This window comes from Prunus mume, linkage group LG1 (genome assembly GCF_029339155.1).
Source record: "Prunus mume cultivar Tortuosa linkage group LG1, ASM2933915v1, whole genome shotgun sequence".
Classification (NCBI taxonomy): Eukaryota; Viridiplantae; Streptophyta; class Magnoliopsida; order Rosales; family Rosaceae; genus Prunus; species Prunus mume.
In genome coordinates this window covers 6,480,328-6,624,157 of record NC_142698.1, presented here as the reverse complement: position 1 = coordinate 6,624,157, position 143,830 = coordinate 6,480,328, and the positions used below count along the sequence as shown (strand labels likewise).

At 38.1% G+C, this 143,830-nt stretch overlaps 9 protein-coding genes, 3 long non-coding RNA genes, 1 other non-coding gene and 2 pseudogenes across 23 annotated transcripts; 10 read left to right on the top strand and 5 right to left on the bottom strand.

Moving 5' to 3' along the window:
* The first annotated feature begins 3,624 nt into the window (after window positions 1-3,624).
* LOC103332612 (pentatricopeptide repeat-containing protein At3g18110, chloroplastic-like) lies at window positions 3,625-12,790 on the top strand. 11 transcript variants are annotated; one of them, XM_089043659.1, is made up of 16 exons: window positions 3,626-7,374; window positions 7,469-7,669; window positions 7,818-7,908; window positions 8,008-8,744; window positions 8,836-8,945; window positions 9,166-9,232; window positions 9,313-9,359; window positions 9,541-9,625; window positions 9,700-9,801; window positions 9,918-10,661; window positions 10,886-11,026; window positions 11,189-11,280; window positions 11,410-11,531; window positions 11,644-11,803; window positions 11,888-12,214; window positions 12,346-12,790. In XM_089043659.1, exons 1-4 carry the CDS (start codon window positions 3,719-3,721, stop codon window positions 8,569-8,571), a joined length of 4,512 nt encoding a protein of 1,503 aa, XP_088899785.1. In that variant the 5' UTR covers window positions 3,626-3,718; the 3' UTR covers window positions 8,572-8,744; window positions 8,836-8,945; window positions 9,166-9,232; window positions 9,313-9,359; window positions 9,541-9,625; window positions 9,700-9,801; window positions 9,918-10,661; window positions 10,886-11,026; window positions 11,189-11,280; window positions 11,410-11,531; window positions 11,644-11,803; window positions 11,888-12,214; window positions 12,346-12,790. The 11 variants fall into 11 exon arrangements, with proteins under 11 accessions (XP_088899809.1, XP_088899785.1, XP_088899800.1 ...); XM_089043674.1 differs by having other exon boundaries at window positions 8,836-9,064; XM_089043650.1 differs by having other exon boundaries at window positions 9,166-9,359; window positions 9,918-10,619.
* An 8,624-nt stretch (window positions 12,791-21,414) lies between these two features.
* On the bottom strand, window positions 21,415-21,520 carry LOC148920863 (small nucleolar RNA R71). The gene has a single exon (XR_016123422.1). It is a non-coding gene; the product is annotated as a small nucleolar RNA R71 (small nucleolar RNA).
* Window positions 21,521-38,668: 17,148 nt separating this feature from the next.
* LOC107880408 (cyclic nucleotide-gated ion channel 1-like) lies at window positions 38,669-42,517 on the top strand. The gene is made up of 7 exons (XM_016791827.2): window positions 38,669-38,856; window positions 39,124-39,538; window positions 39,652-39,852; window positions 40,767-41,062; window positions 41,198-41,309; window positions 41,416-41,667; window positions 41,837-42,517. The coding sequence occupies exons 1-7, from the start codon at window positions 38,801-38,803 to the stop codon at window positions 42,359-42,361; spliced, it is 1,857 nt and encodes a 618-aa protein (XP_016647313.2). The 5' UTR covers window positions 38,669-38,800; the 3' UTR covers window positions 42,362-42,517.
* An 8,301-nt stretch (window positions 42,518-50,818) lies between these two features.
* On the top strand, window positions 50,819-52,021 carry LOC103322392 (protein FAR1-RELATED SEQUENCE 6-like). The gene is made up of 2 exons (XM_089047202.1): window positions 50,819-51,230; window positions 51,459-52,021. Exons 1-2 carry the CDS (start codon window positions 50,819-50,821, stop codon window positions 52,019-52,021), a joined length of 975 nt encoding a protein of 324 aa, XP_088903328.1.
* A 71-nt stretch (window positions 52,022-52,092) lies between these two features.
* On the top strand, window positions 52,093-52,473 carry LOC148920862 (uncharacterized). The gene has a single exon (XM_089047198.1). It carries the CDS (start codon window positions 52,093-52,095, stop codon window positions 52,471-52,473), a length of 381 nt encoding a protein of 126 aa, XP_088903324.1.
* Window positions 52,474-56,972: 4,499 nt separating this feature from the next.
* Window positions 56,973-57,485, top strand: LOC148920861 (uncharacterized; annotated as a pseudogene).
* Window positions 57,486-58,218: 733 nt separating this feature from the next.
* On the bottom strand, window positions 58,219-61,067 carry LOC107880343 (uncharacterized). The gene is made up of 3 exons (XR_016128462.1): window positions 61,007-61,067; window positions 60,086-60,453; window positions 58,219-59,820 (listed from the first exon to the last, which is right to left on the bottom strand). It is a non-coding gene; the product is annotated as an uncharacterized LOC107880343 (long non-coding RNA).
* Window positions 61,068-63,954: 2,887 nt separating this feature from the next.
* On the bottom strand, window positions 63,955-64,760 carry LOC148920860 (uncharacterized). The gene is made up of 3 exons (XR_016123250.1): window positions 64,710-64,760; window positions 64,365-64,618; window positions 63,955-64,265 (listed from the first exon to the last, which is right to left on the bottom strand). It is a non-coding gene; the product is annotated as an uncharacterized LOC148920860 (long non-coding RNA).
* Window positions 64,761-73,638: 8,878 nt separating this feature from the next.
* On the top strand, window positions 73,639-74,067 carry LOC148920859 (protein FAR1-RELATED SEQUENCE 5-like). The gene has a single exon (XM_089047187.1). It carries the CDS (start codon window positions 73,639-73,641, stop codon window positions 74,065-74,067), a length of 429 nt encoding a protein of 142 aa, XP_088903313.1.
* A 9-nt stretch (window positions 74,068-74,076) lies between these two features.
* LOC148920858 (protein FAR1-RELATED SEQUENCE 5-like) lies at window positions 74,077-75,264 on the top strand. The gene is made up of 2 exons (XM_089047182.1): window positions 74,077-74,486; window positions 74,748-75,264. The coding sequence occupies exons 1-2, from the start codon at window positions 74,077-74,079 to the stop codon at window positions 75,262-75,264; spliced, it is 927 nt and encodes a 308-aa protein (XP_088903308.1).
* Window positions 75,265-91,054: 15,790 nt separating this feature from the next.
* On the top strand, window positions 91,055-92,261 carry LOC107882061 (putative F-box protein At3g25750; annotated as a pseudogene).
* A 2,003-nt stretch (window positions 92,262-94,264) lies between these two features.
* On the top strand, window positions 94,265-107,055 carry LOC103343676 (E3 ubiquitin-protein ligase RKP). Its single transcript, XM_008247320.3, is given in 12 exon segments — window positions 94,265-94,495; window positions 94,946-96,570; window positions 97,798-98,104; window positions 98,107-98,618; window positions 99,133-99,293; window positions 101,722-101,860; window positions 102,469-102,552; window positions 103,066-103,344; window positions 103,440-103,571; window positions 104,871-105,070; window positions 105,670-105,874; window positions 106,355-107,055. Coding segments are annotated over 11 exon segments (3,810 nt in total). The 5' UTR covers window positions 94,265-94,495; window positions 94,946-95,070; the 3' UTR covers window positions 106,646-107,055.
* A 5,493-nt stretch (window positions 107,056-112,548) lies between these two features.
* Window positions 112,549-114,254, top strand: LOC103344324 (uncharacterized). The gene is made up of 5 exons (XM_089044172.1): window positions 112,549-112,944; window positions 113,181-113,231; window positions 113,337-113,470; window positions 113,574-113,665; window positions 113,771-114,254. Exons 1-5 carry the CDS (start codon window positions 112,657-112,659, stop codon window positions 113,947-113,949), a joined length of 744 nt encoding a protein of 247 aa, XP_088900298.1. The 5' UTR covers window positions 112,549-112,656; the 3' UTR covers window positions 113,950-114,254.
* Window positions 114,255-116,570: 2,316 nt separating this feature from the next.
* On the bottom strand, window positions 116,571-117,276 carry LOC148920857 (uncharacterized). Its single transcript, XR_016122195.1, has 2 exons — window positions 116,999-117,276; window positions 116,571-116,887 (listed from the first exon to the last, which is right to left on the bottom strand). It is a non-coding gene; the product is annotated as an uncharacterized LOC148920857 (long non-coding RNA).
* Window positions 117,277-119,197: 1,921 nt separating this feature from the next.
* Window positions 119,198-121,516, bottom strand: LOC148920856 (uncharacterized). The gene is given in 3 exon segments (XM_089044257.1): window positions 119,198-119,667; window positions 119,669-119,794; window positions 120,893-121,516. Coding segments are annotated over 3 exon segments (483 nt in total). The 5' UTR covers window positions 121,154-121,516; the 3' UTR covers window positions 119,198-119,571.
* Window positions 121,517-143,830: the final 22,314 nt, after the last annotated feature.

Sequence of the window (143,830 nt, the reverse complement as noted above, 5' to 3'; positions counted from 1 at the left end):
CGTTGTTCTCTCTCCTCCGGGCACCAAATCCGGCAATTGAGCTATACTTTCTGGACTATTTTTGATGCTTTAGCTGATGGTTGGGTAGGATTTGATTGATTGTGTGCATAGGGTAGTGAATTTGAAACCCTAGGTTTCGGCCGGTTTTGAAATTGAAATTCCAGCCACTTCCGGCCGTTTTTCGGGGTAGGTCCGAGAACAAAAGTGCCTCCAATTGATGTTTTGAACCTAGGGTAGGAACCTTGGCCCTTAATTTTTAGGATTTCCCGGTGATTGTTATCACTTTGGGCACCTATGCGCGCCGGCGCGTGTGGTGGCGCGTGAAGTCTTGTGGCATAGGGCATTGGGTCCCGGTGCAAACATTTCATTGTCACGCAGCGTAGGTGTGCTCAGATTGGAATTTGGTTATCGTTTGAGTCTCGAACGGTTCGAACCTATTGTGCGATTTTCGGGTTTGATATGTTCGGACCGTTGGATCGAGCTGAAACTCACGTATGTGGTACCATGTATTTATAGGATCGTTTAGGATTTGACGGATCGTGGATCGGAGTCCCGGATACTCCAAAATCGCAAACCCTAGGTCAAACTATGATTTTAATTAGTTAGTTCAATTTTTTAATGACATTGTATGTGCTAAATTTGATTAATGAAATTGTGCAGATGTCAGACTTGATTAGACATCGTAGGACGGTGACGACTACACCGAGTTGGAGCCCCCGGCTTAACCGGTATCACCGCCACTTCTCCAAAGACTGATGGAGCAGGACCACATGCTAGCTAGTCCTGGGGATCCCAGCGGCTGCATCATCATCTTCTTGGTGGTGCAGCCTCTTAGCGCTAGGGCATGACACCGCCCGCTACCACCACCGACACCACATCGATCGATCAGACCGGTGCCTTGGGGCACCTCCGTGTAATACCTTTCCACTTTCATTTTTTTGTTTTTAACATTTTTTTAATTGGGAATTTTATGGTTCAATTTGTTATTTATGTAACATATTGTCATATCCCTTTGCAGCCAAGAGGAACACCGAGGTGTGTCGGTGAAGGCAATGAGGTCACCCGGTGACCAGCGATCCGGCATAGGATATGACGAGCGCCATCGGGCTGCACCGACGGCGGACTTGCATAGCTCCTTGGCCCACGACATTGGCCACGTCGTTCGGACCCATTGCCCGATGCAATGGAAGTCTTGGAAGGTCATGCTGACGAGATCAAGATGCAAGTTCGCGGCCAGTTGTCGGTATGTTTCCTATCTTTTAATTATTTTTCTTTCAAACTTTATATATTTCTATTACTTAATGTATGTAATGAATTTATTGCAGACGAACTACCACTTAGAGGACATCAACGAGGAGACCTTGGCGTACGTCAACAGACTCTTCGTTGAGAGGTACAAGCAATGGAAGAGCGACTTGCACCACCATTTTCAGCGTTTGATGATCCGCAAGTCGCTCTTGGAGGGTTGCCCGAGAGCTTGAGGGGCGGGAGGATAGTTAGGCGTGGCTCTGCGCTCATTTTCAGGCGCCCGATTATGTGATATTTTTTTTAATAATATTTGTTTAATTATTACATATTTCTTATTAATGTTTATTTTATTTTTTATATCTCATTATTATTTAATTTATTTAAATTTCAACTATTACGTTTTATTTTTTGTATAACAGAATAAAGCCCAAGTGAATAAGGGCAATAGGAAGAAGAAGACTCTTCTCCACCATTCCGGCTCCAGGCCCTTCTCATATAGGATGGATGCACGGCGTCGGGTAAGAATAATATAATTTATATTTAATTTTTAATATGTCATTATTATTAATTTATTTTGTTCATAATAATATTTTCCTTCTCTTGTTTAATTAAGGGGGGGTCGAAATTCCCAGAGATTGACGTCTTTGGTGACGTTTATGTTCGACCTGGGAATGAGTTGGCCGAGTCCCTTCATGTAAGTATTATTTATTTTTAATTCTTATGTTACGCTTTCAATTTATATGCATTTTTTTATTTATATTTTATGTAATGTTAAACAGACGACGATGGTGGAAAGGAGCCAGTTGGTTCTTCAATAGTCCGCTTCCCAACTTCCTCCCGAGACTCCGATCGAGTCTGTGGATCCTCCGCATGATGCTGGATTTCAGATTTTGACGCAGACGTTAGATCAGACTTTCGGGAGGAGGCCGGGAACGTATTGTAGGGGGATGGGAATGCCCGACGAGGGAACCTCGACCACGGTCATCGTCGCGAGCAAGCGATCAGTGATCGCTGTTTTTGACATCGCAGTTGCCGAGCTTGAGGGTCGGATGTCGGTGATTCTCGATCAGCCTCGCGCGTCCGCATTCCAATCCCGAATTTGGTGCGTCGACCTCAGAGCCCGTCCCACCCCGAGCATCCTCAAAGACACCACGGCCCCTGCAGACGCCCATACCTCCGAGCCGCATGTGGCAGATGACCAAGTAGATTTTGGAACATTATTTGATTAGTTCTTTATTTTTATAATTACTTTTACAATATTTCTCTTGTATACATTTCTTTTATTTTATATAATAAATGTTTTCTTTGCGATTAATCTTTTTATTGTAATTTCATTTTAATTATAAAAAAACCAAATTTATTTTTTTACAAAATTAAAAATCAAATAATAATAATTTTAAAATAATATATATTGCTTTTGTGCGACGAAACGTAATTCGTCGTGCAAAATCATTTAAATAAACCCGTTGACAAATATATTTTAATCATGCGCGACGAAGAATTTCGTTTAAAATGTATATCTTGCGCGACGAATATTTTGTCATGCAAGGACTACGCGCACGAATATTATTTCGTCGCGCAAAGTTCATGTATCTCGCGACGGACGGACGAGTCATCGCGCGATGTTTGCGACAACCAGTTTTTCGTCGCGCAAATATTTGTGCGACGGACATTAGGGTCGTCACGAAATGTTTTTTTAACGAAGTTGTTATCGTTGCGCAAAACTACGCATAGCGAATGATATTTGTTCTTCGCGCAAATCCTTTCTTCCACGAACTTTGCGCGACGGGTACTATCTTGCGACAAACTTTTGTCGCGCGTAAGTATGTGCGACTAAAATCATTTTTGCGCGACGAAGACCTCGCGCAAAGCCTAAAATGTAGTAGTGAGTGTTCCTTAATGACCTCTTTAGCAATGACTTCGATGATGGGCTTTACTTCATAGTAGACTCAGCGTGTGGAAGAAGATAAATAGCTCTCTAGACGACATCGTGACTCGGCGTGAGGAAGAAGAGAAAGACTCGGCGTGATGTCGTAGAGAGAGTGGGTGAGATCTGATTTTGACAACACTTAAAAAAAAAAGGATAAAATTGTATTTTACCTTTATAGTTTAGACAGGCCCAACGAACTTAGGCCACGTTTTGGCCAAATCCAAAACAAAATTTGATCTTTATGTATCAAAACTCGAACAGAAATACTATAGGTATCAAATCTTTACGATTAAAGATTCTTATTGCTAATACCTAATTTTTCTTTATTTGGAAGTCTTGGGCTTTGAGCCCAATTCAAAGGTAGTGAAACTGAAGCCCACATATAATATTTACAACTTAGCTAGCCCAATCACTTCGTGATAAGTAAACAAAACACGAAACACGAACCAGCTCACGGAAAGAAATATCTGCGCTCTGCTGCCTGCGACCATCAACCAAAACAAGAACCAGCACACGGAAAGAATTCAAAAGCGAGTCTTCATGGCGGCATTCACAGGGGCGCTGACGACGACCCTTCCCACCGCGCCATTATTACATTCAGATTCGATATCATCATCATCATCACCTTCGTCTGCGTTTTCTAAGGTATACAAAATAACCGCTTCTCTTTCTTGCTCTTGTTCCACTTCTAGTACTGCTTCTACTTCTAGTTCCTCTACTGGGCAACCGAATGGCTGCGATGATTGCACAAGGAGCACGAAAAGCACTCAGAAATTTAGCTATGGCAGAGCCTCACCCTCAGTCAGATGGCCCCATTTGAAGCTCACTGACACTTATCCCTCACCTCACACCCAATTCACTCCTCCACTCCCGACCCATGTTGTGCAAGATTCCACTGATTCCGACTCTGAGGGGAAAGAGGAAGAAGACCTGAATTTGGGTTCTGTGGGTTCTTTGGATACGAATGATGAAACCCAACAAGTGTTGGGGAGGCCCAGCAAGACTAAGGCCAAGAAAATGACCAAACTGGCTCTCAAAAGAGCCAAAGATTGGAGAGAAAGAGTGAAACTTTTTACTGATAGGATTTTGGGACTGAAACCCGACGAGTTTGTGGCTGATGTGTTGGATGATAGGAAAGTTCAAATGACCCCAACTGATTTTTGCTTTGTGGTGAAATGGGTGGGCCAGTCGAGCTGGCAGCGTGCATTGGAGGTCTACGAGTGGCTGAATTTACGCCACTGGTACTCCCCGAATGCACGGATGCTTGCCACTATCTTAGCAGTCCTTGGAAAGGCTAACCAGGAAGCCTTAGCCGTGGAAATATTCACGAGGGCTGAGCCCGGAACTGGCAATACAGTCCAAGTGTACAATGCCATGATGGGCGTCTATGCACGAAATGGCCGGTTTAATAAGGTCCAAGAATTGCTCGATTTAATGCGTGAGAGAGGGTGCGAACCGGACCTCGTGAGTCTCAATACTTTGATAAATGCTCGCCTGAGGTCAGGAGCCATGGTACCAAACTTGGCTATTGACCTTTTAAATGAGGTGAGAAGATCAGGTCTTAGGCCAGATATAATAACTTATAATACTCTTATAAGTGGCTGTTCGCGTGAATCCAATTTGGAGGAGGCAGTGAAGGTTTACAATGATATGGAAGCACATAATTGTCAGCCTGATCTTTGGACTTACAATGCCATGATTTCCGTATATGGGAGATGTGGAGAATCAAGCAAAGCTGAGCAGCTCTTTAAGGAATTGGAGTCGAAAGGGTTTTTCCCAGATGCAGTGACATATAATTCCTTGTTGTATGCTTTTGCAAGAGAACTTGATATAGAAAAGGTGAGGGATATTGGTGAAGATATGATGAAAATGGGGTTTGGTAAAGATGAGATGACCTACAATACTATTATCCACATGTATGGCAAGCAGGGCCAGCATGATCTAGCGTTTCAGCTTTACAGGGACATGAAAATGCTAGGCCGGACTCCTGATGCTGTTACATACACTGTATTGATTGATTCGCTTGGAAAAGCAAATAAGATAACAGAGGCCGCCAATGTGATGTCAGAGATGTTGGACAGTGGAGTGAAACCCACTCTTCGGACTTATAGTGCTTTGATGTGTGCGTATGCCAAGGCTGGGAAACAGGTGGAGGCTCAAGAGACATTTGATTGCATGGTTAAGTCTGGGATTAGACCAGATCATCTAGCATACTCAGTTATGTTGGATATCTTTCTAAAGGTCAATGAGACAAAGAAGGCTATCACGTTGTATCAGGAAATGCTGCATGACGGTTTCAAGCTGGATCATGCCCTCTATGGGTTTATGTTGCGGGTGCTTGGAAGAGAAAATAAATTGGAAGTCATTGAAAGAGTGATCAGAGATATGGAAAAAGTTGGTGGTATGAACCCACAAGTTATCTCTTCTATTCTTGTTAAGGGAGAATGTTTTGACCATGCTGCTAAAATGTTGAGATTAGCCATCACCAGTGGCTATGAGTTGGACAGGGAAAGTCTTTTATCTATTGTCAGTTCATATAGTTCATGTGGAAGGCACTCAGAAGCATGTGAATTGCTTGAATTTTTGAGAGAACATGCTCCCGGTTCCAATCAACTTATAACTGAAGCATTGGTTGTCATACAATGCAAGGCTCACAGATTTGATGCTGCCTTGGTGGAATATAGTAATACCAGAGGGTTCCATTCTTTTAGCAGAAGTTCAACCATGTATGAAATCCTGATTCAAGGCTGCGAAGAGAATGAACTCTTTGGTGAAGCTTCTCAGGTTTATTCTGACATGAGATTATATGGCGTTGAACCATCTGAGCATCTTTACCAAATTATGGTGCTCATCTATTGTAAGATGGGTTTCCCTGAGACAGCCCACCTTTTGATTGATCAGGCAGAAATGAAAGGCATTTTGTTTGACAATGTCAACATATATGTTAATGTTATTGAAGTCTACGGGAAATTGAAGCTGTGGCAGAAAGCTGAAAGTTTGGTGGGAAGTCTTAGACAAAGATGTAAAGCAGTGGATAGGAAGGTCTGGAACGCCTTGATACAAGCTTATGCTGCAAGTGGTTGCTATGAGCGAGCTAGAGTGGTCTTTAACACAATGATGAGAGATGGTCCTTCCCCAACAATTGATTCTGTAAATGGTCTTTTACAAGCTCTGATTGCCGATGGGAGATTGAATGAGCTCTATGTTCTAATCCAGGAGTTGCAAGATATGGGTTTAAAAATAAGCAAGAGTTCAATTCTCTTGATGCTTGAAGCATTTGCTCGAGAAGGTAACATATTTGAGGTAAAGAAGATATACCATGGAATGAAGGCTGCAGGTTATTTTCCTAACATGGATTGTTTCAGGATTATGATCAAGTTATTGTGCAGGGGAAAACGAGTAAAGGATGTTGAAGCAATGGTTTATGAGATGGAAGAGGCAGGGTTCAAGCCTGATCTTTCAATATGGAATTCCATGCTTAAGTTATATGCAGGAATTAAGGATTTCAAAAAGACAGTTAAAGTATACCAGCTGATTCAAGAAGCTGTACTTCAACCTGATGACGATACTTACAATACTTTAATTATAATGTACTGCAGAGATTGTCGACCAGAAGAAGGTTTATCATTGATGCAGGAAATGAGAAGGCAGGGCCTAGAACCTAAGTTGGACACTTACAAAAGCTTAATTTCGGCATTTGGTAAGCAGAAGCTGTTGGATCAAGCTGAGGAACTTTTTGAAGAGTTAAGGTCAAATGGATGTAAACTGGATCGGTCCTTCTATCATACAATGATGAAAATGTTTAGAAATTCAGGAAACCATGCCAAAGCTGAAATGTTGTTCACCATGATGAAAGAGGCAGGAATAGAACCCAACTTTGCCACAATGCACTTGCTTATGGTTTCTTATGGCAGCTCTGGACAGCCTCAGGAAGCTGAAAAGGTGCTTGACAATTTGAAAGTAACTGGCTTAGATCTTGATACGTTACCATATAGTTCAGTTATTGGTGCTTATCTGAAGAATGGAGATTATAACATTGGAATTCAAAAGCTCAATGAGATGAAGGAAGTAGGCCTGGAGCCAGATCATAGAATATGGACTTGCTTTATACGGGCTGCAAGTTTATCCCAGCACAAAAGTGAAGCCATTATTCTACTAAATGCACTGCGTGATGCCGGATTTGATCTTCCAATCAGGTAATTATTAGTTCTCAATAGAATCACAATCAGATTTTTCTTTTTCCCAGTTTTTTCTCCTCTGATCCGTCTCCAAGCAAATCTTGTCTTGTAGGCTTGTGACAGAAAAACCTGAGTCACTGATTTTGGAAGTAGATCGTTGCCTAGAAAAACTAGAACCCTTGGAAGACAATGCAGCCTTCAACTTTGTCAATGCTTTGGAGGACCTTTTGTGGGCATATGAACTCCGAGCCACTGCTTCATGGGTTTTCCAATTAGCAGTAAAGAGAGGCATCTATAACAATGATGTGTTCAGGTAGGTGTTGGTAGATCCAATAGTCAACCATCTGGTATGAAGACTAGAAATTATGTCTATCAAGGCTAAAGAAAAGAAAGTGATTTTCCTTATCAATCAATTTTCGTTTCCATCGGTTTGCTTATATCCAGTAATCTTTTAAATGCAGGGTAGCTGACAAAGACTGGGCTGCTGATTTTAGAAAGTTATCAGCTGGTTCTGCTCTTGTTGGTCTTACATTATGGTTGGATCAGATGCAGGCAACCCTCTTTCTCCTTCACAGTTTCGTTTGAGATCACTACCCTTTTGAAGCTCCCCTTTCATTTGTGAGTCTAACACAGTTTCTTGTTTTATAGCAGGATGCATCATTGGAGGGTTATCCAGAGTCTCCAAAATCAGTCGTGCTGATAACAGGGACATCTGAGTACAACATGGTTTCACTTAACAGTACATTGAAGGCATGCCTTTGGGAGATGGGTTCACCTTTTCTGCCTTGTAAAACACGAAGTGGCCTTCTTGTAGCGAAGGCACACTCCCTCAGGATGTGGTTAAAGGACTCCCCATTTTGTTTGGACCTTGAGTTGAAAGATGCCCCAGCTCTCCCTGAATCAAACTCAATGCAGCTGATTGATGGATGCTTTCTACGACGCGGTCTTGTTCCTGCATTTAAGGAAATAACCGAGAGGCTTGGCCTAGTGAGGCCCAAGAAATTTGCTAGATTGGCTTTGCTATCAGATGAAAAGAGAGAGAAAGTTATTCAATCTGATATTGAAGGGAGGAAAGAGAAGTTAGAGAAAATGAAGGAAAATGATAATCCAAGGAGGGTGAGCAGGATTAAAAAGCTTAGGAAGAGGAAATATGTAAGACAGTCCACATTGTCAAACACCAAACAGATTGTATCAGGACAAAAAGCTTTAAAATAGAGTTGTGAAAGTATGGAAAGGCTGCATAGTTTCTGTACCTTCTTCCACTTCAGCACCTCTTAGTTTAAATCTTTCTTTTTGATCTCATGCCACATTAACTTTAAAGACCCGAACTTCACTGATAGCATGGAGGAGGATTGTGATGATGAAACTCACGAGGGGAAGGAAGATGAGTATGTTTTCAAGCTGTGTGAGGTTATGTTTGACTCGGAATCACAGGTCCGCTAAACGATTTCTAATTATGCTGCCTTTATTATGTTGTAGTGAGCAACTGAATATACAGGGGATGAAGATATCAGCTGGAAAGTCCGAAGAGCAGCAGCTAAATGCTTAGCGGCATTAATTGTTTCCCGTCCTGAGATGCTTTCAAAGCTGTATGAGGACAATAGTCCTGAGATTGTTTGCAATTTCTCTTGAAACTTCTCATTATATTTTTGTGTGCTCTCTTGTGTTATCGATATATTTGTAACATTTTGATTTTGTATTTTACTTGGTACTGGTCTCTCATCGACTTGAAATGTGATGTTTTAATTTCCTTCAGTTCTCACAATAGTCCTTCAATGAAATCATTAAACACTTTCTGCTTTTCCGCAGGCTTGTCCAAAATTAATTGACAGGTTTGAAGAGAGGGAGGAAAATGTTAATGTAAACCAGAATGAATGTCAGTGGATCATCTCACTTCACGGGATTAATTATTTTGCTGAAGATGGATTTTTTAATACATTCATTGAACTGTTGCAGCAAACTGAAAATGTTACAGAAGGACAGATTGAGATAAATGAACAGAGGTAACTTGTAAACTTGTAATGTTATCTGAGTGTTAAAGTACATGCAGTTTGTTTTCTCTTTTACCTCTTATCTAGCATTTGCTCGGTTGGGTATGGTTTTAGAAATCTTAGATTCTTAACTAGGGAAGTCCTAGTTCTGAGTTATTAGATGCCTTTGCTAAATTCTTGGCATGTTTTGCAGTCCAAAATGGTTATTGAAGCAAGAAGTGCCAAAGATTGTCAGATCTATAAATAGGCCGCTACATGAGAAATCTATCAAGACAAAGGTAGGATTTTTTAAGTATCTTTTGGATTGTCTGTTATGGGAATGTTATGAACTATAACATTTATCTATTTTCAGGTTGGCGCGTTTTCTGTTTTTTAAGAACTTGTGGTGGTCTTGCCAGATTTCCTGGCTGATCACATGGGTTCACTCAGTCCAGGAATTGAAAAGGCGTTAAGTGTAAGTAAAATTGTCTCAAATTGTAAGTGTATTTTGAACTAAGATAAGTCTTTTCTGGTGCTGATATTTGTTCCCCTTTTTTCCTTTTTTTGGTGGTCTCTTGTAATTTTTTCTAGGATAGGTCTTTTACCTCCAATTTAAAGATTGAAGCTCTTATATTTGCACGATTGGTGCTGGCTTCACATTCTCCTGTTAGGATTTTGGCTCGTCAAATATGTCCTAGTTGGTTTAGGATTGTTTTAGGAAAATTAGAGATATACCGATTCTTGTCCTAGGAAAGAATTTCAGTTTTCCTTATTCAATTCAGGTTTGGATTTCTAGAAGTCTATTAGGATTTGGATAAGTGTAATTTCCTAATCTACTTAGGAATAGGAATCCAATCAGCCTTGGGACATGTAAGCCAACTCTATATCTATAAATAGGGTGTGGCAAGGCTTATTTTAAAGAGAGGAAAAACAGCCAGAGACAGCCAAGAGTTTTGAGATTAGTTCTAGGGTTGCAAAAGTTCTGTAATCTCTATTATTAATCAAAGGAGCGGTGATTTCTCTACCTAGAGAAATCACAACTGGACGTAGGCAAAAGTTCTGCCGAACCAGTATAATTCTTGTGTGTTTCTAAGTGTTTTAATATTTGCTAGTTTAGTCTATTGCCGTTGGTTACATCAAAGAACAAGATCTAGAAGGCGAGTTATTTAACAAGTGGTATCAGGAGCCTAGGTTAAGGGGTTCTACGATGTCTAAAGGGAAGATGAATGCGGATCTAGGACCTGCGTTAAAGCCCTTTGACGGCAAGGATGACTTCACGGATTGGCACTAAGGGTGTGTAAGGAATTTTTCCATGTCGTTCGCCTGAATATCGAGGTGTATTAGTGGGCACACTTAGTCTTGTGGTCCTGTTAAACTTTTCTGTACTTATATGATATGGTTATTCCATGTAGGGGATTGGTTTTGCTTTCAAACCTTATGTTCATCCAATATATAATGCCATAATATCACGCTTGACAAATAAAGATCAAGATCATCCTATATATGTACTTAATTGTTTATGTCTGCACATATTGTGGCTCATGTCTATTCTTTTGCAGGAGGTAAATGAATGTGCTATATCTTGCATGGATCTAGTTGTGTCAACATTTGGTGATAACCTTAATGTTGAACTGCCAGTATGCCTTCCTGTACTTGTTGATCGGATGGGAAATGAGATCACTTGACTTACAGCTGTGAAGGTAATTCTTTTGCTCACTTTTGTGACTGACTGTGACTGTTCCTTTGCCATTTGTTTGCTGATGTCTTTTTTTCGGCCTCTACTTTCTGAAGATATACATTTGGGACTGTATTATTATGTACATGTCTTAAGTTTCTAAGACCTTGAGTGTTTTGCATCCAAGCATTTGCTGTCATTGCTGCTTCTCCACTGAAAATAGCTCAATCTTGAATGTTTGAGCAAGTGATTGCAGAGTTGACTGCATTCTTAAGGAAGGTATGGGAATTTACTTAATATGTTGTTGAATTCATAATCTTCTTACAAATTTTTTTATGAAATTCATGTTAGAATCACTCAAAGACCTATGAAATTAATCCTAATATTCTTTGCCTTGGTGGAAATCAGGCTAATCAGCCTCTAAGACAGGCAACATTGTGGACCCTGAATTCCCTAATTGTTGCTTATGGAGATAAAATTGGCTCATCTGCTTATGAAGTTATTATTGTATAACTTGCCACACTGATAAGGTTTTTCTCTTGCTACTTCACCAATTTTTTTGTTCTTTTCAAATTTTTGTGTGATTGGTGGCAGGGTGGTTTAATTTGTGAACCTTAGTGTCTATCTAATACACATTTCCAGTGATTCAGACTTGCATATGACAGCCCTCACCCTGGAACTCTGCTGCACCTTGATGGCAGACAGGTCAAGCCTAGTTGTTGGATTGGCTATTAGAAACAAAGTTCTTCCGCAAGCCCTAATGTTAATTAAGAGCTCATTGCTGCAGGGGCAAGCCCTTTTGGTAATTTTATCCATCTAACTGGTGTTTTGTCTTGATCTAGAAACGTTGTACATGTTTGAGAACATTCTTTGTTGGATATTGCAGGCATTGCAAAACTTTTTTGCTTCCTTGGTGTATTCTGCAAACACAAGTTTTGATACCTTACTAGACTCTCTGCTATCAAGTGCTAAACCATCTCCCCAGTCAGGTGGGGTTGCAAAACAAGCTTTGTATTCAATAGCTCAATGTGCGGCTGTCCTTTGCCTAGCTGCTGGCGATCAACAATGTTCATCTATTGTGAAAGTGCTAACTGAAATTCTGAAAGATTACAGCAGTACAAATTCGGTACGATGCTATCAAGCAAGAAGTAGATCGCAACAAAGATATGATTCACAGCACTCTTAGTCCAATTGCATCCTTGCATCATATAAGGTTTCACCCTTGCCTTTTATCCATGTCCTGATGTAGGTTCTGCATGAAATTCTTGTTGGCGTTGGTTCGTCCTTCAGTGCTAGACTCATTGGTTAATCTTCTACTGCTTTGTTATATTTCTTATCCTGCAGTGGTGAAGATTGCAGCCTTAAGTTCAAGAATATGAATGAAATCTCAAAATCTTCAATTCTCTCGGACAAGTATTATTCCATCCGAAATGAATGATGGACTAGTTGGAACTCGTCTGTCTTACTGTCATGTCAAGGTTTCGCGCAGCCACCGAGGAAGATTGTATCATTATTTTGTCGTGTGCAGGCTGAGCTTCTCTGTGGCAGATTACACGGAAGTTGAAAATGAAGTTTAGAATTCAAAGCTGCATGAACACATCTTTATCGTGGTAATGCTAGGTTCAAGTCATTGCGATGTTTTTGACTCTGCAACTATCCATCAACGAGATTTTTGTCATTGAATTTTTTATTTTTTAATTTAAGTCGTCCATTATATACAGTTGACAAAGCTTATTTTTGAAATTGTAAGTCTTTTCTTTTCTTTAATCAAGTTTTGCATTTGGCCTTAGAGCATCTACAACCATGTTCTCTATTTTTTAGTTAAATTTTAGCTAAAAATATATAAAAATTATATAAGGATCTCTGTATAAAATTTAAACTTCAATCATGCTTTCTAGTTTAGGGAGTCATAAATGCTATGACTCTTTTTTGATTGGTCCATCTTTATTAAAAAATAAAATAAACAATAGTTAGCATTAAATAAAGGTTTGAAATACTCAATAAATAAAGCAGCATTAAATTATAAGGAGTGACTAGGAGTCATTTATCTCTCCTCAGATTTAGGAGCTTTTAGAGCCCTCCCTATCAACCACTCTCTATCCATCTCCTAAAATATAGAGATCTCTAGGAGCTCCTAAATATGATAGAGAAATGACTCTTAGTGACTCTCTATAATTTAATGTTGTTTTGTTTTATGCATAGTTTAAAATTTTAATTATTTTTAATTATTTTTTAATATTATTTTTTATGAAGATGTACCAATAATTATAATATTTATGATTTCTTAAACTATGAGAAATGCTGACAGCTGTAAGTTATTTTTTATTTACTTTTCCTCTTCCCTTCCGCTCTCTCTGACTTGCACCTCCTCCAATTTTTTTTCCTTCTATTAACTTCTCTTTACCTCTTCCCTTTCGTTCTCCCTGGCCTGCAATCCTCCTCCCCCTTCTTTTTTCCTTCCTCTAATTACTTCTCTTTACCTCTTCCCTCTCGTTCTCCCTAGCCCGCAACCCTTTTCGTTTCTTTTTAATCTCAATTTTTAAGTCTCTTTTTCAAATTACAGAGCTGATAAAAAGAGAAGAAACCAAGCCACAAAAATGAAACCAAACCCAAGAGTTAATCATTACCCATCAAAATGAACCCAAAAAAGAGATAAGAAAGTTAAGAAATCTGAGGGAGAGAACTGTGATTTGGGGAAGGGCTACGTGAATTACACGTGTTGACAGAGAAGAAATTATTTATTTATTTATTTAATTTTAAAGCTTGGGGTTTTTGTTTTTGGGTTACAAAAAGCTTGGGTTTTTACAAATCAAATTTGTATTCTATAACAATTCCAGAAATACTTGGATGGGCTGCCCAAAGACGCACGGCACGAGCACAATATAATGGCTTTCATGCGGCACGAAAACACTGGCTAGACCGATAAAAAATGAGGTCCAATGGACAGCCATGGCAGACATGTCGGCTTGGCGAGCACGCTTCAGCATGGCACGAGCCCAAGAACGGCCCACTTAACATTTTTTTCTTTCTCAAAAGTCAAAATGCAATAATTTGACATCTAATGTCATTATTTATATGTTTTTAATCATAAATATATATTTGATGTCTTTCATTTTAGGGAAATTACTTGGGTCCTTAATTAATTAAACATATCAACTACAAATTAATTAAACAACATTGGACTTGATATCTAATCAGTACATATACCATATATGCTTCTCTTATAATCAAAGCAAGACATTATTTCACATATAAAATAATAAGTTGTTTAAAGATGAAAAGTTGAAGTGGACTTTGTAGAGTTTGACACTTTTTGCCCTCCGCCATTTCATATTTGTTTGGATGTTTGATTGATTAATGTTTTCAAATAGTTCATCATTTTTTGCCTCTAATTATATTTTTAATGTTTATAATTTGAATTATCTAGTGGAAAAAAAATGAAGGGAAAAAAATTCAAATTACATGGATTGGTTCTTGGGCAGTATAGCACGAGCATGAGTACAGGCACGGCACGAGCCAAACTTGCCCTGCTTGTTTCAATATGGACATAGGCTTTGGGCTGGGCTGGGATCAATGATTTTACTAAATGGGCTTTTCGACACAAAAACATTAAAAGCACGAGTTTAAATGGGATGGGCTGGCCCGGCACGGCCTGTTTGACACTTTTAGCGGAGAGTGGCAGAGGTGTACCTGAGGACGGAGGAGAAAGAGATAATTGAAAATGGGATGATTAAATGCTCATAACTTCATACCAGAAACTGTTTGGGCCAAAATTCTACATGCCAACCCATTTTGTTAGAAGGCCCATAACAACAAAAAACCAATTGGGCTTTGCATCTATTGGAATTGGAAATCAACCCAAAATGCTGAGATGGCCCAGACCATTTTTTGGGCAGATTACAAATATTACCATAGTCTAAAAAATTAATTACCATTACTGGCAATTAAATCTGACACACCCAGCTTTTGATCAAAAGGCCCAACTTCTAAAAACTCTCACCATCTGATCTTAACCCCAAAAGTGCAAATCAGAAAAAATTTTGGTTGAAGGATTTTTTTTCTCAAAAGCAACCCCACGTGACTTTCTGACTTTGAAAAAGTCAAAATTCTCAACTAAGATAGAGGAAGTGATAGGGAGTTAATGAAGACAATTTTTTGAAAAACCTTCTCCATTTTAAAAAACCAGGAAAAGAAGATCAAATCCCCTCTCCATGTGCAGAGAAGCTCTGCACCAAAGCGTATTATATTTTCAAGAGATAAGCAAGTTACATTTTCAAGAGATTGTAGGGGCTTTTTCGTTCCCCATTCGATGGGCCTGAGTCAGAAAGAGCTAAATGTATGAAATTGCCCCTAAACCTTGAGTCTGAGTTCAAGGATCAGACCCCAAGAGTGTTTCGAAAAGATAGTTGAGCCTTAGGAAACACTTTGGTCTCATTCACCAATGAAACCAACAATGTCTTACAGATAGATTCTTAGCTTGACATGATAAGCTTGTGGCATAGAAGCAAAGCAGTTATGAGTTTAGCATTAAAAAGAGAGAGAGCTGTGAGTTCGTATGAGAAACAGAGGCAAGGGGGAAGGGATCCTAAGAGGGTTCGTTGAAGAGAGAGAGATGGGGGAATAACAATGGGTGTGTTGAGTAGTTTCCAGTAACTTGACGAAAGCTCAGTCAAGCTCTGGAATGATTTACCATAAGTGAAAATGGGAGGAGAGATGAAACTTGCCCTCTGGATCTATCTTTTTGATGTGTAGGAGTTGGCCCTTTTTATAGCCGCTGGAAGATCCTCCTTTCAAAGAAACCCTAATGGTTTCTCTCCAATTTTGCCAAGTCTCCCCTTTCATTTCTCTTCTCTCCCTTTGACTCATCCCATTTTGCGAAATCTTCCTCTGTCCAAACACACAAAGACAAGATTTTTGGGAGCTCTAAGGCTTTCCCGCAGCTACTTCAATAACGAACTCCTATTTTTGGCTATCACCTTACCTGTTTTCCTTCCTTCTTTCATGGCAAGAGCTGGTGGGAGAAAGAAATAGGCAAGGGCGCTAGTTTGAAAGGTGTCTTTTCTCCTAGCAACCTGCGCGCGCTAATACCCTCTGGTTCTTTGAATGTTCTACCTTGAGGTTTGTTTTACCCATGTGCTGGAGCCTCCCAGTAGCTTACATACATGGACATTTTTGGCTTTTATCGTGGCCCTTGTTTCCAGCTAAGTGCTGGAGATTGCGGATATTTTCCTTGGTTGCTTTGGCCTTCTTAAGGTGATGGGTTAACTCATTAAGGGAATGGGCTAATTTTCTAAAGTGATAGGCTATTTTATTAAGGTGATGGGCTAATTTTTCTAGAGTATTAGGCTCCCTTTTTATTCTTCTTTATGCTTACCCACATATTTGGGCTCAAGAATGGACCTCATGAAAGCTCGGCTCATCAATGGACCTCATGAAAGCTCGTTACCATCCATACCACAACCAATTTAGCAAGCCCTAGGCATTTGCATAGCTTGGGCCCACTTAAGCATGTAGCGTGGCTATGTGCAAAATAACTGCTTGGCATTGCATGTCAATTGGCGTGCTTGAATTTTATCGCTTTGAAGAGAGATATGACACTTGATGGGATAATTAGCTTGGGCTCGTAGAACCAATACTTATTTCAACTCTTAGCGTGACAGATTGCATATTTATTTGGCATGGCACGTGGATCATGACTCGTGCGAGCATGAATGATGAACTTTTGCATGCTCCAAATTGGGTCTTTTCTTAATAAGGCATTGCATTGAGCCATGAATTCATTTGGGTTGAACCGTGAATTTTTTGGACCTCAACAGAGATAAGGAAGCGGAGAGTTATTCACCCGAAAAAGCAAAAGACCATCACAGAACTGACTATTGATGGTTCTTTGTCTGCCAGATTAATAACTTCTCTGCACTAGAAAAAGAAAATAGAAAATCTCTTTTTATGCCCCTAGATATTAAAAAACCTCATTCAGATTCTTTATAAATATAAGAAGGGGTGAACAGGGTACAGGACAGCCAAAAACAAAAATCAAAAACAAAAAACTCTCAAAGTCATATTGACAAATTCAAAACAAAATCAATCAATCTCAAAAATTCTTCAGATTCTGAAGCAACCAAACCCCTTGATCCATAAGAGATAGGTCTGCTAGAACTCAAAGTCTCTTACTTCAATTCAATTCAGAGAAATAGTTTCACAAAGCGAGATTTCTCACGTTACAAATTTGGTTCAGGCACAAGCCAGGTCAAGCAGAATCCGGGTTTTTATAATTTAAAAACCTCAACAAATTTATGAAGAGGTCACGATCAAGCGAGAAGAGGCACTATAGTGCAGCTCCGGCTCGGCAATCGTCAATCCAGCCACTTCTTCCCATCTAGATTGAAGCGACCTCAATTCCGCCCACGACAAGCCTTCCGGGCTTGAAATAGATTGATGCTCTGCCAAATTTAAACATTGGTATAGATTTCAGTGAAACCTATCGTTGAAGGTGCTGATGGTTCAATCCAACATAACACGTCCAATCCAGCCCAGTTCAGAGGCGAGACCCAAAGTAAATTGAAGTCCAATGTTTTGTCGTCTTTTTCGGACTTGTGTTTCTCTTTTAAGTTCTGTAATAGAAATTCTGCTTAAACAGTTTTGCTCTCTTTTAGTTTTTCTGGCCAAAACTACTAGTTTTATACTATGAAAATTTTTGAAGTCCTCGCCAGTCTAAAGCAAGAAAAGAACTTACTTGGGAGATATTCATCACCCAAATTCGCAATTGCTTGTTTAGAATCAGTAACTTGGGGCGCAAGTTACCTATTTTTTAGAAGTCTGCTAGGGTTTTAAACAGCTAGCAGTGGCACACTCATACACAAAAGAAAGTTGATTTGTTAACCACAAATGGTTCTCAAGTTAATGGGGAACTTACCTTACAATCATAGGATTAGAAAAAAATGGGTGGACAGAAACAAAACAAAAAATGAAAGAGAGCCATGGAAAACGGAAGGGAAGAGGAAAAGCAATTAAAAAATAACTTACAACTGTCAGCATTTAAGTGGTTCGGGATACTGAGCTGGAATGCTGACCTGACACCAAGGATTAAAATGTCGGCCATGCAAATATATCGTTATCGTTTTAGGTATTGGAAAAAAATCAACAAAAATGACAGATATAGGCATTGAAACACATAATTTTGGTGTAAAACTTTCATAGATGTTATGTATATTATCAATGAATGTATTGAACAAATAAAACTCAAAATTTACTAATAATAAGATATACATATGATGAAATATAAGTGGTATGTAATGCACGTTAATGAAAAGTTTGAAAATAAAATGTTACTTAGAATGAATAAACAATGCATAAATCCATAGTTTGTTTAAATATCGGATTACAATTTAGATAAGTATCCATCTAAATAAATGAAGAGCTCTTATGAGGTTCAAACAATGAGGAACAACTATCTAGATTCATACAATAGTCATGCCAAGTCATATACCCCGAGCAGTTTGTAAGCCATGTTTGAACATGGTGCACATAGGTCTCTCTTGAGCTCCTTATTGTCCTCCCATATATGGGATAGTTAGGATTAACCAACTAGTAGGTCCATAATCTGTTTTATCATCTTGAGCTCCATAACTAGTTCCACTATAATCAGACATGACATAACCATAGCCATCATAAGATTCATTTGAGTTAGTACTAGGTCTAATTCCTATGCTCATAGATCCAAAACTGATCGCCGTGTCCCCTTCAGATGGATTGGAGGTATGTGGGTAGTGGACTGTGCATAGATTCTTCATATTAATAAATTATAGGGTTCATGGTAAGGATTAGATATTTTTGGGTTTCAATTGCCTTCAAAACTTTTGAAATTTTTTTGGGTTCTGTTATGGGTATCGGGAAATATCAGGGATATGGCACTTATCGGGGATATATCGTCGATATAGGGGAAGATATGGCCTTACCCCCCAGTATCGGTAAATATATCGGTGTATAGGTTGATATTTCAATCCTTGCCTGACACCCCTGTGTCAGGTAACTTTTCACCTAAATTAGGGGGTATGATTGGAGTTCAAACTTTATAGAGAGCTCCTAAAATGACTTTTGTGTGTTTTTAGTCAAATTTCTACTGAAAAACAAGGAGCATGATTATAGGTGCTCAATTTTTGCAATCTGCATATTAAAGGAACTACCAAGTTAGTTGGATTGGCTCAGACCTTTAGTGTGCTTGATATGTTAATAGTTATATAATTTTTTTTATAAATATTTCCCTTAGATTTTGTATAATTGGATTGGTTAATTGCACTAAATTTAATTGTTTTGAATTATGGGTGCTCAATTTTGGAAATACATGAAAAATAAAGTTGAAGTGCAATTTTGAGTGTCTAGAGCCATTGTGATGGAAAAGTCTCAATGGGCTTAATCAAGTTTACTGAAGAAAATAGTGGGCTGAATTGAAGATGCACATGAGATGATACATGGGCTTGTGTTGGAGCGGAAAAGTCCAACTGATATGATTTTATTTTAAATTCCTTTTTCAATAAGGACTATGAGTCCAAGTCAAAGGTGGGGAGGTTATTAATTCAATTGGTAGGAGTCGTCAAAGTGGGCTGTGGCTGTGGGCTTTGTTAAGGGGTTGTTAACTCATATACAAAAGAAGCCACCAGACGGAGGCTACTGACGAGGGGGGGAGACCTAATTTTTGGAGTTGTAAAAAATAGAAAGAAAAAAAAAAAGCAAGGAGAAGAAGAGGGCAGCGACACCATTCCATTCTCCTCCATCCTACAAGGTTCCAAGGTTTGAAAGGCTGAGGAAGCAAGGAGGAACATCAAGGCGTAGACCAATCACGCTGGCTGACCAACACACCATCAAAGAGCTACCTTCTTCCCCTTTTTATTTTCTGTTTTGTATGTTCTTGCTGTCTATTTAAATTATGGGTAACTAAGTACTTTAGTTAGGGCTTTATTGAAGCCCTAATCATGTTTCTTTAAGGATTTCGATATGCCTTTGCTGTAAACTACTTTTGTGATGTTTCATTGATTAATTTCATATTATATTTTACTCTTTACAGACGTTATGTTATGCTTGATCACCATATGCATGCTGTGTATTGAGTTTGTTACATAGGCAAACTTAGATGACCGAGTCTTGTGCCTATGAGAGAGTAACAGAAGAACTGGTTATAAGTTCTTGGAATTAATCATCATGAAGAACTAGAATATATACCATGTTCTAGGAGTTGTGTGTTTGTTGATTTCCATTGTGTTATGCGTTCTTAAAATGCAACTTAGTAGATACCATGCTAAACACTTTAAGAATGAAAAGAGTTAGAGTAGATACCCATGCCTAACTTGTTGCTTAGGGAAATCAATAACTTAAAGAGCAGATATCGTGCCTTTAGGTTGACAAACATAAGCATCTAAAATCTGTTTTGTAGCATTGTGCATGTCGGTTGCTTAAGGAAGAAGATTAGCGGTGAACATCAAATCCTTAACTAGTTTTCTCATTGTTTTAACCTCATTCCAATTCTATTTTTAATCAAACGCTGTTTTCAATATTTAGTTTTGAAATTTTCAGTTTTCAATACCATCATAAAATCATCCTTTTGAACTCCTTGTCTACACAGAGTGCCATTTGTTAGTAGTTCAAGGAGATTAATTTTAAGCACAAATTAATCCAATCCTCGTGGTAATGATCTCGTATTTTCTTTCTATACTATTTGTCTGATCTTGTGCACTTGCAAGTTAAAACGTGCATATAGTTGCTTAATTTTTAGGTTGCTATTTGTACAACAAGTTTTTGGTGCCGTTGCCGGGGATTGTGTAACTAGTTTGTGCTGAAATTGGTTTTTTTTGTTTGTTTTTGTTTTCTTTTACAGGTTGAATTTTGTTTATGCAAGGTCGTCGATCCCAAAATTCAGCTGTCGTTGTTTACAATCCTGAGATTGAACGAACTCTTAGACGTCTTCGTAAGCAAGCTGAGAGGGCAAAACTTAACACACAAAGAGAAGATTTTGAAGAAGGAGAAAGATTAGAATCTGTGAACGAAATGGGGGATGAGCAGGTTCGAAGGCCAATGAAGGACTCCTTTGTCCCTCAAAACCTTAATCAACCATCATGCATTGCCTAACAACCAACTGTGCAAGGCAGCTTCAATTTATCACCTCAATTGCTTAACATGGTGCCACACTACAGAGGCACACCTTCTGAGGATCCATACTTGCACATTAGGGATTTCTTTGATCTCTACAAGACTCAGAACATACAAGGCTTAACAACAGAAGGAATCAGGTTAATTCTTTTTCCTTTCTCCTTAAAAGATAATGCTAAGTTGTGGTTGAATTCTCTGGCTGCAGGTTCCATTACTACTTAGGAACAATTGGCCACTAAAATTTTGAAGTTTTTCCCGGCCCAAAAGGCAAGACAACTTAAAAGGGAGATTCAAACCTTCCAATAGAAGGATGGAGATCTTTTCTTTGAGGCATGGGAGCATTTCAAAAGTTGCTTCTCAAGTGTCCACATCACGATCTATCTCAAGATGATAAGGTATAAGCTTTTTATGAAGGTTTAAATGGTACTAACAAAAGTCTTGTTGATTCAGCTTGTGGAGGTGTGCTTATGGAAAAGAGTAGTGATGAAGGCATTGTGCTATTTGAGACCCTAAGTGAAAATTCTCAGAAATTCTCATCAAGAGGGAGACAAGGAGTAAAAAGTAAAGGTGTATATGAAGTTAGCACAAATGGTGGAGTCCAGAGTCAAATGGTAGCAATGGAGAAGAAGTTAGATATACTAGTGAAAGCAATGTCAACTCAGAACATCTCTCAAGTTCAACAAGTTGCTAAAGTCGAGGTATGTGTTATATGTTCTCATTCTAATCATACTACTGAGACTTGTCCTATGTCTTGTTTTACAGATCATGAGCAAGCTAATTATGTGGGGCAAAACAACTATCATCCCAAGAACAACCCATATTCGAACACATATAATCCAAGATGGAAAGACCACCTAAATTTTTCTTGGAGCAACAGTCAAAATGTGCTTAATCCACACAAGGGCAGCAGAAGAACTTCCAGCAGGGAAGTAATTATCATACTTCATCACAGGTGGCACAACCAAATACTGACCAAAAGAAGAATAATCTTGAAGGTGCCATACTCCAGTTCTTGGTGCACAGACAAGAGACAAATGCTCTAACTAGTCAGAACATTTAGAAACTAGAAGCAACAACTAGCTAAGCTATTCAGAGATTGGAGGCACAAGTAGGGCAATTGGCAAAAAAGTTGAGTGAGAGGAAGAAAGGAGAGTTTCCATCACAAACCATACCTAATCCGGGAGGCCAGGAGGCAGCTCAAGGCTGTGACAGTCCTTAGAAATGGCAAGGTAGTTGACAACAAGGTGGGGACAGATGAGAAAGAAAAAGAAAATGTTGAACCACCTCCAGCCACAAAGGTAAGTGAGAAGGAGAAGGTGATATTGCCACCCTTCCCTCAAAGGTTAGTTAAGCAAAAGAAAGAAAAACATCTTCTTGATATTTTTGAAACTTTAAGAAAAGTAGAAATCAACATTCCTTTACTTGAAGCAATTAAAAAAATTCCATCTTATGTTAAGTTTTTAAAGGATTGTTGTACACACAAAAGACAGTTTCAGGAACATGAGAAAGTTGCATTGAGTGAGGAGGTAAGTGCGGTTTTATTGAGAAAGTTACCACCTAAACTAAAAGATCCAGGTAGTTTTACAATTCCTTGCAGGGTTGGTGACTGTCTGTTTGAACGTGCTTTGCTTGATTTAGGAGCAAGCATCAACTTGATGCCTTATACAGTTTGTGAGGAGTTGAGGTTGGGGGAGCTCAAACCAACCTCAATTATATTGCAATTGGCAGATAAGAGCATCAGAAGACCTAGAGGTATATTAGAGGATGTTTTGGTTCAGGTAAATGAATTTATTTTGCCTGTTGATTTTGTTGTTCTGGATATGGAAGATTCCCCTATGCCATCTTCATTACCTATTATTCTTGGTAGGCCCTTTATGATAACTGCTGATACAAAGATAAGTGTGAAAAAAGGTACTATACGCACGAAAATTAATGCTAAGAATATAGAATTCATTTTGTCTGACACTATCAAATTGCCACATGATAACCATGATTGTTTCAAGATTGATGTGGTAGGAAGTGTTGTGGAGCAAGTGTTTCAGGTACATAGCATTGACCCATTGGAGGCATGCGTAGCCCACAGCCTCACAAGGCTGAATTATGAACTTGGATGTGATGTTACAGAGATAGACCTCCATGAAGCTGTGCATTCTCTTGATGCTTCTAAGCCTTATCCAAGTAAGTATGTACCTCCCTTTGAAACCCTTGTGTCTACTAATACTACTGTTGTCCCTTCCATTGTTAGGGCACCAGATTTGGAATTGAAGCAACTACTTGAACAACTGAAGTATGCTTACTTGGGAGAGAACTAGACATTACCAGTGATAGTTGCTGCAAACTTGAGTTTGGTGAAGCAAAAGAAGTTGTTGAGAGTTCTTAGAGAGCACAAGACTGCATTAGGGTGGACCATTGCCGACATCAAAGGCATATGTCCATCCAAGTGCATGCACAGACTCCTCATGGAAGATAATGCAAAGCCTAACAGGGATGCTCAGAGACGGCTTAACCCACACATGAAGGAAGTAGTGAGAGCAGAGGTTCTTATGCTCTTGGATGTTGGCATCATCTACCCCATCTCAGATAGCAAATGGGTGAGTCCAATTCATATTGTGCCTAAGAAGAGTGGAATCACAGTGATGAAAAATGAAGAGAATGAGCTTGTTCCTACCAGGCTCACCACAGGTTGGAGAGTCTGCACTGATTACAGAAAGCTCAACAATGAAACTAAGAAAAATCATTTTCCTCTTCCTTTTATTGATCAAATGTTAGAAAGGTTAGCAGGTCATAGTCATTATTGTTTTCTGGATGGTTATAGTGGTTATAATCATATTGCTATAGCACCAGAGGACCAGGAGAAGACCACATTCACATGCCCTTATGGCACATTTGCATACAGAAGGATGTCATTCGGTTTGTGTAATGCACCTGCCACATTCCAGAGGTGCATGATGAGCGTATTTTCAGACATGGTGGAGAAATTTATAGAGGTATTTATGGATGATTTCAGTGTTTTTGGTTCTAACTTTGATGATTGTCTTAACCATTTGTAGCTTGTTCTAAAGAGGTGTGAAGAATGCAACCTAGTGCTGAATTGGGAGAAATGTCATTTCGTGGTACAACAAGGTCTTGTTTTAGGTCATGTAATTTCTAGAAGGGGCATTAAGGTGGACAAGGCAAAGATTGACATCATATCAAAATTACCTCCTCCTACATCTGTGAAGGGTGTGAGAAGTTTTCTAGGGCATGCAGGGTTTTATAGAAGATTCATAAAAGATTTCTCTAAAATTTCTAGACCTCTTTGTGCGTTATTGTCTAAAGATGTTGAGTTTATGTGGACAGAAGAGTGCATGAATGCCTTTAATACAATGAAAGAGCTACTCACATTTGCACCCATTATGATGGCACCTAATTGGAACCTTCCATTTGAGCTCATGTGTGATGCCAGTGATTATGCTCTAGGAGCTGTTCTAGGTCAAGAGTTAACAAGGTGCCTCATGCTATTTATTATGCTTCTAGAACTTTAAATGATGCTCATCTTAATTATTCTACTACTGAAAAAGAATTGCTAGCTGTTATGTTTGCTTTAGAGAAGTTTAGGTCCTACCTGGTTGGTTCTAAAGTTATTGTTTTTACTGATCATGCTGCTTTGAGATTTTTGTTTGATAAGAAAGATGCCAAGCCTAGGTTGATTAGATGGGCGCTCTTACTGTAAGAATTTGATCTTGAGATTAAGGACAAGAAGGGAAGTGAGAACGTGGTTGCATATCACCTGTCCAGGTTACTTCATGATTAGGAAGAAAACAAGCTTCCCTTGACTGAAAACTTTCCAGATGAGTAGTTATTTGCAATTGATTTACAACTTCCATGGTATGCAGATATTGTTAATTATATAACTACTAAGGTTTTTCCTCCAGGTATGTCTAGCCAAGAAAGGAAACGATTAGTGTCTATGTCTAGGCACTACTATTGGGACGAGCCCTACTTGTTCAAATTTTGTCCAGATCAAATTCTCAAAAGGTGTGTTCTAGAGGAAGAGCATATGAGCATTCTCCAACATTGTCATCAGTTTGCATGTGGAGGACACTTTGGAGCGAAGAGAACAACACTTAAGGTATTACAATCTGGGTTCTATTGGCCTAATGTGTTTAAATATGCTTTTTGGTTTTGCAGCTCTTGTGATAGATGCCAACGGATAGGGAACATCTCTTCTAGAAATCAGATGTCATTGCAAAACATTCAAGTGGTGGAGCTCTTTGATGTGTGGGGTATCGACTTCATGGGTCCATTTCCTAACTCATTTGGTTATTTATATATTCTTGTGGGTGTGGATTATGTATCTAAATGGGTCGAGGCTGTCCCCTCAAAAACTAATGATCACAAAGTTGTTGTGAAGTTCTTGCAGGATAACATCTTTTCTAGGTTTGGGACACCAAGGGCGATAATTAGTGATGGAGGTAGCCATTTCAACAACCAAGCTTTTGCTTCCTTAATGAAGAAATATGGGATCACACATAAGGTTGGCACTCCATATCATCCTCATACCAGTGGTCAAGTGGAGATAAGCAATAGAGAGATCAAAAGCATCCTAGAGAAGACAGTGAATACTAGAAGGAAGGATTGGTCTCTACACTTGAATGATGCAATGTGGGCATATCGAACTACGTACAAGAGCCCCATTGGCATGTCCCCATATCGTTTAGTCTTTGGGAAGGCATGTCACCTACCAGTGGAGTTGAAGCATAGAGCATATTGGGCTATTAAGAAATTCAACTTTGATATGCATCAAGCAGGTGACAAGAGGAAGTTACAGCTGAATGAGCTGGAAGAGTTGAGGTATGATGCATATGAGAATGCTAAGTTGTATAAGGAGTGGACCAAGGCGTATCATGATAAGTGGCTAGTTGAGGAGCTTCCTCAGCCTTTTAAACCTTGGAACCTTGTAGGATGGAGGAGAATAGAATGGTGTTACTGCCCTCTTCTTCTCCTTGCTTTTTCTGTTTTGTATGTTCTTGCTGTTTATTTAAATTATGGGTAACTAAGTACTTTAGTTAGGCTTGATTGAAGCCCTAATCATGTTTCTTTAATTGATTAATTTCATATTATATTTTACTCTTTACAGACGTTATGTTATGCTTGATCACCATATGCATGTTGTGTATTGAGTTTGTTACATAGGTAAATTTAGATGACCGAGTCTTGTGCCTATGAGAGAGTAACAGAAGAACTGGTTATAAGTTCTTGGAATTAATCATCATGAAGAACTAGAATATATACCATGTTCTAGAAGTTGTGTGTTTGTTGATTTCCATTGTGTTATGCGTTCTTAAAGTGTAACTTAGTAGATACCATGCTAAACACTTTAAGAATGAAAAGAGTTAGAGTAGATACCCATGCCTAACTTGTTGCTTAGGGAAATCAATAACTTAAAAAGCAGATATCATGCCTTTAGGTTGACAAACATAAGCATCTAAAATCTGTTTTGTAGCATTGTGCATGTCGGTTGCTTAAGGGAGAAGATTAGCGGTGAACATCAAATCCCTAACTAGTTTTCTCATTGTTTTAACCTCAATCCAATTCTATTTTTAATCAAACGCTGTTTTCAATATTTAGTTTTGAAATTTTCAGTTTTCAATACCATCGTAAAATCATCCTTTTGAACTCCTTGTCTACACCGAGTGCCATTTGGTAGTAGTTCAAGGAGATTAATTTTAAGCACAAATTAATTCAATCCTCGTGGGAATGATCTCGTATTTGCTTTCTATACTATTTGTTTGATCTTGTGCACTTGCGAGTTAAAACGTGCATATTGTTGCTTAATTTTTAGGTTGCTATTTGTACAACAGTTACTCGAGGCGGAGCTAGAATTGTTAAGTTAGGGGGACCGAAGTAGAAAATACAAGTATATAAAACACATAAGTATTCAATAATTACATGTTTAGATTTAAAATATTTCTAAATGAGTCATGTCTAATTTGTTTTAGAGGAAATTTTAACTTAAATTATAAGTTGTTCATTACAAATTATATATATTATATATAATATAATAGAGGACGGATAAAAATTTGTGGGGGGCCAGGGCCACTCCAGGACTAGGAGTGGCTCCGCCACTATGTGCTCCCAAGTGGTCATGGGTTGAAGTCCCCGTGGTACCCGTGTGTGTGAGTTTCTCCCCTCCCTTTCCTAACTTTTTTTTTTAAAAAAAAAAATATTAAAGGAACAAATAATGTCCCATTGCATCACAATAACACCTTAATTCAAAAAATTTAAAACTTGAACGTACGTTAGAACCTTGAAAAAAAACTTGCAAACTGATTTTCTAAGGTTTACTGGCTGTTGAAGCAATAAATCAATTCATTTTGGATTAGCATATATTAGGCAGTGGTAGTAGTAGTAGTTGTAGTAAGCTCAAGGACCACATGGTTAAGTGCATCAAAAGTGTAGATTAATGATGAATGCACAAGGGGCACATGGATCCCTATATATATATATATATATATATATATATATATTAATTTGTTAGGAACCTAGACGAAACGAGTAACTGAGGCCCCGTTTGGTATCCTACTTGGATCCAATTTTATAAACTCAAAAACAAATTTAAAGTCCAAAACTTAAAAAACCTGTTTGGTAGGCCCATTTCCAAAAATTCAAACCGAAAAAAAACTCAAAAACACCCCATTATTGAAAACAAAAAGTGAGGTTTTATAGTTTTTGCTCTCTCTCTCTCTCTCTCTCTCTCTCTCTCTCTCTCTCTCTTGTCGGTTGGGGCTTCTAGGTTGATGTTGTCGTTCGCAGCTCAGTTAAGGCAGTCGTTTGCATGTCCATCAAGGCCACCAAGGTCTCCTTCATCCATTACCCGTCCCAAAATTGATCAATCTTTTTTCATATTTTGGGTTTCTAGGGTTTCTATTGAAAGCTCACAAACCGATCATATCCAATCCTGACATTCGACCATATTGGATTGGATTGAATTGAAAAATTTGTAATCCAATATAAGATTGATTGGATTGGATTGGTAAAAAAACCATTGATTTTGAACCGATGCTCACCCTTACTCTAGGGTCCCATAATTCAACAAACTTCATCAAGATTCGCTTGTAATTAACTTATACCTATCACATTAGTTGGTTGTCCATCATCCTCTCTCTCTCTCTCTCTCTCTCTCTCTCTCTCTCTCTCTCTCTCTCTCTCTCTCTCTCTCTCTGTCGCTCTCTATTGCTATCGTCGCTCTCTATCACTCTCGCCGCTCTCTCTCCTCTTGCTCTCGCTCTATATATATATATATATATATCTCTCTCTCTCTCTCTCTCTCTCTCTCTTGTCAGTTGGTGGTTCTGGGTCGACGCCATTGTTCACAACTTCGTCAAGGCCATCAAGGTCTCCTTCGTCCATTACCTGACCCAAAATTGATCAATCTTTTTTTCTTGTTTTGGGTTTCTAGGGTTTCTATTGAAAACTCTTATATTGTCCTCTCCTTTTGTTAATTTCAATTTGGGAATCTAGAGTTTCTGATTTTAATTTTAAATTTTTTTAGATCTTAAAAATAGTTTGAAATTCAATACCAAATAAATTTTTAGATCTTAAAATCACTATTTGAAAACTCATCTTTTTTTAAAAAGAATTATAATTTTTGAATTTATTTTTTTGAGTAGGATACCAAACAAGGCCTTAAGTAATGTTGCTTCATCCATCCAGTCTTAGAGTATGAGATTAATCCATAAGGGAGAGTGTGACTGGGAAACGCAGTTGTTAGGAATCACGAAGCTTGATCAGTGTGTGTATGACATCTCGAAAATATTATTTGATTGGGACTAATTTTGAAATAAAAATGTACGTACCCAATGCGCACACAACACGTGGCTCTAATGTACAAGTCGGATGCGAGAGGACAAATGGGGTTAGGCTACCCCATGGCAGCGGCGATGGAGAAGGTCTAGTGCGATCCATGGCTGGTTGGTGTGTGACCCTAAGCGTACACCAAGTGCTCAATGAAATACCTAGCGAGAGAAAGAAAGGCTACATAAACTTGTTTTTTTAAACCACCTAGCCAAAGCAGCGCCGTTTTGGTCGAGCGATGTTAAATTTTATTTTATTTTTAAAGCGGCTTCAAAGCAGCGTCGTTTTGAGCAGGTTTAAAAATAAAATAAAAACAACGATGGCGGCTTATCTATCCGATTCCAGTGACCTCCTTCATCCCAAAACCTATTTTTTCAAAATTCCCTCTCCTCTCAAAAACCTAACTAATCCTAATCCAGTAAAGGAACTCTCTTCTGTGTCGTCATTGTAACACCCCGACCCCAAATTTATCCCATGTTTTAATTTATTTAAGTGGAATTGAGAAATTACCCGTGGGATAGGGGTATTTTAGTCATTTTCTATCCGGAAGGAATTTGGGAATTCCGGTTGTACCGTTGCGTGAGCACGGTGAGATGAGTCCGTAGACACGTAGTGGGCTCGAATTGGAGTTGTATGCGAGAGAGATATGATCAAATGAAGCTCAGTGGCATAATCGTAAATATTTGGAAAATGGATTTTTGGTTAAAAGGCGGAATTGCCCGTCTCTCTCTCTCTCTCTCTCCGCGTGCTCCTTCTCTCTCCTCCCTTTCGCGGCTCCCGAAACTGTTCACCGACGCCATTTTGGGTCGACGCCGCCACGATGCACCACCGCCACGGGCCGGTCGGGTTCGAACCGCCGTCACCCGAGCAACCTTTCCCGACCATCCCGGCGGCAGCGGCGGAATCCGCGGAAAAAGCTCGAAATCACGCCGTTTTGCGAAACTTCGGCTCGATCTCCTCCTCCGGCCACCGTTTACTGGTGATTGAGGTATTGATTCCTACCTATTTTTCATGATCTAGCTGATGGTTGGGTAGGATTGCATCAATTTTGAGTGTAGATCATCCGATTTTCGATTTAGGTTTCGGCCGGTTTTGCGATCGCGATTCCGGCCACCTTGATCAATTTTGGGGTATGCCCAAGAACAAAGTGACTCCAAATTAGGTGTATTACCTAGGATAGGAGTCTTGGCTCACGATTTGGAAGTTTTCCGTGATGGGTATCGCTTTGGACACCACGCTGCCGGCGCGTGTGGCGGCGCGTGGGCACTTGTAGTTGAGGGCATTTTGTCCCTGTAATCCTCTCGATGTCACGAGGCGTAGGTGTGCTCGGATCTCATTTTGGATACCGTTAGAGTTCCGAACGGATATCGCATATCGCGTATTTTCCGGGTGCGCTAGGTTTGGACCGTTGGATGGTCCTGAAGCTATAATATGTTGATCTAGGTATTACCAGGATCGTGTAGGAGTTGACGGATCGTAAAATAGAGTCCCGGATACTCCGAGAATGCCAACCCTAGGGTAAGGTTTAGTGATCGTCCGATCGTGCGATCGTGAGCGATCCGACCGTCCGATCTGGACCAAACTTACAGGACGTGTGTCCTAGACCTTGTAGAACCTATAGGAACTTTCGGATCATAATTTGGAGGTTGTGGGCCCCGCAGGCCTGTTTGACCAAGTTTGGGTAGTTTGACCCTTGGTTGACCGCTAGACTTTTGTTGTAGTTCTATCATCCCAGGAGGGTTAGAATGACCTTAGTGACAGGTCTTGAGCGTTGTTGAGTTAAATGGTTTATACGTGAATTTAGGATATTATTATATGATTTAAATTGCGAAATTATCAGATGCTTTACCAGGGTTGAGGTTTGTATAGGAGTAGAATTTATATTTTATATATTTAATTGTGTGGATGTATAAAGGTAAATAAAGCGATCGAATGGTAGTTTACAGTGCTATACGCACTACCCCACGTACCCCATATTGTGATCATGTTGAGGCCTTTAAACTGTGTGGGCTGGTGAGAATGTAGCCAGAGTGTGTGGTCGCCGCGCGTCTTTGGATTAGTCGGTGTGTTGACGGACCCGTGCGTGGCAGGTGCGTCGGCGTATGAGGAGATATGATTGTGTGAGTGGTGAGAATGTAGTCGAGCCCGGTGTGAGGTCGCCGCGGCGTCTTTGGATTAGCGGCGTGTTGGCGGACCTCATACGTGGCGAGTGCGTCGGCGTATGAGGAGATATGATTGTGTGAGGCTGGTGATAATGTAGCGGTCGGTGTGAGTCGCAGCGTCTTTGGATTAGCGGCGTGTTAGCGGACCCGTGCGTGGCGGTGCGTCCGGCGTATGAGGAGATATGATTGTGTGAGGCTGGTGAGAATGGCGAGCCCGGTGTGAGTCGCCGCGTCTTTGGATTAGCGGCGTGTTGACAAACCCGTCGTGGCGGGTGCGTCCCGGCGTATGAGGAGATATGATTGTGTGTGGTGAGAATGTAGCGAGCCCGGTGTGAGGTCGCCGCAGCGTCTTTGGATTAGCGGCGTGTTGACAAACCCGTCGTGGCGGGTGCGTCGGCGTATGAGGAGATATGATTGTGTGAGTGGCTGGTGAGAATGTAGCGAGGCCCAATGTTGAGTCGCCGCGCGTCTTTGGATTAGCGGCGTGTTAGCGACCCGTCGTGGCCGGGTGCGTCGGCGTATGAGGAGATATGATTGTGTGAGTGGTGAGAATGTAGCGAGCCCGGTGTTGAGTCGCGCGCGTTTTGGATTAGCGGCGTGTTGCAGACCCACACGTGGCGGGTGCGTCCGGCGTATGAGGAGATATGATTGTGTGAGTGGTGGTGAAATGTAGCGAGCCCGGTGTGAGTCGCACGCTTCTTTGGATTAGCCCTCGTGTTGCCAGACCATCCACGAGGCCGGGTGCGTCCCGTCGTATGAGGGGATTATGTTGTGATTGTGTTTGGTGAGTTGTGATGGATAAATCCTAGAATGTATGTATTTGTGTGGCGGTAATGGTTTATGTGATATTAGGAGCCAGGATAGATATGAAAGAGCTACGTGTGGCTTGATCCCTTAGTAGGGTACGTAGGCAGCCTGAAGTTACTAGGTGCAGCCACAGATTAGACCCCACTTAGGTGGTCTTATTGAGATTGGTTCGGACCTTGTTGTTGGTCCTGAAACTTGGTTGAATTGAGATTGGTCCTGTAGACTGAGTGAGTGAAGGTGTGCATAAATAGATTTTGAATTTATTATATGCATGTTTGACGCATTAATTTATTTTAAAAACATTGTGGGCAGTTCTGCTAGAATCATTTGAAGGCAGAGGCCCTTTATGTAAATTGCATGAGATTTTATTGTGCGTGCTTTGCCGGTTGGGTTATAAAATGCGTTTTGTGCAGTGGAAATTTTGAAATGTTCAAATTCTGGGAGACTCGCGAAATTTGGCAGAAAGTCTCGTGCCCTTAATCCTCTATAGTAGCGAGGCGTAGATTTAAGGAGTGAACCGGCATGGGTGTGATGCAGGGTCTCCAGAGGTTCGTCTCGGTTCAAGGAAATTGGGGCAGATCTGTCGATCATTGTCTTACAGCGTGATTCTTCCTTTGGAATCAAGACCATCATTCCAAATCAAGCCACTTTGTTTCCCAAAACCCACCTACTTTCCCTATAATTGGTGCTGCTTAACTTGATCCTTAAGTTGGTATTTTGTATTTGCTTTATTGAAAGCACCTCTCACAAATTGGTGTAATACTTCGTTATCCTAAATTTGTGATTTTGTGTAATTTCATGTTGTTGAGGCCCAAAAAATTCACTGGTCGCCCCAAATAAATTCTCGGCCCAATGCGATATCTTATCGAGAATAAACCCAATTTGGGCATGCGAAAGTTCATCATATGCGCTTGCACACATGTCACACCAAGAAAATAAGCAACACGCCACGCTACAAGCTTAAGTGGGCCCAAACCACGCAAGATGCTCAGGGCTTGCTTGAGTGGGTTGTGGTATGAATGGTAATAAATTATTGTGAGACCCATTGATGGGCCAAGAAATGGAAGTCCCGAGTTGCTTGGGAGCCTTGGGACTCATGCCCATTTCATAGGCCTAAACATGTGGGTGAGCACAAGAGAGGAAAGAATAGCCCATCACTCCAAACAAAAATAGCCCAACCAAAATAGCCTATTGACTCAACCAAAAATCCCAAATGTTTGATAAAGAAAGCCCGCTTGCTTAATGAATCACCTTTGCCCATAGAATTACCATAATAAGCTACAAAAGCCCAGCACTTGGCTGGAAAAACAAAAGCCATGAAGGGGAAGTCTGAAGGTCCATTATACAAAGCTGCTGGCAGGTTCTAGCATATGGGAAGGGAGCAAGTTTCAAGCAAAAGACACCCAAGGGACCAAGGGATATTGGAGCACAGATCACCCTTTGAACCAGCATGCATACCCATTCTCTTTCCCTCATCAGACCTGGCCATAAAAAAAATAAAAAAATAAAAGGAAGAAAGGAAAAGAATGAGATGGTGAAAGTGGGAGTTCAAGCAGCTGGGAAAGGGGCCTTGAGCTCCCAAAAACCCCTGATTTTGTGCAAATAGGCAAAGTGGATTTCACCAAAATAGGATGATTGAAGGGATGAGGGAAGAAAGGAAGGAAAAGACTTGGCCAAATTGGATAGAAACCATTAGGGTTTCTTGGAAAATGTCAGCTTCTAGTGGCTATAAAAGGGGGCCTCTTCTACCCAACCAAAGACAACCCACATTTCAGAGAGTAAGCTTCCTCTCTCACCTGTAACACCCAGCAAATTCATTCTTTGTTTATCCTCCTCCCCATTTTCCCCCTTACAGTGCTCTAGCATTTGACAGAGTCACTCTCAAGCTACCGGAAATAATATTCAAGCCACCCATTCCTCTCTTTTTTCTTATTCTTAGCCAAACCTCTTTGCAAACTCTTTATCTCCTACCTTAATCCCCTTTTTCCCCCAGGAACACTTAGTTTTCTCTTCAGTGCTAAACTCATGACAATTTTGCTCCCATGTCACAAGCTTCTCATGCCAAGCTAGAAAATTTATCTATAAGCTGTTGTTATTTTCATTGGTGAAAGTAACCAAGGTGTTTCCTAAGGCTTCTCTGTCCTTCGAAGCATTTTTGGGGTTTGATCTTCGAACTCAAGCTCAAGGGGCAATTTCATCTATTTTGCTATTTACAGCAGCTTAGGCCCACAGTGATGCTGCGGGAAGAAAAAGGCCCTACACATGCACATTCTTTGATTTCATTCATTATTAAGACAGAGCTAATGTGCCACTTTCTTTTACATATTCTTCTGGTTCCTTCTATGTAATTCATTGCATTTGTTCCTTCTTTGTAATTCAAAAGTTGAAGTAAATCAGAAAATGAACTTTCCTATACATGTAACAACTTAAGCAAGGTTCCCACCAAATTTGCATTTGAGAACTTTCCTCAAGCAAATGAAAAATCATTCTTTTTTGAGAGATTCACTATTATACCCAATATAGGATCCCAAATTATTTATATAAAAAAACCATATATAAAATGAACTTTATAAATACACCCAAAGCCCATTTACAACATAACAAAAAGGCTTTTAACTTTTTTTAAATTATAAAACTGCCATTGATTTCTTAAAACAAACTCAACCCAAAAATCTCATAAAAAAGCCCAAAACACTCAATAGGTCATCAAAGTAATTTAATAATCAAAATTAAATAAAATAGGGCCAGTTGTCATTTTTTGGGTTTATTTATATAAATTAAATAGTATAGGGTTTATTTCTAGTTTTAGTGCTAATAATGGGTATATGACTAAATATCTCTTCTTTTTATGTCCATTATATAATTGTTTAGCAATGCTCACACACCTTCAAATACTCAGACGAACAATATAGATAAATACTTAGACAAACAATGTGGCAATGAAAGCATAAAGCCTTCACTTGTTATGACTCAAGTAATGATACTGAAGAAACTTCTGATGGTAAAATCCAAGGCCGATCTTGAGATTTTAAGGGCCCTATTCGAAACTTACATTGGAGTCTTCACATAATCTAACACAAAAATACGAAGAAGAAAATACCATTACTAAATGCAAGACAACAATTTTTTTAAAAAAACTAACAATCATCATAAACAAGTTTTGCCATGAATTATGAATGGAAGTACTATCTTTATGTTTTTTAGTGTTATTTTCTTCTTAAAAAAATTTCAAGACTTTCACATTATGACCCCATGACGTCACAATCCTGCGTCCGCCACTACTAGTACAATATGGTAGTTGGCCCTTCATAACTTCCCTCACAATAACTATTAGTCTATTTGTACTCTAGGGTCTCATAATTCAACCACCTTTATCAAGATTCACATGTAATTAACTTATGCCTTACAATTACTATTAGTCTATTCCACGAGCACAACTAGAACTACATGGAGCAAAAGTGAACGTCGAAATCCAAACTGAGGAAAAAAAATCCAAATCAAGAGAAGAATTGATTCTTAGAGAGACCCCAAAAGATACAGGTACACTTGAGACCACCTGCCAATTATTTATGGTGTGTGGAGCTTTAGGTGGATGATGGATCCACCACGTATATATTGTAGTAATTGGGACTTACAGTTTTAGGGAAAGCATTTTTGCTCATCACTTTAACCCAATGTGTATGTTTACCACCCTTCTTAACACTTGACACGTGTCAATAAGCATAACTATGGTTACATAAATCAAAGTAAAAAAACTAATCATAATTATGCCTATAAATACGTGTCAAGTATTAAGAATGGTGATGAACATACATCTTGGATTAAAGCGGTGGTGAGCAAAAATATTTCACGATATCAAGTTGAAAGAGATCAAGCGCAAGTCCATTTTCTGCACGCAATCGACTAAAAGCGGGTTAGCAGGACTGCAGGTCATCCAAATCTTTAAAGTTTTTTGACCTTCCCTTCCATCAACACCTCCCAGGAGAACTGATATACACGTTTAAAAAACACCGACAAGTCCTCCTATAATTACAAATTGAACATAATAAAATTTTCAGCTACCAACAAGGCATTATTTCAAATGTACGAGAAGAATTTAATTTCTAACTAACACGTACGTGGCATTTAATTTCTCAAGCAGTGGGTGATGAGATATTTCAAACCTTCGTCCCAAAAAAAAAATTCAAACCTAGCAAAAAACAACTTGCAAAAAAACTTTGGCTGGGCAATTTTTTTGTGTTTCATTTTTGGGAGATTCACTATTATACCCAATATATGAGCCCAAATTATAAAAAAATTTATATGAAATAAATTTTAGAAACACACTCAAAGCTCATTTACAACATAACAAAAAGGCTTTTAACTTCTTTTAAATTACAAAACTGCCATTGATTTCTTAAAACAAACCTAACCTTCATAAAAAAGCCCAATACACTCAATATGGCATCAAAATAATTTAATAATCAAAATTAAATTCAATAGGGCCAGCTGTCATTTTATTGGGAAATATTGGAAAATATTTTTGCTCAGTCACAACAGGATACTTTGTGACATTAACAAGGGCATAACTAAGATCAAAGGAGTGGGCTAAATTTTATTGTTAAAAAAGGCGGGGGGGAAAAAGGAGAAAATCCAAATCAATAACCACAATGTAATAACTTAAAAATGGGGCTCTAGCAAGAAAAAACAAATTAGAAGAGAGAAGATAATTATAAAAAAAAAAAAAAAAAAAAAAGATAGGTATACTAGTATGATGGGCCTAGTTGTACTTGGGAATGTTTATTATTCAGTTGCATTAGGTTTATAGTGATGGCCTAATCGTATTTATTTATTTATTTGAAAGGAGTGAGTGCCTTATTTAAAGCCCTTAAATGAGACCCTATATTTTAATCGTTGGATCAATGCTTTAGATAAGATCGTCACTATAGAATGACTCAGTTGTTGTAATTAGAGCTGGTCTAGATTTTGGAAATATTTTTGCTCACCACTTTAACCCAAGGTTTACCTTCACAACCTTTTTCAACACTTGACACGAGTCTATTGGCATAACCATAGTCATAGTTAACTCTTTGCTTTGTATTTATGGAATCATTGTTATATCAATAGACACGTGTCAAGTGTTAAGAAGGGTGGTGAGGGTACACATTGATTAAAGTGGTGAGCAAAAATGCTTCCGCTGAAATTTTTAAGGGTAATGCTAGAGAGACCATCTTTTTTCTACCACAATTGTATACCATCTGATGTGGCATGCCAAATCATTTAGGGTAATGCTAGGGAGACCATCTTTTTGTACCATAATTGTATACCATCTGATGTGGAAGATGATGTGGCATGCCAAATCATTTAATACAATTACATATATTTTAAATTTTCATTCTCCCCTAATTAATACACTGATCCCATAAGATTTATTTATTTATTTATTTTTAATCTTTCCTCTTCTTCCTCCTCCCTCTTACCCTTTTCATACAACAAGGAAAGGTAGTTGATTTGTGATTCTAAATATTATATTATTTCAGATTTACAAGAACAGTATAGTTAGATTTTTGAGGGAGTCCATGAAGATATAAAGTTTTTTTTTATCAGATAAGTAACTTTTTCCACCACATTTTAGGGACTATTTTTTTTTTGGCTGCAAAATTGACCACTATTTGCAGGCCGTAAGAGACAAAGAACAAAAATTGGCATCCAACATGAGGAAAGGGGTTGATTCTGTGTTTAACACCCATGAAAAATCTGGCAATCATAAAATTGTTGTGGAGAAGACAATGTAGGGAGAGGAAAAAGAGAGAGTGAAGATAAAAAGACTCCTATCGGTAATTGTGCTGTAATTAGGGGATAATAAAATAGATTTAGCTATATGTAATGACTTTTGTGCTTTAATTAGGGGAGAATAAAAATTTAAAATATATGTAACTATATTAAATGATTGAATAATACTAGTCTTACCACATTTTTTATACCACAATTTTATACCACATGATGTGGTGGCTGATGTGCACATACCACATCATGTAAAATACTAGTTTCTATTTTTCTAATTTTATTTATTAAAATACACTTAATTCACTTAACTGATATGACATATGATATGGACATGCCACATCATGTTGTATAGAAATGTGGGATAATAATGTGGTAAGTGTAGCATTACTCTTTTTTAAAGCTAGTTTTGATGGGCTATTAATGACAAAACCCAATAATTATACATGGCAAAAAACACTTGGGCCGAAACCCTCACTGTGCTAAAGCCCAGGGGAGCCTAAACACGATTCCGCCCTTTTGTACTCTAGGGTCCCATAATTCAACTATTTCCCATGTCATTTCCCAATGAATGGGAATGAAAGATTCCTTTTCCACGTTTGGTAATGTCGGAAATGTAGGGAGATTTCACTTTGTTTCCTTTCCCATGTTTGTTTTGAGTAGGAATAGAAAACAAAGTTTGTATAATTTTCCAATTATACCCATATTAAATCAAATAAAAAAAAAGAATGCATTTAATGATACGTTGTAATTATAAATTGTTCATAGGGACAAAATAGTCAAGATTCACATGTAATTAACTTATGCCTGCCACATTAGTTGGTTGTCCAGCATCTATATTAATGCTGCCTTACCTTTGCTGTTTTTACCCTGGCACTTTCCTTGTTTTCATCAGTTTACTTATATAGAGGGTTAGTTTACTTATAGCCACTTTCATCAGTTTCTTTCTGCCAATCAATTCATATTCCACCTTTCTTCTGCTCCACCCTGTAAACTGAAAAGCCCCCTAAATTAAACCATAGCAGGTGCCATTGCTGTAAGCTAAACTCTCACTCTCTCTCTCTCAAATCAATCACATCACAGGATCAGTTATGGTTGGAACAAAAGAAGCTCCAGATATGGAGAACCCGACACAGAAAACACAAGGGTTGGTGCATATTTTCTCTCTATTTTTCACATATATATATATATATATATATAATTCATCGACCATGCATGCATAGGCTGTAACTTGTAAGTATGATGCACGCAGAACCTTAACTTATTTGTTGCGTTACGTTGGGGACAATGACAATTGTTGCAATCTCAGTTTACGCTTTAAAAGCCAATTATCTGCATATATATATATATATATATAACTGATTCTAATGGGTGGTGTGGTGCAATTTGTTGTTTGTTATGTGTTGTTTTCCAGACCGGTTAAAAAGGCTACAATAATGGAAATTTGTAATCCAGAGGGGCCATTCCGTCCAATATGGAGTAAGATATTTTTAATATCGTGTGTGTGTGCTGTCTCACTGGACCCTTTGCTCTTTTACATTCCAATCATCCATCAGCAAAACAAGTGCCTTCGAATGGACACAACGTTGAGGACAGTTGCTCTTCTTTCACGATCAGTCACGGATTTCATTTTCATGGTGCATTTTGTGTATAAAACTACAAATGGACCCTCCAATTCCAAGGCACCACAAACTGGAGAAGGACATTCGGATCCCAAATCAAAAATAAGCGAGTTGATTCGAGTTGCAAGGGAAATAGTTCACAACAACTTGCCCTGGTTATCTGTCTCCGTCATAATTGACTTTTTCGCTCTTCTTCCCATCCCGCAAGTAAGACAACTTAAAAAAATTTCATTTTTTTTCCTTCTTTTTTTTAAAGCTCTTAAATATTTATTTAACCAGCTAGTTGTTACTTCTAACCTATTTTTATTTATTTTCTCCAGCTGGTAATAGTAATTCCTTTTTACAACACGAAGGTCTCCCTATATTTTTTGGAGCATAAAAAGATTCTGAATATCTTTCTTCTTAGTCAATATCTACCAAGGATATACCGACTTCACCTATTTTCTAACGAACTCAAAACGACTACTGAAGTGTGGATTAAAGGCCTATTTAATTTCTTTCTCTACATTCTTGCAAGTCATGTAAGTTTCACATCAATTGTCATTTCATTTTAATTATTTAGTAATTACTGATTTAAAATGAAGTTTTCTTTTAAAAATGTTGGACTCACCAAAGATTTTGTTTGCTCGTTTCAGCCTTGTGGGGTTACTGCTCTCGAACCTCATAGATAGGGCAAATATGTAGAGTGAGTCTAGTTATAAAGTTCTATTTGTAAATTAATAACATTTGGCTCTTGGAATATATATACATAATTGACTCGTTAAAAACTATTTGTCTGCAAAGAGAGAATCATGTCAAATACTTTCCTTTGTAAATAGTCTTGCTCTTACTACTTGAGCATTTGCCAAACATTTTATGTGTATATATATATAGTTGAGGGATCCTTTCAAATAAAAATCGTAAGAGACCCTAAATGATGTCCCTCAAATAAAATTATTTGAGGAAGAAAGAAAGAGGGAGTTTTTCTCTAATCCGGAGATTTTGTTTATCCTGCAGATGTATAGCTTTCAGTTGTACTGATTATATCCAATGCTTGTTATAGACCCACATCACATGCGCTCACTCACTCCTGCTTGTTGAAGCATATATACATGAGTACAAAAAGACAACTTAAAGATGTTGAGGATTTAGATTTCTTTTTCACCTGTCAATAAATTTACCGAAACAAAAAAGTACAACATGACAAAAAATGATATTAAGATGTATACTTCCTATTCACCGACTGCATGTTTTGCTATAGCATTCTAGTGACATTTGCTAGCATATAATTAAGGAAGAAACTGAGGAAACATTGCGTCCGCAGGGTAAACAAAATCCGGATAAGACAAAAACCATATATATTCAAGATAACATTTTGATTTCTCCCTCTCCCGGGCCTACATGATTTTCCTTAATGATCAATTAATCATTGTTAATTAATTTGTCATTTTTTTAGATACTCGGAGCTTTTTGGTACTTTTTTTCTATTCAACGAGAGACATCATGCTGGTACCAGGCCTGTGATCATAGTGCAAATCGCCGGGAATGTCGGAATAGTTTCTATTGCGACAGTACTACTTCAAGAAATATCACATTGTTGAACGAGCACTGCCCGTTAGATACTCCAGATAATGCTTCGCCGCCATTTAATTTTGGAATATTTCTTGATTCCCTTAAAAATCATAACACGGAGCATATAAAGTTTGGAAAGAAGTTCTTTTACTCTTTTTGGTGGGGCCTGCGAAATCTAAGGTTTGCTTATATATGCATTGACAATCAGCAATTTTTACAAGTAAAGAGTAAAAAGTTATCTACTCAGCAACATGAATTGTTTATATAAAGTCAGCATCTCTGATATTGCTTGATCATGTGACTAATTTTTTGCAGTAACTTTGGCACGAATCTCACAACAAGTACGCATGTGTGGGAAAACTTGTTTGCAATTCTTATTTCTGTCATTGGCTTGCTGCTGTTTTTATACCTCATTGGAAATGTGCAGGTTGGTATATATCTATATTATAATTTTAGACCATTCCTTGAGCTGAATTAATTCAGGGCCTCTGTTTATCCAATGTAACCAAGGTGTGTTTGTGGCGGGGAGACAGACTTTTATGCAGATGGAAGCTACAAAGTCAGAGGAGACAAGACAGAAGAATAAGATGATGATGACAAATATAAGAATATGGACAAAGAATATTCAAGTCCCTACTGAAATGAGAAAAGAAATCATGAATAGCATGACGCAAAACTTGAAAGAACACAAAGATGCTCATCTCGACAATGATTTCTTCTCTATGCTTCCCTTTGAAACTAAAAAATCTCTAAAGCGTCAACTTTGCATGAAACCACTGGAGACAGTATGTTGCTCAATCTCTCCACCTCTCTACATTAATTTATAAATGAATCAATTTTTTTTACTACATATACCCCATTTATATATAGGACTAAAAATGTTGTTCTGATGATATATATATATATACTGAGCAATGGATTAATGTATGTATATATCTGCTCGCTTGTGTATAGGTAAAAATGCTTAAAGATATGGATGCAAAAGTGTTGCAGTTGATGTGCGACTTTCTGAAGCATGTGATGTATAGCCAGAATAGTTTCGTTTTCCGAAAGGGAGAGCCACTGGATTGCATGCTCTTCATTATTGATGGGAGTATATGGACCTACTCGACAAGTAGTGAAAGTCAATCTGGAAAAGCAACCCCATCAGCAATGACAATGACCACCAAGACGCTCAGGAAAGGTGACATTTATGGGGAAGAGCTTCTCAATTGGGCATCAGACACGTTCTCGGAACTTCCAATCTGCAGCCAGCATGTCAAAAGTCAGACAAAAGCGGAAGTCCTTGTTCTGATGGCCAAGGACTTAGCAACTGTAGTCTCCAAATACCAGCTACTATGGAACCTCAACAACCTTAACGACCCTCAAAGGAAGAAGATGGCTGCTTCGACCATACTGCGCCATTTCCGCCATAGCAAAGCATTGATGTCGTCGTCTAGCCCGCCCCTCCGCCAGCAAAAGCCATCAATTACTATTTGAAGAAACGTTAAAGTACATGCTCAATATTTAATAATTCCTATAGCTCAGTAGCTCTGGCCTCAAAACAATATTAATTGGTTGATATATATATATATATATATATATATATTTATATATATTTATTTAGACGTTTCAATAAGATGTTTTAGTTATGAATATGAGTTGTCTAGTATATTATATGATATATATGCAGCATTTTTGTTTATGTTTTTTTTTTTTAAACATGACTTGGGGCACGCTCATGTATATTATATGTTATATATGTCATTTGCGTATTAACTTAGGTTTTGATGTCATTTGATTTGTGCTAATTTGATTTATTTATTTATGGTTAACTTATTTGGTATGAAAACAAGAATGGTGTGTTTAGTAATCAGACATTGAATTCCACTTATGGAGGACTCCTGCTTTTACTTTACATCTTAGAATTAAAAAGTAAGTGGGGCCCACACAAAATGAGTGGGATGTGGTATTTTAATTTAAGGAGAACTAACCCATTAGGAATTCATTTTTTTTGCCCATTATATCCTCACATAATTTTAAAATTTTAAAATTTGTCATCTACTCTAACACAACAACGAGGACATTTTAGTAAACAACCACCTCCCACCTCCCACTCCTACCTCAATTCTATATAATTTAGTAAACAACTTCAATATGAATCTAAAATCTAACTCTTCTCAATCCATAAGGTTTAGTAAACGACTTCACCTCTCATCACCAACCCATAAGGACTGTCACAACTCCATCGTTTAACGGAGGTCTTGACGGCAACATGGATAGAGGTATGAAATTGGTAATAAAAGTAAACGTTGGGAATGAGAGTGAGAGGAAAAAAACTTTGGGTATCAAAATCAGAATTTTGGGAAACTTGCGAGTAATAAAGAAAAAAATTTGTAAGACAGGTGGGGTTATGGAGTGATGACTTTAACTCTCAACAAAGAAAAAAACGAAAGATCAACTACCACAAGTTTTTATACATTGACGTACGCGACGAAGTTAATTGACTAAGATCTTAGTCAATCAGCAACTTGCAAGTTTGATGATGCGGAATACAGTATCATTCAATTCCCGCTAGGGGAATGCTAGCAACCTTCTCTCTAACCTTCTCTTTTGGACATTCTTCCTTCTCTTAATGACATGTGTCATTTTCTCTACACTTTAAACAATGACATTAATTGTAACAAACAATCCTCATGAGTCATGGTCAAAAGCATTGATGTCGTACCTAGGAGGGGAAGGACTACTGTTTATATTAATTACTATACGTAGGGAGGACAGAACCAATTAGCTGCGTGGTAGCTGGCTAGTTGTATTAATTTGTCTAAATACAATATTAGTATATATAGAGCTTCTTGGTTCAGTGGGCAATGGGTCTCTTTTTAATGTTTCTTTTCGTCATTCTTCTGACTACTCTGGTGATGGTTGCAATTTGTTGTTTGTTTTTCCAGTCCAGTTAAAACGCGGATCGATGTATGCCACACCACACACAATGAAGAAAATATGTAATCCAGAGGGGCAATACTGTCATATATGGAATAAGATGTTTGTAACACCGTGTGTGTTTTCTGTCTCACTGGACCCTTTGTTCTTTTACATTCTAATCATCGATCAGCAAAACAAGTGCCTTCAAATGGAAACAGTGTTGCAGACTGTTGCTCTTCTTTTAGATCAATCACGGATATCATTTTCTTGGTGCATTTCATACATGAAATCTGTGATGGTGTCAAAACTTAAATACCCTATCCATATATATAACTAGCTAGCTCTAATAGCTAACCTATTTTTATTTATTTTCTCCAGCTGCTAATTAGTTACTTTCTACAATATGAGAGGCTCTCCATATTTGGAACATAGATATATACCAAGGATATTCCGAATTCACCTCTCGTATAATCACTTCAAGAACACTAATGAATATGGATTAAAAGCCTATTCAACTTTTTTTCTCTACATTCTTGCAAGTCAGGTAAGTTATTTTACCTCAATTATCATTTCTTTTTATTTCTTTGGTAAGTAGAGTGAACCTAGTTGTCAAGTTCTATTCTGTAAATGAACACTATTTGGCTCCTATATATATATATATATACATAATTGACTCGTTAAAGACTTAAAAACGTTAACACACTGTTAAATTGTGATTTGTTTACGAGAAGAAATTGGTTCATAGCTCTTACTACTTGAGCAGACGTTCCATGTAGATTGGGCTAAGTGGTGTTTAATAAAGCTACATATATATACATTATATAAAAGTACCCGCAAACTTATTTTGTCACCAATTTTTATAAGATTTTATTTTATTTTATTTTATTTTTATTTTTTTGGTGTGGACATTTCATAAGAAATTTGTTAATTTTTAGGTACTCGGAGCTTTTTGGTACTTCTTTGTTGGTTCTACTGTGCCGGCGTATCCCATATCGTGCTTCCTCATGCCATCTTCTCTCTGCAGGGCTATAAATGCTGACTTGGCTCCCTTTTGATGGGGGCACAATGAGGAAATAAACAAAGATTCACTGGCTTTCTTGGGACAAACTTAGTTTCTTTAAGTCGGTGGGGGGTATTGGCTTTCGTGAGACCATCTCCAACCATGTTGGGGCTAAATTCAAATTTTCACTCTTTAAAATACAATTATTCATGTGTTTTTAGGACTCAAATTTTTTTTTCCTCCACCTTGCAGACTCATAATTTAAGTCCGCAACTTTATTAAATTGTTTAAAAATAATTAACTCCTAAATTTTTTTTCTCATTAATTTTTCTTGACATTATTTTTGTTTCAACATTCGTGATTTAATTTTCTAAACATTTTAACCTAAAAAAATTAAAATTCCAAAACATAATAGATTTTCACTTGAAAATAAAAATAAGTACAACACTATATGTGTTTAAATTATGTAAGTGTGTTTAAATTATGTTGTGTGTTTAAATTATGAAAATTTGTATAAAAGTGGTTGTTGCTCTATTGTTAATTGACACAAATTAATGTGCTAAGAATGAGTAAAGTATAAAATATAATGAAAAAAATATAAGAATGAAAGTAGAATGAAAAAATATAACAAAGAGAGAAAGGAAAACAAAGGGAGAAAAAAAAAATTTGGTTGACACTAATTATAGCTGTTGGAATATTTAAAAAAATTTTAAAAAAATTTAACAGAAAAAATAGAGCACCGCATAATTTTGAAAAAGTAGCGGTTAGGATTCAATCAAATGGCCAGCTTGTTGCAAAACTCACGTGGGGCCAACACTTTTTGTTGTTCACGTGGGCTTCCAAAGTGAAAAACAAAGAAGAAAAAGTAGATTTTGGGCCCACAAACATTATCACCAGGCAATAGTTTGGGTGGAATTCAGTCAATTGAGATTTCTCAATTTACCCCAAAATACATGGGTTGGAGATGGTTTTGGAGGCTAAACTTAAAATTTGAGTTTCCACCCTAAGGGTTGGAGATGGTCTAACCCCTCTATTTTCAATAAATCCTTGTTAGCTAAGCAATACTGGAGAATCTTAAAAATCCTGAGGCTCTTTGTGACAGGACTTCAAATTCTTCAAAATCCGAGACGAAATCCTGTGGAAAATTCCGACATCACCCCTATGTTGGGCCCACTTACTAATACTAAAGCCTTTCTTCTTTTTTTTTTTTTTTTTTTTTGGTGAAATAAAGAAAAGGGGCATGAGACTTTTTGCAGAAAATTTGTGCAAAGTCTTCCCTGTAAATTGGACTTTTCCCAAAATTTTCTCAACCCGTTAAAAACACAATTAATATCCACAATTGGCAGCATGCACAAGTTAACCTTCAAGCAGTTTATAAACTAGGCCTCTGGCCTTTAATAATTCAAAACCAAACCACCAACGAAGCTCTTAAGTCAAATAATGAGATTTAACAAAGTAAATAATGAACTTGAATTAAATTATGCATGCCCACCATAATTAACATAAAATATCTTCTAAATTTCCATCATACGATGTTTAACAACCCAACACAATCACACAAGTAGTTTAAGCACTCGGCCCCAAATTGTACAGCAATCCAAGACAGGTTTCAAACTGTCTTGGCCACAACCACACTTTAACGACACTTACTTAGTCTGACAGGAAAAAGAATACTCATTAAACTAAGCCTCGTTTTCAAATGAGCTTTAAAACCACCGACACGGTTGACACCAAACTCATCCAAAAACCAAAAGAAGTGAGATTAGATCCAAATGACTAAATTAAAATTCTATACAACCATTTTCAGCAGTACAAATAAGTTATTTCTAGAATTATCTTTTCTCTTTACTTTAAATCACATCATACCCATCATAATCCTTTTTAAACATTAATCTTTCCCCGAAATAGTATAATAATCCCTTTTTTTCCTCTCCTGTTACTTTACTACACTTGGAAGGTCTAACGCCACGCGTAGTAAAGTAATAGTAACCCAAGTGTACGGACCTCTTACCACACGCCGAATAATCCAATGCCATGTGTGGTAGAGTAATCAGTGTCCTAATGAGCACACATGCCGGAACTTTCAATGCCACATGTGGCCTAACCAAACCATATATGCCCACCCGCTGGAATCATCCAACGCCGCATGTGGGTTCAACAACAAACCATATATGCCCACACGCTGGAATTATCCAACGCCACGTGTGGGTACCACAACAAACCATATATGCCCACACGCCGGAATTATCCAACGCCATGTGTGGGTTCAACAACAAACCATATATGCCCACACGCCGGAATCATCTAATGCCACGTGTGGCATGTGTGGGTACCATAATCAAAGGAGGGTACTTAGCATGGAATAATATCATATGCCCAATAATAAACTTGACAAATACAGTATATCACTTACCTCGTGAGTCATTTCCAACTTCAAAATTTTTACAAATATGACAATGTCGCCCTTTTAGATCTAGACGTCAACCCCAAACACTTTTCATCTTCCTCAACCCTTGTTTCGACCGTGCTCAACGATTTCAAAATCAAGAGAACAGCACAACGGTCGCGGTCACCAGTTTCCAACTCAAGACATTACTCAAGGATTGACGAATATTCCGACTATAAAGACCGAATCACAAAGATGATAATATAAAATAGACGAACACTTTCTTTCACCTGAATGAGAAACCCAGAAAAATGAGGGCTATACTTCTGTGTTCTTCCTGGAATCAAATAAGGAATAACAGGGGCACTCTCTCTTCAGTGTTATTGGTCTTGCTCAATCAAAGCTGATAAAAAAATTGGCCACTTAATTGAACAAAGTGAGCAATTTGGATTGGAGGATATCTGTTTTGGAGGGGACGTATGTTTTCGACTCGACGTTTTGGAGACAGGAGAGAGAAGAAGGCCTCATTCTAACACAACATTTACACTTACAATTGCTTTTGATGTAGCCGTTGGATTAGATCCAACGATGTTCTCATGTAAGGTTCGCACATAAGCGTTCTCACCTGATCCAAACCGTTTATAGTTTTAAACGTGGGCTTCATGTATTTCAGCCTCAAAAGCCCATCTTGTATAATGAACTTATTGGATAAAAGCCCTAATTTATAAGACAAAAATGTAGTAATGATTCCTCAAATAACATCATACTTTACTTTTCATCTCTCAACTCCAAATATTGTTATGGCTGTCCTTCAATGGTTTTTCCATCAATTGTGTTAAATTTTCTATCAAAATTAAGATCAAATTGAAAAATTCACATAAAATATTTATTAGATAAATAAACTCAATTAAAAAAAAAAAATACCTAGTCTCCCAATTTGAGCCTCTGGGAAGGAGGGTTGGGTGATTGGGGGGAGGAGAGGGTGGCGATTTCTATAATTGGCTTGCTGCTATTCTTGTATCTCATTGGAAATTTGCAGGTTGGTCTTGAAATCTTCATATGAATTTTGTTTCTAACATTAATTATCTGCCCATATATACTATAAATTCGAGGATTTAATCATGAACTGAACCTTGCAACTCTTGTTCTGGAATATCTATATATACAGACGTATTTGCAGTTTGCAACTACAAGATCAGAAAAGCTTAGACAGAAGCTGAAAGCGAAAGATTTAGAGATAGATTTGTGGTATCTAGAAAAGGCCTTCCTAAGAATTTGAAGGAAGTGATCATGCAAGTCGTTCAACAAAAACTTGAACAAAATAAAGATGTTCAGGTAGAGAACATCCTCTCTGTTCTTCCATTGGAACATAGCAACTTTATCAGGCGTTATCTTCGTTTGGCTACACTTAAGAATGTAAGTAATTATTCCTTTCTGTATATATATACATATGCATTGGATTTAATTAGTCATAAATCTGACGTATTAAATGTATCTATATAGGTTCGAATTCTTAAAGCTATGGATGAAAAACTGTTGAAAGCAATCTGTGAACATCTCATACCAATCAACTGCAATGAGAACAAGGATATTATTGGAGAGGGGGACCAACTCGATAGGATGCTTTTCATCAGGCAAGGAATTGTACGGACATTCAGAACAAATGGCAAAGGAGGAAAGATTGGTACTTCTAAGCTTCTGGAGAAGGGTGATTTGTATGGAGGAGAGCTTCTAAATTGGGCATCAAATCTAATTACGTCTCATACTGTCTAACCCATCTTGACCAGAAATGTCAAGTCTGTAAGCAAAGTTGAGGCCTATACACTCATGACTTGGAGTTGGTAATCACTAAATTCTGGTGGCATTTCACCAAGGACAAGGAGCTCAACCAATTTAGCGAGCCTCAGTTGGAGCGGCTGAAGAAGCACGCAATTTCTTCAATAGAAAGATAAGTCCATCGCATTAATCAAGTGAATATGAATATACAAAATTAGTGAAACACCCAATTCTAGACATTAAACTATAATAATACCCTAGACTATTTAAAACATATAAACACACTCAAAATAAACCCAAAAACAAACAGCTGTCAATTTTTGGATTTATTTTCTATGTTAGATTACGGTTTTGACCTTTTGATCTAAATTCTTTGAAACAGGCCCAAAATTCGCCAGCTAGGATACGAATTTCTGAAAATTTACGTTGGTGACCTCATAACGAAACTTTGTTTGACAAACTCACAGTGGTCGAATATTCCAAACGAGCTTCGTTCACCTCTTGACGAAGCTCAGTATGATGTGGTTTCAGATCTTCTTTTTGGATTCTTCTGAGCTCAGTATGATGTAGATTGGAGTTCTATTGCTTCAATTTTTTTGTTCTTTGTTGTTTGATTTGGTAATTTTGGATTGATATTGCGCTGCAAGAGACTCGATTGGAGCTTGGTGCGATCTGTGATCTTCAATTTTGAGGTATTCGATTTTTTCTTGTGAATTCATATTCGTTTTTTGAGGATTCGATTATATTGTAGTCTGATTTTTGGTGATTTCATGTTCGATTAATTAAGTTGCTGATTAGGTTTTCGTTTCTTTTTGTTTATAATTTGGATTGATTTCAGATTCGTTTTGATTGTGGATTTGCTCTTGTGTTTTGATTTGAGGTGTGGTGAAAATTTTGTGATATTCGATTTGGTTTTCATATTAATTGAGGTTTTTTCAGTTGAATCTGAGTATATTCGTGTTTTTTCTGTTTATGCACTATTAGTTTTTGAGTCGACTATAATTCACTTTATTAATACTCGGCATTCATGTTATTGCTAGTAGTTATTTTTGTTTTGTTTGTTGTTTTTTTGTATAGATATGGATGATTCGAGAGTGGCAAAGTGCACCTATGGTGCTGGAACTTTAATGCTTATTTTGTCTTCAACTACTATTTTTGATTGGCTGTCCAACGAGTTGTGTAGTAGGTTCAAGCTGAAGTTAGGTCATTTTGAGTTGAGGTACTCTTTTACGAATTGCTCCAATTGTTTATTGGAATTGGATGATGATTTGAAAATCATGTTTATGGTATGTGGATGACGAAGGATCAATTAATTCACATTGCTGTTAGGGATAAGGCTGTAGTGAATTATGTTCAAACTGTTAATACGAACATAATTGTTTCTCCTTTTTTGTTGGAGGTGTTCCTAACAATTACAGTTTTGCACAAGATGAGGATACATGTAAATATTCAATTCAAACTGGTAGTATTGTTGATTCAAGTGCAGCTTCTTCTTCTTGTTTGAGTATGGATTTTGATGGTATTAGCAGTGAGTATGGAAATGAATATTTAGGCAAGTATGGTAGTTGTGGAGGTCGTAAGTATTTGTCTACTGATTGGGAGAGTTATATTACTCATGAGGGTCAGAAGTTTGAGGTGGAGTTTGTGAATTCCGTGATAAGTTGGCTAAGTACTCGATTGAGAATGGTTTTAAGATGAAATATTTGAAAAATGAGCCTCACTGTATTCTTCTTTGTATGTGCTAAGAAGGAATCAATGGTGTGTGGCATGTGCATCTTTGTTAAGTCGAATGTAAATGGATTTTTATATTAAGAACTTAAATAATGCACACAGTTGCAGTGGTTAGATCTGTGAGAAGAGAAATAAGGCAATGGGGTCTCGTTTGGTGTCTTCAATTGTCAAAGATAAGGTTCGTAGCAATCCTTTGGTAAGGCCTATTGAGCTGATTACTGATTTGAAGGAGAATTATGGATTGGATATCCCTTATCATGTTGCAGGGTATGGGAAGGAGTCGGCTACTAAGGATTTTCATGGTGATGAGGAGTTGTCTTATGCTCACCTGCCTTGGTATGTGAATGTTTTGAAGGCCAGCAATGTCGGATCTCATTGTGTGCTTGACTGTGGCGAGGATGGTTCTCGTTTCCAGCGGATCTTTATATGTTTTAAGGCCTCCATTGATGGTTTTCGGTGGTGTAGGCCTATGCTATTCATTGATGGTACTTTCGTCACAAACAAGTACAAGGGTACTCTTCTAGGAGCTACTGCAAAGAATGGAAATAAAGGTATGTAATGTAAATGCTGTAGTTGTTGACTTCCATTGAGTGGTATGAACAGTGTAGTTATGCAAATGTAAATGCTGTAGTTGTTGACTTCCATTAAGTGGTATGAACAGTTTCTATACTATTCATACCCTGCATCTGAGTATTTTTATGCATTGTAGTTTTACTCTGCTTTATGTGGTAACACTGTTACAGTTCAAACTAACTAATATAGTTCTCTGTTTCTTGTAGAAGTATTCCCTTTTGCCTTTGCGATTGTATCCGGTGAAGCTGTGGATAATTGGAGGTGGTTTCTGCAAAGGATATCTGAAGTCTTGGTTGATGAAGGTAGGCAACTTACATTCATTTCTGATAGGCATGGTGCTATTATCGATGCTGTTAGGACTGTTTTTCCTGCTTCTCCCCATGGTTTTTGTCTATATCATTTGAAAGAGAACTTGAAAAAGAAGTATCCGCATGCTGTTGGTTCCTCTTTCAAGGATCATATTTTATGGCTTTTTTGTAAGTTGTTGTATGCACCGACTGTTGAGGAATATCAAGATACGTTGAAAAAATTAAGAGATGATGGCGGTTCAAAAATAATTGATAAGTTTTTGGCTGATCTCCCTGTCCAAAATTTTGCTAATGCATTTTTTCCGGGAAAGAGGTATGGGGAGGTAGGTAATGCCTTGTCCGAGTCGTTTAATTCATGGGTTAAGGATGTGCGTAGGCTTCCAATTTATGAGATGATTGACACTGTTAGGATCAAAATGATGGAGATGATTTCTAGGAGGAAGCTTGCATCCGAGAAATAGAGTAGTGTTTTATGTCCTGTTATTGAGGATGAGTTGAAGAATTTAGCTGCAAAGGGTCGTCATTGGAGGATATGTCGCGCGAGTTGAGTGTTATGGTCAATTTGGACAAGAGGTTTTGCTCCTGTTATCAGTGGCAATTGCTTGGGTTTCCGTGTCAGCATGCGATTCAAGTTATCCAACATTCAGGGTTATGTTTGTACAACTTTGTGGATGAGTATTACAAGGTAGACTTTTATAAGGCTACTTATGCAGCCCCTATATTTCCCATACCTGATATTGAGAAGCCTCCTCCTGGAGATGTTTTTCTTCTACCTCCTCATACAAGAAAGCCTCCGGGACGACCTCCGACAAAGCGCTTCAAGTCAAGCAGTGAAAATAAAAGGCCGGTGAAGTGCAAGAGATGCAGTTCTTGTGATCGTCATAATAGGAGGACTTGCAAGGTTCCTATTTGACGTAAAGGTTCTGAGTATAAAGACTTGAATGAGAGTAGTTAGTTTTTAACTAGTTAAAGTGCTATGTGATTGATTAATGACAATCATAGTTGAAAGGAATAGAAATTGATATGCAAGTTGTTAATACGGTGAAATAGCAGTCACTGCATATGAATACACTTTGAATTTTTGGTATTAATACATAATATTTACCATTTTTGGTATTTTGCAAATTTCGGTTTTGAAGTTTGATATGAATTAAGCATTACTGTTGTTTGAATAATCTATAAATGAACGAACACTATTTAATGCTCACTGTTCATGCCATTGTTGAAATTGAAAAATAGTTCCATGACATGGTATTAACAATCTATTTTTATCAAATAGCATTAACATTGTATTGAGAGTGCGTTGTTATTTGTTGTAGTTCACCTTTTTAGTTGTTTTAGTGCTATGGAGACCATTATTTCAGGTTACATACACTGTTAATTCACGTAAATAAACTGGTTTTTGAATAAGTACATAACTTGAATTTGAAAATCACTTTACTTCAGTGTTCTAAACCTATACAAGTCCTAAGAAACTACAATATAAGCAAGAATTTTGGCAAAATATTTTATTACAACTTCATTCTTTTGCATTTCTCTCTTCTCTTTCTTTGATGGAAATCCAACTTCTTTCATTGCTCATAATTTTCATGAGGACTTCTTTTCTCATTTGTCAGACCTTTTCTTTGTTGAAATCTGATTCTATTTGTTGGTCTTTGGAAAGCTGTTTCATGAAGTGCATGACAAAGACGCCACAATCATTGCTGCATAATAGAGATACGCATGCAGGAGTTATTTCAGATTTTTTTAGTTGAATAGGATGAAAGTTTCACTGTTATTGCGTAACTTACAAATTGCTTGCTTGTTGGGGACATTCTCTGTTCTCGTTAGCTTGAAGTTAGTAGTATCATGACAAATCAGATACTTTATTGTCTGAGCATATTCTGGTGTAAGTTCGTTGCTGGCAAGTATTTTTGTTATCATTCTAGCTGAAGCTTCATTAAGCCCTCTCGGCTTCTTGGCATCAAAATCAGGAATTTGGACGAGTTTTGTTTTCGGTGATACTGCAGCACATTCCTTAAGAAGATAGAGGAACATATTTGCTGTCTCAACCTGCATCATAGTCAAGTATGTGCTTAGTTTCCTTTAAATTTAGTGTCCTATGTATTAACAGTGTTAATCACCAGTCTTACTTACCAAAACAATTGTCTTCTTGTGATAATATTGGAGAGTTTGTTCTGATGTCCCCCTGAATGAGTTGAAGTGTGTCCATTTTGCTGCACCGGTGTCAAAGACAAGCAGCGTATGGTGGTTCTCATCTGTAATTGGTATGAACACTCTATCAACTCTTCCAATATTTTCTAGGAGTGGCATATAGAAAGCATTATATGTCAGCTTGTGTGAGGCACCTCGCAAAAACATCTGCAAAAGTCATGTGTTGGTGATTAGTGAGCATGTTAATGATATAGAATTGATGTCTTACATGTGATCTTACATAGTTATTGGCGGACCAATATGCATTTTTCTGTTTCTGAGGGTTCTGCTTCGCATCATCATTAAGTGCCTCTCCATAAGCATCGATGATTAGTATATAAATTGGACCATCTTCCATCAGCTTTTCAATGTTATGTTTGTACAATATTGTCCTATTTTGTAGGTAAAAAGCGTCCCTGCGACAATAATATTGTTTAAAAATGATAATCTCATAACAGTTTAATAACAAGACAGTTCTATGACATAGTATTAACAGTGTAATTCTATGACAGTTCTACGGCATAGTATTAGCAGTGTAATTACGTATGATTGGCTTACTCATCGAGAATCAGATGCAGATTTCCAATAATTTTCCAACTTCTTCTTTGACATTTCATCCAGCCTGTTGTAGACCTCATACATGTGCAACTGAAGGTATATATCTTTGTCCTCCGTTTTTTTGTTGGCTGCTTCATCTTCGCTTTGGCTTGCTCTTTTTCGCCTTTCCTATGTGCTTGGGGTATGTGTAACTGTTCTTTGTAGGCTTTCTGTCTTTTCGTCTTTGATTATTTTGATGCGAACGCATGGCTGTCGTGTTCCTACTTCTTTTGCTTGCATGATAACTAACTTTTCAGGAGTTTTTTCATCGGCGTTTTCATCTTCATCATTAGGAGATTCTTGCATCTTCAATTCACTTTGTTCTGCTATTCTCTCATCTTTTTTCTCCTTATCAGCTTGTTCTTTCACTGGAATTTCTCCTTGTTCACCTTATTTGAATTTTTTTCTCATCACATGTTGCAAAGAGGCAATAACAGTGTCTTTTTCTTTCATGCTCTCAATGCAGGACAACTTTTCCCCTTCAAGTAGTTCATGTTGTTCCTGTAGCTGTCTCCTATTTGATTTGAGTGCATGAAGTTCCCCTTGTAATTTTGCACCTTCTTTTTTCTCTTGCTCAAGCTGCTTTTTCAGTATTTCAATTTGTTGCTCCAACTCTTCTTTTTCAGTCCATATTTGTTGAATGAATGAATTTTTCTTTATGCAGGATTCTATAGCAGTCTTGCATCATATCCCTTCGAGTATCTGCCTTTTCAATCCAATAGTCGACTGCTTCTTTTAGTTGTTGGATTTTCTCATGGGTAGGGGCTATTTCATGCTTGTAGTACTCTGGGATTGACCCCACTATGTCCACAAAAATGGAGTCGAAGTCTTCTTCTGGCTGTCAAGTTCAGGTTATGTTATCTTGGACATTATGATGTCCTCCTCCACCGAGTCGCACTAAGGTCAATTGCTTGTTCTTCAATTTCATCATCGCTTCGCATTCCAATGATTGTGTTGGTGGTTCTTCAATTTCATCATCACTTTGCATCCCAATGATTGTGCATTGTCTTCATTTTGCTCCTGTTGTGGAGTTTTTGTCTGCAGGTTGCACTTTGGTCCACATTTTCATGGAAGCTGAAGTTACTGTTACAGGTAATATGATCTTTTTTTCTCTTTTGTGTTTGACTCTTTAACTGTCACAAATATTAGAAAGGAAAAAAAGTAGGGAAATAAGTTTGTGTAATCAGTTTCGAAATAGTGTGCTGAAATGATCAGGCTACAAATTGTCTTCTGATATAATCACTTGGGGACGTGAAATGACCAAAGTGCCCTCCATATAAAAGCATATCTATTGTGGAGCTATTGGCCATTGATTGCTGACCGAAAACTTCTGACCTCGCTCTCTGCGTTCTCTCTTCCTCTCTCAGCATTTTGTCTCTCCACCGTCGCTCCATGACCACCACCACTTTGTTTCTCCCACTCTCGCGAAACCCATCCCTGTGTCAATTTTTCAACAAAAAAACTCAATCTTTATCCCTTATCTAGGGTTATCTGATCTTACAAGTCCAACCCAGAAAAATAAAAGCTTAGCCAAAGCCTTGAATACATGTCCTTTAAGTTTTAATCCTTTACATTTTCTTTCCTGAGAAGAAATAATGGACACAATGGACAAATCAGAGTCGATTTGCTGCCTTCTGATAGCATTTACTTCATTGTGGGAATCATTAACAAGGAGCTTGATTTGAATCAGTTCCAAAATGTCCATTATTGCCGCAGTGGGCTATCGGATTCTTGTCTCGGATCGTTGAAACGGGGCATCCAGGTATTTATTTATAACCTTTCTGTTCTGATTACATTTGGACCTTTTGTATACTTATCTAATATAGTAGTAGACTGCTCATTTGTGTGGTGATTGCAGGACTAGTCCCCTGTGCAGTGACCATTTGTATGGTGATTGTAGAACTAGTTCCCTGTGCAGCACAAGAGATTGAAAGGTTTTCTGAAGATACGAGAAACAAGGTTTGTATGCCAAAGATTGGGGCACAAAGTTCGGATCTTGGCCGAGTTTCAGCCAGATTTTTGGTTGCTATTTCTCCTATTTGGTCAAAGACACTACTTGTGTAGAGACTTTTGCATTTATACGAAAGAGCTTATTTTATTTGGGCTTGATATATTATGCTTGAGGATTAAAAGAAGGAAATTTTTGGATATGCTTCAAAATCCCACGTTTAGAACATTAATGAATCATCAGAAAGGCTTCAGCTTTAGATGTTAATAAGGGATTGAATATGTATTAAGCAGAGTCTAGTGTATGGATCCCTGTGGTGCTTTCCTCTTAGTCATTTACCTATCAAATTCTGTGACTCATCTTTTATGTTCCTGGAAAAAAATCTTTCTTCTTTCATTGTTCTTTTGAGTTATTCCCATCTGTAACTTATCCTTGATGGATGCTTCTTCTTGCAGTTAACTTCATAGCTGTAATAACATACCACATTTTGCCTGACAGTAGGATTTTCGGGTTGCTTATTGCCTAAGTTTTGTGCAAAAGAGCTATTTTCTTTTCTTTTTTTCAATTCAAAAAGGGCTTTAATTTCTTTTCTTGGTTACTCAAAAAGAGTGTTTGTTTCTTCGTCCTTCTCATTCATCTTACTCCTTTTAAATTTTGGAATGCAGTGATCTCAACACCCTGATAGTGAAATGGCGAAATCACAAGGCATCACAGTTTCTCCTCTTGCGCAACAGCAAGGAAGCAAAAATGTTCAGACTGGACGTCCCTAGAATATACTCACCTTAAGCTTGACTAAAGGAAATACAACATATGATGGATTTAAACATGGATTCCCATATGATGGCTTATCCACTGCATCCAATAAATGGTGGGGAAGCAATAGCCCTGATGGTTATGAGAGCATCCATGGAGAAGGAGCTGAGACTGATGAAGACAAGAAACATCAGTCAGAAAAATTGGCAGGTGATGGTGCAAGTTCAACTATAGTGGACAAAGAGAAATGTGAAAGTGGGAAAGAAGAGAACATTAGTTCCCAAGGAACATATTTACTGATGGCTGTGAGAAAAAGAAGTATGGAAGAAGGGCAAAACGCACTTAAGCTTGGTGTTTTACGGGGTTATGGTGCAAAGAAGCTAGGCAGAAGGGAGAGGGCATTGCTTCTCCGAATATTCTCTCTTCAATCGTAGTTCGACTTGCTCTGGACATTATAGATTATATATAATTCATGTTAGGTTACACAGTTTTTTCTTTCGACATGATTGACAATCATATTGAATTCTCAATCTGAATTGCATTTTCTTTTTTTATTTGGCCTCAGTCTGAATGGTATTGTTTTGTTTTTCTTTATGATGACCATGAGTTTCATAAACCCCATTACAGCGAACGTTAAATACTGCACCATCATCACCCTCTTCACCAACCCACTTTGCTCGCTGCATTTTTTGTACAAGAGCTCCACGGTTCGTGTAAGTTCTCATTGCTTCTTTGATCAATTTGCTTCGAGTTAGCTCAAAAAACTTAAACTGCAATGCTTCTAATTCTACTTTGAAAGATTGGAATGAAATGAGCAAGTTTCTTGGCGGTTGGCCCCTAATTCTGGAACTAATTATCTGGGATTAGTTCACTGCTCAAAAACAATATGGTAGTAATAAACGAGCAATAAAGTGCAATAGACGAGCAATAAACATGCAATACAAAAACAATACGGTAGCAATAAACGAGCAATAAAGTGACAATAGACGAGCAATAAACATGCAATACAAAAACAATACAGTAGCAATAAATGAGCAATAAAGTGATAATAGACGAGCAATAAAAAAGCAATAAAAATACAATAAACAAATTGTGGGCTTTTCTTTTTCTTGTGCAATTTGAAAAGAAAAGGGGAAAGAAACAGAAATTGTCAAGATAAAACTGCAGAAAGAAACAGAAAGTGATTATATCAGACATTTCCCCTTACAAAATTCTATACTGATAATGATAGCCACCCCAAGCTAAGGACGGCTCGGCATAAATTAATACAACTTCAGTCAGACTATGGCATTATACATATCCCTTGAAATACAATATACAAATTGCTGGCTCAAATAAGAGTAACAAAATTTTGATTCGAAATCCAGCATTTCAGTACAAATTGATGACTATAATGTGTGCGTCCATCTTGAAGATGAAATTCTTTCCACCATCTTGGAGGCCTGACATAATGCTCTTTGATAGTCACCCACCCTTCTTTAAAAAAGTTCGTCTTTCCTCTGCAGGAAAAAAAGAAAACAGAAAAACCAAGATCAAGATCAATTGTCCTCCAAAAATATAGCTTAATTCTGCAGAAGATACTAGAGATGATTTGAGGCCATTAATACTCGAGGGCTGTCCTTCAAGCTTAAGTAATTCATCATGCATCTGATCCATAATGAAGCTAAGGGAACTCCTGAGCATCTTCTTGTCTGAAAAAACAAAAATAGTTTCAATAGGCAAAAATAGTATCAAATTTTGGACAAGCTAGGTAAATACATCTCAGATATTAAAGATTGTAAGAATAAAAGAATCATGTACACATACACCCATACCTTGAATTAACAATGCTAGACTTCCATCCCTTGGATTTGAGGTTTTATCTACAATGACAAAAGTGGCCCCATTTTGGATCTATCCAAATTAACAATGAAGAAGAGTGAAATGCAAAACATGATATGATTCGTCAAACTCTCAAAACTAGGTCAAAACATAATCAGGGTAAACGCCATAAGAAAGGCCATGACTGAAAAGGCACTGACCCAATATCCTTTTTCTTTTTTCTTGATGTACCAATAGTACTTTTAGAAGGAAATAAATAAAACATATTCTTCCACTAACATATATATACATGCCCACTAATTTTTATTTGGCCAAGGAATCCAGGTTCTTACACCCTACAAATGGCTTAGGTAAAGATCAACCTATTTATTAAATGTCCACAGCCTCAAATTCACTGAGCTTCACATGGATATACAATGCCTCTTCTATAGATTACTATTTTCCAATAACTTAACAACTTTTGCTCATCTTGGATCTTCTTTAATTACGAGGAAACTAACCAAAAAAAGGTGAGAAAATATCATGAAAAGAAAGTTATTAGATACTCAGAAACCATTAAAGATTCTACTCAAATATAAAATCTCTATAACATGTTTATCCGAAAATCTCTATAACTCTTGTTTAATTCAATTGCAAGACCAAGCAGATTGTTATTACTCTTAACCACCACAGGAAAAAAAAAAAAGGAAAGGTAAAATATAAACATTCACAAATTACCTCATCAACTGCATTGTCAAGTAGATTTGCTATGGCTGAAAATAAGAATAGAAAAAGGAATGTACTGTCCTTGTCAAAAAGGAAAAAAGCACAACATACATAAAGTTGAATTCATTAACATATACATAAAGAAGAATGAAGTAAGATTGAATTTACCACAAAAGGCCCATTTATGTGAAGTGGCATTTGAATGAAGGAACATTGGGTGGACATATAGATAGTTTTTGCCATCTGTGATCTAGAAAGAGGAATGTCATAGAACATACCATGCATAAACAATATTAGATGCAGAAGATTGCAAATATTGCATTGTATATGAAAAACTGTATCATCGAAACAAATGTCATCACCAGAAAAATCATGAAAACTCGTGAAAGAGCCTCAACAGAATTAGTTGGCCTACTAATCAGACAATATATGCTTTAACCACCAATATTAGTAAAATTCCAGATGCACTACACTCAAGTACAAAATATAACAGTAGATAGTAGAATACTTTGAATTGTGACTTTAGAACCAATGCCATCATTGTAGTTCCCAGCTTTCCAAAATTGCCGACAAAGTGGTGCTGGAGATAAAGGCGATGTATAAGAAAGGCCAGTATCATCCACTGGTGACTGCCCTTGGTCTAATATACTAGAGCTACTGTGACTAGTACTTAGAGCATTTGAGCTCCTATTTTCTTCAGGTTCTCGTATTGCACATGGGGTTTTTGACTTTTGATGCTTCGCAAGTAGAGCCTTATTGTTCTCATTCTGTTGCAATTTTCTTGCAACGAGACCTGGCTCCAACTTAACAGGTTTCACATCAACCTCTCCAAGTTCATCATCGCTAGATAAATCTACAATGTCTGTTAAGGTCATCCTGCACGCTAAAACAGAAATTAAACATGCATGCAACCAGGTAAGCATTTTAAATAAACAATGGGCACAACTCCTACAACACCATAACATCAAAAAGCAAGCAGGACATGAAAATTCAAATTCAAAAACCCAAGACATTGACAGATCAACAAAGACTAAATGAAGTCTTTTTCATAAGGTGTTTTACTCAATGGAGAAGCAACAAGTCAAAATTACACCAAACTCAATCATGTAACCTGATCTTCTTTTGGTAAGAAAATGAAAATTTATTAAAGAAAGAAAAAACGATTACAAAAACAAATGGACAATAGATCCTTCGGAAACAAATTTAAGCTAATAACATCCCAAGAGAAACAAGAAAACAGGCACAAGAAGCCTACAAGGCCAAACATAACCACACCCTTAAATACCACTTTATACAATGTGAATTTGCTATTAAGCAATTCAAGCGAATAAAAGGTTAGGGAATTTTTGTTGAAAAGCAAAAGACTGTTTCATGAAATCAGCTACACAAAGGTCCTACGAAAATAATCAGACAAATTCATAGGTCTCACCAGATTAGGTTTTCGCGACAGAAGGAGAAAGAGAGTGGTGGTGGTCGATGGAGAGAAAGCGAGAGAGGAAGAGAGAGAGAGAGAGAGAGAGAGAGAGAGAGAGAGAGTCGAGTGAGAGAGAGAAGAGAGAAGTCAGAAGTGTTAGGGTTGATACATCTGCTTTTATATGGAGGGCACTTTGGTCATTTCACGTCCCCAAGTGATTATATTAGAACACAATTTGTAGCTGATCATTTCAACTATTTACGAAACACGATTACGACTTATTTCCCAAAAAAGTATTAGCAAATTTATATACATGTATATGTGTTTGTACACTATCAATTCAGTTTTGAAATATAAATGTTGGATCATTGTAGGTTATCTTACCCAATCTTTAAGTGTGATAACAAAGTCATCATCCTCTTCATTTTCTTCTTGTTCTTCATGGTCTGCGTGATCAGTCTTTGTTGCTTCTTCTTTTTCATTGTCAGCAGCTTTTATCTGTTAAATTATTGGAGTGAGTAGTAATTATGGTGTACTAACATTATATATGTTTATGGAAGTAAGAAAAATGCCTTAATGTTTTCATATGTTGCAATATTCAGCTTGATATTGAGCTCGGAAGGCTCCATTTGACATGGTTTGTGATCTTCTCTTCCAGAATTGGACTGATCAGGTTAGTTCTTTCACACAGCCAATACTGCAAACATGTTTTTCAATATAAAGCGTTAATGCACATGAAAACAAATAATATAACAGGATTAACAAATGGATGTAGTTTCTTACCAGGATTAGCACAAGGCAACCACTGACGCTTGGTTGATTTGTCTTGTCCTTTTTATTTTTTATGCATGTAATCTAAGACTCCTTGTGCCCAATTGTAGCTGTTCATAGCTTCTAATGTGTCGATCATAGTCAAAAAGGTCCAAGCCATTGTCGCCCCAGAGTTGCAAAAGAGATTTGTGATGAAGAGCTCTAGGATTAACAACCTGACAACATCCATTGCATTCTTCTTTCTATCATCTGCTATTGCTGTGTTCAGACACCTATCAATCTCAGTTTTTGTGATTTTTTTACTTCTCGAAGTACTTCTTTTCGAAGGCCAAATTTGTTCTTGTGAAAGTTGGTGTGCTTGGCAACTTGTTTCCTTTGTTTGGCAATCCAAAGATGTCAGACACATCATTGCTTGTAATTTCATGCTCGTTGCCTTCACTGAATTTGAATTTTTTGGTTGCGGGGTTGTAGAGTCTGATTAGTTTAATTATTTGATAATTAGACTTCTGGCATTCTACCTTAGTTAACTGACCTTCCATGTAAGCCTTGATGATGCTCCAGAATGGCATTTTTGTAGGATCTTGAGGACATCCTTTCTTGCTGCAAGCTTGTCTTTACCGTTTGCAATGTGTTGTCAAATGTGAGCATGTTGCTCTTGATCTGCACATAATCTGGGTTATTGCGTCTGTTTGGTTGAGGTTTTTGTGTTTGGGATTGTGTTTTTTTTGTCTTCGTTGTTTTCTTTGGTTTTAGTGTGTTTGCGGATTTGGGTGTGGATAGTTTGGCTTTTGTTGTTGGTGGTGTGCCTTGTGTGTTTCTTGATGCTGTTTTGTGCTTTTGCTGGCTTGTGATCCTTTTGTATGCTTTTTTTTTTAATTTCAACCCGGTTACCTTTTTCCATATGACCACCTGTAAAGTGAAACAAATAGGTTACTTTAACTAAACAAAAGAAAGATGAAACATAAGTATTAATACTTCTATGACATGGTATTAACCATTTACTTCTATGGATTTGAACCTCATACTTCTCTTTTCTAGTGCACTACGATTTTTTTTCATATACATTTCTAGTGCATGTTGCACTAGAAGAGCAAGATGCATAGAAGTCCCAGATTTTGATTAACAAAGGATGCTACATATTTTGTAGTGCACTAGAAGAGAAAGATGCATAGCAGTTACAGATTTTGATTAACAAAGGATGCTATATATTTTGGTCTTCAAGTGCACTGCTTCGCAGTGTCTAGAAGAGCAAGATGCATGGTATTAACAGTTGTGACATTGTATTAACAGTTCAAGTTCTATGACATGGTATGAACAGTTGTGAAACGTATACATTTGTAGTCAAAAATGCGTCTTTTCAAAACATTGCTATTGGACTTTGACGTTAAGAGATTTTGTAATACCTGGGAGTCTGATAGTGATGCTTTGTCAGCCATTTGTGAAGAATCTTGAGTGTTTGTTTTGTCATTGTTGGACCTTTTCGTTGGTTACCTGTATTAAACGTGGTACTCTTGCATTAGTTAGCAGAATCTTAAGACGAAAGTGGAAAGTGATTGTGGGTTTTTGAGATTGTACCTTTCTGTCGATGTTTATGGAAGAAATTTTCTTCCTCTTTTCCTGGTTGTCCTTGTACTCAGTTGCTTTTTGTAGTGTCAATTTTGAAGACTTTTGGCTATGGCAGAATATAACTTCGATTCGTTGGCTTTCTAGTTATGGAGTTTGTCGTTGATTGCGTGGTTATGGAGGTTGTCTCCGCCTAGTGGTTATGGGTTGTCTCTCGCTTGGTGGTTATGGAGGTTTTGCCTGCTTGGAGTGGGTCGCGTAGCAAAGATCGGAGTGAGAGGTGAGTGGGTTTTTCGCTTTTTGGGTGCGTGTGTGTACTCTGCGTTGAGATATTTTCTTTTTTTTCAATGGGCTTATTGAAATTGGGCTTTATTGGCTTGTTGAGTTTTCTGGGCTCTTTTTTTGGTTTGTTTGGGCTTTTTGTCAAATTAGACTGGGCCTTTTTTCTGTATTTTTCTATGGCTTGCTTGATTTGTTTTGGGCTTTATTTCGTTTCTGACCTTGATTTTCTCAACTTGGACTGGGCTTTTAGAAAGTCACTGTTAATACGCATTTTAAACACTGTTAATTCGCAGTTTGAAATATAGAAGAAGCTATAGAGTAACAATTTTTTACATTTGAATCTCACTACACAGTAACTATTTGACATTTGAAAGTTAAGAAGCATCAAAAGATTTTGGTTAGAAGCTACATATTAACAATTTGACATTTGGAAGTTAGAAGCCGAACATTTACTATTTTATAGTTCTAAAATTTGTGAAATCCATGCTTTCATCCTTCATTCTCTTTTGTGAAATACCAACTTTTTTCACTTTCCATTGTCTTCAATAAAACTTCTTTTCTCATTTCCCACACATGCTCTGTACTCAAGCTTTCTTCAATTTGTTTTCCTTGTGACAACTTCTGCATGTAGTACATGACAAATACTCCACAATCGTTTCTGCAAATTCACACACACACACACATATATATATGCAACATTTAGTGAATCATAGTTTAATTTGAATTGGGGGAAGAAAAGTGTTATTGTGAAACTTACGACTTTTCAGGTTGTTGGGCGCATTCCCTGTCCTCCTTAAAGTTGAATTTGGTGGGATCATGTTTCATCAGATATTGTATTGTTTGAGCAATTGCTGGTGTAACTTTCAGGTTTCGAAGAAGTTTTGCAATCTCGTCGGTCAATTCTTCATTGTAGACGGGCTTCTTGAACTCAAGAAGTGGGAAGCTGTTTTTTTCTAAAATTGTTGGAGCACATTCCTTGACACTATTGAGGAAGACATTTGTTGCGTCTGCCTGCATTGTAGGCAAGTATGTTGTTAGCTTCACTGATTAACTGTTTTGTTCATGCCTTGTATTAACAATTCATAGTAGAAGTCTGTCTTACCAAAATTATTGCTTTTTTGTTGTAGTATTCAACGGTTTGCTCAGCTTTCCCCCCTCACTGAGTTCTAGTGCGTCCATTGCAATGAATTGGTGTCGAAGACAAGCAGGGTGTGGTGTCCGCCATCCGTTATTGGTATGAACACCTTTGAAGTTTTCCCTATGCATTCAAGGAGTTTGACAAAATATTCATCGAATGTTCTTGGGTGCATTTTATCTGTGAGATACCTCTGCAAAATTAATAGTTTCGTCATTAGAGAGAATGTGAAAAGTATAGGAAGATGAATAATTTGTGATTTTTACTAGAAATAATGGGATAGCTATGATCTTACGTATGCGTAGCACGTGATGTATGCATTCTGTTGTCTTTTAGGGTCCTTCTTTTCATCATGATGAAGTATCTCGGCATACGCATCTATGATTTGTCCATAAATTTCAGTATCTCTTAATAAGCTTCAGTATGTCATCTTTGAACAAATGCTTGTCCCTTGCCAAAAAGCATCTTTATGCTTGATATTTGTAGTTAGAAAAAATGGCAATAAAATTGAAAGAACTGTTCAATAAAGTTCCAGTATAGAGTAATAATACTGCTTGTTTCCTAAAAAACCTTTTTCTAACGCATGTCTACCATTGTAAAGTTCCAGTATAGGGTAATAACACTGCTTGTATCCTATGAAATCCTATATCTAATGCATGTCTATCACTGCAAAGTTCCAATATAAGGTAATAACACTGCTAGATTCCTCTGAAATCCTATAACTAATGCATGTCTACCCCTTGTAAAGTTCAAGTATAGGGTAATAACACAATGAAATCCTATTTTCTAATGCATGTTCAATAATAGCATCTTGCATTGAAAATGAATGAAACACATTGCCTTACCCATCAACTGAATTTTTCCATTAATTTCTCAGCTTTTCTTGCGAGAGTTCATCCAGCATGTTGTAGACCTGATATGTATTCCATTGCAGGAATGAACCTTTGGCCTTCTTCTTTGATTTGGCTGGTTTTTTTTGTGCCTTTCTCTTTTGTGCTCTCGTCTCTGCTTTAGGGAATAAGGAATCTGGTTTTCTTGATTTTATCTTTTCTGCTTCACCTTCTTTCTTTTCTTCTTTATCCTCTTCACTCTGCAGTTCTTGCGCTAATTTTTGATCTCTCAACGAGACAATAACAGCTTCCTTTTCATTAATAATGTCCAAGTAGGAAATCTTCTCTGCAAGAAGTTGATCATTTTCTAGCTGCAACTTTGTCATGTAGGATTTTTCCTGATGAACATCTAATTGTATGACTTTCTTGTGATCTGCTGCTTCCTTAACCATCTTCTGCAGTTGCTGCTGTTGCTTCAATAATTCTTCTTTTTCATTGTACAGCATCTGAATCAATTTATTCTTTTAATGCAAGATGCTATTGCATCACGGATCTTTTGATGCTCTCCTTTCTTTGTCCAATATTCAGCAGCATTATTGATCGCCATCATATACTCTTTTGTAAGCTGTATTTCATCCTCCTTGTATTCTGCTCGATCTAACAATTTCCTCAAACACCGTTGAATTCCGGTATTCTAGGATTTCATTTTGGAGGTCTTCTTATACCTGTTGGTGTTGCTGGACTTGATGTTCATCAGCATCATCATGGTCTCCATTCACTTCAGCATCCTCCTCCTCTTCATTTTCTTCTTCAGCAGCATCACCATGCTCTTCATTCACCTCTTCAGCAGCATCATCCTTGTCTTCACTCACTTCTTCAGCAGCATCATCATCATGCTCTTCATTCACTTCTTCAGCACCATCATCCTCCTCTTCATTCTCTTCTTCAGAATCATCATCCGGCTCTTGAGCTTTAGTGCTTTTTATCTGTTTGTTGAGTAGAGTTAGTATTAAGCGTGCAATTCTATGACATGGTATTAAGAGTGTAATTCTATGACATGGTTTTAATAGTGTACTTCTATGAAATGGTATTCATAGTTTACCTCTGTGACATGGTATTCATAGTTTACTTCTATGACATGGTATTAACAAGTATGTACATGACATGGTATTAACAATGTTGACATATCAGCTGCAGATTATTTGAAAGGAAAAAGTACCTTTATCTGGTTGTTCTTTAGATGATGAAGTTTCGTGCTGAGTTCTTGAAGACTCCATTTGACAGCAGCTGGTGTCATTTGTTCTCTTCCAGGAATTGGAGTGAGCAGCTTAGATCTTTGACACAGCCAATACTGCACAATATTTTTTTGAAATATCACATGTCAATTCATATCATTAGAATAATGCTACGAATTTGCAGTTTAGAGATTTGTGTTCTTACCAGTATTAGGATTAGGCAGCCACTCACGCTTGGCTGCTTTTTTTTGTCCTTCTTGTTCTTCTTTGCTTGTTCTAATCCAAAATACATGTAGTCCAAAACTCCTCGAGCCCAATTATATTTCCCCATCTCTTCTAAGGTGTCTATTGTGGTTGTATATGTCCAAGCAAGTGTACAACTAGAGTTGCAGAAGAGATTGGTCATGAAGAGTTGTAGGATTATCAATCTTATCAATTGTAATTTGCCAAAATATTTCCAAATAAAACACGTACGTGTTTTATTCATATTTTTCCCTTTTCGTATTTTACTAACAATGAAAGAATGTGAGAGGCTAAGATTATTTCTTACTTTTTGTAATAAAAATACAAGATGGTGATTTTGTAATCTCTTTGCCAACCAAAACAACAATTTCAAACAAAGATTTACAAGTATTCCCTTTCCGTATTTTACTAACAAAAATGTGAGATATTGCGTCCTAACACTTGACGGGACAAAACCAATCAGCTGATGATTAACGTTGATTGATACTACTGTTACTGTAGAAACTTTGATTAAACAATTGCAACCAATATATTATATACTAATTAATGAATACTCTTGGGGAAGAACTGAAGTCGAAGATCCTGCATGCCCATCTCCCTCTTTCTCATCAATTCTTTCTTGATATTAGTAAAGATTGACTGAATCAGTAAAGATTAACTGGTCTTAAATTTGGGCTTCATACATCAGCAACTTGCAAGTTTGATGATGCGGAATACAGTATTATTCAATTCCCACTATACTAGTACTGGAATACAGTTTTTATTTTCCAGTTGCTGATTTGTCAGCTGTCACCTTGAAAAAAATTAGCAACTAGCAAAAACTATGCGTAAAGAAAACCCCGTCTCTCCCAATATCGCTTGTGTAAAAATAAAAAATAAAAACTACAAAGGCAATTGGGAAAAGACTAAGAACGGACAAGTCTATGGTTGGCAAAGAATTAACTAAGTAAGAAAATATTAAGTTGTCGCTGGTTCTTCGTCAATTACAAAGGCAAGTCTCTGGTTTTATTTCCTAATTATATTATTGCATGTTGAGTTGAGCTGATGCGTGCAGGTAAGTCTATAAAACTGAATCTAACAATGTTCTGTTCCATATTGGCTTCAAGGACAGCTTAATTTGGTTTTCAAATATTTGGAATATGTTTCGGTAATCTTATAGTACATCCAATTTCAATTTTGGCATAACGATGAATACTACTAGTGTGGAGGATCTGGAGGAGGACTAGCGAATTCAACTAAGGTCATTCTCCGTTAATATCTTCCAGCGTTCAGCGAGGTTATTCAGCCAACGCTAGCACACGGAGTTTCCAACGAAGGCCAAATTCAGTTCATCCCCAGCCCAACCGAGCAAGTGCACCACAATATCCTACTGAATTCACAAAGAAACAAGAAGAAAACGACCCGTGAAAAACTTGTTCTTCTTTTGAAACCATCGTCGAACACCATATTTTGTTGACGTGAGTCTCCTAATTAATCAAGGAGATTTACTTCCTTGATTAATTAAGGGATTTACTTTCCTATTTTTATATAAGTGAATCATTGTACAATTAGGAGATACTTTCCTAATTCTTTGCTTTATCTAATTCCTTGTAAAACCCTCATATGTAAACTCATATATATACCTCCTTATGAAGAAGAAAAAAATACAACCCAAAGTATTCAAACCATATTCATATTTTAGCATGGTATCAGAGCCAGGTTCTCTTGTGACCTGTGCTTGCGTTCTTCTTGAAATTTAAGAGCTCTCCTCCCCTCCTCTTCAAGGGGAGAGGAGTGAAATGATATGTTTATTGACGTATCCCCATGAAGATACTACATATCTCTTTACTCTGACGACCCCTTCTCTTCAGGGGGAGAAGGGGAGTGAAGAGAAGTTGTTTTGTCTCTAAACCCTTATCTCAAATTTCTCATATTCAAATCCTAAATCCTAAATCAAATTCCTCATATTTTTTCCCCAAATACAAATCCCTCAAATCTAAAGTCCTCAAATCCTCTTATCCAAAACCCTAAATCAAATTCCTCATATTTTTTCCCCAAATCCAAATCCCTCAAATCTAAAGTTCTCAAATCCTCTTATCCAAATACCTAAACACATACCATCAAATCTTATACACATACCTCTTATATATATCCAATTCCTACATCAAATTTCTCACATCACCTTCCTCACCTTCTCACATCACATCTTACTTCCGTTGCGATGTCAGGAACCCATATGATTCTCCATCTTATTGCAGACTCACAGAAGCATGCGGTCAATCCTACTGACTTGGCTACCTAGACTCCTTCTTCTATCACCACCACCAAAGGTTCTACTCTTCATACATCCTCCAAGATCATATATTGCATATGCAGTGAGTGTGGTTAGTCAGTTTATGCATTCACCCAATGTTTCTCATAGGAATGCAGTTCATCAGATCTTAAGATACTTAAAGTCAACCCCTAGAAAATGATTAATGTTCTAAAAAAATGGAGATCTTGAAGTTGTTGGATACATAGATGCTGATTGGGCTAGTTCTATTACAGATAGATGCTCTACTTCAGGTTACTTTACATTCGTGGGAAGTAACCTAGTCACTTGGCAGAGTAAAAAGCAAAATGTGATTTCTCGGTCTAGTGCGAAGGTAGTATTGAGGAATGGCCCTGATGAATTGGGCTTCAAGCCGAAAAGCCAACGGAGTTACATTGTGATAACAAGTCAGCTATCGATATTGCCCATAATCCAGTTCAACATAATTGAACCAAATATGTTGAGGTGGATAGGCATTTTATCAAAGAAAAAATTGAGAAAAAGATCATCCGCCTACCATTTATAAAATCAGAAGATCAACTGGCAGATATCTTAACCAAAGCTATTTGTGGAAGAATATTTCATGACTCACTTATGAAGTTGGTCATTGGTGACATATATGCACCAAGGAGGAGTGTTGACGTGAGTCTCCTAATTAATCAAGGAGATTTACTTCCTTGATTAATTAAGGGATTTATTTTCCTATTTTTATATAAGCGATAAATCATTGTACAATTAGGAGATACTTTCCTAATTCTTTACTGTATCTAATTCCTTCTAAAACCCTCATATGTAAACTCCTATATATACCTCCTTATGAAGAAGAATAAAATACAACCCAAAATATTCAAACCATATTCATATTTTAGCATATTTGTCATTGCATTTGTGCTGGCAGTTTCATTATATCCCTCGTTCTTTTACATACCAATCATCGATGAGAAAAACAAGTGCCTTGACTTGGACGTCAAGTTGAAGAACGTAGCATTTGTTCTGCGGGTCCCTCTTTGATGTCACCTTCATAGTGCATATTGTATATCAAATTTATGAAGCCATTAAAGCTGTGGCTTTGGTAACTTGTATAAACAATCATCGATTTGTCTCTTTCCCTCTCCCATTGTTTTAGTAGGAACCAAATACATTTAATCAGAAAAAGAAAGTGATCTTAGAGCTTAAAAATATACTAATTGTATAACATAATATTGTAGCAACTTTGGTGGGTCCACCTCCCAAGTTAACAACTTGTTATGCCCAAAAAATAATGAAATAAGTTGTCGTTAGATTAATTGGAAATTATGGTCAATGGTTTCGGGATACTTGGAGAAGATATTTATAGAAGCTTAATTAATGAATTTAAAATTGTAAGACAGCTTAGCTATGGAGTTTGATTGACTTTATATCCACACCAAAAGAAGAAGAAGAGAATATATTGTAAGCTTTTAGTGAAGTAGCAACTTGCAAGATTAAGTTTGACTCCCTCCTTATTAATCAAGAAGAACAATTGAACCTAAATGATGCATTTGGGCTATTAATCAGGTTTAAGTCAACAGGAACAATTTGAACCTAAATTATGCATTAATTCCTCCATAAGTTGTTGCATTTCTCACCTTTGTCAACTATACCTAGCAACTCGCAAATTAAAAATGATAATCGATATAGCTAGGTTAATTGCAATTTGTATGGCATGGATGGACAACTCTTTCTTGAGGAAGGAAGGACTTGGACAAGTTAATTATACTAATATCGAATATCGCAAGTCTTTATAATTGAACACTCTTCTCTTCCAGATTGGATATTTTCAATTCTTGTTCAGAAGCTAAATAGTTTGATACATATCCTCTCAAACATAAAGAGGTTTAAATTATGAGTAACTTGTATGATCAGCCCACCATTCAAGTAAGGTTAGTTTCTCCGCCGATCGGGTCTCAATTCATTTATGACACAAATTTGTTATGTTATGTTTGTGTTCCCCTTTCTGATTTGCATTTTCGTTTCAGCTTAACACCTTACTCTTTAGGCAGTATTCAACTTGAAGGAGCTTCAGAAAGGTCAAGATTTGATAAACTTGTTGCAAATATTCCATTATGGAACCAAACATTTGTAATTTCATGTGTGATTGCAGTCTTATTGGACCCTTTGTTCTTCTACATTCCATTAGATCACAAGTGCCCCTTGTTTGCGGTCCCTCCTGGATATCACTTTTGTTGAGGCCCAAAAAATTCACAGTTTGGCCCGAATAAATTCCCAGCCCAAAACAATACATTATTGAGAAAAGACCCAATTTGGGGCATACAAAAGTCCGCCATGCATGAGTCACACTCCACGTGCCATGCCAAATAAATAATCCGTCATTCTAGGAATCAAGATTAAGATTATAAAATGCATTAGCCCTGCAAATCCATGCTACTTATCCCGTCAAACATCATAATTAAAAACATGCCAAGCGACATGCCATGCCAAGCGGAAAATCATTATTTCACACCCAACCACACTACAAGCCTAAGTGGGCCCAAGTCACTCAAATGCCTGGGGCTTGCTTGAGTAGATTGTGGTATGGATGGTAATAAGTTGTCATGAGGCCCATTGATAGGCCGAGAAATAGAGGTTCCAGGTTGCTTGGGAGTCTCGGAACTCAAGTCCATTTCTTATGCCCAAACATATGGGCGGGCACAAAAGAGGAAATAGTCCATTACCTTAGCCCAACACCACAACAAAATAGGCCTACACTTGTTGAGGTGAGCCCATTTATTTTGATAAACCAACGCATTGTCCTAGAAGGCCCATATAATTAAAATAAAGACCTGTAAAAGCCTCAACACCTTGCTGAAAAACAAAAGCCACGAAGGGAGCAAGGATGTCCACGTACGCAGAGCTGTTGGGAAGCTCCAGCACATGATGAGGAACAAATTTCAAGCAAAGGCATTCAAAGGACCAGGGGTTTTAGCGCGCAGCCTACCAGGAAAAGGGGCCCCTTTCGAACCAGCATGTATACCCATTTCTTTCCTTTATCAGATCTGGCCATGAAAGAAGGAAGGAAAGAAAGAAAAGGGGATGGCTGAGAATAGGAGTTTTCCATTAAAGTGGTCGTGGGAAGAGCATTGAGCTCCCAAAAATCCCTAAATTTGTGCAAATGGGCAGAGTGGATTTCACCAAAATAGGATGATTGAAGGGATGAGTGGAGAAAGGAAGGGAAAGACTTGGCCAAATTGGATAGAAACCATTAGGGTTTCTTGGGAAGGAGGAGCTTCCAGCGACTATAAATGAAACATCTCATACCCAACAACCATCATCCACAACCAGAAAGCAAGCTTCCTCTCTTACTTCCAAAACCAGCAATTTTAATGCTTAGTTCATCTCCTTCTGCCTTAGTTTTCCTTCTTGGCAGACTGTTTTAACACTTGACAAAACCTCTGTCAAGCTGCCGGAAAAAGCATTCAAGCCACCCTGTTCTCTCTTTCCCTCATTCTCAACCAAACTTCTCTGCAAACCCTTTCTCTCCTACCTTAATACCCCACTTTTCCCCTAGGAACACTTATTCTCTCTTTAGTGCTAAACTCATGGAAACTTTGCTATCATGCCACTATTATTAAATTTTGCTTGTGTTTTGTGTAATCAGAATCCAACAAGCTAGGCTATGCGTGTATTGTGTCAATTTGGGCAATGTTTTGTGTAAGTGGAATGCATTGATAAGTTGTGATGCAGTAATGATTGATTAATGAATTAACATTTGCTATGCAGTAATATAGAAGTAGATCAATAATATACGTGGATAAAATGTCTGGGGGTTCAGAGAGTGATGACTCATGTAACGCTAATGGGAGGGTTTACATTCACGAAGTAAGAAATAAAAACACCAGCAGTTGGGATGAAGTTTGACTCGCTTGACCTCGTTTATAATTTCTATAATAGATATGCATTCTTGGCTGGCTTTGGTATTTGACTTCATTCCAGCTTTTGGGGGAAAAATAAGAAAGAGATTCTGAGAAAAGAATTTGTATGTTGCAAACAAGGTGCATACCGGAATGATGAAACTCGGGAGAGAAAAAGATAGCGGGGAATAAGTAGATGCAATTGCAAAGCTAAGATTGTGGTTGTGAAGACACATGGGAGCAAGAAGTATATCATCTCTCTTTTTGCAGAGGGACACAATCATAAGATGACACCCTCCAGGAAGAATGCATTTACTGAGATCACACCGTCGTATTTCAGATTCTACAAAAGTACTCACAAAACAGTTGGGTTCGGTTAATATTCCCATTAATCAGAAGGTAAGTATTTTCGAGGTGCAATCCGGAGGAATGGATAAAATCGGTTTTATCAAAAAGGATATCTACAATCTTGAATGTAGTGTGAATGGGAAGTTGAGAAACCACGATGTTGAACTAGTGACCGAGTATTTTATGGTTGAACAGAAAAAAAATGAGGCTTTTTATTTCAAGATTGAGGGAGATGGCGATAACAAGTTTAGTCGATGTTTTTGGGCAGATGCAACTTCTAGACGGGCGTACGGGTTTTATGGGGATGTTGTTGTATTCGATACCACATTCAACATGAATAGATACGACTTGACATTTGCACCAATGTTGGGAGTTAATAACCATGGTCAAACAATTGTCCTAACATGCGCATCTTTTAGCAAGGAAACGACTGAGTCGTTTATTTGGATGTTTGAGGAGTTTAAGAAAGCCATGCCAGGTGGCGAACCTAAAACGATCATTACAAATTAAGATGCGGCAATGAGCAGAGCGATTTCAATAGCCTTCCCGACTACATTTCATCGACTTTGCATATGGCACATCACATTAAAGTTCTCTGTTAAGTTACCACATTCTGCTTATAAGGAGTATTGGCGTGAATTCCAGAAAGCCATATGGGATACTGACAATAAGGATGAGTTTGATGCAAAATGGAATATTGTGGTTACAAAGGCTGGTTTGACTGACCATCCATGGCTAAGTTCAATGTTTGATTTAAGGGAATCTTGGGTTCCAACCTACGCACGACACTTTTTTGCCACTGGAATGTCAAGCAGCCAAAGAGCGGAATGTTCTCATGGTTTCTTCAAGCAATACATATCAAGGAGAAATTCGTTGATGGATTTCATAATAATATTTGAGAGGGCACTTTCTCATCAACGTCAAAAAGAGTTAGTTGCTGATCACGTAGATGCATTTGAAGCGGCTCAATGTATTCTACCGATGCCATTGAACAAATAAATGGCTACCTTGTACACAAGGACAATGTTTCAAAAGTTTGAGCAAGAACTAATACAAAGTACAGCATGTTTCCTAGAGCTGAAAACAGAGGATGCTTCTAAAGTTGTCTTTAATGTGAGCGAAAGGAAAAATTAGGAAACAAGAGTGGCAGAAGTCGTATATGTCAAAGATTCTGACCATGCATCGTGTAGCTGCAAAAGATTTGAATTTGTTGGAATTATTTGCAAGCACATCCTAGCATTGTTCAGAAGGGACCAGATTGAATATATGCCCGATAAATACATTTTGAAGAGGTGGAAGAAAACTGCGAAATCTGGATTGGTGTCAGATGCAAATGGCAACGAAATTAAAGACTCTGCAGATCTTGGTCTTTTAATAAAGTGGAGTACAATGTCCCGACTTGCTTCAGATGTGGTTGAGGATGCATTAATGTGTGAAGAAGGATGTGAGCTACTGTCAGAGACTCTAAAAAGTTTGCGGGTGAAGTTGAAGTTGTTGAAGGATGGACCAAGTAATAACGAAGTTGGAGGGTCCAGCTCTCAAATACAATATATGAAAAACCCTAAGAGAGTAAGGTGCAATGGAGGGTCGAAACGAGTAACGGAAGCAAAGGAAAAGGCAATGAAGCGAGGGATTAGACACTGTCGGGAGTGTGGACACATTGGTCATGATAGAAGACAATGCCCAAGAAATTTGAACACACCATAAGATGTTAACACTGTTTATAATAAGACCTAAAATTTGAATAGGTAAAGTTCTTATGTGCTTCTGTTTGATGTTTATGTAGGACATCACCGTCGAACAATGACGAATCAACTCCAATAGATCTTAGTGACCCATTATTCTGCGAATTTTACAGGATGCACAGACCAACTCAATGATTTAGGTTTCTATTATACGAAGCCCGGTTATTATGAAGACTAATGATCAGGTGAAGTTTTCTAGATGCAGTTTTATTATTATTATTTTTTGGTTCATGTCCACCGATGAGCTCTTACTATGTCCATTGATAATTGAAATGAAAATTTGCTTGGTTTCATTCTTGCATGAAATTTGGACACATGTTAATTTTACGTCTTCTCCCTATTTAGAAATTTTCATAGACATTAGATAAAGCATCAAATTTTGATTTATGTAAAGAAGCAATGACTTTTACCTTGTAAAATGGGTAGTTTATGGTGAATTATGTTTTAACAGAGATTCATTGATTATATGACAGCTAATGCAGCATTTCCAAGACGGTATTGTTTCCATTACCGATAATGATTTCCAGTGACGCATCATTTCTAGCAGCACCCACTTTTTGCGAATGTTATGTTCTAGTGTTTCTGGTAATTAATATCGAGCTCGGCTGGTTATTAGGTGCGATTTTGCAAACATTCGTGGCTGAAGGATACTTGAAGCACTTTGTTGGAACAGAAAGATTAGAAAGCAACATGTAAAAAAGTACATTGCAACTAATCACATTTCGAATGGTTGGATAATATTAAAGGGTACACTAACATTTGAACTACTCATAATTCCACACACAAAAGAAAATTTGATTGCAAAGCATTTTATGTGCTCCCTCTTAGCAATACCACGATCTCCCCAGTCAACTGAACAACGGTAGCCACAATCACTAGGTCATATTGGTCAGCTTCTTTTAGCAGGTCTCATGTGCTTATGGTCACTCACGTCCCTAGTGATATAGAGAAAATAAATATTCAGCAAATATTTGGAATTTTATTATATATACATAAACCATAAACCATTCACTAAACAATCTATAGCACATGGTATTTTACTTATGACTCACGTGTCATGATAATGAGGCTTTACTGATTCCCAACGTGATGTGATATTGACTGTCTATTGGATAATATTTCCATATTTGCAAAATATAATGTTAGACAGAAGGAACACATGATGACTTGCAAGACATAGTCCCAATAATTGTATATGAAGCAAATGAAACTGATATTTGTATTATTTTATATTACATAATGATATTAAGGGAATATCCTTCTAATTTGTGCAATACCACGATCACCCCCAACCAACAGAACAGCAATGTAGCCGCAATCGCTTAGTCGTATCGGTCGGCTTCTTCCGAGTAGCTTTGACGTGCTTATGCTCATTCATGTCACCACCATCGTCTAGTATCTCTCTCACAGCATCAGGGGACACAGAGTCCCAATTATAACTTGTATGAGTAGTTGCCGCGAATGCTCGGAATTTTTCGAATCCTTCGTTGAATGCCAACTCCAGTTCACTGTGGTGCTCTTCGCATCGCATATGGTTCATCAAACAACCTTTAATTTCATCATTCATTACTGTATCCAACTCCTCAGCTTTCAGCTTCCTTTTATGACTCAGCTTCAAGTACTTGTTCTTACGGGAGAACGCTTTGTTCACTCTAATGTTAAGATCAGCCAAAATGGCCTCGTCTTCAACACATTTCTCGTGCCATGAATTGATCAGTCTTGGAATTATAATCCAGCTTGGTACTGACTGCATCTATTGCCTCTAATGGATCATCGGAGTCCCCCTCACTTCCCAAATGATGTTGAAAATGGAAGGGGTCGGCGAGTACAACGTGGAAATGGAACCTGCGACTCCAATTTTTCATCTTCGATTGTGTTGTTGGCGCCTGAAGAGGTTGACATGCTTGAATAATCCTATTTGTTTTAGAGGATGAGGATTGCATATGCAATTTCTTTTGAGAAATGGAACATAGCTTTATAGACCAACATACCAAAGCTTGCGTGTAGTCAACATATGTACTTTATTTCAATTTTTAAAAAAGAGGTGTCAGGTTTTGCTTTTCAAGCATATCAACCTCACACTCTCCTTACACCACTGTTAGTGGTTGAAAGAAACTCAATGGAAGTGACATTTAGTTAGTGAACTCAACCAAACTAACCAAACTAGTTATGATTAAACTTAGATTGTATGAGACCTTTTTTAATTTATACATTGTCAACCAAATATTTTTTTTTTTTTGCGGAGACCCTTTTTTATTGGTATTAGTATCACCCCCTTCATAGAAATTCTCCCTCCACAAAAAACTCACTCCTCCACCGAATCTGTCTCCATCTATTGAAACTCTGTCCTTCATAGAAACTCTCTCCCCCCATTGAATGGATTTACTAACGAAGTTTGATGTGAGCATAATAAACACCCCTCCAAACAAAGACTGTCTTCGAAACACAAGTGAGTCACCAGACAAGCAATGTCACATTCCTAGACAGAATGACCATTTTGTTGGAAGTTTTGAGTCTGAAAGAGTTCTTGCTTTCTGGAAGGAGAGGCATCTTCAACTTGGTGATGAAATCCAAAGGGCAAGGGCACGTTTGGAATTTGTTGAAGGCCAAATTGAAGATGACAAAAGGCAGGCCAATCTGGATAAGGCGAAGTTGCAGCGCATGAAGCGTAGACACAAACGACTTCGGAGTGTAGCTGTTCAAAAATACAAGAACTCATCTAATGCAATAGAGTCAAAGAAGCGTGTGATGCAAGCTGGATTCGACTACTTCCGGTCTTATGTAAAACTCGTCGTACCCGGGTTTGATTGGTCATCTATTACCGTTTCGATGTTAACAAATATACTCAGGAAGGGAAGTAACCATTTTGGTTATCGTGTTTGAGTAGAGGCAAATCAGAGGAATTGGAATTTTCGTTAAACTCTGCTTCAAACCCATTTTGATGCTTACTACTATAGAAGATTTCAACCTTAATATTTTGATGTCTTTAATTACGATAACACGATGCAAAGTGCCCATCTACTTCAGTCATATGTTGCTGCCATGTCCATTTTTTTGTGATCACGTATCAGATTTGGACATGGTTGCATCATATGCAATGTTACCTTTATGTATTATATGTTAGGGCAAGGTTTATGGAAAAGTATGTGTGAGTGCTTTTGTAACAAGGTTATGACATTATTTTGTACCAGTTATATATTGTTTTTTGCACTGGTTCATCTCCTACTATTGCTTTATTTCTTTATATTATATGTTTATGAGATTGGACATGATAGAAAATATATTACTGATTCCCAATGCAGCGTCATATTGACAACTTATTGAATACCGTCGACGTTTTCAAAACTCTAGGTGCAGGTGCATATGGACAACTTATTGAATATCTCTGATGTCTTCAAAGCTCTAGGCGCATGCGCAGTTCCAATGATGGCTTCGAAGTAGTGGTGCATTTATTATATATGTACATTATTATAACCAAAACAGATAATTTTACATCCTTATATATGAAAGGAAACTAATTCTTGTATTATTACAAATTATATAACGAATATTAAGGAAATATACTTGTTAAAGTGACAAACATATATACTTAGGGTTAAGAGGAAAGTGAGTTATGTAAACAATTTTTGAATTTGTAATTGCGAAATTGATGATTTATGGGTTCCATAGTTTTATAACGTCACATAGAGGCCGGAGTATTTTGCACTAAAAAAGCCAAAATAATTGCCAAATGAACACCTGGCGCGATCTCAGCCCCTCACCTTTCACCCCTTGACAAGTGTACGTCAGTCAATATGGCCACATCCTTACCTTTTACCCTAAATTATTATTTTATTATTTTTTCTTAGAAAATTCATAACTAAATACACAAAAATCAGAAAAATGATCCGAAAATTGCTACGAACTCATTGAGACTCCATCCCCTTGCTGAATTCCCCGATTCGTGGTTACATATTTTAAAAAATAATTCCGAACATTAACGAGAGATGCTTGTTGAAGTAGGTTATTGAAGTTAAAGTTAACAAACATATATACTTAGGGTTAAGAGGAAAGTGAGTTATGTAAACCAATTTGGATGTTTTCATTGCGAAATGGATGATTTATGGGTTTCATAGTTTTATAACGTCACAAGGAGGCGAGGGTATTTTTCGGAGCATTTTTAGGATTTTTCTACTATTTATTACCTTTTTCAAAAAAATTTGCACTAAAAAGCCAAAATAATTGCCAAATGGACACCTGGCACGATCTCACCCCCTCACCTTTCACCACTTGACAAGTGTGTGTCAGTCAACATGGCCACATCCTTACCTTTTACCCTAAATTATTATTTTATTGCTTTTTCTTAGAAAATTCATAACTAAATACACAAAAATCAGAAAAATGATCCGAAAATTGCTACGAGCTCATTGAGACTCCATCTCCCTTGCTGAATTCCCCAATTCGTGGTTACGCATTTTAAAAAGCAGTTCTGAACATTAACGGGAGATGCTTATTGAAGTAGGATATTTAAGTTAAAGTTAACAAACATATATACTTAGGGTTAAGAGGAAAGTGAGTTATGTAAACCAATTTGGATGTTTTCATTGCGAAATGGATGATTTATGGGTTCCCCTCGTTTTATAACGTCACAAGGAGGCCGGAGTATTTGTCGGGGCATTTTTAGGATTTTTCTACTATTTATTGCATTTTTTCAAAGATTTTTGCACTAAAAAAGCCAAAATAATTGCCAAATGGACACCTGGCGCGATCTCAGCCCCTCACCTTTCACCCCTTGACAAGTGTGCGTCAGTCAACATGGCCACATCCTTACCTTTTACCCTAAATTATTATTTTATGACTTTTTCTTAGAAAATTCATAACTAAATACACAAAAATCACAATAATGTTCCGAAAATTGCTACGAGCTCATTGAGACTTCATCTTCCTCCTGAATTCCCTGTTTCATGGTTACGCTACATTAGTATTTTATTATTATTTATCCTAAATTATTTGTATTATTATTGTTATATTACTTTTTAGCTTGTACATTTGTTAATTATATTTACTCCAAATTTTTATTTTTATTTTTATTTTCCGTGTGAATAGACCATTTCTGGTGCTAATCAGTTTCTCTCTTCTTCAATTTGTTAATGTTTTTTCTTTTTTAGGTTTAAGGGATGTTTTCAAACATAAAATGGAAATATACAAGCCATCCATTCTACAACATCAGGAAATAATTATTCAAAGTCTTTCACTGTTCAAGTTTTGCTTAAGAAACGTGTAACCAAATCATTTGGGATATGCTAAGTGGGAAAATGTCATTCCCAAGAACTGGTGAAAAGACATATACTCACTTCATGCATGCGTTTTCGTTTACTAAATATTAAGATTGCAGTTGTGCAAAATATCTGTCAGTAAAATGTCATTCGTAGCCGTCAATTATGTCAGTAATAATTCCACTATATAACATATATTATACATTTATATATAAAACGGTTTAGGACAGCACAAACACCAGACAAAATAGATTAAAACATGAAATAGAAAACAACATTTGTAGGACATAGACACGCATAAAAATCGTAGAAACATACGACAACTAATTATAAGGGTATGGATTCTGGCACAACATAGACACGCATCACCTTGAACCAAAAACACTCTCACAGTGCCATTTGCATCGATTACAACAAGTAGTCCGTATGGATTGATCTTTTCTTCACTAGGCCACCTGGAATAACAAAACACCAGTCGTTGTTGTTACAAGCGCTGCACTGATTGAACTTAATCTTCCCATAGTGAAACATATCTACGATATGTCTTCCAACAGAGAAAATTCCGCTTAATCTTTGTCTCAAAGCATCCCTGGTTCCTTTTATATCAATGTTGTTACGTTGATTCAAAGAACACAAGAATTCTAATGCATCCTCTTTTGACTGACCAATTCCGGACATGCCAAGTAGTCCAACTAGATATGTCGCTTCCATATGGCCTGCCGTGCCTGCAACGCGCATCCCAGACAATGGTTCCACATTACCGTGCCTGAAAAACACGTCGAACACTTCTCTAAATATCGCCTCAGGGTTCTCGCAAGCCCTGCATTGTTCCACGAAATGCCGGACCTGCGTTGAGGCATAGTACCAGTTAGGATGGTCTTGGTACTTTTCCATTGAAATGGTGTTCCACACTTGTGGAGTGTTTGCTAACGTATTGAACAATGTGCACACAGATGCCACACGAAAGAGATCTTCCGATGATTGGGTTGCCACGTATAACATCACTTTAAACCAAGCTAATTCCGGGATGAAGGCTTGGAGCACATCCAGATGGAGATGCTTCCTTCTCTTTCCTCCGACTGTAGTGTAATGTTTCGAATTCATTGAAATATTTTTGGAATGGAACGATTTGAGGACTGCAAGAGGGGAGAAATGAGAATATACGGGGTTTTGGGTTTGTTTTAGCCTCTGTTTGCACTGTTTTGAAAAGGTGTTTCCTTGGGGTTTTTCCAAGTTGACCCTTTTAAAGAAACTAACCCAACACCAAAAGATAAGACAGGCTAAGGAAAACGTCATCGAAATGCAAAGGGAGTCGACCGTCCAAAAGTCAATTAATAACCTATTTCCATAGCCATTGTTTGGCTTTTCCCGCCATTAAATTCATTGATACAAATGTGATGGATTACTGACTAGTGACAGAAGGTCCCATCAGATACTTTTTCATTTTCCCACACCACACTGCCCCTAGTAAATGACGGATTCTTATCCAACTAGTTGCCTTAATGAAAGGTGTCACAATTCTGACGGTACAGGTATCCAGATCGTGACCAACCCACCCACACACAGAAAAGAAAGATATAATTCGATTTGGGCAGAGATAAGAGAGAGCTGAGTGAGAAGTTTAGGGTTATGAGTGAAGGGGTATGACTGAGAAGGTATGAGTCCGAAGAGGTTTCAGTGAGAAGATCTGAGTGAGAAGAGGTACAAGTGAGAAGATTCAACATGTCTTCGTCTTCATCTTCCGCTCAAACAAAGAAGTGTCAGTATTGTGGAGCTGCAATGGTGCTTCGGGTTTCAAAATCAGATAAAAATCGAGGGAAGCCATTTTGAAAGTGTCTAACCTCCTATGTAAGTTTTCATTTCCAGAATATGTATGTGGGTGAAAAAAACCGAGTTTAACTCTGAATTATTTTGCATATATGATGCCTGCAATTAGGAGCCACCAGTTGGAATGGATTGAATGGGTTGATGTAACCTCCGCTGAAGCAGATAGCAAGCCGACACGTATGATGCTACAGTGCTTAATATGCTGAAGTCCATTAAGGACTTGGTATTAGTTTTATTAGTTGTATCAATTGTCATATTATTTGTTCTTTTAATGACCAATTAAGTGCACGGTTTCAAGGATTGTAAAAGTTCTCCCCAAAAACACATGTTGCACGCACCACCAATGACTTTTCAAACCCAATTTGTAATTTTTGTTCTTCGAATAGGTGGATTGGCATTGAGTTTAAATTATTGTTTGAAACAAAAGCATTTATTTGTCTGAAACCCAGTAAAAACTTTCCTAGACTTACTTTAAAAAAATAAAGTCATACGAAGACGATAAAATGACAACATAGGGCCAATACGATGCAATAACAAGACAATACATTTTTTTTGAAGATTGCATAATTATTTAGTGTATATAGATTGTTTATTGATTGGTTACTGCATGTAAATCGCATGATATTGAATGTTTATTGAAGGTTTATTAACTGCATGTATTTCGCATGTTATTACTCCGATATTGAGTGTTTATTGAAGGTTTATTGATTGTTTACATGTTTAGTGAAGGTTTAATGATTGTTAACTGCATGTATTTCGCATGTTATTGAACCGATATTGAAGGTTTATTGAAAGTTGATTGAGTGTTTACTGCATGTATGTAGCATGTTATTGCTCCAATATTGCATGTTTATTGGGGGCAAAAGTAGGACTCAAGTTACATTTAAGGGGGGAAACGGTCCTTATTCTTTGTTTTAGTAGGAAGAATAACTGTTAAGTAGAATTTTCTATTCAATACGACTTCCTTATGGTTGATGTAATTGGGGACTGATGTATATTGCATGTCTATTGCGTGTATATTTCATGTCTATTGCGTGTATATTGCTTGTCTGTTGCCTGTGTATTGTTATTTATTTCCTTCGTAAGCAATACAAATCAAGACGCAATAAATGTAAGATATGCATGCAATAGACAAACAATATAGACCCAACAGACATGCAATATAGACGCACCAATATACATTACTTTTATGCTACTCAGTTGCCCAAAACCAATAAAATAAAGAAAATCAACCAATTTATTAACCGATTATAAAGGAGAGAGGGATTCAAACCCAAGGCGGTCATGGAACCAATAGGGAGTTTTTAGAGCATTGCACACAGGGACATTTTTTCATGTGTTTCTATAAAGAGGGCATGGTTGAATAAAATATTGGAGGCGAGGCCATAGCCGCCTATTCCCCTTACAGAATTACCTTATTAAGATGCAACCCATTGCGATTAAGTCAAGGCATGTTGAACGGTTTAAAGATTGGGATCTGATATTTGGAATGGTGACTTGGATAAATGATGACATATCACTTTGCAATGATGTAATACACTTAAAAAGCCATCAGTCCCCATTCACATATGCATTCTTCAAATCCCAATTCACATATGCAGTCTTCAAATCCCAATTCAATGCAGTTTGGTTGAGGTTAGGTAAATGTCGTGAAGGAGTTAGGCCAATATTACACGGATATTTGTTTCATTACATCAAAAAAAACTTTACACTCCATATGCACATTCTATGTATGGGAATGACATGTGTCTAACTTCAAAAACGCATCTGCCTATCCATTTAGATTGCCCACATGCAATAGATTTACATATCCATTTACTTTTCTCCTCACCAACCCTCAGCATCTCCATTTCAGATTTTCATTTTTCTATGCTCTGCATCCAGCTCCATATACATTTCGTACAATATGAGAATAAACATAGCGTAATATCACACTAATCGAAATGAAAGCATGCATCCGCTATAATATTTGCTACTATTTTGGTTCTAATTGTTATTGTCCAATAACTTAAATCTAAATTTCTGTACACAAATACACTAAGATTGAGAAAGACGAAGAAGAATTCAGGAGCAGAGGTAGAATTCGAAAAGGACCCGTGGGTCTCTATTGTGTATTTACATGACTTTGAAATTGGACATTCCCAAAACCTATTTAATCATCATGTGCCTAAACTAAGTTCAACCGATATCATGGCTTGTAAGCATCTCCCCATGCAATTTCTGCAGCCAACTTCAACCGAAAAAATGGCATGTTCTGCGAGGTGCAAGTAGCTAAGGGAATCTCAGCACTCAACAGCTCAATGTACTTCAACACGAACATACCACAATCACCTTTGAAGCAAAACAAGAACTCGATCAATTCAACTAATGACATTCTCACGTAATTGACAAATTAAAGTAATAAAATTAAATAAAAAATTATGCTCACTGATTAGCCTGTTGTGGAATATCCACACGATGTATTGGCCATGGACACCACCAATCTCGGGTGCACTCGTTCGCGTAAACACCTTCTTCATAAAAGTCGAGGGTGTTCAAAAGATTTGGAATCGTAATTGACAGGGGGCCGAGTTGTTCCTTTAAGCTCTCATCTAAATGAGTGAAACCATTGAATCGTAGACTTTGATTTCACACTGAATCAGATCAATCTCTAGAGCCACCCAATGCTTATATTTTGGCAACATACAAGGTACATACACCTTATACGTATTCTGCCAATCCAATCCACACGCCGGAACCTTGCTATTTACAACGTTCACTAAACTGCTTCTAATTTTCCACCCAACTTGCCCTTTTTTCCTTTTATTATCCGCAAAGCAAGTATGGATGTGATTCTGTGAAATAGAAAACAATCAATGGTTAAACACCTCCACAAAGCAAGTATGGATAATTTGTAATTATTAACTGCACTTGGTCAAGGCCTATGCCATACTTGATGTAGCACCAGGTGTGTTATTTTAAACACTTAGAAAGACAGAACAGATAAGAAAAGGTGAAGGAAGAAAAGATAGAAGGCAGGCAGAAATCAGAGAGTTTAAAGGAATGTTTAATCAATATTCAAATCTGAATTGTAAATAACTACATAGGGGTATTTATAGCAAACTACAACCTAGAGACAATAGAATTAAAATTCCCAGGTAAAACAGAAATCTTATTCCTAATAAAATAGGAAACTTAGAAATCCTAATAGGATTTGGAAAACTAACTTAGAAATCCTACTAGGATTTGGAAAACTAAAGAATATAGGAAACTAACAAATTAATTAGGAAACTAAACAATTTAGGTCCTATGCATCCTACATCACATACCGTAAAAAATACATCGGTCGTTGTCCAGTCCGATATTTCTACTTCCTCCAACTGTTGTTGTCGCTTCCGGATGAGATACAAGCCCAAATCAATGTGCTGCACATGTTTTCCTTGTCAATCTCATAATCTATGTACATTCAAACAAATGCATAATCAATTAAACTTACATCTCCTTTCAGCCAACCGTCGGCTTTGTGAGGGAAGCGAAGAATTCAATCTCACTTCCACGTTACCAAATTGCATCACCAAACTATGAATATAAAAAAGTTTTAGAACACAACAATTAAAAAATATATACACTCATGCCTTTTATCTCAAAAAACAAAGGACTTACTTTGGGTTATGGCGCCATTCCCAACAAAGTTTTAGCAATTTCACATATCATCATGCAGAATCGCCTTCATTGGGTCTAACGTCCGAAGTCGGGTTATCTTTGGCAAATTTTTTTGAACCACTTCACTAGCTTCAACGATCTTCCACATATAAATAATCCTCTTTCTCTTCCGTAATTGGACCCCTCGTTCCACACCTTGACCTTCATCATTCAACCAAACGTTCAACTGAGATAACACAGCTGTAGGTTGATCCAAATCAATGTCCCCGATAGTAAACTCAACCTTTGTCCCCTCCATGCTCTTGCCAATGTCATCGCCAAGCAACATAACTTCATCATCCTCTTCCTCACATTGGTTTCTTTGCACTTCCTTTTCCTCACTTCTCTGTCTTTTCACTTCCTTGCTCTTCCTTCTTTTTTTGTGGATCCTTTCCCTCACCGCTTTTTCTTTGTAGTTCTTCATCTCCCTCAATGCTCTTTCTTTGCGCTTCCTCTCCTTTGCTGCTTTTTATTTTCACTTGCTCTCCTCACTTCTTTTCCTTTGAGCTTCCTCTACCTCCCTTGGTTTTCTTTGCACTTCACCCCTTCAATCCTCCTCTTCCTTTTCCTCTCCTCATTTCTCTTACTTGGCACTTCACCCCCTTCAATCCCCTCCTCTTCCTTTTCCTCTCCCTCATTTGTCTTACTTGCCCCTTCACCCCTTTCAATCCTCCTCTTCATTTTCCTCTCCCTCATTTCTTTACTTGGCCCTTCATTCCATTGCATCAAATCCACTTCCTCATATCCCTTAAATAGATGTGACATGACACAACGATTCGTCATCTCTTTCAGTAAAGCTATGTCCCTTCTCACTTCCTGCTCAAAATGAGGACCTAAACAGTGGTCCAAAATTTTTTCCATCCATATGACCTTTAACTCAAGGACGTCCTTTTCCCGCTTTACTTGAAACAACTCGGACCTCAACAAGCTTACCGTCTTGTTCAACTCATCAAGGTCAGCACATGAAGAAGGAATTGACTCTGCTGAGCCAACAGTAGGGCGATCCTGTGGCCAACTCCAATATGGTTGTCTCATTTCCTCTTCACTTGGACATAGCGCCAGAATCAATCGATCGTGTCGAAAACAGACAAGAGTCATATGCAATCATTCTACTTCATAATTTCATTGAATCTTATAAATAGTTCCAAGGGCTGCAAACCAAACCTCTTTGCTCTGGAAAAAATAATTGTTCAACTTTCTCATCTCGGGAACAGACATAGTAGTTCTCCATCGCAAAATACGCGGGAGAGCTGTCGGATCAACAACCTTGCAGTAATTCAGTCTGTCATTCTAGGAATTAATTCATATACCAAATCTACACAATTCACAGGACACAAGTTATTATTTAAGTTTTAAAGTCAACAAAACATAACGACATGAACATTATTACTATGTACCTGGAAAGCATACGTGAAACCTTTAAAACTCCAGCCACCCTTTTGCACTTCACCATGGTTATCCTTTTGCCCTTCTCATTTCTCCGCCTTGTTCCGGTTACCTTACTTTTCCCCTTCCCTCTTCCCTCTTCATTTTCAAAGCTTTTCACATACTTTGTTGGTGCAGAAAACAGACTGTCTTGGGTTTTGTCAAATGACACCGAACCCCATGGATACCTGTTGAACGCATCCAAGTCCTCTACAAGGGTCAGGTAATTTAGATTGATGTTCAAATGTTTGTCCCTTCCCAAAACCACTAACTCAGCAAAGTAAACAAGAGCTAGCTTGTAGATGTCATCTTCCTCTGTGCACCTCATAAATGCTTCTTCTAAAGCATTACATGTAATTCCTTCGTCTATAAAATATCTTTTCTGAAGTCTAATTTCATCACTTTCTCCACTGGAAACTTCAGGCACTTCCCAAAACGAAGCCCGAGATCAAACAGAAATCTGACGAGTGAACGAGCAACGTCGCACCCTATTAAGAAACTCAGTCCATCCAAGTCTTTCACACCTGCCCCGCTACTCTACGCAACACAACCCCATGCACAATCTGCCCACTAAACCGAATCTTATCTATATTCGAAGATGGCCAAAGCATGATGTCTTGAATTGTTCTAATTGTTCGGCACTCAACTTCGCTCGAATTGCAACTAGGGATGAATTTGCATGTGAGCAGTTGTTCACCCGTGAGGAATATGCCTCTAACTCTGGCCATACCAGCTCCACGTTGGATCCCATTTCCTGAAATATAAGATGAAATAACGTGAACACATATACTACCACGTATTTGCACAATCATATTGGTATTTACACAACTAGTAAACCAGCACATTACAAATTTTACAAAGTACATGCGCATAGGGATTACTGATCATAGGCTTTAACATCATCAAAGCAATATGACATATTTTGTGCAAATAGCTGTTAATGCAATGATTCTATGAATTACAAGTAATAGCATGTGTTTTATTTATGGATCCAAACTCCAATCAATGGTTGATGCATGAGTGAGTGTGAGTGCAATCTAGGCAAGTTCTGCACTTCACACACATGACAATTATTGTCATCTTATACACAACACAAAATAAATAAATAAATAAGAAAGATGGTGGAAGGAAGCAAAGCAAAGCATCTGCTCTGCTATCTGCTCGCTAAGCCATTGCCACATCCTTCTTTCTTTCTAGCTTTTTCTTCAGTCAGCCATAATCGTCATAGATCAACCTTTTTTCAAATGCTTTGCACTTTTATTCATGAGTTTATTATTATATGTTCTCATTTTTAACAAACAAATTTAGTAACAACGGAAATAATATTTATTTCAAAAATTATATATATTCTAGCGCCAGAGAGATAATCTGCACTCTGCACTGCTTCAAATGTGGAAAATTTTGAGGGCCTCCTACAATTCAACACCATTACCTTATTCATATCATTATTGACATGTTATTGACATGTTATTGACTTTATTTTCATTCGTTAACATATACCCAAGCAAAAATTAACATGCAAGTGAAGCACAAAGAAGAGATGCCAAATCTAACAACATTCATGGTACAAATTGAGAAAATGGTTACTCTAACCCTAAACTCAAATTCCATAAATTACTTACCAAATGCTGGTTATTGAACAATCGCAAGGTGTCTGTGTTGGGTCTTTGTGCGGCTTTGCTCCACAAATGGAACCTATTACTTCCAACGAATACGCTTCTCTCCTTCCCCTTCCATTGCTTCGTCTTTTCATTGTTTCAGAATCCAAGCCTTTGCTCCTTCCACTCAAAATAAATACTTTTTCACGATTTAGATAGTGGAGTTGCGTTCAACCGTCGTTAACCTTTGCCTTCAACCGTCGTTGCCCGTTGCCTTCAACCGTTTCTCAGAGCTTAGCGGTTTATCTGAGCTATGAGTTTGAGATCAATGGGTTTTTTCTATTCAAACTTCGAACTTACCTCTTTTTTCTTTTTTTTTTTGTGTTGGGACCAACTTCATTGCTGGATATTAAATTCAGGTTTGGGTTCCTCACCTACCTGATTGCACAACTTTATCCCAATTCTCCCCAGCCCTTGGATTGATCCAATGACTATAAAGTGAACCCCTTAGAACTTACCCCTCATTATAGTCTGAGGGGGTTTGTTTTGCCTAGTGTGGTGGTGAGGTGAGGTGACTCGGAACCAAACATGATCAGATTTGAGATATTATCCCAGGCAGATCAGCGACCTATTACAAACAATATTAATATTGTCTTTGACTTAACCACTTATAAAGCCTGGCAGATGTGAAGTTTTATTTAAAAAAAATATGTGATATTAGTAGTGGAATCATTGATTATATATTGTATTTATTTTAAAATTTTCGATGTGGGCCTTTATATTCTTCAATAAGATCGTCCACGTGTCATGCTATTAGTGGTCAATCGACTCGGTAAAAAGCCCATACCAACCTCGGTGTTTTTAAGTTTAAGTTAAACCTATCTTGATCAAGAAAAAAAGAGAGTTAAAAGTTAAACCTATTGATTGTTTAATATATATATATATATATATATGTTAACGAGTTTAGAGTAGTTTAGTTATTCTTCAGTCTCTCTTGTTCATTGAAACATAATTAAAAAGTATTCCCATTATACTTAAAATAATTAAAATGTAAATATAGAAACAAAATGCTTTTTGTCTGAAGAAAACGTGAAACATTAAAAACATCCTTCTCTATCAAGCTTTGAGCAAACCATCACCAAATATGGGATGGTGTAATTGACGTGAGATATTGATAATATCAAGTTTTGAGCAAACACATTAAAACATCGAGTTTTGAGAATTTGAGACAAGAAGAGACTTGCTTTGGTAATTGATGTTGTGGATGGTGTAAACTTATCATCTCGTTCAGGGATATTGATTCCTTTTTAAACTTATCAATTCAATTTTATTTTCAATCCTAGTAAACTGGAGCCGACGTGGGTTAGAAGTTGGCTAAAACAGTAGGTCTGTCCAGCCAGAATATATTGTGCAGTGAATTTCAGTTTTGGGTTCAATTTCAACTTTCTATTGTGTAAATGCTACAAGGATATTTTAGCTATTTTCAAAGAGCCTAAGATTCTTTCGAGTTTGAGCCAAACCCTTTTATTGTACTCACTACCTCTGATTAAGCCAGGAAGCTCAGTAAGTTCCTACAGTTGCTGGTCTGCCGAGAACAACACATGGCGTGCAGATAATTATCCTTTTTTGCACTGATTGGGGGTCATGCTCACCTCTTAATTGATGTAAATTTTTTGAGGTTGCTAGTGTAGTAAAACCCAAAGACATGCAGATTCGATGGATTAGTTAACAGAGAACCTTACATCACACCTGGATTGAAGCTTATACTATTGCACTAAAAACTCTGTTTTCACACACTACTTACTTCTTGATGTTGCATTTACAATTTTATTTACAATCTGTCATTGAGAGTTGGTTGGTGTTATTATGATTTCTCTCCCCCCTTTCTTTTTCTCCCAAAGATAGTTTAAGGATATTCATTAATTATATTTATTTTTGTAGGCGAGTAGAGTCATAGAGCTGCACGATGGGTCGAAGCAGAAATGGAAGACGGAAGCAGCAGAAGCTTGTTAATCTGGATTGGACAGAGCTGCCTCGGGGTATACTTGAGATCATCTTTGAGCGACTGACTGTGACTGTATATCTGTTAGTGATGTTTGCAGAGCCTGGAGACATGTTGTTGCACAAGAACTTGCTGGTTGGCATAGCCATGGTGTGCCATGGCTCATGATGTCTGGCAAAGATAGAGAGGTAAGAACTTGTGTTAGCATACTACAAAAACAACATTGGGACATTGTGCTTCCTGAGGCTTATGGAAGATATTGTTGGGGATCATATCAAGATTGGTTGATTCTAGTAAAACATATTGGTTGTTTCTATCTTGAGATTAGCTTGTTGAATCCATTCTCTAGGAACAAAACTGATCTTCCCAAAACATGGAACTTCTATCATAAGATTGTTCTCTCGGGGCTTCCCATCTTTGAAAACTATGTTTGCATGCTTGTTCATAGTGAATGTCGGGAGATTTCTTTTTGGGTCCCAGGAGTTGAATCATGGCTTAAACATAAACTGGATGGTGAGCCATTTGAGGATGCTGTCTTCTGTGATGGAAGTTTCTATCTTATAAGCAATGAATATAACATTTGGCAGATTAATGCTGCTAATGTCTTTGCTAGCATTAGAACATATGATGCTTTTGAGGTAAAAATAGATTGTCATGAAGTAATAATGTCAGAGGAGCAGGAAAATAGTGGTGTGTTGAAATATCTTGTGGAATCTTGTGGGGAGCTTCTTCTTGTTTGTAGGCTTTATAACACCAAAGCAGAGGCTATTCTTGAAACACATGATTTCAAAGTATATTCATTGGATTTTAGCCTGATGTCCTGGAAGAGGGTACATGATTTGGGGGATAAAATCTTATTTATAGGCAAATGTTGTTCGCGATCTGTTTCTTCGATGGAACTTGGTGTTGCGATGAGGAATCGTATCTATTTCTCTAATGATCAGCTGCTCCATGGTGGAACGAATGGGATTCCGACCATCTTTATGGAATTTCAGCTAGGCTTAATCTGAACAATGCTGGAAGAAAGGATTGGGGCGTGTTCAGCCTTGGGAATGGAACTCATGAGGCTTTTTGCTTTCATGGCAATCGAGACAGATGGGAACCGATTTGGTTAACTTGCCCCCAATGGTGGTGCTGTAGGAAATTGGCTGTTAACTGATATAGTAACTAGTAAATGTAGCTCATCTATGGGGATTGTGGCATGGCAGGAATTCTCTTTTTGCTATTTTGTTCCACTTTGCATATCACAGGGAAGGAGCTTATTTCAGTGATGATCAGAGTTTGAAGATGCTCCATGTACAAGTCAGACGTGCAGCTTACTAGCAGCATACCTTTTGTAAGTGAAAAAAATATCAGACAGATTATATCATAATTAGTGAAACATGTCCCTGCGTGGTCGGTGCTTGCAGTAATTATATTTTAGAATTTTGGTCGAATGCAAATCCAGCCTACCTTTACATTAACAAAGCTTTCTTTTATTCAAAGTTGTTTGGGCGTCGAGACCGTTTCTCATCGAGTCATCCGTAATGGACAATGTCTCTTATGTTTTCAATGAGAAAACTGGAATGTCAAACTCCAATTTCAGTTTTCAATGAGAAAACTGGCTCTGACCTTTTCAGTTTGGCAATTAGTAGAGCTGACCTATTTTGAGTAGAGTAGGTATTGTAGAGAAAAAAAATAAGACATCATACCATACATAAAGATAAATTTTAAAAATAAAAAAAAAAGTATTTCACAAATGTGAATTGTGCCAATTGGGTTCGTCCATTTTTTGAATCATTCTTTTTCTAAATTAGATTAATTTAGAATAATTTAGATCATCAATTATATTAAAAATAATAATTTTCATGTAACATGAATGCATGTTACTACAAAAGTGATAAATTCATAATATGTGAGAAAAACATGAACTCTTATTAAAGAATTAAAATAAACAACATAAAAATCTACTTTCTTTTCATTTATTAAAGAATCTTATTTATTAAAAAAATAAATATGAATATAATAGTGACGTAAAAAGTTAAAAATTGAATATACTACGATTGTTAGTAGAAAAATTAGTACTAATTTATTCTTAGGGTAGGTGACTGTTGGGTTCGATTAATCAAAACGTGGGGATCTGACTTAGGGATGATAATAGGTCAGATATGGCAATATCATCCTTGTCCCTGTTCCCCATCCCCTCCTCCATCCCTGTTTAAGAGGTTTCGAAATCCCGTCCCGTTTACGTGGAGGAGCTATCCCCCATCCCCGTCCTGAATCCTTGAGTTTTTGTATAAAAAAAATATTAATCCTCACATTACATTTCAAATCAGGCCACTACAAGTGAATCGTGAGGGTCATCAAATCTTGAGGGAGGGCTGTATGACATTCATATTGCTACACAATAGTTGCGGTCCATTTAGTTTGTTTATGCCCCTTGTGAATGTCAATTCTGGCATAGTCGAGACTAGTTATATTTTAGGGGACTTGCTAGTTTAATTATCTCTGTAATTTTTTCTTTAACTCAAGTTACTAAGCTCATAACGGTGTCTTTGCACCTAATGTCTTCAAGCATGCGAGGTTTTATAGTCATGTAAGGTAGTTAGATATTACACATTTCTGAGTGCTGTTATTTTCACCTTATCTTATTTTCTCACCCATCTTATCTTCCCACCCACTTCTTAAATTTGAAAAAAAAAAAAACAATCCTATCTTTCCACCAATCATTATTCCAAAAATAACCTTTAATTATTAATTTAAACAAATTCACACATGTATTAATGAATTTTATTGATGAAGGGTTTTTAATTAATTATATATTTTTTTATAAAACAAAAATTAATTTCCTTTTTAATCTTTCACCGTCTTCATCTTAACACCCCCCTCCTTACCTTCTAATCTTTGGATTCTCTCCCCACTTGTCTGCCATCTTTGTTCTCCTTCCCTCTCTGATCTAATCCAGAGGGGGAAATAGCGGCATTTTTATTCTTTTTTTTATAAATTTAAACATTAAAAAAACTCGGAACACGTCATTCTCATGGATCCATCCAGTTACAGCCACAAGACGTCCATCCACCGGCGCAGTTTAGCACGACCCGCGAGGTCAGCAGCCGGTAACTCCCGCGGGAGTGCGACACGTGTCGGTAAGTTCCATTTTTAGGGCTTGAGGTCAGCGTGCGTGGGCTTGAAGCAGCAGCTGCTTGTTTCGTTTTTGTTTGTCTTTCTCTTGTCTCGTGGTGCGCTCGCGTCCCCCGACTATTGGCGAAAACTTCAAAATTCCATTTTTGTCCTTCTTTCTCTCTCTCTCTCTCTCTCTCTCTCTCTCTCTCAGGCATATTAAGATTATAGCCGGTGCTAATTTAATGGCTGCTGCTAAACCCTAGCCGCAATTTACTGTAAAAACGATAAACATGGCCAGGACCTGTGAGTTCTTTCATCATTTTCCAATTATTCAATTTTCTGTGTGTTGCCATTAGAGCACTGAAGATTTTGTAGGTTTGTTTTTTGAATTATAAAATTAAATTCTGAATTTTCCTCCAATTCATTTTCCCCTTGATCCTGTTTGGACCCCGAGAAAACTGAGGGGAGGAGAAAGGACAAGGGAATGTGAAATTTACATATTTTGTCACGTAGTTTGTAAACATTTACGTTAATTTTGCCGACTAATTTTGCTAAGCTTGATTGAGTTGTTCTATATACTTTCACTGTGAACCAAGTCCATGGAATATGTTTAAGTTGCTGTTTTGATTTTGTGTTCTTCTGTATTTATCCGAAACCAACAGAACAACGTTCTGTAGATGGTTTATGAAACTAAGTTGTATGCATTTCAACCTTGAGATTTCAGGTCATGATGGTCATTTTTTTGGGTTTCAGAGTTTTGATTGGGATGGATCAGTGTTGGAATCATAATTGGCTTTCTATTAGGCATATTGAAGTTTGAATAAATTTTTCCTGTGCTGTGGATAGTATTGGGCATATATTGCTCATCCTTGTCCAGAATGGCAGAGGACAGCCAACGGATTGGTGGGTTTTCTTCTGGTCTGGCCGTGATATTGAATGACGAGGATAGTAAAGAGAATTCGTCAAAAACCCATCTTGTTTCATACTGTGATGATTTTGGCCATCAATCAGTGGAGCGGACCTTAGAATATGTTCTTGGTCTCCCTAACAAATCTTTTGGTTTGTTGCCCAGTCCAATTGATAGCAATCTAGTTCGCTGCATTATACAGAAAGAATTCTCTAAATTGCATGCCAATTCAAGTGCTTTGGTTAGAAACAGAGATGGAGTTTATATTCCTGGGAATGGCTGTGGTCCCCACATTGTTGGTCTTGATGAATTCAGTATTCGTGGTGATATTAGACCTATTAAGCCACCTTTGCTTGTAGAGAGCTTAGCAATGTTCAGCAGTGCCAGAGCTAATGCTTTTGTGTGGAAAGGTAAATGGATGTATGAAGTTATTCTAGAAACTTCAGGTATTCAGCAACTTGGATGGGCAACCATTTCTTGCCCTTTTACTGACCATAAGGGTGTAGGTGATGCTGCTGATTCGTATGCATTTGATGGGAGGAGGGTTAGAAAATGGAACAAGGAAGCTGAGCCATATGGTCAATCTTGGGTTGTTGGTGATGCCATTGGCTGCTGCATAGATTTGGATTGTAATGAAATATCATTCTACAGAAATGGTGTCTCACTTGGGGCTGCATTTCATGGCATTCGTAAGATGGGACCAGTATCTGGATATTATCCTGCAATTTCTCTTTCTCAGGGTGAACGATGCGAATTAAATTTTGGGGCCCGCCCCTTTAGATTTCCCATTGAAGGCTACCTTCCCCTTCAAGAACCTCCATCCTTAATTCCGGTTGCTACTCAGTTGCTGTGTTGCTTGTCAAGGCTATTGGGTATGCACTCTGTTGACCAGGCAAAGCATTCTTCTGTTCAAAAATGGAGGCGACTGAAGAGGTTTGTTTCACATGAAGAACTTTTTTATCCTGCTTCTCATGGGATATGTGAGGAATTTTTTTCTGTACTTGGAGTAGATGTTTGGAGCATAGAGTACATTGCCTGGGGTCCATTTCTGTCATTCATGATGGAAGTGTTTGGGCAGCAGGTGCCCCATGATTATTCAAGCTTAGATAGAGTTCTTGATGTCTTTCTGGAATTTGAAGGATCACATTTGCTGTTTGAACATTTCATAAATGCCCTGGCTTGTGGTTGCAAAATAGCTCCACTGGTTCTAAAAGAGTGCCCATGTTCAGGGTCATACCCATACCTCGTGTTGGCATGCCATATCTTGAGACGACAAGAGCTTATGGTGCTTTGGTGGAAATCGCCTGATTTTGAATTCCTTTTTGAAGGGTTCCTATCACGGAAGAATCCGAATAAGCATGATCTTGAATCCATGATGCCTTCTGTTTCGTGGCCTGGTTCATGTGAGGATGTGTCATATGAAAGCACCATGGTGTTGACAACTAAAGCTTTATCTGAAGCAGTCAGTAAGGTACATATTAAGCTAAAGAGCTTGATTTTCTTTTATTGCCATAATTTAGTTTGTCTTACTTGTTGGTTGGTATTGTCCATATTATATTATTTCTAGAATGTGCAAGGGGATGAAGAACCTCTTTGAAATTGTTAATCATATAATAAGCGAGAGTGCAAGTATATAGAAATATTTGTAACATTGAACAAGAAGTATATAGAAATATTTGTAACATTGAACAAGAAGTATATAGAAATATTTGTAACATTCAAATTATATTATTTCTAGAATGTAAAAGTTGGGCAAGGGGATGAAGAACCTCTTTGAAATTGTTAATCATATAATAAGCGAGAGTGCAAGAATATAGAAATATTTGTAACATTGAACAAGAAGTATGATGAATGTCACAATTTTCCTCATGGACGTTTTCATTAGGGCAAGTAAAAACCATATAATTTGAGCTTTAATGTTCAATTAAACCATGTACATTGGCAGCATGCACACATGAATCTCTCTCTCTCTCTTGTATCAGATAACATGGGCATGTGATCCATATGATTCTATAAGTAGGATTCTACACTAAATCCCATGAAACCTGAATAGATGAAGATGTAGATAAGGACATATTTCTTGCTTTTGTTGAATTGATGAAGGTAAAGGTATATTTCATCTACGTAAGTCATGCTTGGGGACAAGTTGAGTTGATAAATATATAGATAAGTACATATTTGTGCTTATGTCATAGGAAAAATTTAGTTTCATATTCCTGTATTCCAATATGAAAGTATTGAATCCATGTTTATTTATTTGGACAAAAAATCTATGCTAATTTCACTTTGTATTTAAAATTTAAGCTTTGAATTAAATAGTGAATCTCCTCTTATGGTGTATGCTGTGAATTGAGTTTGGAGGGGAACTGCTTTATCTTTGATGTGAAGTTGATTAATTAGTATTTGAATTTTTAATATGGATATATACAGTATTTTACATCATCAATGTTTTACTTGGAGGTGGACAATATTTAACATCATCAGCTTGTTTTCTATGGGATTCCCTTGATCCATTTTAAATTGTATTGACAAGTCTAATTACAGTAATGTTGATCATTTAGTTGGCGACAGATAGATTTGGAATTTCATATCTGAGGACACTTTTTTTGTTGTAATATTTATAGCTTATGCTGAGCAACATTTACAGTTGTGAAGTTCCACACTAAATTTTTGCTGATAATCCATGTTATATTTGCAGATTGAGGAGAAGCATAGGGATCTCTGTCGCTTGGTCATACAGTTCATACCACCTGTGACACCTCCCCAGTTGCCTGGTTCAGTGTTCAGAACATTTTTACAGAACATTCTACTAAAGAACAGAGGAGCTGACCGGAACCTTCCACCTCCTGGAGTTTCAAGCAATTCCGTTCTTGTTTCTTTGTATACAGTTATTCTTCATTTTTTATCTGAAGGGTTTGCAATGGGGGATATTTGTGGCTGGTTGAAGAGCAATGAAAATGGTCCTGATGTTGGTTTTCTTCATAGGGGTGGTCAACGAAGCTTCCCGTGGGTTTATTTCTTAGAAATGATCCTCATCGAAATGACAATTCTAGGCTTGGAGGATCGTTTAGTCATCTCTCAAAGTCAAACCCTGTAAATGATGAGGAAGCAGAAGTAATTCGGTGGGAGGAAGGCTGTATGGATGATGAAGAAACCAGAGTGACGCATTCAAGTACAAAAAAACCATGTTGTTGCTCATGTTATAATGATGATTTTACAAGAATCTCAAAGTATCCAATTAGATACACAGCCAAAGGTTCTCGTGTCCATTGCAGTCCTATTCCAGAGAGATCTGCTCATGTTGCTACAGAATGCAGTACTGGAAATTTGAATGATGAATTGGCAGATAAACCTAGCTCTAGTTATCAATCTGAATCTGAGTATAGTTATTGCCCAGTGCAGCAATTGAGGATTGTACCAAGGGAAAATAATATGTCTTCAGCCACACTCAGAGAAGAAGAACTTCTAGATGTTCTGTTGCTGTTGTATCATATAGGTCTTGCACCAAATTTTAAGCAGGTAAGGAGATAATGGGCAAGATCCTTTTTTTATTTAAAGAATACAAAGTTTTGCTGATCAATGGTTTTGTTATCCTTAACCTGTTGTGCTCAATATCTATATCGTTGGTAGTCATGGTCTGATGTGGTTGTCTTTAACAGGTTAGCATTCTTAGCAGATAACATTTGTTAAGGCTAAAACTTAAAATAACTTTGGAATTGTGATATTCTGTTGGTTGATTTGATGATACTGTTATTTGCTTGGTTTTATGTTTCCTTGTTCGTTTTTTCCCATATATGTTTTGATTTTAACAGTAACACTGTCAGGTCTTTTGTTCTCTGCCTTCTGGTTGTGTGCTTTTATTTGTTGATTTATTTGTCTTGCCTTCTATGTGAACTGACCTAAACGTTCTAGGTGTGATCATAGTCTTCTTACTGATTAATCTGAAACGTAGGTATATATTTCATGATATGTGCGCATGTGTGTGTATTTCAAATGCTGTAAGATTTCTGAAATTTTAAAATCCTGGTTGCAGGCATCGTACTACATGTCTCACCAGTCGCAGTCAATATCCCTCCTGGAAGAAGCTGATAAACAAATAAGAGAAAAAGCTAGTAATGAGCAATTAAAGCGTTTGAAAGAAGCCCGCAACGGTTATAGAGAAGAAGTTATTGATTGTGTCAGACAATGTGCTTGGTAAGATGACCTTGAAGATTAGCTTGTTTCCATAATTTATACATGTGCTGTTAAATTTTTTTTGGCTACAAGTGTTCAGAAGAATTAACTGTCTTTTACTTATATATTTATACAGGGGACACACATTTTGACACATATTTTGACACACATTGTAGACCATTGGATTAAAGCATAATTAAGGGCTGGATTTAATTTGACTTTAGGGACATTTTGGAAAAAGCAAAAGGAGAGAGAAATTTTAAAAGAAGCAAAAATGGACAAAAATGCCCTTATTTATTTTTAGATTTCCTAAGGAATCCAATACATTTGCATGTCTTTGATTTGAAAGTTGAGTGGTTTTTTTGTCTTTTTTGAAAAAGCTTTGGTTTTTTTCAAAAGTGAAATTTTTTTTATGTCTAAAACCTAAAAAACCTTTGACTTTATAATTTTATTTTTTTTAATAAAACTTTTGGAGGGTCGTGGGAACATAAATAATAACTTTCAATTTTCTTCTCTCTCCAATCTCACAAGACCTGAAAAGGAAAACAATAAAAACAACATTCTTTCATCCTTTTTTGTTTTTGCGCAAAACTCTTTCATCGTTATTTTTTTGCGCAAAACTCTTTCATCATTTTATTTTTTGCACAAAACTTTTTCATCCTTTTTTTTTGCGCAAAAAATTTTCATCCTTTTTTTCTTTGCTCAAAACTTTTCATCCTTTTTTTTTTTTTGGCGCAAAACTTTTTATCCTTTTTGGGGCTGAAATATCACCTGTTTCTTCTCAACCCTTTTAACCAATTTGTTTCCTAGTCACCCCAGTCTTGGCTGAGCCAAATCATCATCTTTACCCACATGTTAGTGCATGTCGTTGTTTGGTGTCCCACAGAACTGCACCTTGGGGTTATTAGCCATTCTGACTACAATGGTGAGCTGGGGTCCTTTGTTTCTGCAACTATTAAATGGCTTGGCTTAACCAGTAATATCCAAATGATTTAACTTGATAAGAAAGCCAGATTAGAAACAATATTTTAACTTGATAAGAAAAGTCTGTAAAACTTGATGTAAATTTGGGTAATAGCTAGATCAGTAGATTGAGAGGATGCTCTTTCAAATGATTTATAGTTAGCCATCTTCTATTCTGGTGTCTTGGGTTAAGACATCTTCTATTCTGGTGTCTGGGGTTAAGACATCTTCTACTCTGGTGTCTGGGGTTAAGCCAAGCAACTTATAAGTTGCAGAACTGAGGATCACCATTGTAGAGTTAGAATAGGCAATAGCCCCTAGGTGCAGATATGAGGGAATCCAAACAACTACATGCTCGGACATTTGCATGAAGATGCTGATGATTTTGCCACTTAGCCAAGAGTAGGAGGAAATGAATTTGTTAAGGGTTTGAGCAAGAATGGGTGAAAAGAACAGAGATGTTTCACCCCAAAAAAAAAAAAAAAAAAATTTGTTTTTATTTTTTAATTTTTCGGGTCTGGTGAGATTGGAGAGAGAAACAAGAGGACATTAAAAGTTGTCCGCATTTATACTTTCAATGCACTACACAATTTTTATTAAATATTAAATGATTATATAGTCAGATCAAATCTCAGCCATTAAATGTGCTTTAATCCAATGGTTAATAAGGTATGTCAAAATGTGTGGCTTTTTGTGTGTTGCCTGATCCTGACCCTATATGCATATATATTACAGTCCCCTTCTATCGCGGGATCTCTCAAATAATTTTATTTGAGGAACACCCTTTAGGACATATGAATTTTTTTTTAAGCGATCCAAACCATCTATTTGTTAAGTTTGTATTCATAGATCATACTTGCTAAAAATTAGACAAATCGGAAACCGTTTCCTACATCCAATTGTGTCCTACAAAATCAATGAACACGGTGTTTCAAGAAAGTACTAAAATTTCAATAACTCAATTGAGTAGTCAAATGATATCAGATTCAAGTGATTTTTTGTAGAGATGGTCTTTGAGTGAATATTTACAAAATAGACAGTTTGGATTAGTGAAATACAATGCATAGTGGGCCCTATAGCGGTGTCCCTCAAATAAGCTTATTTGAGAGATCCCTCAATTGAAGCTCCATGTACAGGGTGCCCCTCAACTTAACAAATGGATGGTTTGGATCGTTGAAAAAAAAATCATATGGGACCCTAAAGGGTGTCTTTATTTGAGGGATCCATCAATAGAAGGGGAATGTATATATATATATATATATATATATATATTATTCTCACGTCCGGATGTCTCGGATACCACTGTAAACATGGAGAAAAGTAGGGAAGGGTAGTAGAAAAGACATGGCTTCCACACTATAATAACATCCGGACGTCCGCATAGTATATATATATATATATATATATATATATATATATATAGTTTAGTTTTTTTGCATACATTTATGTACTATGTTTCCTTTGGTCACTCTGTCATGGCTTACAGGTACCGTATTACTCTAATTTCTCGATGGAAGCAAAGAGGAATGTATGCAACATGCATGTGGACTGTCCAGTTGCTTCTGGTTCTTAGCAAAGTGGATCTACTGTTCCTGTTTATCCCTGAATATTATCTGGAAGCTCTGGTAAGTTGATTCTTCTTTTGTTGAACTTAACAGATTTGATGTGCAGTGAATCCTTGTCAAAAACATTTGTAAAATTGATTTGAGTATGAGTGCTTGCGCTTTTCCCTTCTGATAGGAGAAAGATTATGTTTTCACTTGTTTTGTTGCATATGATAAGCATTAATACTTGTGTTTGCTCTTGTTTTATTGCATCATGTAATGAGAATATTCCTGTCTTAAGTTCTTTTTATTCGATGGTTTTTTGAGGATGATATTCACAGGTTATTAATTCTCCAGAAAAATATCGGGTGGTCCCAGTATGTACTATCCCTTGAGAGTGGTTATGGAATTACATTAGGATGCTTTGTAATTGCTTGGAAAAATTCTGAGAGAGCTTTAAATATTTCTACAAATTTGTTAACTTCTGATCTTTTGTATGTGACAAGTATAAAAGGAAAATGAGGATAGAAAAAGGTTCTCTGCTCTCTTAAAGTTTCTGGAAATACTAGATATAGCCACAAATTGCTATGACTTATTGAGCCAGGCTTTCATTCCACCAAAAAATATTGAGCCAGGCTTTCAGAAGCACTCTTTATTTGGAATTATTCATTGCTCTACTATTCTTGCAGGTTGATTGCTTCCATGTGTTGCGCAAAAGTGATCCTCCCTTTGTACCTTCATCAATATTTATCAAGCAAGGCCTTGCTTCATTTGTATGTTTTATCTTTTAACCTTGTGTTTCCTACTTTCTATTATGTGCTCTACTCTGTGTACAATTTAACATGACAGTTACATACTGAAAAATACAAATGTACTCCTGTAATTTGTCGATGGATTACTGGCTTTTGGATTTAAAAACGATAATTGTTTAAACTGATAATTCTTTAAAAATAAATTAAGGATCCACAGTAATGAACATAAATTATTCCTTTCAGATGTGACAATTGAGCACCAAAATAATTTGTGTTTTGATTTACCTGAAAAACAATAACTCTGAAGTTTGCTATGTTACACATGCCTATTAAGGGAAAAATATGATTGTCATATTTTATGTGCTTTAGCTTTTTTAGCATAGATCCTCTGAAATTTGGACCCTGATTTTTCCATTGACAGGCCAACATGACCAGCTTATTCATGAAGATTATGAGTTTTTTTTTTGGGATTCTTTTTTCCCTAGATATTCGAATAATGTATTTGGAATGCTGAATCTGTGTCTTGTTTCACAGGTAACTTTTGTGGTCACGCACTTCAATGATCCTCGAATATCGAGTGCTGATCTAAGGGACCTGCTTCTCCAATCGATCTCAGTCTTGGTACAGTACAAAGAATATTTGGCCGTTTTTGAGAGTAATGAAGCAGCCACACAGAGGATGCCAAAGGCATTGCTGTCAGCATTTGATAATAGATCCTGGATCCCAGTGACGAACATTCTTCTGCGTTTGTGCAAGGGGTCTGGCTTTGGTTCTTCAAAGCATGGAGAGTCGTCATCATCTGTTGTCTTCCAGGTGAATGTTCTTTAATTTTGCTTTAGAATTTTCATCGTATATCTTGTTACCATCGAATAGCTTCTGATTCTTCTCTGGCCTCTTAATTCATGCAGAGATTGTTAGGGGAAACTTGTGTCAGTGATGAAGAGTTGTTCTCAGCTTTTCTCAATCGCCTGTTTAACACTCTCAGCTGGACAATGACTGAATTCTCAGTTTCAGTTAGAGAAATGCAAGAGAAGTACCAGGTGTGGATAATTTTATCCCTATTCAGACATGTAGTAATATATTATTATTATTACTATTTGATTTGTGTTTTACTTGATTAGTTTTATCTCTGTTTTCTACTTATATAACTCTAGCTTAAACACGCTTTGGTTTTATTGAGAAGAAAGACTCTCTCTCTCTCTCTCTCTCTCTCTCTCTCTCTCTGTATAAATATGTACACACACAAACTTTATGCTGTATGTCATGCATAGATGAGCTTGGACTTCATTGTGGGGGTTGCTATTGTCATGGGGAGAGGATCTAAAAGAACACAGAGTGCACTTACGAAGTAATATTAAGGGAAAAAAAAGAAGAAAAAAGAACAGGGGATGGGGAACTTTTGTTAGGATTTTGGCTCGTCAAATATGTCCTAGTTGGTTTAGGATTGTTTTAGGAAAATTAGAGGTATACCAATTCTTGTCCTAGAAGGATTAGGAAAGAATTTCAGTTTTCCTTATTCAATTTGGGTTTGGATTTCCAGAAGTCTATTAGGATTTGGATAAGTTTAATTTCCTAATCCACTTAGGAATAGGAATTCAATCAGCCTTGGGACATGTAAGCCAACTATATATCTATAAATAGGGTGAGGCAGGGCTTATTTTAGAGAGTAAGAAAAACAGCCAGAGACAGCCAAGAGTTATGAGATTAGTTCTAGGGTTGCAAAAGTTCTGTAATCTCTATTATTAATCAAAGGAGCGGTGATTTCTCTACCTAGAGAAATCACAACTGGACGTAGGCAAAAGTTATGCCGAACCAGTATAATTCTTGTGTGTTTTTAAGTTTTCTAATATTTGCTAGTTTAGTCCATTGCCATTGGTTACATTAAAGAACAAGATCTAGAAGGCGGGTTATTTAACAAATTTGAGAGGAAATAGTGAAAAGATATTGGAGTGACTTGGTAATAAATGGCCTCCTGTTAGTGACTTGGTAATAAATGGCCTCATATTTAAACAAGTTGACTTGGTTTCACAATTTTATTGTCACAACAATATATGTTTCAAAGTAAAATGAACTGAACAGTTCATCAAAAGCAAACTAGTTCAATGAAAGTCCTCTTCTAAGGTGAAATTGTTCTGGCTGCCCTGTCGGTTCCTGGTTAACTAGGTCAGTCCAGACTGAGGATACTCATGTTTGACTGTGGTATAGTCAGTAATAGTTAGAACGCTATGCATGAAAAAAGTGCAAATTTTTACTTGGCTATTTTACGTTCCAATTTTTTGTATTTCCCTCATTAGATTTTATTTTGTATTTTTTAATTTTGAAGTAAACATCTCTTGCAGGTATTAGAGTTCCAGCAAAAGAAATGCAGTGTCATATTTGATCTTTCATGCAACCTTGCAAGGGTTTTGGAGTTCTGTACCCATGCGATACCTCAAGCATTTCTATCTGGAGCTGAAACAAACCTTCGAAGGTTAACTGAGTTAATAGTCTTTATTCTGAGCCACATAACATCAGCAGAAGATGCTGAGTTTTTTGACTTGTAAGATTCTGTGCCTGCAAATACAAAGACAGTTATTACTTTCCAATTTATCTGTGTTGATGCACTCCAAAAATGAACTTATCTTTGCTCTCACCATAAGCAATGCACGAAGTTGGTTTTGGGGTGTAAATAAAAGTTCCCTTTATTTTTCATAGTTTTTATGTTTTATGTTTATCTTTTTTATCTATTTTTTATTTGATTTAATGATGGTGGTGTAAACTGCCATGCAGCATTGTACTGTGAGGGGCATATGCATGTAAATAAAATAAAAATAAGAGGATCGAAACATTTATTCCCACTCCTTTTAAATTTTGATAAATGTCGGTTGATCATATTTTTTCATTGTAGTTCTGTGATATTGTTTACTAATTGATTCCTTTGAATTCCATATTTGAAGTTGTGGGGATTGGTATTGATGGCAAGCTGTTCCATGGAAAATCCTTGATTTTACTTTTGATCCATGACGGTCTTCAAATTGTTTTGGAATTTTCACTTTTCCTTTTACTTTTGTACTTTGATCGAGCTTTCTCACTGTTGGTTGATCGTATTCTCTTACATTTTTCTTTTTCATGTATCATTTAAGGCATTCTATTTTGCAGGTCGCTGAGAAGACATGGTCAATCCTTAGAAAAAGTAAACCGAGGAATGATATTGGCACCTCTTGTTGGTATTATCTTGAATTTGTTAAATGCTAGTGAACAGATGGAATGCATGGAACACAACGATGTAGTGAGCATCTTCGCAAGCATGGGTTGCCTTGAGAGTTTTCATTGCAGATTCCAATACCTTTTGGATTACAACTGGGTTAGCCTCTCTCTCTCTCTCTCTCTCTCTCTCTCTCTCTCTCTCTCTCTGGGCTGAAGAGATGCAGTCTTTTCATCTAACAAAAATTAAAAATATTTTAGAACTTATTTTTTTTCTCTTGTGAATGTAAAGCAAGTTTATCAGTCCCGTCCTAGATGTGCATGCAATTAATTAACATCAGTAATCTGGTTTCTACTTGTTCACGATTTCTGTGAAGCATTTAACTCAATTAGTGAGATCTTTTCACATGTATGCATCCTTCCGTGATTTTGGTGGGGTTTGTAGCTGTGTCTTTAGGTGGTTCATATAGCTGAGTCCTTGACATCGAATTCCATATAACAAATTATTTTTCAGTAGGTTTCTCTCTCAAGAGAAGAGGATAAAAAGATGACAAAAGAAAGGAAAAAGCTCTTCATTGGATTTTACACAAATATGCTGTATTTACCATCTTGTTTATACTGTAGTTTGTTTATTTTCCAGGCTGGAACCTTTAGAGGCGATGCTTATCTTGTAAAACTTGCCCAGTTAGAGAATTTTCTTAGCCTCCTTAGCCAGAGCCAATCACAAGAAAATACGATATACAGGGGAGAAACAGATGGGAATGATGACATGTGCTGCATTTGTTATGCTTGTGAGGCAGATGCTAAGTTTTCACCTTGTTCGCATAGGTCTTGTTATGGCTGCATAACGAGGCATCTTTTGAATTCCCACAGATGCTTTTTTTGCAATGCAACAGTCGTGGATGTCGTCCGGATTAGTGAGAAGAGTTGATAACTTTGCTTTTTAGTTTGTTCCTTTTAGTTTGGGTTCTTGTCTCCTTGTATTTATCCTTGAGCTGGTCAGCAACTGATCACTCACTGCTGCTCAAGTGTCAGCCACAGAGAATTGCGAAAATGGCAGAGCACAAAAAGGAAAAAAAAGTAGAAGGGAGGGAAGGAGGAAAGAAAAGATAATTTACTTCCAATTTCTGCATTTAGATTTATATAATTATACAGTGTACATAATCGATCTACAATGTTACAGTCTTGGGTTGTGGAAAAGACTTCAGTGGTGGATCGTCCTGACAAACGGTTATTTCAGATAGACGACTCGGCGATTCTACCCTTCTTTTTTGTAGAGGGAGTTAGAGGGCATTATTCTGTAAATATGAGATGTAAATGGAAAGGAAAATCTTTTGGCTCTCTCTCTCTCTCTCTCTCAAACAAACAAACTACACAACCTTTTATTCATTGATTTGGACATTGCTGCACTGGGAAAGATAAAGCAGTCAGTCAAAAATGGTGCTTTTGTTGCCAACTTAAAAGTGCCATTCACACATAGAGGAGTACAAAGTTATTATTTTTATTGGGGGAAAACCCGAGTTGACTAAAAAGTCAACAAACTGGCACCGTACCGAACTAGACCGGTTTAATTGGTTTCGGTCTCGGTTTTTACACCTCCAAACATCCGCCGAACTGGATTGGTGAATTTAATATATATATATATGTAATTGTTTGTACCAAAAATCGTATTTTTGCCTAAAACGGATGGAGTGAGCTCAAAATTCAACTTCCAGGGCTCAGATTAAGTTTCGTTCTTCATGAAAGTTGTTCATCTCTATGCTTGCTGCAACATATCCAAATTTGGGTTTATTCGGACAAATGTGGAATCCTAAGAGTTGAAAACACCAGATGCCAGCAAAAAGCTTATAGGGATCAATTCGGGCCTAATTAGGGCCCAATTCCAATGCTCTAATGAATTGTCTTTCTTCATGAAAGTTTTTCATTAGAATGTCTACTGCAACATATTCAAATTTGGGATCATTTGGATAAATGTGGAATCCTCCCGACATCAAATATCAGAAGCATACCAGTAACAGCGAAAGTTGATAACAGTGGCAATTCGGGCCTAATTATGGCCCAATTCGAGCCAGCCTCCAATTCTCAAATGAACATTCCTTCTGCATGGAAGTTGTTCATTTGGATGTCTACTACAACATATCCGAATTTGGCGCCCTTTGCACAATTATTGAATCTTCAGGGCGTTAATCATGATTTCTGTTCATGACAGCAGTCTGTGACGACCAGTCAGATGTAACCATGCTAAAACCAGATCTTCTATTACTCAAAAGGAATTAAGTTCTTCATGAATATTGTTCCTACTTATGTGGAGAACAACATATCCGAAATTGGCAGCAATTGGATCAACCTAGCATTCCCAGTTTATTATGCATCAAGGCATGTTCGGAGGAGAAACTCAGTGGCTGCAAATAAGGTTTCGCTTCATCAATGGAGGGACTTAATCACAAGTGAGTTGATTTAAAGAAAATTAAAATAATGTTGTGGTAGATGGAAACAATTTAATATTCTCTGTGATGAAATATTAAAACAAAGCCAAAGCTCAACATACATGTGAAAAGTCTACACCAAGGTTGAAAAAAGAATAAAATAATATGCAAGTGGGCTTAAAGAATGAATAAAGAAAGAAGTAGAGATGGTGGTCATTATCTCTCCATTTCTTTTTTCTTTTAGTCAGCTACTTTTAGCTGTCACTCACCAATCAATGGTAAGTAGACTAATACTTTGGATTTCTTTAAGTCTAATAGTGACAAATTTTGTCATTTCAACAACCCACTCACCAAAACCAATGGCAAGTGAGTACGTCAAATTAGCTGTTGGTCCACTCAACTAACCTCATTCTCTATAAATTGAAGGAGAAATCATCAGCAAAACACACACAATTCAACCAACAAAAACCAGACTCAACGTCTATAAACCCAGCTCAAAAGCCTGAAACAGCCTTCCTTTTTCATTCTCTGAATTCCCAGTTGAAACTCCTGAGGAACTTTCTTTATTTTACTCTGCCAACTCCTGGTATGATTTTTTTTTCTCGTACAAGATTGAATAGAGAAATCTTCAATATCCATTTTAATTTTATGTAACATGTCTGAATAGAGAAATCTTCAGGCTATGTTGTTTATGTATATTCCTTTTTCTTTCAAGTTGTCTGAATAGAGAAATATTCTGATAAACTTTTGCCATTTCCATTACCGTTCAATTTTAGCTTCTATCAGTTACCATTTTTGCACTAGATGAATATTGAAGTCCTCTAAATTGAGGCATAGAAAAGAACCTGTATTGGGTCAGTTCCCTACCCAATCCACAATTGATTGATTAAAGTCAATATCGGTGTGCATTTGCTAGTCTTACCAATTTTCAATATGTTGGAGTTTTTCATTGCCAACAATGGCACGCCTTCCTAATTGCAACAAGCAAACTCCACGGCCAAACACCATGCAAATGGCTGACAAGTCCTTTCTGGAGTAAACAATAATAAGAGTAACTGATTATCATTTGGCATATGTGTAATATATGTGTGTGTATGTGTATATATATATATATATATAAATTCTCCTATGCGGACGTATGGACGTTATTATCATGTGGATGTTATGTCATTCACACGATAATAACATGTAATAACCCGATCCTAAATTAATATTTAATTATTAAAGTATTCAAGTAAAAGACAATTTTACCCTAGGAATATCTTAATGGTTTTAAAGTTGAATTTTTGTTTGGGAAAGAATTTGGGAAAATGAAAGGCACCATGACATAGATCACGTCGAGATGAGTCCGTAGACACGTAGTAGGCTCAAATCAGAGTTATAACAAGGAAGTTACCATCAAAAGAAGCCCAATGGCAAAACCGTAATTATTTCAAGAAGGGTTTGAAAAAAAATTCTGAAATCTCTCTCTCTCTCTCTCTCTCTCTCTCTCTCTCTCCTAGAGCCTCCATCCCGTTCGCGCGACCCCCCTTTGAGTAACAATTGATCGGTTTTGGCCCTCCCTCGGTCGCGTCCGACGCCTCCGGCCACAAGGCTTGTACCAATAGAACCAGCACGACGTCGCCTTCCTACCCCACCCGTCAGCTGCTGCCATCGCCGTTGCATCTCGCTGGAAATCACAAAAGAAGAGCCGGTTTTGACCCAAACTTCCCGGAACTCGTTCGGACGATTCCAACCACCAATTTCTTCGATCTAAGTATGCTTTTTCATCCTCTCAATGTGTTCTACCTGATGGTTGGGTTGAATAGGATCCATTTTTGCATTTTGTAACTCGATTTAGATATTGAAATTTGGTTGGTTTTCGGCTCGCGATTCCAGCCATTTTCGGCCACTTTTTAGGGCTGGTCCAAGAACAAAAGTTGCTGCATTCATTGTTCTGACTATATAGGTATAGGTCTTGATTGACAACTTGGAGATTTTCCTATCGCCAGAATCGCTTTGGACATTCACGCGCTACCAGTGCGTGGGTCACTTTATGATCTTTGGGTCCTAAAATGATACCCATATCGTCTCGAGCACGACGGCATGCTCGGATTTGAAATTGGTTATCATTTGACCGTCGATTGAATATCGCATATTGGGTCTTATCCGGGTTCAATGCGTTCAAACCTTTGGATCATTTTCAATTTAAAATATGTTGATCTAGGCATTTCTACGATTGTGTAGGAATTCGCGGATCGTGAATCGGAGTCCCGAATGCTCCGATTCAATAATTCAAAGTTAAGGATAAATGATAATTGTCCAATCGTGCGGTCGCTAGCGATTCGACTGTTCGATGCTGACCAAACTAGCAAGACATGTTTATTAAACCTTGTTGAACTCATAGGAACTTTCAGATAGGAAATCGGAGGTCGTGAGCCCTGCGGGCCCGATTAACCAGTTTTGGGAAGTTTGACTACTCGGTTGACCGAGAGCCTTCTGAGGTAGTTTCATCCTTCGAGAAGTGCAAGAACGATTCTAGGAACGAGGCTTGACTGTTATGTGAATTATTTTGATTATGTTTGGATTTTGAGATTAAATTATAGTATTTTATGGTATTCTTGGATGTTATTCGGATATTCGAAGATTATGCATTATTGGAAGTGATAAGATCTCTAGGGGTTATTATTTATTTATTATTACTATTATGATTATTATTATAGTATGTGACTGAGTGTTATTGGATGAGTTAATGTTTATAAGTTACTATGTAATCACTTTTACTTTCTAAGGATATTATATATTTAGTTGTGAGTGAATGGTTTGTTAATCGGTTTTCAACGTGAATAATAAACTAATTAAATATCTAAGTGCATGTCTATATTTAATATATATACTCAGTGGTTTGAGAATTATGAATTATGGGTACTAGTTCCCAACAGTATGTGGTGTAAATTTAAAGGTAGTTGAGAACTGATTTTTGGAAAGTTGAGAAAAGATTTGAAATATGGATTTGTGGAATATGGGAAATTTTATGATAAGTTTTGGAATATAGTTTTTAAACCCACCACACGGGTACCCCCCCAGTTGCTTATGAAACAGTTTTGTCAATTATGACAATGCCCCATGAGTTCGGGGATGCCTGAATCGTGTGGTGCGAGGATGTGCGTTCTCGGGCTGACTATGTGTTCTCCGAGTTCTGCGAGGAATGCGACTCAGGTTGACTATGTGGCTCCTGAGTATTGCGAGGAATGCGACTCGGGTTGACTCTGTATTTCCGAGATTTGCGAGGATGTATCACTTATGTGACACTTGGAATTGATGGAATATTATGAATGGAGGTGCGCCTAGGTGGAGAATATTTTGGTTTTAAGATGTTTAAACAAAAATTGATGATTTTATCTTGGTATTTTTGAGTAAAAATTTTAAAACCTATTTTCTGACTACAATTCATTACTATTCTCTTAAGTGATGAGTCTGTTATTATATGTGGAAGATAGAAGCATGTTTTATTCAAACTGTTGACAACGATATTAAGGTTTTACGTGACTAAAAGTTATTTTAGTAACTTTCTTGTTTTCATACATATCTGGGTTGTTTTTGTACATATGTGAATGGGTGAAAGATTGTTCTTAAATAAAAAAATCTTTTGTACTTTTTCAGAGGATTATTTAGAGTTGAAGTTTTGGTTAGGGAAGTATGAAAGAACTACACATGACTTGATCCATGAGTAAGGGTACGTAAGCAACCTATAGTTACTAGGTGCAGCCACAAAATCAAATGTATGAAAATTTGTTCAGTTAAATTATTTTGGGATTTGATAACGTATTCATGTTGTTCTAAGAGTTGAGAGCAGTTTCAGATGGTAAAATGATTTATTTGGTATAAAGAGGCCTGAGGCCATTTAAAGTTATTTGTTTGATGCATGCTAAACGATTGTAGCTATGAGTTGCATTTTGTACAGGTAAAATTTTTGGAAAATGAGCGAATTATAGGGGAGACTGCCTAAATTTCGACAGAAGTCAAACCGTAAAAGAAATTTGAGTCTTAAATAGAAGGGCAATTTGGTCAAGTGTGCCCGGCACCTGCCAAGTGTTAGACATGCACAGGGTTTGGCTCAAATTCTAAAGTGAAATTTGAGTCGGATCCTGTCATAATATGCGGACATCTAAATGAGAGAATAATTATATATATGCTGTTTTATTAGATATTGTAAAACCGGTTCAAGACTGGAAACCGGTGAAACCACACCGGTAACGGAACTACACTGGCAGTTTCTCTAGCCATTTTGGCAATAACCGACCCGCTATATCATGAGGCCCAAGATTAATCCAGCAAATTGGGTAGAAACAGAGAGCCCAATTGATAATCTTACAGGAAGGAAATGACAAAAAGGCCCTTCGGCTTAGCCAGAAATGACGCACAAATTGTTTGCTCTGCTGAGGCCTGCTTGCTGCTGGTGGAGATTGCGAGGGCCGAGTGACCGAGTATCGTAGGCTCCTCCACAGAGAGAGAGAGAGAGAGAGAGAGGGTAGCAATGTTGTCTGGTCTGAAATTGCAGGTGAAACCCACAATCAAGCAAAGCTACAGCTTCCTGGGGAGCACAAAGCCTGGCCGTCTGCCCTACCATCTAAGACTTCCGGCTCGACGGGTGATCTCGGTGTCCGTACGGTCTGAGTATGTTAACGAAGCATCTCAGCCGTCAGTTTCATCGCACTACAGGGAAAGTGTGGGATCTCCATTACCTTCGGCTTCACTTCTTCAGCTCTCCCACTGGAACCTCACCCACCGCCACATCGTCTTGCTCAATGTCGTTGCTTGCGCCGTAACTCTCTCTCTCTCTAGATTTTTAATATACTATTTATGCTTTTGGAAGCATAGTTCTGTTTCTGATTGAAGTTTAATATGCTTTGGAAATTAGATTCTTCAAGGTGGGTTTTTCTTCAGGGTATTCTGAAAGCAAAACCCAACAATCTCAGCTAACATTTTTTGAAAGAATTACAGAAATTGGTGGTGCTATTGAGTCAAGTTTTGTTTTTGGTTTTTGGGGTTTTTTAATAGGCAGCAGTTTCTGCGACGTGGCTCTTCTGCTCTGCAATCCCCGCGCTTCTGGTTTGTAGTCTTGAATACTTGATTTTAATCAGCATTGGAAATTGGCTATGTTTTTCTTGAGCAATCGCTGTTAGTAAAGTGAATTTCCAATGTGGTTTTCTAAAGGCTTTCAAGAGGGCAGCTCAATCACTTGAAAAGCTGATGGATGTTATTAGGGAAGAGCTTCCTGACACAATGGCTGCTGTTCGTTTATCCGGGATGGAGATCAGTGACCTCACTATGGAGCTCAGTGATCTTGGGTTGGCATTACCATTTCAAAGTTCTTATATGCTTGTCTCAAGCTAAATGGAAGATATCTTTAATTAACTCATTATCAGCTGACTCATTTGGTTTGTGGTGCAGCCAGGAAATTACACAGGGTGTTAGAAGTTCCACTCGAGCTGTTCGCGTGGCAGAGGAGAGGTTGCGCCGCTTGACAAACATGGCTCCATCAGGTTATCCATGTCTTCTATAGTCTTTTTTTGGTTGTTGTTGTTTTACCTTTAGTTTTCAATTGGGTTTTGGAGCAATGAATGTAAAATTCATCTTTACTTGCTTAGCATCGGTGCAGGAGGTAACCAGTCCGAAAACTGAGGTTCCAGGGCCAGTTTTGGCTAGAACTGCAAGAGGCATACGGGAGGGGATTGTGAAGGGCCGTGCTCTGTGGCAAATGTTTTTCACTATCACCCGGTTCTCTAGGCTGGCACTCAACTATATAACCAGTCGAAATAAGCGGTAGAGTAGATCACAACCATACAAGAGCTTCAGGGTGAGCAACATCAAATTTTTGTGAATATACATAACTTCAAAAAAAAAGTTTCATGTCCCAATTTAATGATTCCAAGTTAGGATGGTGAACTTTGTAGTCACAGTTTTCCGTTGCAGAATGTTGCCTTCATGATAGATATCCTTTGGTTTGCCTTGTTCCTTTTTTTTGTCACTTGGAAGTGTAATTGGTTTCTTGTAGATTTGTATGAGAACACCTCTGTAATGCCATCTGCTTGATCAAATAACATCGTCTGCTTTTAGTTTTCCCCCGTACTACGTTACAGCTTTGATTAAAGTTGTGCAATGTTATATTCTGATTAATTTTGGGTGTTAAATGGCTGTGGCTTGATATGTTAACCTGGTATCTATTAAACAGTAAATATATATCTGGAACCAAGTCATTAAAGATAACTACTTTAGGCATATACTCTTATGAAATGTATTGTATATTCATGCTAGAACTAATATACTATATTGAAAATACAGTTGAATGTGTAGCTATAAGCCTATAACTAGGTTTAATCATTTTGTTGGATTGAACATGATTGGATTTGGAACAAGTAATTAAGTTGATAAACGTACATCCTAGTATGCCATTTTAGCAGGACTAGTAACAATGAGTTTTAGGAGAAGATGGGTGAGTAACACTGAGTTTTAGGAGAAGATGGGTGAGTTTGAGAAGAACAACAACGAATGGTATTAACGAGTATGAATACACTAGGAATCTAACAAATGGACCAAATTGCTGTTTATGGCTATGTGAATACTGAGGTTCTTTGCTTGGAGTTTATGGAGTAACAGGTATAAATTTGGAAGTCATTGAAAGGCAAAGGAGGATAACCGAGCACCACAGGTACAGTTAGGAAGCAAATATATTAATTAAATGCTTTAGGGTAAGTGGGAAAAAAATGGGCAGAAAATGTGATTGGATGGTAAATTGGGCAGTCCTGATTTTCATCTTTGTATGTTCTCTTCTTGGATAAGAGCTACAGTAGCAATAAATGAATGGCTTTCTCTTTAATTATGTATTTAGGGTGCTTAATTATGTTCTCTCAGAGAATTTTCTTTTCATAGTGAGGCCCTTGCATGATACTTGGTGAACATAAACATACTTGTATTAGGGTTTAATACCACAGTGTCCAGTGTTTTCCTCGAATTTGAACAATTTCTTCCTTTGAATCTTGGTCTCTTTTGCCGAATTTGACATTAATATTAATATACTTTAATGTGTGAGCCTCTACGTGTGATTGACGGATTAAAACACACTAACCAAATCGGACAAATTCAAAATTTATGGTCACATGATTTCTGTAATGTGTCTACAAACCTGATGTTATCAATTTTCTTTTGGGGAAGGAATCCAAATTTATTATGTATCTTAGAAGCAAAAAGAGATAAAACTGAGAAGCTACTTTTTTCTTTCTTTCTTTGGTCTGAACCCTCACTCACTGGCGGGTGAAAACCTTAAAGGATGTGGTTCCCTGGGGCAGTAGATGTGAGTAGATCTGAGCACGGATCGGTTCGGGAGAGATCTCTACCAGTTAACCATATCGAACTTTTGGAACCCCAGCCCTACTGACCTGGGCACGTCATGTGAGTGTTGAGAGACTAGCAAAGAAAATCAGTCTCTTTTACTTAGAGGTTGCAGTGTAGCAGCAGATGCTATTGATTTATGGTCGGATTTGCAGACAGCAACTAATGGTACCCACATGCTGGCCCTCTCCTTCTCCCTGATTTTGATAGAAGGGAAAGTGTAAAGGACATTGAGAGACTTCCTGATTTTGATAGATGGGAAAGTGTAAAGGACATTGAGATTCTGGCTTGCAAGAGAAATGCCAAAGACAAGAGCTCCATTCCAAGTAAAACATGACAAAAGTACCACCTCCCTTTCACCTCACGACCGCCCTCATATACACTACACACTAGTTCATTTCTGTTTCTTATTTTTCTCCCCTCTTCGAATGTTCATTTCTATTGCTTTGATGTTCTCACCACCACAATTTTACTACCACAAAAGGGTAGAGATTTTCCTGCTGACGTTTTACCAGTTCGTATTCTTTTGTATATTTATGTATTTTGGTAATTGAGTAAAGAAAAGGAGAATCAAAATACAAAATAAAGGGCAGATATGAACTTAGTCAAGTTGGCTAGAGCGGATGTGCCCTCTCCTCTCCACTCGAGTTCAAATCCCACTCCTGTAGTTTAGATTAGATTAAATTAGAATATCACTTGCATAAAAAATATATATAAACAAAACATAGGAAGGGATGTGTACGGGCAAAACGAAAATGAAAATCGCTACTCTAGCAAATATTTTGACAAAAGAGATGAGTAAAAATTATTAAATTGCAAACTAATCCTCTTTTATAAATATATATAGAGGAACCCTACTTTTTCCTAAGCTTTTTATTTTCTTTCAACAAGTTTGGGTGGGTTTCAATTTCCAAAGCAAACAAATTATTTACAGACAAAAACACCTCTGGTTTTTATACATTGTCTTGGAAAGCTCATTACTAATGAATAGAAGTGAAGTAGGAAGAGCTCCTGATCAATCACAGACAAAAGAACCCGAAAAAGGGAGAGCAATTTACATTTTGTCATAGCAAAGAAACCAACAAGAGACTTCCATTAGTTGAATAATAGATCCATAACTGTACATTAATGTCCTCATCAGTTCTACTTGATTAGAAATAGATCTTACAAATGTACAAACCTAGAGAAAACTTGGAAAAAAAAAAAAGCTGTAGAAGCTAGGTTTGTGGAATGTCTGTGTTGAGCTAGAGCTGTGATTGAAGAGTTTAGGAGGAAGAAACAGAAGAAGAATAGTTAATCTGACCACCTGGACCAGAGCTTATAGGTGGTTTAGTCGCCTTCCTTGTTCTTGTAGCCATCATCATAATTGTCTCTTCCTGCATTACATACATAAATACATACAACCAGGCCCATACATATAAAAAGAAAGGATGGCAAAACAAACTATTAACGAGAGAGAGAGAGAGAGAGAGAGATTGGTATATTACGTTAAATTTCATTTCTCTTTCGGTCCGTAGAGGAGGAGGGTGTTGACTATGATCATCATGAAGTCCCAAACAGTCGAGGCAAGCCTTGATGACTTGTTCAAAGAAAGTGCAGGGGCTGTTGAAACGGGGTCCTTCTCTCTGCTGCTCCTCAGTTGCTGAACTTTCCATATTCTGATGAATTTCCTTTTGGTTTTCTTGCCTCTGCTTCTGCTTCTTTTGTCTACTTCTTCTTCTTCTTTAAGTTTGCCTATTTTGGTGATCGGTGGTTTGGTGCGGTTATTTCATCCTGACATCAATTAATGTTGTCGGCGAAGACACAAAAAGAAACAAAATATTTTGCAAGAGACTACCTGGTCACTGTGTTTTAATGCTAAGAATGAGTTAGAAAGTCAAATAATAATAATCATACTCTCATGCCCAACATCATTAAAACTAAAACAAAACAAAACAAACTGAATTAAGCCCACAAACAAAAGCCCAACAACACTTAAACCCGAACCCTTGCTTTTAAATAGGTTAACGTTTTACCATGCCGCCATCCCGCAGCCGAGATGAGCCCACAACCACTAGAACAAGAGTATGTGAAGACACCCGAAAATGACGAACGAGAATTAGAAACATCATCAATGGTCAAACCATGGATTAAGAAGATACATCAAAACCAAGTTTCTCAAAACTTTGCCAACTTGAGAGAAAAACTTCAAAAATATCATCTCAATTAGGGAAGGGACAAAGGCATTTCAATGGGGTTGTGATTGAGGGAAAACAGAAGGGGGGACAACCTGAAAAAACAAAAACAAAAAAATAAAATAGTGGGGTTGTGATTGAGGGAAAATAGAGGGTGGACAACTATGAAAAAACAAGAACAACAAAATAACACTCTCACAAGGAAAGAAGAAACTCTCACATAGGAGAGAGACAGAAGATTAGCTGACATGGGAGCAAGAAAGTAAAGAACGAAAATAGAGGGGCTGGGGAGGAGGAACAATGACCTCCTCTCTCCTCAAAGGGGGCTGCGACGCTAAGAAAAGTTTTAGGGGAAGGGCAGTTAGGGTTGGAGAGAGAGAGAGAGAGAGAGACGTCACATGACTACTCTAATCCTCTGTTTGGATGATGGAATTGAAAATTGCAGAGAATTATTAAATAACAGAACTTAGATATCCGTCGTTTAAATTTCTATCGAATTAAAATTTTCAATGTTTGGATTTATGTATGTCAAATTTTGTGAATGACATAAATGATAGTGAAAATGAATTCCTACTCAATAGAAATTGCGAAAGAATGAATCTTCTAGTGTAAATTAAATTCAGGAATCTTGATCCCCAATTTCCAAGAATTTTTCATGTTTAAGTTGTCAAACAATAGAAATATCAATTTATACTCTTCAATTCCCATCTAGGCCTGCCCATAGCCCTTTGAAACCTCGGCCCTGCTGGAAAAATTTAAAAAAAATGTAAAACTCGCCCTGAACCGAGAAAAATTCTGATTGGCTCAGCCCGTGATGAACCTAGGTAAAGGTATTGCAATAGTTTTCAAATTTTATAAAAAAAAAAAAAAAAAAAAATTTCCAAAAAAGAAGAAATAAAAGAAACTACAACCTTTTACTCTTGTTAAGATTTCAAATAAACGGATCCACGACTCACTTATTAGCAACATTGATATTGTATCCAACTTAACAACCTACGTATACTGTGTGAGGTTTTATACAAAAGGTCTCACTGTTATTGATAGCGGAACTATTTATTATATGTTATATTTTATTTTGTTAAGTTTCCAATATGTAATTTCATATTCTTCAACACTCCCTCTCACGTGAGGCCACTCTTTAACAGGCCACATATGCAATCAATTTCACATCGATAACTTTTATTTTTTAATTCAGAGTTTTGTTTGATTCAGGGCCACATACTAGACATCCTCGACCGCTCCCATGGATTTCAATAAATTGAGATGACATCTCTCTTCAATTTTCTTTTTTAAGGTGGAAAATAGTATTTAACTTATTCATATATCATGTGTTTACCAATGAACAGCACACAACATGACCACATACTAATGAATCGAACCCCAAAACTCTTACAACATGTGCATGATGTTAGTGCATGTAAATTTCAAAAGATTAGTTCTTAGGTCCCACAATTAGGATCCAAATTAGGTACAGCTAATGCTAGTGTAAATTCAAAAGTTAAACTCTAATACTACCGTAACTAAAATCATTTTCATTGCAGATTTACATGGTAAAATACAACTAAATTTTCTTTTCAAACAATGTCCGAGTCCTTGGTTCAATGGTCCTCTCCTACAATCTCCTACAATCACTCAAATACCATTCTCAATCAATGTGGTATTTTTACAATTTGGTGAATAAATTGGTGCTGCAGAACAGTACCAGGCTTGGAGATGAGCTCCTACACCTTATATCATCTTGCCGCATTCCAGTACCATACAATATTTTCTCACCCCCCACGAGTTCAGAATTGGTTTCTGGCTACGAGTGTACTTGTTGGTGATCTTTGCTTCACCCCTAACAAGTTACAACCTAAACTAGGCAACCCTTGGGAGGAGAATTCACGTCAACTTTCTCTTCTTTTTCCTCTTTGTGGGGTTGAAGAACTCTCAGAGGCAAAGTCCAAGCCCAGACACTTAAGAAATGCGAGTCTCGCCAGCCTAATAATAATAGCAAGGATGGAAATATAGATGGAAAGCTGTAGGGGCCTCCATTTCTAACATGTCCTCTCCTCTCATTATTCTACTTGTTGTGCTTGCTACTATCTCCCCTTTTATGCTTTCTTCTACCTGCCAAGATCTTACAAGCTCACATTTGTGTACGTATAATTATACATTGCCTGATTCTAATTACAACAGCAGGTGTTATGATTAAACATGCTTAACTAGTCAGCAAAAACAATGAACGAAACATTGTCATATGAAATTTTCTATTGGCCTAGAATAAAAATAAAAATAATATAAATGAGGTTAAAGCAATTTTAGAATGAAAAGGTAATGTGGTTTTTTTCTTCTAAACAAGGGCAACGAGGGTATTTCAAATTAAAGATGAGAAAACCAAAGGGTTTTACCACAAAATCACTCAATTTGCACAAAATGGAATTTCCACCAAAAGCACTACTCTCAAACTTGAAGACGGAAAGCATGCGTTCCAATTGTTCAACAAAAGAAACAAAAGAGGTAACCCAATTCATTATATGTTGTAATTTATTTAGTCAAGTTTCCGACGGTGAGAGTTCATATACTCTTCAACATCTTCCACAAGGTTAGAGGGAGGTTCTCTTTACCTTTTATTTTAGACAAATTATGGGCAAATTATAGATGAAATATGTAAAGAAAAAAGTGCAGGGTCCTAATTAGGCAATTATTGCACAGTAATATTAGGCCAATGGACAAGAACTTCTACAAATAAATTTAAAGTGGGTAGGGAAATGCTGCTGAACCCACAACCCATAACCCCCAAACCCCACCAATCCCCTATCCCTGCCTTCAAAAGATGACCCAGAAATCGGAAAAAAGGAAACCAAATTTCGAGTCATTGTAGCTTTGCTTTAAACGATTAAAATAAAAGCACTTGTAACTCAAGCGATTAAAAGCGGTCAAGGATTCATATCCCCCTCCCCACTATTGCTTTGCTTGTATAAAAGAAATTGGAAACAAGTACAAGTACAACTAAAACCGAAACGAACACAAATATAATTAGTAGGATTGGGAATTCAGGAAACTATTTATTCATTTCTTTCTTTATTTCTTTCTTAGATTCTTTTCCACATTTTCCTAGCTGCCAAACACATTCCACATCTAACTACAAACGAAATCAATAAGCAAAAAGGAGAGAGAAATCATGTAAAACAGTAAGAAAACAGAGTGGTGTGAGGAAATCGGTACCTGGGTATTTTGTAAGCGGTGTGTAAAAGCTGTGGTTGAGGTGTTGTGCTTGGGAAGATCATCAGCAACTAAGCGGCTAGTGGAAGAAGATGAAGGCTTGTTGTTGCTGGTGGTGGTGTTGCTGTGGTCATCGAGATCTAAGACTAAGATGCTGAAGCAGAAGAGAAGAATGAGGAGGAGGATCATCACCATCACCTGGATCCATACAAGCCATGGGATTCTGTAGCTTTCTATTGTGAATTCATCCCCAAAATTGTGCATAATCAATATATACGACTTCAAACAGCCAAGATTGAGAAACAGAGAGATGGGTTGGTGAATAAAAAGTCAGAAACTGGTGCAGCAGAAAACAAGAAGAAACAGATGAGAAATTGGTCACAGAGAGAGAGAGAGAGAGAGAGAGAGTTGGAGTAAAGAAAAGGAAAGGGAAGGTGATGAAAGGGTAATAAATAAACATATTTATTTATTTGCAGCTGAGAAAGATAACAGAAGTTTGATTCTTGCACGCACCAATTGACGCGCCTAAGAAAGCTGTGGAGTTATTATTTATCAGATCTATGGCAGTATCCATCTCTGGGAAGGGCAATCATCCACAAATGTAACATTTTACAGAATATGCTTTTCAATATTTGATGATCGTGAAAAACTTCATATGAAAAAGAAAAAGCTACGTTACGGTGAACAGTAGAAAATAATATTACACTTTATAACTTTGGGAATTTGATATTCTCACTTGTACATTGTCATCATATACGTTTTTTTTTTATCTATATATAAAGTAAAAGGCAGAGAATGGTGAAACATTCAAAATACCAAAAATGTCATTTTAATTCAAACATTAATTCACATTTTTTTCATATTAAAAAAATTAAAATTAAAAACAAAATCAGATAATAGGTCTTACTTTTATGAAACATAACTACCCATGTTATTTTTCTTAATTCTAAAAATAAAATAAAAAATAAAAAAGAAAACCAATTGGCACATGTGTGAGCATGTGCCAAGAGGCTAATAATTATTAATAGATAAGGAGTGGACGATGAAGTTTGTTTGTTTTTTTTTTCAAATAAAAAAAATGTTTATGGGGAGATTGACTACTCTCATCACTAGTGCCAGGGCAAACCCACAACTTCGAGTCGGAATGACTTATGCTTAGCATCCAACTGCCAACTACCACCGATATGAATTTATGTAGGAAATTACATATCGCACATTATCTTTTCATCATTTAAGTAATCTTTAATAGGTTCGATTTTTTGTAGGTTTGATATGAATTTATTACATTTGATTTACTTCTATATTGTGAACCAATATAATTTTTTGTTTATGTATATTGTGAATCAATCTCTTTGGGCGGATTGGTGGCCTACATCTCCTCTCCTCCTCTCATTTCCTTCCCTTCCTTACCCTCCCAAATCTTCCCATCCCATCTTCACTTCTGCTCCTTGCCCATCCCCTCTAGCCCTTCCGTCTTGGCTTAGTTTGGTGGCTGCTTGGTCGTCTTGGTGACGACGTTATGATGGGAATGATTTGATGGATCTATGTCAGATCTATGTGAATCTGCTTCGTATCCATCCTCCTTGGTTTGTTGTGGTCCTAATCCGAGCAGTGGTGGTGATAGGGCGTTATGTTTTGTTTGTTGTTTTAGTTATAATATGTGCAACAATTCTTTGTGAGATTGCTGAACGGTCTCTCTTCGGGAGAACGTTTAGTCTTTATTTAGGTTTTGTAGGGACCTTTTTCTTATGGCAGCTATAAATGAGCTGGGCTGCCGTAAGAAGCAAACTGAAGAAAATATCCCCTTTGTTTGAGTTCAAAGATCAGACCCCAAAATGTTTTGAAAGGGTAGTAAAACCTTAGGAAACATCTTGGTTACCTTCACCAACAAAAATGATAGCTGCTTATAGGTAGATTCTTAGTGCTTACAAATGAATTCTTAGCTTGGCATGAGGAGATCGTGGCATGGAAGCAAAATTGGCATGAGTTTAGCACTTAAGAGAAAATTATGTGTTCTTGGAAGGAAGAAAGGGTGTCAAAGTAAGAAAGGAAAGGCTTGCAAGAGGGTTTGGCTAAGAGAGAAAGGAAAGAAAGGAAAGGGTGTCTTAAGTGTCTCTTCTGGCAGCTTGATAGTGACTCAGTCAAATGTTAGAGTAATCTGCTAGAAAAGGGAAAATTGGGAAGAATGGTGAATAGTGCACAAAATTGTTGGGTTTTACAAGTAAGAGAGGAAGCTTGCTCTCTTGAATGTGGATGATTTTTGTTGGGTAGAAGAGACCCTATTTATAGTGGATGGAAGCCATCCATTTCCAAGAAACCTTAATGGTTTCTGTCTAATTTAGCCAAATCTTTTCCTCTCTTTCTCTTCTCCTCCCTTGACTTTCCCCATCTTGGTGAAATTTTCTCTACCCATTTGCACAAAATCAGGGATTTTTAGGAGCTCAATGTCCTTTCCCGCAGCTGTTTCAGTGGGAGGCTTATATTCTCAGCTATTTCCCTTTTTCTTTCCTTCCTCTTTCCATGGCTAGATCTGATGAAGGAAAGCAAAATGGATACACATGCTGGTTCGAAGGGTGCCTCTCCTCCTGGTAGCTTGCGCGCTAATATCCCTTGGTTCTTCAGATGTGTTGTGCTTGGAACTTGTTCCTCCCATGTGCTGGAATCTCCTAGCAGCTCTACGTACGTGGCCATTTTGCTCCCTTCGTTGCTTTATTCTTCAGCCAAGTGCTAGAGCTTTGCAACTCTTCTATTGTAATTGTATGGGCCAAGTTGATTTATTGAGTAAGTGGGCTACTTTTATCAAGCGTTGGGCCTTTGGTTGAGTCAATAGGCTATTTTGGTTGGGATATTTTCTCTCTTGTGCTCACCCATATGTTTGGGCCTAAAAAATGGGCTTGAGTTCCGAGACTCCCAAGCAACCCAGAACTTATGGGCCTCATGACAATTTATTACCATCCATATCACAACCCACTCAAGCAAGCCCCGAGTATTTGAGTGGCTTGGGGCCCACTTAAGCTTGTGGCGTGATTGAGGTACGAATAATAATTCCTTGCTTGGCTTGGCATGTCGCTTGACGTGCTTCAATTTAATCGTCCTTGAAGAGGGACACGGTGCTTAGTTTAGAATGAGCTTGTATTTTATAATATTATTTCAGTCCTTGGCATGACAAATTATTTATTTAGCATGGCACGTGGACTATGACTTGTATATGACGAGCCTTCATGTACTCCGATATGTGACTTTTCTTAATACAGTATCGTATTGGACCGAAAACTTATTTGGGCCCAACCATGGACTTTTTTAGGCCTCAACAAGTTTCAAGTTTGTTTTCTAGGTCACTCTTTGAGAGATTTTTTTGCTTCATTATTTATGTTGGTGTGTTTTCAGTTTATCCAACCCGTGTCTTGGTGCATTTCTCAACTTTTCGTGAAAAGTCGCTAGAGTAAAGCCATGTGACATTGGTTTGATGCTAGATTGCCCTTAGAGTTGTGATTGGGGGAGTACCATAGCCATACTTATCTTTTTTATCCCATTAATATGGGGTGTACTGTAGCGTGATTATCTTTTGTATCCCATTGAAACCTATAATGGGTCTTTGTTTGGGTCTGATTATGGGTTCAAGTGATTGGTTGCCTGTGTGGCTATTGTAATCGAGTCTTTAAGCTTTTATTAATGAGATTTCTATCATCCGAAGAAAAAAAAATGTCATGCAAAACCTTCAATATTTAATGACTATCTACTCTATAAGTTTAAAAAATATATACTCCCATAGCGTATCCATTTGGGCAAGTTGTTTTATATGAGTTTTTTCAAGTTCATAGATGGATGAAGAAATTTAAAAGTACTAGGCAATTCATAACAATGGGGTCTAGCCTTGTGGAAAATGGCATTGATCTTATAATAGTAGTTTCAAGTTTAAACCCCCATGTTACCTTGGCAGGCAGTGTGTGTGAGAAAACTCCCCCTTCCATAAGATCGCTTGTATAAAAAATTAAAAAATAAACATACTAAGGATTTCATAAACAATGAAATTTCAAAATGATCAAAATTAATATTCCAGAATTTATAAAGTTTCTTGTTTGGCTAATATAAAAGTGTAATGAATTTAAACACAAGATTTAATGTTTATATTCTTGTGGTAGTGGTTGTGTCATCATGTGTGATATTGATGATGGGGTTACCAGTGGTAAAGTGGTGGCGAGCTAGGGATAGGGATGGTAATAGAGTAGTGGCGGAAATGGTGGTGGGGTGGCGATGGATGGTGGTGGTAGTGGGGATAGTTATGGCGACAATGGCAACAATGGAGGTTTGAATTTAAAGTTGTTTCATCTCATTACTATAATTTCAACTTCATTTATTTCATTGGATAAGGTGAGCTGAGGAAGCTTCGTGACCTGAAGTGTTGACGACTTCCAATGAATTGGTGATACACAATGACTTCTAATGAGTTATGATAAATATGATTCAACTTAGTTCTCCCTTGAGTTGTGTTTATAGTTAACTCAATTTTTTTAATATAAGCGATAGTCTAAACTATAAAGGAGTATGAGGTGTCTCACACACACTACTAAGGTATCATGAGAGTTCTAACTTGAGATCATTGTTTGGTAAAGTACCCGCAATTATTTCCCATTTCTAGGTTTTCTACGCCAAGAAAATATTTGTGTTCATTTGTGTGTTATTTTATTTCTATTAAAATTCTTAGCCTTATTCATTTTTTACGGTTCAAACCGAATTAATTTTCTCAAATTATACGGTGGTGATTGAACAAAATCGGACCATATTAGAGCTATTCCAATGGAGGAGCACTGAGGTGGGGAAAAAACTTGTTCCAAGACAGGCCCGGGAGGTGTGGGACCCACCAACTGGCCGCCCGAAGGCGGCTTCACCGAGGTCCAAAACGAGGGTCACGACGCCACATAAGACTTCGCCATGGTCTTTGCTCACCGATTTGATTTTTTTTGCCACTTGGCGTCGTCTGGCTCTCCGATATGATTTTTTCTCTAATCCAACGGCAGCCAATTTTTTTGCAATAAAATACTAAAAAAATTTGGAAATTTTTTTAAAAATACCCAAAAATTAATGAATTTTTTTCTATAAATACCAGCCAATTTTTTTAAATTTATCTGAAATTTGAAATTGAAAATTTTATCCGATTATGAGATATGAATAGTATTAACACGTAGGAACCCTAAAATCTAATCCGAAAATATTATCCAAATTAATTATTGTGGTAAAAAAAGTTGTGAAAAAAATAAAAATAAATAGTAATTGCCCTTTGCCATGACAACGGGTGGAAACGGAAAATACTATTTACGCGACAACTACTATTTATGAATAGTGATCGCCATAACTATCAGTAAATGGGTGGAGTTGCGCTTAGGTATGTCTGATTTGATTTGGCTTTTTATCAGTTTGACCACCTGTTCGTTGGGTATGTTTTTATGGTTCACTAAAAATATTTATGCCCACAACCAAAGCCCAACCAACCAACATCCTAAAGACCTATATATAAACCCCAGAATCTAGGGTCAAATAGAGTTTGGCAACTTTTTCTTTTCTTTTCTAACCATACACAGACAGACACGAGAGCAGAGCGTGAGGTCACATGCTATGTAGAAACGTGGGACTGGTTGCTGAGGAGCCGAAAATCTAAATGTCAAATCTGAAGCGTCGGATAGTTTTCAATCTTACGTCATGCTCCATCAGAACCACATTGTTTTCAAGGGCAAATAAAGAGTACAGAGACAAATCGAAAAGAAAAAAAAAATATATATATATATATATGGTTGGGCGGGCAACACGAAAGAGGACAAGGTCTCAAGGACAGGGACAGAGGGGCTCCTGTGGGAAAGGACGTGCGTTGGGTGCGCGTTTCTCGGAATATGTTAAGTTTGATTAGGTGTCGATGGGCCCCACGCAACACAACGTGGTCTGGGGAGGGTGCTTTTTATACATTCGAAGCATCACCCTCCAAATCCAAGCATGTGATTACCAAACTCCATTACCCTCCTTTTCCATCCTGACGAAGAAGAAAAAAACAGTCCCATTTCTTCATTTTAGGTTGTTCATCTGCAGTGAAAAGTGTGCGCTTCTTTGTCTGGGGGAGGTTTTATTTATCTGCATGAACAAATGTTCCTCACTCCGACCCAAAAACAAAAAACAAATGTGGCTCACAAGACGCAGACGCCTTTGTTTTAACTTTTTTGGTTCTATGAGATCATGTGGGTTTCTTCTAGAGACACTCTGGCTTTTATGGCCGGTAGACTTGTTAACGGGTCGGATATGGAACGGATCTACTTATATCTGATTTAATTCAAAAAATAAAGAAAAACTCAATTTGATCCGATATTCCGAGGAATCCTTCACAATTGGATCCATATTTGAATTTTTTTTTATTCATATCCGAATTCTCGGATTATCGAATAACGGATTCAATAATCTAATTCGAATTATTTTATCTCGTAAATTAACAAAACTAATACAAAATATATATCATCCTTCCTTTTGCATTTCTTGTGATGGAGTACCAAAATCATATCCTTAAAAAAAATGAAAACAACAACTATATAGAGGATATATATAGGAGAGATGAGAGAGAAGAATGCGAAAAGAGAAGAGATAGAAGATAGGAAAAGGTGAGAAGAAGAATAAGAAGAAAAAAGAAAGAGAGAGTATTTGAGTGAAGGAGAGAGGAAGAAGATGTGGTCTACCTTACCCAAAATAAAAATAAAAAGATGAGATCTGAGAGAAGGAGAGGGGAAGAAGATGATGAGTAATCGAGGAGAGAGTAGATTGAGAAACATGGGCTACGTCCAGTGGCGGATCCAGGATTCTTGGGTCAAGGAGTCATAGTGTAAAAGTTCCAAAATTTATCTATGAGGAAAATAACACTAAAAAAAAATAGAAAAGTAGTATTTCCATTTCTAATTTATGGCAAAACCAACAATACAAGTTACAATTGTCCATTCGAATATTAGGACTATAATCCGTCATTCGAGTTCTTAGTCCAGGTCTATATGAAGATTAGCCGATAACTTATTTATCTCAATCGGTCTAGCACTTAAACTACCCAGATTAGCTAGATAGAGAAGGACTATCCACAAATAATTTTCTTTTAAAGAATCATTCCATAATTCTACACATCAATTAATTCAATCCATCAATGATTTTTTTTATCCAAATTATCATATAAATATGAAAATGTCAATTATATCATACCAATCAAACAAAACATTATCAATAAATAAAAACATAACATAACAATCAATATTCAAACTCAATAATATGATTATCAATCAATTATAAACTCAATCAATCAATATTATCATATCCATAGATTTCATTCCATAAAAAATATATATCAATATCAGCTAATATTATCATTATTTATAAATATCAATTTTGCTCACTTGTTGAAATATAAGGCTGCGAGTGGCGGCACAAGGTGGTGGTGGTTGCTGCCAACGAAGAGGTTGTGGTGAAGGTTCGGAGGTTTGGGGCTCTTACGGTTTGGAAAGGTGAGATATTGATTTGGGAATGAAAAGGGGTTTGCTAGAGTCGGGTGCAGGGAGGGGGGAGGGGAGGGGGAGGGATGATATTTTTATTTTCTTAAAACTTGGCCCAAAATGACGTAGTTTTCAGGCAAGGTCAATTAAAAAAAATTGAATAGCCCTAGGTCTATAATACCCCGGAAAAAAAATTGAAAAGTGGACTTTCGTATTTCAGTGAAAAATAATATTATAGTGAAGAATGCTTATGGGTATTTTATCAAGTGATTTTCGATTGAGACTATTGGATTAACTGTGTAATTCAAGTTGGATAAAAATGCCCTTATGTAACATTTTGTGAACTTTTCAAAGGATATTTAAGAAATTGAGGTGAGACCATTATGATTCTTAGGTAGTATGATAGTAGCTGACTCAACAAACACATAGGAAATTGTTTTTTAATTTTGGGCTAAAATGACCAAAATACCCCTAAGTGCAAAATTTGCCAAAATACCCTTGTAAGCAAAAAAAAAAAAAAGAAGAAAAAGAAAAAGAAAAAGAAAAAGAAAAAAGAGAATCTGAAAAGTGGAGGGCATTAGCCCACCCTCCAATTCTTCCCCCATTGCCTCAAGCTTTCAAATCTACCATTATGAAAGTATGAGTCACCTAGTTTAAAGTGGTGAGTCATCTAGTCTGAAGTGGTAAGTCATCTAGTCTAAAGTGGTGAGTCATCTAGTCTAAAGTGGTGAGATATTGATTTGGGAATGAAAAGGGGTTATGCTGGAGTCGAGTGCAGGGAGGGGATGATATTTTTATTTTCTTAAAACTTGGCCCAAAATGACATAGTTTTCAGGCTAGGTCAATTAAAAAAAATTGAATAGCCCTAGATCTATAATACCCCGGAAAAAAAATTTAAAAGTGGACTTTCGTATTTCAGTGAAAAATAATATTATAGTGAAGAATGCTTATGGGTATTTTATCAAATGATTTTCGATTGAGACTATTGGATTAAGTGTGTAATTCAAGTTGGATAAAAATGCCCTTATGTAACATTTTGTGAATTTTTCAAAGGATATTTAAGAAATTGAGGTGAGACCATTATGATTCTTAGGTAGTATGATAGTAGTTGACTCAACAAACACATAGGAAATCGTTTTTTAATTTTGGGCTAAAATGACCAAAATACCCCTAAGTGCAAAAAATGCCAAAATACCCTTGTAAGCAAAAAAAAAAAAAAAGAATCTGAAAAGTGGAGGACATCAGCCCACCCTCCCATTCTTCCCCCATTGCCTCAAGCTTTCAAATCTACCATTATGAAAGGATGAGTCACCTAGTTTAAAGTGGTGAGTCCTCTAGTCTAAAGTGGTGAGTCATTTAGTCTAAAGTTATGACTCACCTAGCCTAAGGTATCTTCCTTAATGAAGCTGAATTTTTTTTACAGCTAAGGGAGGTGAGTTGTTGGCGGGTGAGAGAGAGAGAGAGAGAGAGAGAGAGAGAGAGAGAAGAAGAAGAAGAAGAAGATGGAAGTTATTATTATTACATCCATGAGAGAATGAAGAAAGAAATGTGATAAGTGGAAAAGAAAATGGTCAAGTGTTGAAGCAATTGGAAGGATGAAATGTGGGATTCTTGTTCTAAGTTCATTTTCAATTCTTGAGTTTTTGTATAATTAATTTTCAGAGTAGATTTATAGTTGTATTTGAGTTGGGGAATGATTTATGAACCTTTTAAGGCATAATAAAATCAAAAGAAGAATTTTGAAATCAAGATTTTCGGATTTTGGGTGTGCAAATAAATTTTTGGGTTTGGGTGTTCAAACTTCAGATCCAAATCTTGTTTTTGGGAAGCTTAGGCCAAGGATATGATGTTGGACTATGATTTCGAGCCTTAAGGATGGTATTTGAGGTGTGTTGAAAGAGACTTTTGAGAAAATTCTGAAACTTCGTATTTTTCTAGAAATTTCAGTTCATGGACCTTAATTTGGCTATCGTATTCCTTTGATCTGTGAAGTAATTTTTGAAAGGTTTTGATGTTTTGGAAACTAGGAATAGCAAAGGACAAAACCTTTTTGATTTCACTGATTTTGGTTAAGTTTTGGGGGATCAAATATTGGAGTGAAGTTAGGTTTTCAAAACTAAAACAGAGGAAGCTGGAAATCGAAAATTCAGATTTTTTGGGTCTGTCTTTGGGTTCGAATTTCTCACTAACCCTAGCTCCATTTTCACAAATCTTTATATGTATAGAAAGCTAAGGTTACAAGCTTCAATTTCAGTATAGTCTTGCAAAGTTTACTATTGTTAGTTATGCCAAAAAACTAAGTGGAAAACAGGGGAAAAAATGGTCTTTTGGGGAAGACGATGAATAGTACCATGCAATCGCCATATGTGTGTTCAATACATGTGGTGCGATGTTGGTGTCGTTCGTCATCCTCCCCAACTTGGTTTTTCCTTTTAAGTCCGTTAACATTGGTTTCAAGACCATTCGAGACCTGTAACTTTTTGACCAAAAATTATGTTAAGCAAAAGCACCAATTATTATTTGTTCTTATTGTTCGATTTAGGCTCGAGTGGAAATAGAAGAATTGGAAAGATAATTCGGTAATCTAACTAGTTGGACATGAGGTAAGGTTTCCTGATTTCCCAATGATTGGGTTATGTCACTTTTAATCTTGATACTTATATATTATAAATATTTACATTATTGTTGCTTTACTCGGTGAATATTATTTGATGTTTTGTGAATATTATTATTGATGTTTCTCCATGAATATTATTTTTTACATTGAATAATATTATTCATATGATTAAACTTGAAATATTATTGTTATTATTTGTTGTTTGTACCTTATCTGACCCCCCCACTCACGTCTTGACACGTGGAATGTAAACAAGGCCCAGACCAGCTCAAGGAGTCATGCCGAAAGGTCGATCGGCATACTCCACATATTCGCATACAGTTAAGACAACAAAGCACCTACAACTGGCACTCACACAAACCTTTGGTACACAATGCCGAGTGACTGGTTAGCATATCGGCATATTCTGACATATCACCTCGGAACTCCCGCCAGAACTTGTCAAAGCACGTGTCGATCGCCGAAGACATTCCCACGAGTCCCACATCGAAACTAAGTACTAAGAGCATCACAAATGCTCTCTATACCGTCAGAACCATTCGACAACAACCTCTCTCCTACCGATCCCACCATTCGCCTCTTCCTTCAGAAAATCAATCGGATCGAGAAAGAACCAGATCCGACGCCAACCCGGGAAAGGTATAGCCGGGACCATTCACTAGCTGAATCTGATTCTGCCGACATGAGAAGGAGGTCCAGGCACTCCAAATCTCATTCTACACGGGAGTGGAAGATCCTGTGACACACATTCATACATTCCAGTCGGCTCTGGGTTGCAAAGGACTCACCAACGAAGGCCTGCCTACTATTTCCATCCACCTTGGCCGGAGTGGCCCCAAATTGGTTCTATCGATTGGAGCTAGGTACGGTAGACTCTTTCGATCAATTAAAACAAATTTTCCTCTATCATTTTATGATTTAGACCGATCACCTTTACTATGCCGACGACCTTTACACCATTCGGCAAGGAGACAACCAGCCCCTTCGAGTACGCAGATTCAGCCATGAATACTCTCGGTGCACGAAAATCGACTCACCGAGCAGCAATTGTGGCATCCGAGCATCTCAATTCCGCTATCCGGTCCACGCAGCAATTGGACCACCTATGGCGAACTCATGAAACAGACATCCATTCATGCTAAGGCGGAGCACTTCAACTCCAAGGAGTGCCTTGGCACCTCCTTGCCCAACGGCAAACGTAGGTCATTTCCGGCACCAACCTATGACCGTTTCCCGCCACACCAAACTACGAATCAAGCCCCCTACCGAACGACACCCACCGTGTCTGCACCTTACACAACGGGAGATAAGCGAAGGGACAGATTTCAGGGTCGGCAGGACGGAGGCAAATGTAATAAGGAGCCAAGTGGCCAAGTCGATTTTCGAAGCCCAAAAGGGCCTGGCCAAAGGAAGTTCTTACCGTGCTCAACTCGACTTACGAACATGTCCTCATGGCTGAAAATCAGATAATTCCGAAACCAAGCAACTAGAAGCTCCATCGACAAGTCGACAAAGATACCGGAGTGTTCTGCCGATACCACCAATACAATGGCCATGATATCGAATCATGCATCGCCCTCCGAAAAAATTGTTGAACGGTTGATCAATGAAGGCAAACTAGACCAATATCTAAATATACATCCGGCCCCCGAACAACCGGGCAATCTGCAGATCAACATGATCGTGGCGATACATCGATTGCCGATTCTGCCAATCGGTCCATAAAAATTACATGCTTGTCGCTCGCACCTCGATGCTCGGCGTCCAGAAGGGCGCAATAGCAAAATTCGCGAATCGAATGGGAACCTATCACCTTTTTCGAGGAAGAAGAGAAGGGCATCATTTTCCCCCACTCCGATCCCATGATCATTCGGGCAGACATTGTCGATTTTGATGTAGGCCGAATCCTCATTGACACCGGAAGTCCGGTCAACGTACTCTTTGTCGAGGCCTTCGTAGGCCTCAAACTCGAACACCAAAGCCTCAACAGGGACATCACCCCTCTTCTAAGCTTTTCGGGTGATGTGGTGGAGCCAATCGAGAGCATCTAACTCCCCTTTGCCATCGGCACCCACCCCAGAAGAACGTTCATCTACACCCATTTCTTAGAGGTTGGTGTCCGACAGCTTATAATGCTATCATCGCAGGCCCGCCCTCACCCGAATGAAGGCCATATTATCGCTGCATATGCTGCTGCTCAAGTTCCCAACGCACTCTAGGGTCAACCAAGTATGAGGGGACCAATAGAGCGCATGGGTATGTTATGTGTCGTCCACAAGCGAATCACAACCCGAGTATCGGACGACAGCACCGAGTCCTGGCCGTTTCCACCATAACCATGCCAAACGGCAAGGAAAGGTCCGAGCGTCTCGACGACCCTCGAGGACGAAAGCGTCACACCACAGGCTCTACCTATCGAGGAGCTAGAACAATATCCATTTCTGACACATAGGACCGCCATGTTTGGATCGGCACTTCCCTTAGTCCGTCTCTTCGGGCTGAGTTCATGGCATTTCGAGGGCCAATTCGGAAGTCTTCGCCTAGCCCTACAATGACATGCGTGGCATCTCCCCGGATGTCATCTGCCACAAACTTAGCATCTCCGCTTCTTTCGAACCAATCCGACAAAAGAGACGATCCTATGATGCCAAACGGTACAAAGTAATGAAGATCGAGGTAGACAAGCTTCAGGCAATCAGCTTCATCCATGAGGTAACCTACCCAATTTGGCTCGCTAATTCAGTCTTGGTAAAGAAATTTGGTGGAGCCTGGCGAATGTGCTAGGATTATACGAATATGAACAAAGCATGCCCAAAGGATAGCTTCCCACTACCAAGAATCGACCAACTGGTGAACGCCACGGCCGGCCATGAGCTCCTCAACTTTATGGACGCCTATTCCGCTACAACCAAATCTTCATGCATCCAGATTGTGAACATACGGCACGGCGTGCATCACCGATGCAGGCCTCTATGCTACAACATCATGCCATTCGGCTTGAAGAATGCCGGGCGACATATCAACGCTTGGTTAATGGAAGTCCTTGTAGACGACATGCTAGTCAAAAGCAAGACTGCCGGCGATCATCTTCGGAACCTCTCCTAATGTTCGGCACCTAAAAAGTACAACATGTGCTTGAACCGAGCAAATGCCCTTCGGCGTCTCCTCCGCAAATTCTTGGGCTTCATGATCAGCCAACGAGGCATCGAAGCAAACCCTAAGAAAATCAAAGTGCTACTAGATATGCAGGTGAAGACGAAGAAGGATGTTCGAGCTTCATCGGTCGAGTCGTCGCCTTGGCCCGCTTTATATCCAAAGCCACCGACCGATATGCCTCGTTCTTCAAAGCTCTCAAAGGGAGTAAACAGCAGGTCGTTTGGACTTCTGAATGCGATCGAGCGTTCGAAGATCTTAAAGCTTATATGAGTAGAGCCTCTTTGTTGTCCACACCTCTTTTAGGAGAAAACCTCATCATCTACCTCTCAGTATTGGCAACGGCATTAAGTTCCGAACTCATTCGTAGACCGAACGACATTGAGCTCCCCATCTTTTATACAAGCCATGCGAGGATGTGGAGCAACAGACTTCACTTGAAAAATTAGGGTACGCTCTAGTCCTCTCCGCGCGCAAGCCTCAACCCTACTTCCAAGCTCACACCGTCGAGGTATTGGCCAACTAGCCCCTACGGCAAGTTCTGCAGAAGGCGAAGACAAAAGTGAGACTGATCAAATGGGCCATCGAGCTCGGTGAAAAAGACAAGCTGTGGCCAATTTCATTTCGAACTCACACCTCGATCGACCAACCGATCCTATCACGAAACCATCCTCGGCGTCTGCAGATACACATTCACGCTTCCAACAACGGTCGAATACGATCCGCTTGCCAAGAGTTTGGGTGCGAACGGCGACGATATGTAGCGACTCCTAACTAGTCGTCAACCAGGTGATCACCGAATTCAAGGCAAAGGATGAGTCCATGACTGCCTATCTCACGTAGACCCGCCGATTGCTTGATCAGTTCAAAGATACCATATCCAGCAGATCCTCATATATGAGAATAGCCATGTCGATGCTCTCTCAAGGCTTGCTTCGGCAATCGACGACCACGTCGGACGTCACGTCCCAATAGAGGTCCTCGCTCGGAGCACTACCGGCCAAGTCAATACCGTCCGAGACCCAAGTGTTGATGGATCCAATCCACGCCCATCTCACCGATGGCACACTTTCGATGAAAAATCGAGGCCAAAGCTGTCTAGGGCCGATCGGTGGTACCTTCTCTTGCAAAACACCCTCTATCGACACGGCCACTCCATACCGTTCTGCGATGTGTTACTCCACAATGGGGACTATATCCTACGAGAAATACACGAAGATGCGTGTGGTGATCATTCAGATCCCGATCTTTGGCCATCAAAGCTGCTTGATAAGGCTACTATTAGCAAACCCTTCACACCGACACAAGATCGTGCAAAAGTGCGACCAGCCAACGCTCGCTCCATATCACTCGATAACAAGCCCTTATCCATTCATGCAATGGGGACTCGATCTCATCCGCCCCATGTCGCAGGGCAAAGGGCAGCTCAAGTTTGCGGTCGTAGCCGTCGATTACTTTATTAAATGGACCGAAGTCAAAGCACTCACAACAATCACGACCGTCAAAATCGAACATTTTGTTTGGAAGAACATCATATGTCGATTCGGCCTACCGAACGCAATCGTCACGCATAACGGTAAGCAATTCGATCGCTCCCGCTTTGCATCTATGCTTCCGATTCAACATCAATATATTCTTTGCATCTCCGGCACATCCACAACCCAAAGGCAATTGGCCTGCAATACTACCTGAAGCACTATGGGCCATCAATATCTCTTACCGAAGGTCAATCGGCGAAACCCCGTTCTCACCGGCCTTCGACACCGAAGCTATAGTATCTGGTGGAAGTACATGCGGCCACATGCCGAATGGCATCTTACGATCCCAAGCAAAATGGGCCCCAACTCACCCTAAACCTGGATCTCATCGATGAACACCGATCACAAGCACACTTTGGAACGTCACCGCAAAGTGAACGGCTCGGTATTATGACTCGCATCAAACACCGATCGTTTAAGGTGGGGATCGGGTTTTGCGTAAAGTATCTCTAGCAACGAAACCTTACCAAGGTACCCTCGGACCCTCATGGGAAGGACCCTATGAAGTTGTCGCATCTGGCGACCCGGCACCTACCGATTGCGTGGCTCCCATGGTCAAATCCTCGACCACCCTTAGAATGTTGATCATTTAAAATATTATTACAAGTAACCCACCCTCTGGTTAAAATTGTGGATTTTTCCATTTTCTTTTGGCATCTTCCTATCATATGCATTCGACTACGCCTTAGTGATACCGACCCACATACACTATCTACGGCTAGCATGCAGTCATATGAATACGATGAAAATACGAAACCGATCGCAAATTAACTACAAATAAAAGCCACATGTGGGCACTTGTCTTAACAATTGGCCAAACAGTCGAATTATTCCAAAATCACTTCTATTACAAACAAAAGGAGAAGAAGAAAAGCGGTCAAGGCGTCGGAGGATAGGGTAGGCACGGTGTTAGCAACATCACCCAGAGGGGCTGGCGCTTCGGCATCAAGAACTCTTAGAGGCTCGGTAGGGGGAGTGGTTTCTTCCTCCTCACTACTCGACTCCGAACCACTTGAGGAATCAACATCCACATCCTCCCCTAGGTATGCCTCCACCATCTCTTCGGTCAACCTTTCGGGCAATGGTGGCGGGTCGCGAAGGAAGTTGAGGTTCAGCTTTTTGTCGGCGTTGAAGCGCTTGAATCGGTATATTAGATCCTCGCATTGCTCCATCACCTCTTTGTCTAGAAACGCCGTGAACTCTTCCGAGTTCGTTACTCACTATGACCTTTTTGGCCTCTCCACCTCCTTAGCTCGGGACCGAAGTTCGACCTTTTTTGCCACCTCCGCTGCCCCTAGCTTCCTCGGCATCCACAACTACCTTCTCAACCTCCGCCACCTTGACGATAGCTCGCAATCTTGGCAGCATTTTCCTCAGACGCCGATCCGCGTCTTGGATTAGCTTCCCGCCTCGGCAATCTTGGCTCGGCTATCCTCGTATTTTTCTAGACGCGCTCGGTAGCATTGATAGCTCATTTCATGCCAAGCCACATCTCTATGTTAGCTGCAACAACACGGGTTAGCACATGACAGCCCAAGTGAATGCTTTCAACAAACCTAACTAACACTTACAGCTTGAAGGCGGAAGGCTCGGCCTGCTTTGCCGCCTTCCTCTATAGTTGCTCCACCCAGAGTTCCATCCGAGCCCCTAGATAAAACAGCTTCATGAACGGTACCACTTTCTGGGCAGCCATGTTTACGGTTCGGTATCGGCATCCTCCTAGTTATCAAGAACGAGGACGGCCGCATCCTCATTCGGCCCCGTGGCATCTTCTCGCAGGGGTCACATTGAGGGCACCCTCGATCACCTTCTTCCCATCACCAAGGTGGGCCTCGCGAATGGCCTCCACCTCGGCCACCTACTTTTCCTTTCGACGATCGACCACCATCACCTCCGGAGCCGACGCCTCACCGACGTGGCGATTTCGTCCTCGGCCTCTGTGGAGCCGCCCTCTTTCTTCGGGGCCGCGACTCCCCGCATCCTTGTGGCTTCGTTCATTGCCCTACCACCAGCCACTACACAAGAGAAAACTCAAGTCAGAACGAATCGGCCCACAAAAACATGAGACAAGACATGCCGAACGACATTCACTTACTTTTCCTCCTCTCCTATTCTTTTTCTCCTTCTACCTTCTGCGTGCTCAACCTCACCGATTAAGCCCGCCTTGAGCAGATTGTCAAGTCCAGAGAGTCCACAAGATACGTTCTTCTTCGGTAATTTTTGATCGAATGCGCTCGATTATTTCAACCTCCCTCTTTGTTGCGATCGGTCATTTTAAGGACACGCAAATATGAAAACACACAACTTGGTTAGCTTCGATTGGCCAAAAAAAAACTATCGCATCAACGGCATCTTATAGGCCTACCGAATGTGCCTCTCCACAATCACCCTTGGTACCGATTCCCACTCTTGAACATTAGTACCCGATCGATGCCATGTTTTCGTGAGTTCGCACCCCACTATGAAGTGCCCACGCGCCTGCAGCTAGGCGATTAGATGAACCCACCCTCTTGGTCGACTCTTCGCCTCGTCACGCTGCATAAGTGGGCGAATTGTTCATAGCTCGGTTCTCCTTCTTGGCCATACTGAACGCCGTGATCGTCCCCGAGCCGGGTAATCCATAAGTTTAGATTAAATCGCCTGCAGGCGTAGCCGATCCGAGCAGGATCTTACGCGAATGCCTCAGCGGTAGCCGAAGCCCATGCTTGAAGACATCGGTGAAAAAGACCACTTCACCTTCCAGATTGCTCGAGGACTCTAACGGCCCCGGGATCCGAATCACTACCGACTTTGGAATATGGAATTCCACCCAAATCTTTGCTAGCTCTACCTCGTCAACGCGTTGGCTCTAAGAAATCCGCGAAAACGAGGCCCTTTGGCTTCGCCATCGGCACCCTCTGAAGTCCAGGTGACCACGGTCAACACACCTTCTCCGGGATCGACAACCGACACACTTGCCTCGGTCGCCTTGGCTCGACGACCGGATGTCGACGGTTGAGCATTATTCACCTCAACCACCTCCATGCTTGAAGTGCTCCCAGATTCGGTAGACACCTCTTAGGCCATCAAAAGCTCTAGGGCTATCACTATAGTATGATTCAGTGTCTGACATCTACAAACAAAAGCAAAACGAAACTAAACGCCATGCTCGAATCAAACCACTATCCTAAAGCCCAAGAGCTGATGTTCATCTACGTTTCCTTATGTTCATGCATGTTCATACATGTTCTTGCAGCAATTGAAGCCCTGATCCAAAACAGAAGAAAACATGGCAACATACCTTGTTTGCACGGTGGTTGAAGGTCGCCGGAAATCGCCTCCACTGTAAATTCCTTAGCCGAAAATTGCCTACGTTGCCGCAACACTACTGCCGCAAATTGCCTCTCACGCTCTGATTGCTTTTCAAATTCTCAAGCACTTTCCCCATCGTCCCTCCGAATATTTATAAGACGAGCCTAGGAAATGACGCGACCCTTCGCAGCCCTCTCGACGCGTGTCACGCATGCACAAGGGAGCCCCAGTGCCATCACATCCTTCTCAAAACGTTTCGATTCTCAGACATTTCAGATAGCAAAGTCCGCTAAGGAACGGCCGACTGTAATGGTTGAGTTCTCACTCACCCTCGTGCCGACCGCAGGCGTACATTGGTTGAGTTCTCACCAATCCTCGTGTTGAACAACAGCTCACATTGGCTGAGTTCCCACTCACCTCTCGTACAAACGGCAGCATGCACGCTGAGTTCTCACTCACCCCTCGTGCCGAAATGGCAGGCGACAAGCGCGCATTGGCTGAGTTCTCACTCACCCCTCATCTTTGTCAACGACATGCGCGCATTGGTTGAGTTCTCACTCACCCTCGTCTGAATGGCAGGCGCACATTGGCTGTATTCTCACTCACCCTCGTGCGAGCAGACGACGAGGGTCGCGTTTTATCCCACCTTCAGGCGCCTTCGGCTCTTGCCGCCATTCCTTCCAATCTTCAATGCACCCATTGGCTCGAGGACTTGGAGGACCACATACTTACCATCAACATACGACGAAAGACACTCGTACCCAGTCGAATGCCGGAGCTCAAGGACACAAGCAGGTCCCCAACCAAGAAGTCCCTCCTCGATCGGAAACTTGGGGGACTCCTATTTGTACCATATTTGACCCCTCCACTCACGTCTTGACACGTGGAATGTAAACGAGGCCCAGACCAGCTCAAGAAGTCATGCCAAAAGGTCGGTCGGCATACTCCATCGATTCGCATACGGTTAAGACGGCAAAGCACCTACAATTGGCACCCACACCAACCTTCGGTGCACAATGCCGAGCGACTAGTCAGCACATCCGGTAGATTCTCGACATATCACCTCGGAACTCCGTTTAACTTGTCGAGCACGTGTCAACCGCCGAAGACACTCCCACGAGTCTCACATCGAAACTAAGTACTAAGAGCATCACAAATGCTCTCTATAAATAGAGCCCTTTGGCATAGCCAAAAGGTAAGACTATTTACTTGACTTGTGCTTTCACACTGTCAATAAAATTGCTCTTAGTCACTAACTTTGGCATCAGAGGATCTTCAGCCTGCACCACATTGGTATTATTATTCTGCACAGATAAATGTTGTTTCGCTGCATTACATATGCATCATAAATACAGTAGTAATTAGGGTGTGTGTGTCGTTTGAGGTAAGGGGTGGGAGAAGACCTTAGATATATATGAGTAAAAATGTGAAATATATTCAAGTGACGGGAGCAAGGCTTGAACATATAGAGGTGGTGAGAGTAGGGCCTCTAATGAAAAGTGAAAGTTGAGAAATTCGTAAACAAAAGAAAAATGGGTTAAGGAACGGATGGGCACTAGTTTAGGGTATTTGGAGCCACAATGGTAAAACGCATGTATGGGACAGACATGCTTGTTGCCCTAAGGTATGAATTAGTAGGATTAGAAGGGAGTGAGTTTATGGCATCACCGCATATGCAAATTTATTTATCTGGTCTAGTTGCATATATTATGTATCTTGTGTTGTTTTATGCATAACACTTTGATTAATTGTAATAGCTAACCTTGATGGTACTCTACTGGGCATTAAAATGCTTATACCCTAATAGATTGTGCATGATTCAAGACGAAGTTTAAGGAAGCAGGTTTCAACTAAGCTGTTAGGCTTTTGTTGTTGATTTGTGTAATCAATGTTTGTAAGTAGTCAACCATTTAATAAAGATCTTAGTGTGTGTTTAACTACAAGCTACTGCGAGTCTGCGACTCTAATTTTGTGTTGTTAAGTAAATTTGTATTATTTGTGGCTTTTTTTCTCAACATATCATGGTTGTAAGATTTTACTATTATGACTACAGTATGACCAACACCATGATTTGGGAATATTCCTTATTTTCGAATCGGGTCGTGATAGGATCAAACGACATCATTTGGCGAGGCTTTAAAAAAAAAAAATAAGACTCGCGCATCAGCGCAAGACAAGCCCCTCAGGGGACTTTCATCGAACACCTTGTGTGCACACAAGGGGTTGCTTCGCTGCTGTCCAAAGTGTCGCTCATGAAGCCTTCATCGATATTTCCAACATTCCAAGGGGTTGAGCGACCCTCTTGTCCCAATGTGCATCTGCCCTTGCTAACGAAAAAAATGAAACTTAAATAAATAAAATAAAGAGTAAGGGAAGGGGCTAGGGATGTGCGGTTGCACCGCAAACCGCCATTACCAACCATTTTTTTATGTCGAAACTGTGGTTAACCAGAAAGTCAACGTGATTGCAGTTAGACAACGAACCAACCAGTGATGGTACCGGTTACAATTCTCGGATACCAATTTCGTTTGCTACCACAATCGATTGAGATTTATTATTTATGTAGCGAGAGAGAGAGAGAGAGAGAGAGAGAGAGAGAGAGAGAAATCCCAGTTAAGCAACAGCGGAGGAAAGACAGAGAGGGAGAGAGAGATGCATAGACGGAGGAGAAGAGTGAGAAAGGGGTAGAAACGGAGGAGGACAATGAGAGAGAGAGAGAGAGAGAGAGAGAGAGAGAGAGATTGTGATGTGATGTGCTCATAAATTCAACATTTATCTATGATATTTCTCCATGTTTACACCATTCTTTTACTATTTTATATAGGTTTTACATTCTTTTATTACTTTTTTAGGTAATCACAATCAAATGGTGGAAAATAAGCTAAAAAGAGAAAGTTGAGTTTGAAACGCCTGTGTAGATCAGTCAAGTTCACGGATTATACTGTATCGACTCACTAAGAACCAGAAGCTGAGCCACATATGTTTGGAAAGCGACAGATGTCTATTTTCTGGGAAATTTTACAGTTCATGAATATCATTTTTCTAGACGAAGTTATGGTGGTTTTAGTACAGGTAGTTCGGGCTGCGCGGTAATCTGCAATCTTTTCTGAAGTGTAATAACCCGAGCCTAAATTAATATTTAATGATTAATTTATTCAAGAAAAAGACATTTTTACCTCGGTAATATTTTAATGGTTTAAAAGTTGACTTTTTGTTTGGGAAGAAATATGAGGATTTTAAGTACCGTTACATAGAGCAAGTCGAGATGAGTCTGTAAACACGTAGTGGGCTCAAATCGGAGTCATAACAAAGAAGTTACGATCAAAAGAAGTCTAGTGGCACAATCGTAAATTTTTCAAAGTTCAGTTTTTGAAAAACCCAGATTTATTCTTCTCTCTCGCGTCCTCCAGGAGCAACCAACTTCATACGGAGATTTCTCCTCCGTCCAGCCACCAATTTCGAAGTCACAGTGTGCAAACTCTTCATATGTCTCTCCTCTTTCCATACATACCCATATCTAGCCTTGATTCCAAGCGATTAAACTAGAAATTCGGGCCAAAACCGAGCCAAAATCAAGCCCAAAACGGGCTATTTCGAAACCAAAAATTCCGACCAATTATCCTGCCAACTCCGACCACCCCAAGCTATGCAACCCCACCTAAAACACTCATTTACCTTCCCTTTGTAATTTCCCTCGAAGACTCGACCCAATTTCAAGTAGAATTGACGAATTCAAACTAAGAATTTTCTAGGCTTTTCAAGAGACAAAATTGTTCGTTCGAGGGCTTTAACAGTGGAATTGATCTACGAGCCAATGTATAAAGTTACTCCCCTTGATGTGCATGATCTGTAGGTATCATTATTGGCCGACGATTTGAGTTTTCCGATCGCCGGAAAATTGCTCTAGATAACCGTCGGAGTTGGCAGCACGTCGGTCGGGTGTCAAGGTTGGGCGTTACCCAGGTTTGATAGGTTCAGACCGTTGGATCGACTTCATTTTCAAATATGTTAATTTAAGCACATTTAGGATCGTGTTGGAATTCGCGGATCGAGAATCGGAGTCCAGGATACTCCGATTCAACAATTCAAAGTTTAGGTAAATGGTAACCGTTCGATCGTGCGATAGAGAGTGATCCGACCGTTTGATTCGGACCAAACTTACAGGACATGTATAGTAAACCTTATTGAACTCGTATGAACTTTCAGATTGGAAATCCCGTAAGAACTTTCAGATTGGAAATCGGAGGTCATGGACCCCACGGGCTTGGTTGATCCAATTTAGAAAGTTTGACCCTCAATTGACCGTGGGTTTTTCGAGATAGTTTCACCCTCGAGAAATGCTAGACGACTGTGTAAACGAGGTTTGACGGTTTGTGGACTATTTTGACTATGTTTGAATTATGAGTTTATGTTATAGTGTTTTATGATATTCTTGGGTGTTATTTTGATAGTCGAAGATTATCTTGTTATTTATTTATTTATTTATTACTATTATAAGTATTATTGAAGTATATGATTGGGTGATATTGGATTATTCAAATGTTTATGAGTTATTAGGTAACCGTTTTTACTTTGTACGAGTATTATACTATGTTTGGATGGGTAAAGTTGGGAACTGCTTATTAACTAGATTTTTGTGTGGACGAGATGTTAATTAAATATCTTATTATATGTTTAAAATTAATATATATACTGAGTGGCTTCAAAATGATGAATCATGGACCCTAGTTCTTAACAGAATGTGGTACATATTTTAAATGTAGTTGAGAACTGATTTTGGGAAAGTTTATGAAAAGTTTTGGAATATGGTTTTCAAACCCACCACGGGAGTACC

Bases quoted from the DNA above. Each gene is read 5' to 3' on its own strand.
- LOC103332612 (XM_089043659.1), top strand. From the start codon at position 3,719: ATGGCGGCATTCACAGGGGCGCTGACGACGACCCTTCCCACCGCGCCA. The intron at 7,375-7,468 runs GTAATTATTAGT...CTTGTCTTGTAG, and splicing joins GGATTTGATCTTCCAATCAG to GCTTGTGACAGAAAAACCTG. The intron at 7,670-7,817 runs GTAGGTGTTGGT...TTTTAAATGCAG, and splicing joins TATAACAATGATGTGTTCAG to GGTAGCTGACAAAGACTGGG.
- LOC107880408 (XM_016791827.2), top strand. From the start codon at position 38,801: ATGGTTGGAACAAAAGAAGCTCCAGATATGGAGAACCCGACACAGAAA. The intron at 38,857-39,123 runs GTTGGTGCATAT...GTTGTTTTCCAG, and splicing joins CCGACACAGAAAACACAAGG to ACCGGTTAAAAAGGCTACAA. The intron at 39,539-39,651 runs GTAAGACAACTT...TATTTTCTCCAG, and splicing joins CTCTTCTTCCCATCCCGCAA to CTGGTAATAGTAATTCCTTT.
- LOC103322392 (XM_089047202.1), top strand. From the start codon at position 50,819: ATGGGGTCTCGTTTGGTGTCTTCAATTGTCAAAGATAAGGTTCGTAGC. The intron at 51,231-51,458 runs GTATGTAATGTA...TGTTTCTTGTAG, and splicing joins TGCAAAGAATGGAAATAAAG to AAGTATTCCCTTTTGCCTTT.
- LOC148920862 (XM_089047198.1), top strand. From the start codon at position 52,093: ATGTCGCGCGAGTTGAGTGTTATGGTCAATTTGGACAAGAGGTTTTGC.
- LOC148920859 (XM_089047187.1), top strand. From the start codon at position 73,639: ATGGATAAAATCGGTTTTATCAAAAAGGATATCTACAATCTTGAATGT.
- LOC148920858 (XM_089047182.1), top strand. From the start codon at position 74,077: ATGAGCAGAGCGATTTCAATAGCCTTCCCGACTACATTTCATCGACTT. The intron at 74,487-74,747 runs GTTAGTTGCTGA...TGCATCGTGTAG, and splicing joins TCTCATCAACGTCAAAAAGA to CTGCAAAAGATTTGAATTTG.
- LOC103344324 (XM_089044172.1), top strand. From the start codon at position 112,657: ATGTTGTCTGGTCTGAAATTGCAGGTGAAACCCACAATCAAGCAAAGC. The intron at 112,945-113,180 runs GTAACTCTCTCT...GTTTTTTAATAG, and splicing joins TCAATGTCGTTGCTTGCGCC to GCAGCAGTTTCTGCGACGTG. The intron at 113,666-113,770 runs GTTATCCATGTC...TTACTTGCTTAG, and splicing joins GACAAACATGGCTCCATCAG to CATCGGTGCAGGAGGTAACC.